General features: G+C 35.3%; 3 protein-coding genes, 1 long non-coding RNA gene and 2 other non-coding genes across 10 annotated transcripts; 1 reads left to right on the forward strand and 5 right to left on the reverse strand.

The window, feature by feature from the left end:
* Positions 1-42,153: 42,153 nt before the first annotated feature.
* On the reverse strand, positions 42,154-42,260 carry LOC128287004 (small nucleolar RNA R71). Its single transcript, XR_008277704.1, has one exon. It is a non-coding gene; the product is annotated as a small nucleolar RNA R71 (small nucleolar RNA).
* Positions 42,261-76,524: 34,264 nt separating this feature from the next.
* On the reverse strand, positions 76,525-78,958 carry LOC108461656 (ATP-dependent Clp protease adapter protein CLPS1, chloroplastic-like). The gene is made up of 3 exons (XM_017761556.2): positions 78,686-78,958; positions 77,279-77,429; positions 76,525-76,919 (listed from the first exon to the last, which is right to left on the reverse strand). Exons 1-3 carry the CDS (start codon positions 78,747-78,749, stop codon positions 76,658-76,660), a joined length of 477 nt encoding a protein of 158 aa, XP_017617045.1. The 5' UTR covers positions 78,750-78,958; the 3' UTR covers positions 76,525-76,657.
* Positions 78,959-80,606: 1,648 nt separating this feature from the next.
* On the forward strand, positions 80,607-86,118 carry LOC108461480 (uncharacterized). Its single transcript, XR_008277366.1, has 2 exons — positions 80,607-80,889; positions 85,757-86,118. It is a non-coding gene; the product is annotated as an uncharacterized LOC108461480 (long non-coding RNA).
* Positions 86,119-86,175: 57 nt separating this feature from the next.
* Positions 86,176-88,275, reverse strand: LOC108461938 (lysine histidine transporter-like 6). 3 transcript variants are annotated; one of them, XM_017761932.2, is made up of 7 exons: positions 88,133-88,271; positions 87,912-88,051; positions 87,514-87,815; positions 86,932-87,408; positions 86,729-86,820; positions 86,546-86,614; positions 86,176-86,431 (listed from the first exon to the last, which is right to left on the reverse strand). In XM_017761932.2, the coding sequence occupies exons 1-7, from the start codon at positions 88,226-88,228 to the stop codon at positions 86,333-86,335; spliced, it is 1,275 nt and encodes a 424-aa protein (XP_017617421.1). In that variant the 5' UTR covers positions 88,229-88,271; the 3' UTR covers positions 86,176-86,332. The 3 variants fall into 3 exon arrangements, with proteins under 3 accessions (XP_017617421.1, XP_017617419.1, XP_017617418.1); XM_017761930.2 differs by having other exon boundaries at positions 86,932-87,417; XM_017761929.2 differs by having other exon boundaries at positions 86,932-87,815; positions 88,133-88,275.
* Positions 88,276-90,285: 2,010 nt separating this feature from the next.
* Positions 90,286-98,254, reverse strand: LOC108464562 (mediator of RNA polymerase II transcription subunit 25-like). Of its 3 annotated transcripts, XM_017764919.2 has the most exons (16): positions 97,927-98,254; positions 97,239-97,269; positions 96,769-96,832; positions 96,551-96,681; positions 95,676-95,885; positions 95,523-95,588; positions 94,931-95,132; positions 94,230-94,297; positions 93,311-94,153; positions 92,510-92,563; positions 92,335-92,363; positions 92,053-92,121; positions 91,894-91,978; positions 91,530-91,616; positions 91,348-91,416; positions 90,286-91,008 (listed from the first exon to the last, which is right to left on the reverse strand). In XM_017764919.2, the coding sequence occupies exons 1-16, from the start codon at positions 98,022-98,024 to the stop codon at positions 90,592-90,594; spliced, it is 2,523 nt and encodes an 840-aa protein (XP_017620408.1). In that variant the 5' UTR covers positions 98,025-98,254; the 3' UTR covers positions 90,286-90,591. The 3 variants fall into 3 exon arrangements, with proteins under 3 accessions (XP_017620408.1, XP_052880203.1, XP_017620409.1); XM_053024243.1 differs by lacking the exon at positions 91,348-91,416 and having other exon boundaries at positions 90,286-90,976; positions 97,927-98,246; XM_017764920.2 differs by lacking the exon at positions 91,348-91,416 and having other exon boundaries at positions 97,927-98,244.
* Positions 98,255-109,205: 10,951 nt separating this feature from the next.
* LOC128287552 (small nucleolar RNA R71) lies at positions 109,206-109,312 on the reverse strand. Its single transcript, XR_008278252.1, has one exon. It is a non-coding gene; the product is annotated as a small nucleolar RNA R71 (small nucleolar RNA).
* Between the last annotated feature and the right edge of the window lie 34,867 nt (positions 109,313-144,179).

Below are 144,179 nucleotides of genomic sequence, written 5' to 3' on the forward strand. Positions count from 1 at the left end.
TTCTTGAATCTAACTTAATATTCTATCCCCCCCATAGTCTCCTTGTGATCTTTCTCTCTTGATGGCTATGGAAATTCTTTTGATTTCTGGGTGAAAATGGTGGATTTTTGGTGAAAGGACTAAATTGTAAAGAAAGCAAAACTTTCTTTCTTTCGCTCTTCTTCTCACGTTGGTTTGCATGGGAAAGATGATAAAAATTAAAATTCTTCATCTTTCCTTCCTTTTATATTTAATAAATAATAAAATAATAAAATATCTTATTAAAATATCTTATTAAATATTAATAAAATAATATATATCTAATTAATAATTATAAAATATCATCAACATCATCATTACTTTCTAGATTTCTCTCTCTTCCAATTGACCATTTTTCCCTTTGTGATCTTTTAAAATTCCATCATTGAATCATCACATAATTTGGAAAAATTACGATTTAGTCCCTCATAATTCTTTTCCTATTCAATTTAGTCCTAATTCATCCATTTTCCTTAGTTTCTATATTATTCCACCATTAAAATATTTTCACTATTATTCCTTAAACTTTTTCATATTTACACTTTAGCCCCTCAAATTTTAAGTATTTACTCTTGTGCAACAAAACTTTTCTCACTTTTACAATTTAGTCCTTTCTTGAATTAATATATCATAATATACTTCCCAATATTGACATAACTCAGAATTTTCTCTTTTTTTCACTTGATTTCCTTATTTTACTATATCAAGGATAATATCCTATTGTAAAAATTTTCGGGATATTACAGAGAGAGCCAAAAAGGAAGAAAAAATGTGATACGGTAATTAAAATAAATTCAAAAATGGAAAATAAATGATTTTTTAACTTAGTGGACAATTTAAGTGGCTTAATACGTAAAATAATGTTAAAGGTTCCATTATATTAATACATGTTCATAATTTATAAATTTTTAAACATATAAAGAATGAGTAAACCAATTCTCATTTCTTCTCCATGCACTGAAACTCCATTTTTGAAGGACATAATCGACCTTTGATCTCTAAACTTTAACCTCTCAATTAGTGAATTCAATTTAGTTCAGTTCTTGTAATTTTTATGTTTTTGAGGTTTCAAGAATTTGATTTAGCTAACTTGTGGATCAATTTTTGAAACTATTAAAGTTTCTAAATGTTATCATTGATGAATGCATGATGAAAGTGGTGTTATCTGGTTAGATTTGATGCTTAGATATGAAAAATGACTAGTTTGTATTAGATTTGATGCTTAGATATGAAAAATGACTAGTTTGTATAATGAAAATTGTTAGTTTTGAACTTAGGGACTAATGTGTAAATATTTCAAAATTGACTTGAAATTTTATAATTATAGATAATAGAGGGTTATATGAGAATAAAATTGAAATTGGATTAAAAAAAGCTTAAATGTGAAAGTTATAATTGTTTCAGTTTTAGGGACTAAATTGAAAAAAGATACATAACTTGAGAAAATATCTGATAGCTGAAATTGAATTGTTACATAACTATAGTAGGTTGTTAATTGATTTTTGGAATTGATAATTTAATTGAATTATGATATAGATCCAGATTTAAACCAGTTAGAGGATAATCACAGAAAAAAGAGAAATTTGTGAATTAGTCCTTAACACCTTATCAGTCTTTTTTCCTCATGTAAGTTCATAGGGTGTGTTGAGTCTAAATTATATTGCCTTTAATGTTGTGAATATATTTATGTTTAGTTAAAATTTGAATTATTTACGTGTTGGTACAAAATGTGAGATTTGGACTAAAGATGTACAAAATTGAATATGGGCTTATATGTTGGATTACTCTAATGAACTCAGTTCAGGTCTCGTACCCATGGATAAGGAAGATTACCAGTGATTATCAAAATCTAACATTTGTTGCAGACTCGAAGATACATGTGACACTAGGTTAGCTTGGACGAGTAACCTTGTGTTGTTTTATAGGTTTGGCTCAAACGAGTAACCTTACACATATGTTTATAGCTTTGGCCAAGCTATTTGATGTGTCGATAAATGTTTATCTCGGTTAGGTAACCTAACACTAATATATGTTCAGCTCATACAAGCAACCAAAGGTCGTTTAAAAGCTCAACCCGGATGGTAACCTAACCTGTACATTACAACTTTGGCTAAGTTATTTAATGTGTTGATACAGGTTAGGTCGGACGGGTAACCTGACACGGTTATATGTTTAGCTTGGACAAGCAATTGATATATTAGAGATACTTGAGATAGAAATTTAGCTTAGACGAGTAATCTAAATTCGTTTAAAAGGTTTAGCCAAGATGGGTAACCTGGCGTATATTCGTATATTCATTCAGCTCAAATAACTGGGGTAACAGGATAATTTTGCATTATATGAAATTGATATTTTAAAGTGGTTAAATGTTGAATTGATTATGTATATGGTATTTAAAATTTTATAATGGATTGAATTGAACTGTCTAAAATACATTGTTTGGAATGTGTTTGAACATGTTTTATGTAGGTTTGGAAGTTTACAAATGCACTAAAGGTGCAAACGATTGGAAAGAGTGATTACGAACTTAGTTAATATTTTTATAAAATGTATTTGAGGGAAATACATGAAAACAATTAGTATGGTGGTATGTGTTTGTGATTTGAATACTTTGATCTTATTATACCAATGTACTAACTTGTGGTTGTTTTGTGAATTGGTACAATACTGCTTAAGTGTAACACTCCTAACCCGTATCCGTCGCCTGGATAAGGTTACGGAGCATTACCAAAAATTACAGATCAGATAAACAGATTTTATATAATTATACAACATTCATATAAGAAATTAATCAAAATCATGTATGTAGTCCCTATAATATTTTCAAAACATATCTCTATATTTCAAGTACGTTTTCATATTAATTCGTCTCAAGTTCAGTATATATTTCCTGTCAAAGCTTTGTTCATTAATCAATTGAAATATCGATAATCACACGGGTAGTACACTCGAGAAATACAAATCTACTCTTATAGATAAACATATTCATATATCATCATTTCATACTTCCATGTTTCATGTAACATCATTTTCATGTATTTCAAGCAGATATGTGTGAAAACCATTTCTTTTCATGTCAGAATTTTTTTGCCCGTTGAATTTATTTGAAATATCGATGGATACACAGGTAGTACACACGAGGTGTACAAAGCAGGATCCGTCAATTTATACTCAGAGGTACCCATTAAGGCACTTATTCAGATAGCACACTCTCGAGCCACATATCATACAACAGGATTACCAGTCCAGGCTAAATCCTTTATGCTCTGAAGAGCTTAATCTGTATTACCCGTCCGGGATAAATCCACTTTATAACATATGCTCGAGAGGGCTCATATCAGGATTACCCGTCCGAGCTAAATTCTATCTGAAACATATACAGAACCTCATTTAATATGGGAAATCACATATATCCGTCGATATTCATTATTCAACCGGGACTTACCATTTATTAGGTATTATCATTTATCGGGCTTTATTGAAAAACTTATATTTCATATATATATATATGATATTTATATTATTACATACATACCATCACATTCATACAATTCAATTTAAGCATAATAACATACATAGTTAAGTTACACAAACTTGGTTAAACTGCAGAAATACCAAGATTCAGGGACATTTTGGTAATTTTCCATTTTTCCCAATTTTGATCTAATTCAATAATTTCATTCAATTTATTAATTTAGACAATAAAACAATTAATTTCCCTCAATTTAGTTATTTTTGAAATTTTTACAAAATTTCCCCCTAAAGTTTTACTTCTAATCAATTTAGTCCCTCAGCCTAAAACATACAAATTAGCCATTTTTAATATAAACCCATGCTAGCTGAATATTCATATATATTTTTCTCCTCCTCCTCTCCATTCCACATCCTTAATGTATATAACATGCTTATAAGTAACATTATCTATAATTTCTCTATTTACTTAAATGTTTATTCAAAGCTGTCTATTTGAGTCATAGTCACTAAATCATTTATATCTTGAGCTACAGAATTCCAAATTAAGATCCGCTTGATGTTTTTGAAACTAGACTCAAATTTATTTCTACATAAAAATTTCAGAATTTATAATTTAACCAATAAGTACAGAAAAATCTTCAAATTTATCTCTATTCTACTGTTTGACAGCTTCGACCTTTCTTCACTAAAAATTAATTATTTCTTAGTACGGGGTTTGGATGATGTCTCCGTTTGTTTCTTTTGAAAATAAAATCATTAAGAATTTAAAAATATAAATTTAAACCTCTAATTATTTTTTTACAATTTTTAATTATTTTCCAAAGTCAGAACAAGGGAACCCAAAATCATTCTGACCTTGTCTCACAAAATTTATTATAACTCATAATTTACAATTCCATTGATTACAATGCTTCTTCTATGAAAAACTAGACTCAATAAGATTTAATTTCATATTTTATTCATCTTCTAATTTGATTTCTACAATTTTTTTTGTTGATTTTTTAAAGTTAGACTACTGCTGCTGTCCAAAACTATTTTAGTGTAAATGTTAATTACCAAGTTTATAACACCCTTATTTCCTTTCTCTACAATATTTTCCATCACTTTCTCTTATTTCCCTTCACTAACACTTTAAGAACATAGAACCTTATATAAGAAAACTCTACATTAACATCATTTCCATGCTTTTTCAATAATATCAACTTAAAAATATATTGAAATCTTGATGTTCTTACCTTGTACTATTAATTTCAATCTTTAACTTAATTTTCTCTCTCCTCCAGCTTGTATTTCTTGAATCTAACTTGATATTCTAGCTCCCCATCATCTCCTTAATATTTTTCTCTCTTGGTAGCTATGGAAATTCTTTTGATTTCTAAGTAAAAATGGTAGATTTTTTGTGAAAGGACCAAATTGTAAAGAAAAGAAAGTTTCTTTCTTTCTTTTCTGTTCATACGTCGGATGCATGGGAAGATGCTGGTGGTTCTTCATCTATATTTCCATATATATACTAAATAAAATAATAATAAAATAATAAAATATCATTTAAAAATCAAATCAAAATATTTATAAACTAATATTTATTTATTTATTTAATCTAAAATATCACCAACATCATCATTGGCTTCTAGGTTTCTCTCTCCCAATTGACTAGTTTGCCCTTCATGATCTTTTAAAATTCCATCATTGAGTCATCACTTAATTTGGTAAAACTGCGATTTAGTCCCTCATAATTCTTCACCTATTCAATTTGGTCCTAATTCATCCATTTTCCTAAGTTTCTAGATCATTCCACCCTTAAAATATTTGCACTATTGGTCTTTCAAATTTTTCATATTTACACTTTAATTCCTCAAATTTTAAATATTTACTCTTGGGCATTAAAACTTTTCTCACTTTTACAATTTAGTCCTTTCTTGAATTAATATATCATAATATACTTCTCAATGCTGACATAACTCAAAATTTCCCTTTTTGTCACTTTATTTTCTTATTTTACTATATCAAGAATAATATCTTACTTTCCTACTGTAGTAATTTTAGGGGTATTACATTAAGGATGTCAAAGAAATGTCATGTTATGCATCTTTGTATTTCTATTGATTAAATTGATATAAAATTTAGGTAAGTTAAGTGAATTCTCTTATGAACTTACTAAGCGTTCTGTAATGCATACCCTGTTGCTTTTCGTTTCTTGTAGATTTTGACTTGTGGATCGTATCAATCAGATTCTCGAGGAGCTCATGTAACGACCCAAAATTTACGGTTATCGAAAAGTGTATTTTTAGGTCTTTGTTTTTGAAAAACGAATTTGTAAATATTTATTAAAAATATTTACGAAGTTCGCTGTGTGGTTAATTAGGTTTTGGCTAGGTGAATTAGCTTGAATTAAGGTTAATTAGGTATAAGGATTGGATTGATTATAGTGTAAAAGTTTAATTATAGACTAGGGGAAATTTAAGGGATTAAACTAGCAATTAAACTATAAGTGCCAAGTGTGTGGTAATAGTGAAATATTATTTTATTATTAAATTATTATTATATTACATTATTAAAATAAAACATAAATAAAGAAACAAAGAACAAACAAACAGAATAGCCAAACGAAAAACAAGGGAGAAAGGAAAGAAAGAAAAAAGGAAAGAAAATAAGGGAAAAATTAGGGTTTTGAAGTTTCAAGTTCAATTCGTAAGTCAATTTAGCCCCTTTTCTTGTAATTTTGATGTTTTTGGAATCCTAGAATAAAATACTACTTGATTTATGTTGAAAATTTGAAAGTTTGTGAATTTTTAAATGTAGTTTATGTTGAATTAATTGAAGAATTAGGGGTTAGATTGATAGAATTTCAAGTTAGAAGTAGAAAAGAGATTGAATTGTAAATTTAATTATATGTTTTGAGTACTAGGGACTAAATTGAAAGAATTTTGAAATTAGGGTTTTATGATGAAATTAGAGAGTTGAAATTAGTTTAAGTGGGAATTGAAGGAGATATGAAATTAGTTTTGTAAGAAAAAGAATTAGTTTTGATTTAAGGATTAAATTGGAATTTAGGTAAAAGTTATGTATAAATTGAAATATTCGATGTTAAATTGTGTTGTATTGATGGTTTTAATTTATTTTAATTCCATAGAAAATGTTGGGCCGGAGACTTCGGCTAAGAAAGGAAAAGAGAAAGTTGACGAAGAGTGACTCGGGAAAAAATACTGTTTCTATTTCTATAATCCGAATTTAGTTATTAATTGTTGAATTTTGATTAAATATTATGGTAAGTGAATAAGGTGAGAATTATTTTTATTGTGTTATACAAATGAAATGGATTGATTTGGAATGTGATAAAATTAATGTGAATATGTGATTATTGTGAAATTTGAACATTTGATATTTATTATTATATTTGAAAAATGAATTGAAATGAATTGAATTGTGGATATATGTGATTATTTGAAATGTGTATCGATTGGAAATTAAAAAGTGATGTGAAACCTTATTAGCTGTATTAGACTGAGTCGAATATAGTTGGCATGCCATAGGATTGGAAGTGTTCAGGGATTACTTCGACCACGAGTTGATGAGACACTGGGTGTTATATTATTACTCCGGATAAATTCGATGAGATACTGGGTACCAACTTACTTCGGTAAGGCCGATGAGACACTAGGTGTCTACTTATTACTTCAAATTATTTGATGAGGCACTGGGTGCCATACTGGTGTGTTTTGGTTGGATCCGTATATCCGCTAAAGTCCGAGTCTTGTTAATAGGGGTAAATAAATGAATTGAAAATATGAATGATTTTGAATGATATTGTTGGATGATTTTGAATATGAAATGGATTGAGATATTGAATTGAGTTATGAAATTGAAATGTTTGAACCGATGGGTTCATGAAAGTGAAATAATATGGGTATCCTATTGAGAAAAGCTATTTGAAAAGCAATTATGAAATTGAAATAGTAAAAAAACAAAAGAGAACTGAAAGTGTTTTGAATAATTTTTTATTAATTTGATTATTTGTTTGAATGATTTTTATTATGCGTGTTTATATATATAAATATTATAAATTATTTGTGACAGCCCAAAATAGACCCTAGCCGGAATGTGGTTTCGGGACCACAAAACCGAGGCATAACAATAATTTAAAATTTATTTCGATGCCTATAATATGTGTGTATTCATGTATGACATTTTTTTGATGATTGATTTAGTGTTATAAAGGTGAATTCCACTAGAAAGGACTTAGTAGTGAACTTTGAAAATACGATAGGGAAAGGGGTGATGACTAATTAAAGCATGCATGCAAAATAATGGACTTGCATGTCAAATTCCCCCTTTTTACAAGTAATGGCCGGCCATGACAAAGAGATATGGGTTAAACATGTCATGAAACATGTTTTGTTGGGCATTAGGGAGAAATAGTAAACAAATAAGCATGGGTAAGAAAAGAATGAAAAAAATGTGTGTGAGAGAGTAGCATACCCCATTGCCGTGCAACCAAGAAGAGAAAAACAAAAAAATTTGTTCATGCTTGCTCTCTCCCTTTTTGGCCGAAAATACTAAGAGGAAGAAGGGATTTTTGCTTCATTTCCTTTGTTTAGAAGAGATCTAGAAGGTGATTTGGCTAAATTTGCATCAAGATTAAGGTATGTATGAGGTTGTGTTGGGAGTTTCATGCATGTTTTGGTTGCTAACTTGATGTGCATGTTAGCCATGGCTCAAATCTTTGTTATGCCATGGAAATGGTATTTGGCCAAAGTTGTTATAGTGATAAAGCCATTGCATGCTAAGTGTGAAGCTTGATGATGATGCATGCAAAGATGGATTGCCTACTCTTGAGTAAGACTTTGAGTTTTCTCTTTGTTTTATCATGATTGAAGATGAAAAGGAGCATGATTGTCATATTCGGCCATGATGCATTCTTGAGCATGATTCATGCTTCTTGCATGTTAGTTAAAAATTTGTGTTTTGGGATGGCTATGGACACCTTGAAAATTCGGCCATGCTCATATATGCATATATATGATTGCACATTATGTTTGGTTATGAACTAAGTGATGAATATATTGGTTTAAAGAAGAAAATGTGGAAGAATGCTTGTGAAATTGCAAGCACAATTCGGCCTAGCACACATATAAGTGCTTGATGCTATATTATAAGTTTTGGGCCACAATGTGCAAAGCATTAATTAGTAAATTGCATGCTGTTTTTGTGAGGTATTAAGTGCAAATTTGACCTCAACATGTACATGAATATTCAGCCTTGGGTAGCCTATTGAAGGCCTTAGCATTTCCTTGATGCTCAAATAAATTGTATTGAATTGCTTGATGTAGTATAAAATGTGCATGACCATTGTGTATTCAAGCTAAAGAGTGGCCATATGACCATTTAAAATCCTTGTCATATTCGCCATAAGCAAGCACAATGAGGTTTTAATAAATTGAATTTGTTTGAATTAGCTCAAGAGCTAAGAGGGCCACAATTGGACAAGGGAAGGAAAAGGTGATCGAATAGCCAAAAAGCCGTTCGACAACATCCGAGGTAAGTCCTCAAGAAGTGACCTTACTTGAATTATGTGAGATGAAATATGGATGTGTATGATTATTGATTATGTGTGTATGAGTATTTGAATTCCACCGGGCTAAGTCCCGGCGAATATGCTAATGATTATAATTGTGTTTGAGCCTTAGTAACGAAAATGAAATATGTATGTCCAATGATTATTGATGTATGTGTGCATGAGAAATTGAATGATATCCGGCTAAGCCCAAGACAATTATGCTGGAAATTATATCCGGTTAAGACCCAAGGCAATTGTGCTAGTGGCTATTCGGCTAAGACCAAGGCATTCGTGCAAGTTATTCTATCCGGCTAAGACCAAGGCATTTGTGCACGTGATTATATCCGGTTATATTCGAAGAATCTTGGGCTGGAGGTGAGTGTTGGTTGCTGTAATGAATTCAATCAGTACTCTCGAAAAGCCCAAAGGATAAGGTACGTTATATGTGCATTGAAAGTCGACATGTTTGAGCAACATTCGCTCAATCGACTAATGAATTGATTGATACTTGTGAAATTATATAATGATGAAGTGTGAAGTAAGAATGTGTATAAATGAAATGATGCATTTGGCTATGTGAATGTATTGCTGTAATTAGAGTTGATTATATTCCTTGAGACTTACTAAGCATAAAAATGCTTACCCGTTGCTTTGGCTCTCGGTTTTTTTAGATTTCGTCAAGCAATCGGATTTGGGATCGTTGAAGTCGAAGTCACCCACACTATCAAGCCTCCATTTTGGTATAAATTTTGGTTGAACTTGAGATGGCATGTATAGGACTACCTCATGTTTGTTAAATATGTTGTAATGTAAGTATGTACGGCCATGCGAAAATGGCTCAAAAGGGAAGCATGAACTTAGACTAATTGTGGTTTGTATATATATATTTGGTGTCATGATGTGGCTATGGCTTGGAAATAGGAATGTTGGTAATATGATCAGCCATTGGCATGGTTAAAATGATCATATATGAACCTATGTATGGCAAGACTAGTTGATTCATGGAGACTACCAAATAGGTAAGCCCTACCTTAAAACAGATGCTGCCAGCTGCAGTGGCGTGAATGTGAAAAATCACCAAAATTCATAGGAATGGAATTAAATAGTGAATAAGCTATGTAAATGAACCTTGGTGAGTCTATTTTCTTATGGAAGAAACGAAATGGTCATAGGAGTTACAGGTTAAGAGATATTAAAGTTATTGTGAGACAGGGCCAGAATGGTTTCTGGGTTCCCTGTCGCAACTTTAAAAATTCACTATAAATTATCCAAAAATAATTAGGAGACATACCATATATGTGCAGATTCCATTTTGAGTCTAGTTTCATTAGAAACAAAAGACATCAGCATTAAAGCCCTGTACAGAGAGATATTCAAGTTATACCACGCGAAGGTCAGAGCAGTCGATCCCTGTAACATGGGTGACTTTAACTAATAAACTGTACCAATTGGCCCGACCAAAAATTCTAGAAATAAATCCATGGATGGATATATGAGTCTAAATTCAGGGAAAATTTACGAAACCAGTTTCCGAGTTTTGAAACTCGAGATATGATTTTTAAGGCGACAGTGACGCAGTTTTTCCAGCCTGACTGGAAATGTCCAATGGATGGGCAAAACAAGTGAACTTGGCTTGCTAACCCCTCGTGTCCGACACCGGCGATGGTCTCGGGTTCGGGGTGTTACATTATTATTTAATAAGTATTCGGATTATAGAAATACCACTGAGTTTTATACTCAGTGTACGGTTTGTTTCTGTGCGCAAGTTAGGTAAAAGTCAAATTGCCAAATTAGCATCCAAGGCCAATCCCAAACTCATTGTGGTGAAGTACTTTTCTTTTGGTATATAGAATGTACCTAGGTTGTTTTTGTAACACCCTTTATCCGTATTTGATGCTGGGACAGGGTTTGAGGCATTATCGGACTTAAACGTAAACAAACATACAAAACCGAGTCACAAAATTTCGTTCAAATTAAATTCATTCATACATATGCATGATGTCCCTTATATGGGTCTACGAGGCCCAAAACATACATCAAGAGTGGTTCGGGACCAAACTGAGAACTTTAAAAAACTTTAGGAAAAACTTAGAAAATTTTCATGAAATAGGGTCACACGCCCGTGTGGATAGGCCATGTGGTCACACACGCCCGTGTGGCTTGGGACACGCCCGTGTCCTCAGCTCGTGTAACTCTCTGTTTATACCATCATCTCCGCAATTAGGCGAATTAAATTCCAAAAATTAAGTGCAGACTTCACACGGCCTAGGCACACGCCCATGTCCTACGACCGTGTCCTCACACTGTTGAGACACATGACCGTGTCTCTGCCCGTGTGTTTACTACTAAGCATTCTGTTTTGCATTTAATAGGGTGCAGGGGAAACAAGGTCGGATCACACGCCCATGGACACACGGTCCAGACACACGCCCATGTGCCTACCTGTGTGGACAACTTTGAGGCTATTTTCCAAGCCTTTTGTCACCCTCAGTAACACATGCACACTATTATATATATCTCAATGACATCCTACGTGGCATAAATGAGCACTTACATATTCATAAATATGGCTCATATTTAATAACTTCATATTTTATTTAGATCAAGTTTACCAAATCACATGCAATATGAAACATCAATTTAATTCCATTTTACATCTTCATGTCTTAGTTGTTATTATGCCATTTACTTACAATTCCATCATCAAGCATTCATGACCATATCCAAAATTCATCCCTGCCAAATGAATTTAACCACAACATGAGTGACCATAGAACATGTATGCATGTATGGATAGGATTACATCCCCATAATTAATATGGGCCATATCTCATGGCCAAATACAAAATGAATCATCAAATCATTATAAGCCAACACATTTGGCTACACAAATATGACATATAACAAAAAGACCAAGTCCCTATACATGCCCTACTCAAAATACTTAAATTTACTATACCCAAAAGATTAGTTTGATAGTGTGAATCGAGCTCCAACTTCCCTCGATCCCCGAGCTAGCTTGGCGACACTATAAAGAAATGAAAAAGGAAAGGGAGTAAGCATAAAGCTTAGTAAGCTTACATGTAAATAATTAACAACATTAACCATGCAATATTATACGTATAACACAATAATATATCTATCACAATGTCATCAAGTATCATAGATACATTTTAAGTCATGCCATTTACATAATGTACAATAAAACTCATGATGATAGTTTATTCATTAAATTCTTCCGAGGTTTCATCGATTCATAATCTCAATGTTTATGAGCTTGGTGTACGTACCTGTACCCTTTCAACATGATCATACCTTGTCATCTCTTTGACATAGTCGTTGAATTACCCATTGAACCATTTGGAATACTAAAGGATACTCGGGAACTGTCATACACATAGTAGGATGCCAATGCCATATCCCGGATATTGTCTTACATGGGATCACATATCGATGCCAATGCCATGTCCCAGACATGGTCTTACATGGGATCACACATCGATGCCAATAGTCCAGCTATGGTCTTACACTATATTACATATCGATGCCAAAGCCATGTCCCAGACATTACATGGGATTGTAACACTAATGTCATGACATTTGTATCCTAACTATTCCTAAAGTTCAACCGGGATTTTGAGGTATGGAACTCATTGAGTCATCATTAATTAAATCCATAAAGACAATTTTACAATTCATGCAATATTAAAGCATTAAATACATAATAATGTACCGTTGCATTATTTACACACAAATTTACCTCGGTACTCAAAATATGGCTACTATTCGATTTAGCCCACAACCTTTCTCTTTCCTCGGTTTAGGTCTGGACTCTATTTTTTTATCTATAATAGTAAATTTTGCTTATTTAATTATCACATTGTTCAAAATAGTCCATAAATCACACTTTGGCAAAATTACAATTTTACCCCTAAACTTTCACATAATTACAAATTAGCCCCTAGGCTCGTAAAATGAAATGTGTTCATTTCTTTTGCTACCCAAGCCTAGCTGAACTTATAACATACTCATAGAAGCCCAAATTTCTCATTAAATCATACATCTTACTACCCATTTTACAAACTTTACAAATAAGTCATTTTTAGCCATTTTCAATAGAAATCACTTGGCAAAGGATGTTTATCACACATCAAACATTCATATTCCTCCATTAAACATCAAAACACATGCATGTCATACATGGGTCAAATTTCAAACACGAACCCTACTAAAAAATATGGCTAGAAATAGGTAAATTGGGTTACTAGGGTTTCAAAAATGTAAAAAACATTAAAAAAAAGGGGCTAAAATGACTTACTATTGAGCTTAAAAGTTGAAGAAACCCTAGCTATGGAACCCTTGAGATTTTTGGCCAAGGTGGGGGAAGATGGACACAATTTTAACTTATTTTTTCCTTTTTATTCTTTTATTAACCAAATGACAAAAATGGCCTTAAGGCCTTTCTTTCAAAATTTTCCTATTCATGCCCTTTTTTCCATAAAAATAGAAATTGGGAAAATTACTATTTAAGGACCTCTAATTAATAATCCATGGCAATTTCATGCCTAAAGCTTCTAGAACTCACATTTTGCAACCTTTTCAATTTAGTTCTAAATATCAAATTGGACATTTTATCAACAAAATTTCTTCATGAAACTTTCACACAAGCATGAAATCATATCATAGACATCATGAGAATCATAAAATAATTATTTCTATTATGGATTTGTGGTCTCGAAACCACTGTTCTGACTAGGCCTTAATTTAGGATGTTACAGTTGTATTTGTCATTTTGGAAATGATTGTAAATAATATTAAAGAATGATATTAATTCCTTATGTGTTATGTTGAAGTTATAAATGGCTTATTTTGGTTAAAATATGAATGAAGTTAATATATGCAAATTTAGGTTGATATTTGGCTTTGAATTTAGTTTGGCTTGAATGAATTTAAATGAATTGAGCTCAAAACTCGGACTAAATCGATTCTCGGGCTAAATCGAGCTCGAAATTGAGTCTAGAGATACATGCCATAATTGAGTGAAATTTGAGTCAGGATTTGGATGTTGATATATTTATTTGTTTCTATTTTACAGTGAAAATGTCGAATGAATACATAGATGATACTGATCAAAAAATGTATACGGGAGATGATGAATCATATGAAAGAGATGAAATCGAGTCAATAACACCTAGTGGAAATTCGGTAAGAAATCAACCACCTAATGTTGAAAGAGGTAATACTAGAGAGAGAGGGATGATTCTCAACTACTTAGGGTTATAGCTGATGCATTTCAAAAAGTACCAGAAACTGTACCTACTACAACATCTGCCCCCACTACTCGATGAGCCCCAATTAAGTAACTGCATAAGCATGGTGCCACAGAATTTCTGGGTTTAAAGGGAGTCAATCCATCTACTGCTTAAAATTGGATGGAATCAACAAAAAAAAAATCTGCAACAGCTAGAATGCACTCCTCAAGAAAGTTTATTGTGTGCTGTATCTTTATTACAAGGGGAGGCTTATGTATGGTAGGAATCGATAATTTGACATATACCAATGGAATAGGTAAACTGAGATTTATTTCAAAGAGAATTCCAGAAGAAATATGTGGGTGAACTATACATTGAAGATAGAAAACAGGAATTCTTGATGTTAAAACAAGGTAAAATGTCAGTAGTTGACTTTGAACGAGAATTCTCACGACTTAGTAGATATGTAGCTGAATTTTACCAACAGAAGCTGATAGTTATAAGAGATTTCTACGAGGATTACGTGATGAACTACATGTGCAACTGGTATCTTTCAGAATCATAGAATTTACAGATTTAATTGAGAGAGCAAAGATGGTTGAATAGGTATTGGGTCTCAACAAAAAGCCAGAAGATACTCGTTCGTTCAGGAAACGCCCTAGAGCCACCAATTCAAATCCTCAACGTAAAAGATCAAAAGAATCTCGAGGTAATTGGAAACCGAGTTTTAGATCAGATAGAAGTGCAAGAAATCGTGGAAGGCAAACATCAGTTTCTACTGGAAGTGTACGAGGTCCATCAGAGATATTGAAATACCAAATTGTGAGCATTGTGGGAAGAAACATAGATGTGAATGCTGAAAATTAACTCGAGGATGTTTCCGTTGTGGATCTACTGAGCATTTCATTAGAGATTGCCTAAGGAATGAAAATGCTGCACCTATTACATCACAGAGATCAGTGCCTACTCCTAGAGGTCGAGGATCTGGTAGAAGTGGTTCATTTTCTAGAGGTGGTGCTAGAAGAGGAAGTGATGTGTCTACTCAACAATCAGACGCTAGAGTACAAGTAACATCCCAAATTAAGGCCTAGTCAGAATAGTAGCCTTGAGGCCAAAAAATCAAGATAGAAATAATTGTTTTGTTTTATGATTTTTATGAGGTCCATGATAGGTATGCATGCTTGTGTGAAAATTTCATGGAGAAATTCTATGCGTAAAATGTCCAATTGATCCTTAAGGACCAAATTGAATAAGATGCAAAACTTGTGTTCTAGAAGCTTCAAGCATAAAATTGCTTTAGATTATAAATTAAAAGGTCCTAATTAGCAATTTGAAAATTTTCTGAAATTTTGGACAAAAATGGACAGGCATAGGAAAAAATTGAAAGAAAGGCCTTAAGGGCATTTTGGTCAATTAGTAATTAAAAGAATAAAAAGGGAAAATTAAAGAAAAAAATTGGCTCATCTTCTTCATGTGGCTACCAAAATTCCTAAGCTCTCCATAGCTAGGGTTTTTGACATTTTCAAGCTTAATAGTAAGTGTTTCGTAGCCCGTTTTTAATGTTTTTTACATTTTTGAAGATCTCGTAGCTTGATTTACCTATTTCCACACTTATTTTGAAGTAGGTTTTATGTTGAAAAATTTACCCATGTGTGTGACATGCATGTTCTTTGGTGTTTAATGGAGGAATATGATAGCTTGATGTGTGTTTAACATCTTTTATTAAGTGATTTTGCATAAAAACACCTAAAAAGGACTAAATTGAAAAATGTGTGAAATTGAGTGATAAAAATATATTTTTGATAGTAATGTGGGCTACTATGAGTAAAATAAATATTCGGCTAGGCTTGGATAGTAAAGGAAATGAGTATATTTCATTATACGAGCTTAGGGACTAATTTGTAATTTTGTGAAAGTTTTGGGGAAAAATTATAATTTTGTCAAATTGTGATTTATGGACTGATTTGGGCAATGTGATAATTAAACAAGTGGAATTTGCTATTATAGATGAAAAAAACAGAGTCAGGACCTAAATCGAGGGAAAAGCAAGGTTTTGGACTAAAACGTAAAGTTAGCAATGTTTTGGGACCGAGGTAAGTTGTGTGTAAGTAATTCAAAAATTTCATTATTGTGTATTTAATGCTTGATGTTATATGAAATGTGTGTATATGTCCTTATGGAATTTGACTTGAGATGATTCAATAACAATTTAATAATAGCTTTGTATCTTGGAAATCCCGAGTGACTCTAAACAATACTCAGGATTTGGATGTCATGACACCATGATTGATGAGATCCCGTGTAAGACCATGTCTGGGACATGGCATCAGCATCGATACGAGATCTCGTGTAATACCATATCAGGGATATGGCTTCGGCATCGATAAGTGATTTCGTATAAGACTATGTTTGGGACATAGCATCGATATTAGGTTTCGTATAAGACCATGTCTGGGACATGGTGTTGGCACCGATTCGAGACTTCGTTTAAGACCATATTTAGGATATGGCATCGATGTGTGGTCCCATGTAAGACCATGTCTGGGACATGACTTTGGCACCCTATTTGGTGTATGATAATCCCGAATGTCCTCCCGTATTCTAAGTGGTTCAACGGGCCATTCAAGATCAAGGTTAAGAGATGGAGAAATATGAATAAACTATGAGTAGTACAGGTATGTACGTAAACCTCATGAGTATGAAATTTGATTCATGATGGAAAATTTAGCATGAGTAAAAAAGAGTAAGATAAGTTGTAAAGTTCAATGACATTAAAGTCAATTCTTATTATGTCCATTGTGTGTAAATTGATAATGTGGTGGTAATTAGTAGCATGTTTAACTCATGAAATTGTATGATCTATGTTGTTTATTAGTTACATACAACTTACTAAGCTTTATGCTTACCCCCTCTCTCTTTTCCCTTTTTCTTAGCATCACCAAACTAGCTCGGGGATCGTGGACGTCGGAGCTCAAGTCACACTATCAACAAATCTTTTAGAGTATATTTGGTTTAATACATTTAAGTATGGCATGTATAGGGGACTTATTATTTTGTTATACGTGTCATATTGGTTGGCCAAAGTGATGGCCCATATTGGTATACTAATTCATTTTGTATATGGCCATGAAGTATGGCTCATATTGATTATTGGGTTGATGCATGCATGAGATGTGTTGATACCCTTGACGTGTGTGATGAGTTGGTTGTTGGCAATGAATGATAAAATATGGAATCTATGCTTGATGGATGATTGATGTCACTTGGTTAGGTTATAGCATTGTTTAAAGTAAGGAAATGTTTTGAATGATCCTAGTAAGTTATGGAGTCCCAAATATGTATACTTTGGCATGTATTTGTTATGCATGAGTTAAACTATGGATGTTTAAGTAACCCATTTATGCCATGAAATTCACCATTGGCATATGAGAGTATGCATGTGTTAGTGAGGGTGACAAAAAGGCTTGGAAAATAACCTCAAAGTTGTCCACACAGGTAGACACACGGACATGTGTCTAGGCTGTGTGTGACACAGGTCAGCCCCATGGGCATGTTGTTCGGCTGTATGTCCCCTACACTTTAGTTTTGCAAGTTAGTATGCATGGTAGTAAACACATGTGTAACGCCCCACACCCGTGCTCTACGCCGGAACAGAATACGTGGCGTTACTAAACTTAAACACATGCACTCAAACATTTCTGAGTCACTAAGACTTGATCAAATTTAAAACTTTTTCGAACTTTGTTTAAACTCCTTAATATGGGCCTACGAGGCCTCAAAAATTAATTGGAAGCCATTCAAAACCAAATCGGGTCCTTAAACTGACTTAATAAAGATGACCTTTGAAACAGGGCACACGCTCGTGTGGAAGGGCAACACGCTCATGTGGAAGGGCAACACGCCTGTGTGGTTATTATGACAAGGCCGTGTTGATGGCTCATGTGGTTCACACGACCTAAGCACAAGGGGACACGCCCGTGCCCCAAGCCCTGTGAATTAAATTCTAAATTTAAACTTACAGAGGTTTTCACACGGCTTGACACACGTCCAGTCTATGGCTCGTGTCCCTCACACGGCCATGACACGCCCGTGTCTTAGCCCATGTCTAAAAACCTTGACATTCTGTTTCTGACGTCAGTATCAAATAAAGGGAACACGTCCGTGGCTAGAGGCCGTGTCCTCCACACGATTGAGACACATGGTTGTGTCTCTGCCTGTGTGTTTACTATCATGTATTCTGACTTGCAAATTTTACGTGCAAGGGACACACGGCTGAAGAACACGCCCATGGGGCTGACTGTATGTTACACACAGGCTATATACATTTCTTATATTCAACCATGCCAACAATTTGACATTCATGAAAGGCTATCTTGCATTCATATATAAACTTTCAATATTAGCCATTTTCCATGGCCTTATACAAAATGAATCAAATGCTAAAGTAAGCCAACACATTTGACCAATTAACAATGACACGAAACTCAAAAGTCAGGGTCCTATACATGCTATAATCAAAATAAAAGATCCAACTATACCAAGTGCTTCTGATGATAGTATGATTGATGCCTTCGATGTCCGATGATTCTCGAGCTAATTAGGCGGCACTATAAGAAAATGGAAAGGAGAGGAACTAAGCATAAAGCTTAGTAAGTTGCATGGAAATAAATATAACAGTAACTTTATCATTCATCATCATGCTCATAATACAAAAGTAGGCATAAGCACAACTTACTCATCACTATCCAATACAATTCACATGGCATATATTGAGCTTAGATCTTATACATTTCAAATAGGTACCTGTACTATTCACAACATGGTTATACTTTTCTCGTTTAAATTAAACTGTAACTCTCACCGTTGAACCATTTGGAATGCTATCGAATATTCATTAAGCCTCAAACATAGGGTATAATGCCGATGCCATGTCCCAGACATGGTCTTACACTGGCTCATCCATCAAGTCGATGCCATGTCCCGAGCATGGTCTTACACTGACTATTGAAATCAAGGCCGACTCCATGTCCCTGACATAGTCTTACACTAGCTCTCACATATCCATGCCGATGCCATGTCCCAGACATGGTCTTACACTGACACATCTTGTAGCCAATGCATGTCCCAGACATGTCTTAGACTGGCTTACATCTCGAGGCTGATGCATGTCCCAGACATGTCTTACACTACCTCTCGTCTCAATGCCAATTCCATGTCCCAGACATGGTCTTACACTGGCTCTCATAATGTGGCTGATGCATGTCCCAGACATGTCTTACACTGGCACACAAATAACCCGAATGTCATGGCATGAATATCCAATTTATTTCCTAAGGTTCAAATGAGAGTACTACTATCTCAATATTCATCACACATAATCAATTTCCACAACCAAGAAATTTATGCTATATCAATTCAAACACATATAATAACAATGTAGTTGTATTATTTACTTACAACTTACCTTGGATTGCAAAATGTAGACGACTAGTTCGACTTAGTCCACTTGTTTTGCTTTTCCCTGGTCTAGGCCCGAATTTTGTAATTCTTGATCTAAAATGATAGAAATTCATTCATTTCACCAGAATATAAATCTAGACACTCGAAAATTCATAATTGGGAAAAAATGACCATTTTGCCTCTAGACTTTCACAAAATGAACATTTTAACCCTAGGTCCGAAAATCGATTTTTATCACATTTTCTCACTAACCAAGCCTAGCTGAATACTTTTTATACTAGAAGCAACCCAAAATTCTCATTACTTCACACATTTATCACCTATTTTACAACTTATGCAAAGTGGTCCTTAGTTAGGGTTGCCATGAAAACTACTTCACAAAAGTTGTTTATTTCATAGCTATGATTCATTTTCTTCCATAAAATTTCAGAAAACAACATGAACACTCTCATGGTAAAACCCTAGACTTTCAACCATTTAACAAAATAGTCCCCTTGTTAGAAAACTCATGCTACAAGGGTTCTAAAAATGTAAAACTATTGAAGAAAAGCCAGTAAAGTCACTTACTTGCAAGAGTAGAGAGTGGCTGAAATTTTTGAAGCTAAAAAATCCCTACAATGGCTAAATTTTTGGTGGAGAAGGAGATAGGGAAAAAGATGATATCTTTTCTCTTTATTTTATTTCATTTTGGTCAAATAAATTACCAAATTTCCACCTAATCTTGACTTTCTCTATCTTTTGTCTCCTATGGTCGGCCATCACTTGTCCAAGGGTCTATTTTCCCTCTAAAGACCCCTAATTTTGGTTTTCTAGCTATTTAACACCCTTAGCTATCAAAATAAGACTTTTGCATTTTATGCGATTTAGTGATTTTTCACAATTAAGCATGAAATCGTTAAAATTACTTCGCCAAAATTTTCATGCACCTATATAATCATGCTATAACACATAAAATAATATTAAAAATAATTTCTCTGACCTTGGATTAGTGGTCCCAAAACCACTATTCCAACTGGGCCCAAAATCGGGCCATTACAATTCTTCCCCCTTAGGGATTTTCGTCCCCGAAAATCTTGCCGGTGGATAAATTTTGGTATTGGTCTCTCATGGTCTCCTTGGGTTCCCATATGGCTTCTTCGACTCCAAGTCTATGCCACAAAACTTTCACGAGTGCTATACTTTTATTCCTCAATTGTTTGACCTCCTGACCTAAAATCTTAACCGGCTTTTTGCCATAAGTCATGTCTGAGCTAATCTCAACCTCTGTTAGCGTAATCACATGTAAAGGATCCGATCTATATCGACGTACAATGGACACATGAAACACGTCGTGAATCTTTTCCAATTCTGAGGGCAAAGCCAATCAGTAGGCAACAGACCTTACTCTTTCGGTAATCTCATAAGGTCCAATAAACCGTGGACTTAATTTGCCTTTCCTTCCGAATCGGAGAACCTTCTTCCATGGGGATACTTTCAAAAACACTTTATCCCTAACTTGAAACTCGATATCTTTCCGTTTCAAATCTGCGTAGGATTTCTGTCTATCCAAAGCGGCCTTCAAATAGTCTCGAATCACCTTAACTTTCTCTTCGGTTGCTTTAACTAAGTCAACCCCGTGTATCTGATTCTCTCTGAGCTCGGTCGAATACAAGGGTGTTCGAGACTTATGCCCATACAAAGCCTCATAAGGCGCCGTTTTCAGACTTGACTGATAACTATTGTTATAGGCAAATTTGACTAGTGGTAAATAGTTTTCTGAACTACCTTGGAACTCGAGAATACAACACCGCAACATGTCCTCTAAGATCTGAATTACTCTTTCTGACTGACCGTCGATTTGCGGGTGGAAAGCTATGCTAAAATTCAACTTTGTCCCCAAAGCTTCTTGCAGCTTCTTCCAAAACCTCGAGGTAAACCTTGGGTCCCTATCTGAAATAATCGATAAGCGCACTTCATGAAGTCTCACGATCTCAAAAACATATAGATCGGCCAATTTCTCAAGGGAGTAGTTAGTACGCACTGGTATAAAATGTGCCGACTTAGTAAGTCTATCAACAACTACCCAAACTGAATCCTTTTTCCTTGGTGTCAAAGGCAACCCTGACACGAAATCCATGGTTACTCGGTCCCACTTCCACTTGGGAACCATCACAGGTTGAAGTAAACCTGAGGGTACTTGGTGTTCAGCCTTCATGTTGAAAAACTAGACACTTGGAAACAAACTCAGAAATGTCTCTTTTCATTCCCGACCACCAGTACTTTTTCTTCAAGTCATTGTACATTTTCACACTACCCGAGTGGATAGACAAACAACCACTGTGTGCCTCTCATAAAATCTTTTGTAGGAGCTCATTATCCTTGGGTACACAAACTCTGTCTTGGTACATCAAGCATCCATCGGTACTAATCCGAAAATTTGATTCAACACCCAACTCACACTGAGTTCTCTTGGCTTGCAATTCACCGTCGTTATTCTGAACTTCATAAATTTTTTGGAGAAACATCGGTCTAGCCTTTAATTCTGCTAGAACTGAACCATCCTCTGACAAGGCCAATTGGGCGTTCATTGCTTTCAAAGAAAATAAGGATTTTCTAATCAATGCATCTGCGACCACGTTCGCCTTTCCTGGATGGTAGTCGGTAATCAACTCATAATCCTTTATCAACTCTAACTACCGCCGTTGCTGTAAATTCAGCTCCCTTTGATTAATCAAATACTTTAGACTCTTATGGTCAGTAAATACTTGGCATCTCTCGCCATACAAATGGTGTCTCCAAAATTTTAAGGCGAACACGATGGCTACTAGCTCCAAATAGTAGGTCGGGTAATTCTTCTCATGTGGGTTTAGCTGTCTCGAGGCATAGGCTATTACCTTGCCTTCTCATAAGCACGCACCCCAATCCATCTAAGGAGGCGTCACTATACACCACAAATTCTTTGCCTGATTCCGGTTGCACTAAAATCGGAGCTTCGATCAACAAAGCCTTTAATTTCTCAAAACTTTGTTTGCACTTCTCTGACCATTCAAACTTGACATCCTTTTGTAACAACCTTGTCATCGAAGTGACTATCATAGAGAATCCATTCAGAAATCTTCTGTAGTATCCAGGCAAACCCAGAAAGCTTTGAACCTCTATTACATTCGTTGACGGTTTCCACTCAACAATAGCCGAAATCTTTCTTGGGTCAACCCTGATCCCGTCACCAGACACAATGTGTCCCAAGAATCCGACCTCTCGTAGCCAAAATTAGCTCTTAGTGAACTTGGCGTACAACTGCTTATCTCTCAAGGTTTGTAGAACCGTTCTCAAATGCTCTGTGTGTAACACCCTTAACATGTATCCGTCACCAGATTAGGGTTATGAGGTATTACCGATTAAACTATTATTCTTACAAATGTTTTTTTATAAATTTTAAATCCAAATTCAGATCACATATAAGCTCATAACTCAATTCATTATCAAATCTTAAAATAAATTTAAGATACACATTACATCACAAATAATGTATAATCTAAAATGTACATACAAATTTAAATATTTACTTCATACACGAAACATGGAACACATCTATGGCATCATTATTGATCATTTGGCTTAATGGATACATATGTCACGTGTATGCACAGGTTGCATTAAATTAAATATATGCTATTATTATTTCTTTGTTTTATTTATTTATATGGCATTGCTACTTTAACTATTATGTTATTCATAAGTAATACGTTAAGGCAGTCTATTTCACTTTTTAAATACTTATAAACATATAAGTAGTTATAACTGACCATGACCAAACAAAACTGTAAGGCAAATTAAAATGTCAAATTAATAAATCATTATCGCATTAAGAATGCAATATTTATTACCAACCTCAACCGCATTTTTTTACCATTCAATATAAGTCCCTCAAAGAGCCCTAATGATAATTTAATATATTATCATGCAAAAATTCATTAACTTATCAAACTGGAGATAAATTGCTAATGACAATCCTTGCACACACTTCATTTAAGCGCACATGTCAAATAAATAACCAAAAAAATTTAACATGTATTTAATACTTGTTACCTTTCATCACCGAATGGTAGTACCCAAATCTAGGCTTACTAAGAATTATGTCCATGAATTTACGAATCTAAACCAAAGCATAAAAACAAATTCACATATGTATATTTCACCTTATCTCAAACAAATCCAAATTAGTATAACAAGCTTATGATCGAACTTATCATGTCACTTACTAAATTATAATCCAACTTTGATACTCAATCATATTGCATCACTTATAAATGTTTATAAGTTATGGCATATTTCTCCCTACCTCATGCAAAGTCACTAACCTAATTCAACATTTCAATACACAACCCATACTATATTCATCCATGGCACACAACATATGAATCAAAATGAACTTATACCATTATCAATCTAAAATCGAACACAAGAAGAGAAACAACCACAACCAAAGCACAATCAAAAACCAACTTAAGTAATTTAGCCATTTTCACATGGCTTATATATACATTCATTTCCAAAATATTTAACACCAAAACCAGCCTATACATGCCATAATTCAAGTTTAGTTCAAAGGTACCACAACAATAGATAGTGTGATGATCTTGACTGTCGATCCCCGAACTTGTAGCTTGACTTCAAAATTTATAAAACAGAGTAACATAATACACAAAGTAAGCTACCACAGCTTAGTAAGTCATAAGCAATAAACAACTCAATAACATATTTGATTCATATTAACTAAATGAAATGTATTAACATTTTTAACCATCTAAGCCGAATACATGTACTATTAATTAATACATTATAAATCATCTTCCAACTAATAGCCAAAATAACCATACATCCATTTACTCTTTTATACAACTTAAGAATCATCAAATGTCATCCCATGTTTATATAATACCTAGGTAGCCGAATACACAGTTTATATGTACACCTGTTAAGTAACATTTCAATGATTCATATATCATTCGTTCACAAGCCAAATACATATACCTAACGCACAAATTCTTCATTAACATTACATATGATTTATAAAAAAGGTTCAGAGTATTATCATGCCTTAGCTCAAGTGGATATCAAGTTAATTCATACCTGGCCATTTAACTTGTAATACACATCTGTACACAATTTACCTTTGCCCAATGAACCATTCAGAATCGGATAGGACACTCGGATTATCACACATATCGTACAATGCCAACGTCCCAGACATGGTTTTACATGTAGCCACATATCGATGCCACTGTCCCAGACAGGGTCTTACTCGTAAACACTTATCGAAAACACAAATCGATACCATGACTTTCTCGCACACATATATCGGAATCCTATGTCATGACATATGTATCCTAGCTATTCCTAAGGTTCATACGCAACATATGTATCCTATGTCATGACGTCGTAACTCGGTCGAATCGAATTTAGAAACGAAGTAATCAAGCCTTTCCATATCCAGCTATATCAAATATAAACTTCAACATTTCATAACAGCATGTATTTTTAATATTTAACTACAATTAAACACTTCTATTTACTTATAAACTTACCTCGAACGTCGTAGAACGAGACGGGGCTGCTAATCGACAACTTTCGTTTTTCCCCGGTCCAAGTCTGATTTCTTTGGTTCTTGATCTAAACATATTCAAATTAATCTCATTCAAACATATTTTCATTCAATTTAGCCCAAAAACACATAAATAGGCAAATTACCATTTTACCCCTAACATTTACAATTTTTACAATTTAGTCCCTATTGCACAAAACACAAAATACACAAAATTTCACAACACCCATGTTAGGCTGAATAGTACCCATGCTCATACAAGTCCCTATATTTTATCAATTTCACATTTTAGTACCTCAAATTTTTATTTTTGTAATTAAGTCCTAATTACTCAAAATCATAAAAAACTCCAATACAAAATATGTTAATCTAAAACATATCTTCCATTTTTCATCATCAAATAACAAAAATCACAAGCTATCAACAATGGCGCAACTCAAAATATTCATCAAAATCAAAAATTAAAGCATGGGTCTTGAAGGTTACTAAGCAACGATCTCAAAAACGTAGAAATTATCAGAAACCGAGCTAGATACATACCTTGATTAAGCTTGAATATGGCCGAACCTAGGTTTCTTTTCTTTTCTTTGGTTATTTTGATATGCGGCTATGAGTAAATATGAACACATTGTGTTTTGTCTTATTATTTTATGATATATCTTATATTATAACATTTTATTTCGTAAGTTACTATTTTAACCTTAATATAAACTATTTATAATTAGCCTACTCTTGACCGAATGTGTCCATCCAACATTTCAAGGGTTTATTTTCATTATAAGTATCTCCACTAATAAAGACAACAACAATTAGGCACTTTCACATTTAACCATTAAATTTTTATTTTACGCGATTAAGTTCTTTTATTTAATTAGACACTTAAACGACAAAATTAAATCACAAAAATTTCACAGATATAAATTCACACAAAATAAACACAGAAAATAATTTTATTTTTTTAAATATTTTTCTGACTCAGATTCGTGGTCCCGAAACCACCGTTCCGGTTAGGGTCTAAATCGGGTTGTTACACTGCGTGCTCACTCTCGTCACGTAAGTAAATCGGTATGTTGTCTATAACGACCACCACAAACTTATCCAAATACGATCGAAAAATGTAGTTCATTAAATCCATAAACACCGCAGGGGCATTCGTTAAGCCGAAGGGTATAACAAGAAACTCATAGTGCCTATACCTCGTCCTAAACGCGGTTTTCGGTACATCTTGCTCCTTAACCCTTAGCTGGTAGTAGCCAGACCTTAAATAGATCTTAGAAAACATGGTGGCTCCCTTCAACTGATAGAACAAATCATCGATCCTTGGCAAAGGATACTTGTTCTTCACAGTCACTTTGTTGAGCTGTCGGTAGTTTATGCACAATCTCATCAATCCATCCTTTTTCTTCAAAAATAGCACTAGGGCACCCCATGGAGAAAAAATCGGTCACGCAAATCCCTTGTCAGTTAACTCTTGTAGTTGAACCTTCAACTCCTTTAACTCTATAGGGGCCATCCTATACGGAGCAATCGAGATGGGTGCCGTACCAGAACTGACTCAATTCCAAATTCAACTTCCCTCACTAGAGGTAGTCTGGTAATTCCTCTGGAAACACATCTGTAAACTCACATACCACTGGCACTAATTCGATCTTCAATTCAGACACTTGAGTGTTCAATACAAAAGTGAGATAAGCTTCACACCATTTTCTCAAATATCTCTCCGCAGTCATAGACGATATCACTACAGGTAAGTTATCCGATTCATCTGGTTCAACCCAAAGAAAATTCCCGTCTTCACATTTCAACTCGATAACTTTTCTTCCATAATCCACTACTACACCATGAGAAGTCAACCAATCCATAACAAGGATTAAGTCAAATTCATCAAACGGTAGCAGCATGAGGTTAGCTAGAAAACAATGACCTCTAACCATCAAAGGACAGTTTCTACATATTTTGTCAACTAACACATGCTTGCCTAATGGGTTTGACACCTTTACTACAAATTCTGCAGACTCAATTGGCATATTCATACTGGGTACTAATTTCATGCAAACATAAGAATGGGTAGACCCTAGATCAATTAAAGCAACAACAAAAATATCATGAAGAAAAAAAAACCCGTAATCACATCTGGTGAAGATGCCTCTTCGCGAACACAAATGGCATAAGTTCTTGCAGGCGCTTGATCCTCGGACTTCACAGCTGAATTTCTAGGAGCACCTTTACTGCTAGCCCCACTACCCGGGTTCTTCTGTGGTCTACCCCTCGAAGGAGCACTATTCGTCCTTGCTTTTTCTCTTTGTCATCTAATTCCGGACAGTTCCAGATGAAGTGGTCTAGTGATCCACATTTAAAACAACCCCTCTCATTCCCTTGGCACTCTCCAAAATGATGCCTACCACAGTGTGAACACTTTGGCCTATTTGGCTGAGCACTACCAACACTAGCGATAGAAGTGGTTTGAGCTTTAGACATCGTGTATTACTTGTTCTCACTCTTACTCGAGAACCCCACTGACGCATTTGATCGGGTAGGAAACTCTCTCGATCTCTTACATGAGGTCTGCTGTAATTTCTCCATCTGTCTTTTCCTTGAGTCTTGGGACTCGATGTTAGCTTTTCTCTTCTCTTTGGCCAATTCCTCGGCCTTACATGCTCTCTCCATGAGCACCACAAATTCCCTCAATTCTAAGATTCCAACTAATAGTTGAATATCTTCGTTCAATTCGTCCTCAAATCTCTTGCACATGATAGCTTCGGTAGATACTAACTCCCTAGCGTATTTGTTGAGCCTCACGAACTCATGCTCATACTCTGTTACTGTCTTTCGGTCTTGCTTTAATTCAAGAAATTCCTTCCTCTTTTGAAATTCTTCCTGAAAAAATCCCTAAGTTACTCGCTCTTTCGGTACGACTGACACGAGAGTATTCCACCATTGGTAGGTTAAGTCTCGCAGGAGCGACACTGCACATTTCACACACTCCTCAGGCGTGCACGATAGCTCATCAAATACCCTAATGGTATTTTCTAGCCAAAACTCTGCTCTCTCTAGCTCATTATCAATATTCACCTAGAATTCCTCAGCCTCTTGTTTACGGATTCTGTCCACTAGAGGTTTCTCTCTTCTAGCCATCTTTGCTCCTTGAGGAGCTATACGAATGGGTTAAAGAATTGGGGGAGGTGGAGGAGGTGGAGTATTCGAATTGGCACGAATGAACTCCGAATACCACGCATCCATCTTGTGGAGGTAAGCTTCTCTAGCTCCTTCACCCTGACTCATTGTCACGGTCCCACTATCTACTGGCGCGGTCCCTTCAACGGGAGTCAATGCATTACTCTCCATATCATCTGCCGTAGCTACGTCAGGATCCATTTATTATATATATAAAAACACAATTTGTGACAGCCCTAAATTGACCCTAGTCGGAAAGTGGTTCCGGGACCACGAAACCGAGTCTTATAAATAATTAATTGTTATATTCTATGTTTATGATGTTAGTAAATGCATGTATGAAAGTTTCATGCATTAATTTGATCATTTCTATGTGAATTTATTAAAATGGACTTATATGAAACATTGTAGAAATGTGATAGGTTAATCTATAAGGACCTATTAAAGCATGTAGTGAAAATAATGGTTTTGCATGTCAAATACTCCTTTTCTTATGCATAGTGGCGGCCATGATGGAGCATATATTACAATATGTGGTAAATTTCCATGAAGTGGTCATTATTTTATGTAAAAGAAAGGAAATAATAAAAGAAATAGAAAAAAAAAGGGTGATAGAAACAAAGCTTCATTCCTTTGTTTCTTCTTTACCAAATGAAAAGTGGATGAAGGGGGAGTATTCGGCCATCCTAGGGTGATAATGAGGTAAGTAGTCTAGACTAGTTCTTGAAATTTTAGTTGATCTTGGGTGAGATATCAAGCTATTTTTGTAGCCCATGTGGAAATTTTGATATTGGAATGAGTAAGGTTTTCGGCTATGGTGATTGATAAGGGTGATAGTTGTTGTTTCATACTAAATCTAGATGAACAAGGGTAGTTGCTTACATCTTAATAATTATGAGTTCCTTTCTTGAATCTACCTTAAACCCATGAAGCATTCGGCCATGGTTGATAGTGAAGGGGGTTGATTTATTTTCTTTATGTTAAATGAATAAGTGTGGATGGGTGAAGCTTGAATTAGTTAAATGTTCAAATAGGTTGTTTGGATGCTAATGCAGTATATGAGGATGTTGAACTTGATTAAACAATATTCGCTAGCATGATAAGTATGAAATGTTAAGTAGATGATATAATTGAAGGGTGAAGTGGCTAATAGGGACTTTTAATGAAATTATGCCAAGGCCGAATGTATCATGAAATAAATAAAAATGCTAAATTGTGCTTATATGTGTATTCGGCCAAGGAAGTGTGATATGAAGCTTTGATAGGCTTGAAAGATGAATGACCGAATGAGCTATAGGTCATGTATGGGTTAATTTTATGCATATGTGTGTGTGTGGCATTAGTAGTTAATGGCATTCGGCATTGTTTAACTAAAATTAGAAATGAATCTTAAAAGTTAAATAGGTTGCCCTAGTGGCCGAATGTGTTAAAAGCTAGTGTATGGACAAATGATACGAATGAATTGGTTTCTGAAATGTATATGGTTGCCGTATGTGTGTGTTTGATTGAGAAGTAAATTTTTTTGATTTAGCTCAAGAGCTTAAAGGGTCAAAGTTGGACAAGGGGAAAGAAAAAGTAATTGAATAGCCGTTGAAGACGTTCGACGACATCCGAGGTAAGTCATTAAGCATGTATTCGGTATTGATTTAAATGGTCATAATATCCATGCAAATTGTGTTTAATGAGATGGTGTGTATATAAAATGTGTGTGTATGGAATGATGACATTGCTGAATGTATAAAAGTAGTAACTTGCGTAGAGCGTTTGGTCTCGGCACTAAGTGTGCGGGCAATAAATGGGCACGGTGACAAGATTGGCACTAAGTGTGCGGGCTTGGAAGGTATGGCACTAAGTGTGCAAACTTAAATTATATGGCACTAAGTGTGCGAACTTAAATTATATGGCACTAAGTGTGCGAACTTAAATTATATGGCACTAAGTGTGCAAACTTAAATTATATGGCACTATGTGTGCGAGCTTAAATCGCATGGCACTAAGTGTGCGAGATCGTTTATTAAGCACTACGTGTGCGAATTTAATATGTATGTTCTATCGATCGAATATTTATATGGAGGTGTGATTTTACCGAGTTGAGTTTGGACAGCGGAAAGAGTAAGCACATTGAGTTCATGGCTAATAGATGCTAGGTTCATGCTCGGGGTTGAGTTGGTAAGTTTTAAATCTATGTGATGATTTCAATTGCATGATTGTTGTGGAAATGAAATGATGTATGGAAATTGCTTCAAATATCCTATTAAATGGTATATGAAATATAAATGTATGACTTGGTATGAGATTGATCCGAAAGGTCTAAGGAACTACGGTATAGTTCGGTATGGTGGAACACTTGGCCTTGTTTCATTATTTCATTTTATGATAATTTTAGTAATGGATGGTCGTGGAATGCTTATGACTTCTTGAGTTATAAACTCACTCGGTGTTTTCTTGTCACCCATTTTAGGTCCCTTGGATTCATCTCGCTTATGCGTGCTCGGAACCGTCGTTGAAGTCATCACACCGGCTGGAAATCTTTTGGTATTGTCTTCGTAGTTGAACTAGGAGAACGTTTGGCATGTATAGGCTATTTTGTTTTGTTGAATTTTGGGTTGTAAACTTTAAGCCATGTGAAAATGGCCTATGTGGTCGTTTGAGTGGGATGCTAGAACCTATAGCCACGGGTCTTAGAAACCTTAATTTTGATAAGGTGGCCATAGTTGTGCCATGTATGATGAATGATTAGTAAGGCCAAGGAAAGATTCATGAAATTGGCATAGTCATCTGCCGTAACTGTTGCGGACAGCAGCAGTGATATGAGATCGAAAATCACCAAAAATAGTAGAAGTGGAATTAATTGCTAAGAAAATTATGTACTCGAAGCTTGATGGGTCTATTTTCATATGGATGAAACGAAACGACCATATAAGCTGTATTTTGAGAGATATTCAAGATTTCGTGAGACAGGGCCAGAACAGTTTCTGGATCCTCTGTTTCGAATTTGAAAATTTACCATAAATTATCCAGAAACAATTAGAAGTCATGCCTTATATTCATAGATTCCCCTTTGAGTCTAGTTTCATTAGAAACAAACGGCATGAGCATTAGAGCTCTGTACGAGATGATATCGAGGTCGTAATGCGCAAAGGTCAGTATAGTCGAACCCTGAAACAGGGGTGACTTTAACTAATAAACTGTACCAATTGGCCCGACCAAAAATTCTATAAATAAATCCATGGATGGATATATGAGTCTAAATTCGGGGAAAATTTACGGATTTGGTTTTCGAGTTCTAGAACTCGAGATATGATTTTTAAGGTGGCAGTGACGCAGTTAACTAGCCTGCCTAGAACAGAAATAGGAAAACAAAAAAAAAAAAAATTTCCAAGAGAGGAATAAGTAAAGTAAGCCCGGTAACACCTCGTGGTCAAATCCGGTGACGGTCACGGGTTTGGGGTGTTACATTTTATTGGTATCAGAGCTATGGTTTAGTCGATTCTAGGACTACCATAGCGCGTGTGAGTCTAGCTATACATGCCAAATTGTTAGTGCTTAAAAATGTGATGACTTCTGACGGTTGAAATTTTTGTTTTGATTAGCAAAAGGAACCCAGGGTAGAGAGACCCTTGGCAGATGACGTTGAAAGTGTAGCGGCTGCTCCCGCGCAAGGGACGCCACCTGTTGAGCCTCAGTCATCCGCGAACAATCAAAATGAAGGGGCGAAACAAGCCTTCTTCACTATGATGAATGAGTGGGTCGCGCAATATGCCCGAATCAACCCGGCTGTCCAACCATTCCCGAATTTAAATACTCCACCCCAAGAGCCCGTAATGCCTTCAATTACTGATCCTGTGAGGCTGAGTAAACCACCTGTAGACCTGATTAGGAAGCGCGGGGCTGAGGAGTTCAAGGCCGTAGTTACTGATGACGCCGAAAAGGCCGAAGTTCGCTCGATAACACCATTCGAGTGTTAGATGAACTGTCATGCACACCCGATGAATGTCTTAAGTGTGCTATATCCTTGTTGCGAGACTCAGCTTACTATTGGTGGAGGACTTTAATTTCCATAGTCCCAAACGAACGAGTTACTTGGGATTTCTTTCAATCAGAATTTCGAAAGAAATACATTAGTCAACGGTTCATCGATCAGAAGCGTAAGGAATTCTTGGAACTCAAGCAAGGCCGGATGATCAGATTCGAATCTGAACATGAGTTCGTAAGACTTAGTCGGTATGCTCGGAGTGTGTGGCTGCTGAGGTTGCTATGTGCAAAAGATTTGAAGAAGGATTGAATGAAGATTTAAAGTCGCTAGTGGGTATTTTGGAGATAAAGGAGTTCGTAACACTAGTCGAACGAGCCTGCAAGACGGAAGAACTCGGAAAGGAGAAGAAGAAGGCTGAATTTGAAGCAAGAGATTATCGTAAAAGATCGGCGAGTAAAGCTCCGTTCTCGGCGGTAAAGAAGTTCAGGGAGGACACTAATAAGTCGAGGGCGACTTCGGGAATTTCCATCAGAGCCCGACCATTGACGGACTCGAGCTACTTTGGTAGCTAGTGTGGGCAATAATCGTCAAGAGAGACTGAATGCCCCCAATGTGGAAGACGACACCTAGGTGAATGTTGGGGTAAGTCCATTAATAGGGCTCATTATGGATGCGGTTCGAAGGACCACTTCATTAGAGATTGCACGGAGCTAGATGAGAAGAATAAGATGCAAGGTGTAAGACCTAGTGGAACAACGACTAGGGGTAGACCACCGAGAATTTCAGGAGGTAGGGGTGGTAATCAGAGAGGAGCCCTCGATACTACTTCGATCCGAGACCCGTGCTCCTGCTAGAGCATATGCCATCCGCGCATGAAAGGAGGCATCCTCCCCTGACGTTATCACTGGTACTTTTACTCTCTTTGATACTAGTGTGATTGCATTGATTGACCCCGGCTCTACTCATTCATATGTATGTGAAACCTTAGCATCCAGTAAGACTCTACCTGTTGAGTCTACTGAGTTCGTAATTCGAGTGTCAAACCCTTTGGGTCAATACGTACTCGTTGATAAAGTGTGCAAGAGATGCCCCCTAATAATTCGAGAATCCTGTTGTTCGGCCGATCTGATGCTTCTACCATTTGATGAATTCGATGTTATTCTTGGTATGGATTGGCTGACCGTACATGATGCAGTGGTGGACTGCAAAAAGGAAAACCATGGATTTGAGGAGTGCAAATGATGAGGTAGTCCGAGTCGAGTCTACTGATTTAAAAGGAGTGCCAGCGATAATATCTTCTATGACCGCTCGGAGATATGTGAAAAAGGGTGTGAAACATACCTTGCGTATGTGTTTGAAAGTAAAGAGACGGAAAGGAAACTCGAATCGGTACCGATGGTTTGTGAGTATTCGGATGTTTTTCCGAGGAGTTACGGATTGCCACCGGTTCGAGAAGTGGAATTGACATCGGTTGTACCGGTACTACGCCGATCTCAATAGCCTCGTATCGTATGGCATTAACGGAATTAAAGGAATTGAAGGTTCAATTGCAAGAATTGACGGATAGAGGTTTCGCTCGACCGAGTTTTTCTCCATGGGCGCACAGATTGTTTGTGAAGAAGAAGGATGGAACTATGAGATTGTGCATCGACTATCGTCAGTTGAATAAAGTGACGATAAAGAACAAATATCCGTTGCCACGAATTGACGATTTGTTTGATCAATTAAAGGGAGCCTCAGTGTTTTCAAAGATAGATTTGAGGTCGGGGTACTATCAATTGAGGGTCCGAGAATCGGACATACCCAAGACTGCTTTTAGAATGAGGTACGGTCACTACAAATTCTTGGTGATGCCGTTTGCGCTTACTAATGCCCCTGCGGTATTTATGGATTTAATGAATGGAATTTTCAGGCCATACTTGGATCGGTTCGTAGTTGTATTTATCGATGACATTTTGGTCTATTCGAGAGATGAAACTGAACATGCTGAACACCTGAGGCTAGTGTTGCAAATCTTACGAGATAAGAAGTTATACGCAAAGTTCAGTAAATGTGAATTTTGGTTGAAAGAGGTTAGCTTTTTGGGGCACGTGGTGTCCGCATCGGGTGTCAGGGTGGACCCTAACAAAATTTCGGCCATAGTCGATAGGAAACCTCCAAGGAATGTTACCGAGGTTAGGAGCTTTTTGGGGCTTGCGGATACTATCGACGATTTGTGAAAGGTTTTTCGATGATAGCTGCACCGATGACGAAACTACTCCAAAAAGATGTTAAGTTCGAGTGGTCGAACATTTGCCAAGAAAGTTTCGATCGACTAAAAACCTATTTAACCGAGGCCCCAAAGATTAGTACAATGAGTCCAGAAAGAGCTTGTCATATACAAATGACGCATCCTTGCTTGGGTTAGGTTGTGTGTTGATGCAAGAAGGTCGAGTTGTGGCTTACGTGTCGAGACAATTAAAGCCACATGAGAAAAATCATCCGACCCATGATCTTGAACTAGCAGCCATAGTGTTCGTCTTGAAAATATGGCGGCATTACTTGTTTGGAGAAAGGTGTCATATTTATTCGGACCACAAGAGTCTAAAATATTTGATGACTCAGAGAGATTTAAACCTGCGACAAAGACGTTGGCTTGAGTTGTTGAAAGACTATGAACTCATCATTGACTATCATCCGAGAAAGGCCAACGTAGTGGCCGATGCTTTAAGTCGTAAAGCACTGTTTTCTTTGAGAGCGATGGATGCTCACCTATCCATTTCACCCGAGGAGGTGCTAGTAGTCGAATTAGAGGTCAAACCGTTGTTGATTCATCAAATACTTGAGTCTCAGAAGGTCGACGCTGAATTGGTCGCTAAGCGAGACGAATGTGTTTCGAATGAAGAATCGGAATTTCAGATTGACGAAAATGATTGCTTGACGTTCAAGGGACGATTATGTATTCCAAGGAATTCGGAACTTGTTTCGATGATTTTGAGCGAGGCTCATAGAAGTCGAATGTCAATCCACCGGGTAGTACTAAAATGTACAATGACCAAACGCCAATTTTGGTGGCCGGTGATGAAACGAGACATTTCTGAATTTGTTTCAAGGTGTCTGATATGTCAACAAGTGAAAGCGGAACATCAAGTGCCATCGGGATTACTTCAGCCGATTATGATACCCGAATGGAAATGGGATCGAGTAACAATGGACTTTGTGTCTGGGTTACCATTGACTCAGAATAAGAAAGACTCGGTTTGGGTCATTGTTGATAGACTGACCAAGTCTGCTCATTTTATCCCTGTCCGCACGGATTTTTCGTTCGATAAGTTGGCAGAATTATACGTCTCCCAAATTGTTCGATTGCATGGGGTACCTATTTCTATCGTATCGGATAGAGACCCAAGATTTACATCGCGATTTTGGAAGAAATTGCAAGAGGCTTTGGGTACCAAACGCATTTTAGCTTGCTTTCATCCCCAAACCGATGGTCAATCCGAACGGATAATTCAAATCCTCGAGGATATGTTGAGATGTTGCATCCTTGAGTTTAATGGTTCATGGGAACGGTATTTACCTTTGATTGAATTCGCTTACAACAATAGTTTTCAATCAAGTATTAAGATGGCGCCTTACGAGGCTTTATACGGTCGTAAATGCCGTACCCCATTATTCGGGTGAACTTAGTGAAAGTAAAATCTTGGTTGATTTGATTAAGGATGCCGAGCGTAAAGTTCGAGTAATTCGTGAAAGTTTGAAAGTCGCCGGATCGCCAAAAGTCGATGCGGATTTGAGAAGAAAAGACATTGAATATCAGGTTGGAGACAAGGTATTTCTCAAGGTCTCACCCTGGAAGAAGGTGCTTAGATTTGGCCGTAAGGGCAAATTGAGTCCGAGATTCATCGGTCCGTATGAAGTATCCGAACGAGTTGGACCAGTAGCGTACCGATTAATTTTACCCCCTGAGCTTGAAAAGATTCACAACGTTTTCCATGTCTCGATGCTTCGACGATATAGGTCTGACCCGACACACGTAATTACTCCGTCTGAGGTCGAGGTTCAGCCTAATTTGAGATATGAAGAAGAGCCGGTTCGCATTCTGATGCGCGAAGTAAAAGAGCTGCGCAATAAGAAAATCCCATTAGTGAAGGTGTTGTGGCATAAACACAGAATTGAAGAAGCCACTTGGGAACTTGAGGACTCTATGAAAGAGCGATACCCGAGCCTGTTTACCGGTAAGATTTTCGGGACGAAAATTTCTTAAGTGGGGGAGAGTTGTGACAGCCCTAAATTGACCCTAGTCGGAAAGTGGTTTCGGGACCACGAAACCGAGTCTTATAAATAATTAATTGTTATATTCTATGTTTATGATGTTAGTAAATGCATGTATGAAAGTTTCATGCATTAATTTGATCATTTCTATGTGAATTTATTAAAATGGACTTATATGAAACATTGTAGAAATGTGATAGGTTAATCTATAAGGACCTATTAAAGCATGTAGTGAAAATAATGGTTTTGCATGTCAAATACTCCTTTTCTTATGCATAGTGGCCGGCCATGATGGAGCATATATTACAATATGTGGTAAATTTCCATGAAGTGGTCATTATTTTATGTAAAAGAAAGGAAATAATAAAAGAAATAGAAAAGAAAAAAAAAAGGGGGTGATAGAAACAAAGCTTCATTCCTTTGTTTCTTCTTGACCGAAATGAAAAGTGGATGAAGGGGGAGTATTCGCCATCCTAGGGTGATAATGAGGTAAGTAGTCTAGACTAGTTCTTGAAATTTTAGTTGATCTTGGGTGAGATATCAAGCTATTTTTGTAGCCCATGTGGAAATTTTGATATTGGAATGAGTAAGGTTTTCGCTATGGTGATTGATAAGGGTGATAGTTGTTGTTTCATACTAAATCTAGATGAACAAGGGTAGTTGCTTACATCTTAATAATTATGAGTTCCTTTCTTGAATCTACCTTAAACCCATGAAGCATTCGGCCATGGTTGATAGTGAAGGGGGTTGATTTATTTTCTTTATGTTAAATGAATAAGTGTGGATGGGTGAAGCTTGAATTAGTTAAATGTTCAAATAGGTTGTTTGGATGCTAATGCAGTATATGAGGATGTTGAACTTGATTAAACAATATTCGCTAGCATGATAAGTATGAAATGTTAAGTAGATGATATAATTGAAGGGTGAAGTGGCTAATAGGGACTTTTAATGAAATTATGCCAAGGCCGAATGTATCATGAAATAAATAAAATGCTAAATTGTGCTTATATGTGTATTCGCCAAGGAAGTGTGATATGAAGCTTTGATAGGCTTGAAAGATGAATGACCGAATGAGCTATAGGTCATGTATGGGTTAATTTTATGCATATGTGTGTGTGGCATTAGTAGTTAATGGCATTCGCATTGTTTAACTAAAATTAGAAATGAATCTTAAAAGTTAAATAGGTTGCCCTAGTGGCGAATGTGTTAAAAGCTAGTGTATGGACAAATGATCTGAATGAATTGGTTTCAAATGTATATGGTTGCCGTATGTGTGTGTTTGATTGAGAAGTAAATTTGTTTGATTTAGCTCAAGAGCTTAAAGGGTCAAAGTTGGATAAGGGGAAAGAAAAAGTAATTGAATAGCCGTTGAAGACGTTCGACAACATCCGAGGTAAGTCATTAAGCATGTATTCGGTATTGATTTAAATGGTCATAATATCCATGCAAATTATGTTTAATGAGATGGTGTGTATATAAAATGTGTGTGTATGGAATGATGACATTGCTGAATGTATAAAAGTAGTAACTTGCGTAGAGCGTTTGGTCTCGGCACTAAGTGTGCGGGCAATAAATGGGCACGGTGACAAGATTGGCACTAAGTGTGCGGGCTTGGAAGGTATGGCACTAAGTGTGCGAACTTAAATTATATGGCACTAAGTGTGCGAACTTAAATTATATGGCACTAAGTGTGCGAACTTAAATTATATGGCACTAAGTGTGCAAACTTAAATTATATGGCACTATGTGTGCGAGCTTAAATCGCATGGCACTAAGTGTGCGAGATCGTTTATTAAGCACTACGTGTGCGAATTTAATATGTATGTTCTATCGATCGAATATTTATATGGAGGTGTGATTTTATCGAGTTGAGTTTGGACAGCGGAAAGAGTAAGCACATTGAGTTCATGGCTAAGAGATGCTAGGTTCATGCTCGGGGTTGAGTTGGTAAGTTTTAAATCTATGTGATGATTTCAATTGCATGATTGTTGCGGAAATGAAATGATGTATGGAAATTGCTTCAAATATCATATTAAATGGTATATGAAATATAAATGTATGACTTGGTATGAGATTGATCCGAAAGGTCTAAGGAACTACGGTATAGTTCGGTATGGCTGGAACACTTGGCCTTGTTTCATTATTTCATTTTATGATAATTTTAGTAATGGATGGTCGTGGAATGCTTATGACTTACTAAGTTATAAACTCACTCGGTGTTTTCTTGTCACCCATTTTAGGTACCTTGGATTCGTCTCGTTTGCGTGCTCGGAACCGTCGTTGAAGTCATCACACTGGCTGGAAATCTTTTGGTATTGTCTTCGTAGTTGAACTAGGAGAACGTTTGGCATGTATAGGCTATTTTGTTTTGTTGAATTTTGGGTTGTAAACTTTAAGCCATGTGAAAATGGCCTATGTGGTCGTTTGAGTGGGATGCTAGAACCTATAGCCATGGGTCTTAGAAACCTTAATTTTGATAAGGTGGCCATAGTTGTGCCATGTATGATGAATGATTAGTAAGGCCAAGGAAAGATTCATGAAATTGGCATAGTCTACTGCCGTAACTGTTGCGGACAGCAGCAGTGATATGAGATCGAAAAATCACCAAAAATAGTAGAAGTGGAATTAATTGCTAAGAAAATTATATACTCGAAGCTTGATGGGTCTATTTTCATATGGATAAAACGAAACGACCATATGAGCTGTATTTTGAGAGATATTCAAGATTTCGTGAGACAGGGCCAGAACAGTTTCTGGATCCTCTGTTTCGACTTTGAAAATTTACCATAAATTATCCAGAAACAATTAGAAGTCATGCCTTATATGCATAGATTCCCCTTTGAGTCTAGTTTCATTAGAAACAAACGGCATGAGCATTAGAGCTCTGTATGAGATGATATTCGGTCGTAATGCGCAAAGGTCAGTATAGTCGAACCCTGAAACAGGGGTGACTTTAACTAATAAACTGTACCAATTGGCCTGACCAAAAATTCTAGAAATAAATCCATGGATGGATATATGAGTCTAAATTCGGGGAAAATTTACGGATTTGGTTTTCGAGTTCTGGAACTCGAGATATGATTTTTAAGGTGGCAGTGACGCAGTTAACTAGCCTGCCTGGAACAGAAATAGGAAAACAAAAAAAAAATAATTTTCCAAGAGAGGAATAAGTAAAGTAAGCCCGGTAACACCTCGTGGTCAAATCCGGTGACGGTCACGGGTTTGGGGTGTTACACAATTCATCTCGTCAGGAGTCGTCACATATCAATATACAATTATGGCATGTAAGATAGACTCGTACTCACGCTAGGTTAGTCCTAGAACTAAGTAAACCATAGTTCTGATACCATTAAATGTAACACCCCACACCCATGCCCTACATCGGGATGGAATACGAGGTGTTTGATAAACCATAATTTATACATATTTTTACCCCATATTTAACACATTTTATGGATGATTTCCTATTAGAATTGGTGAATTCGATGCCTTAATGCTTTAATTTCATGTTTTATACTTAGGAGAGCATAGGAGAGCGAAGGAAAGAGAAACAGGCCAAAAAACGGAGAAAATGGGCCAAAGCATAAATCAACACGGCCTGGACCTCCTCACACGGGCAGACTACATGGGCGTGTTACACGGGCGTGTCCCTACTGAGCCCAAGTTGAGTCCAATTTGGAAAAGGATAATTTTGAGGGCTCTTAGGCATTCCAAAGCCTATAAATACACCCTAGAGGAGGAATAAAAGGGAGGCACAGAATAGGGAGTAAGGAATTACTCCAAGGAAGCCGATTGATCCATCTTAGAAGTCAGATTCACCATCAAGACTGAAGATCTCTCCTCAATTTCCCTTCAGGAGTTTTGGGTTTTCTTTATGTTTTGTATTCATTATTCTTCTGAGATGTTTTCCTTTTTAGTTATGAATCCCCTAAATACCTAAGGGGAATGAAACCTAAGACGAATCTTGTTATTATTTTCTGAATTGTATGATAAATATTTAACTTGTTCTTAATTATGTGTTCTTAATTCTTGTTTTGATATCCCAGGATACTGATTCAAGATAAGCTCTTATTCAGAGGAGGAATAGACCCTGTCTAAGAGTACATTTGTCACAATTAAGCGAAGTTGTTTGCACGCCTAGACATAAGGTGACAAGATTTTGCCGGATTAGGGTGAAACCTAATAAGGGGATCTATAGATCGAGTTAATGCAACCCTAGGGTGTTAATTAGAGAAAAGTCTCAATTATTCAATCTAGGCATTAGACGTTATTAGTCTTGAATAGGGATAATAACATAACTTAAGGATCTCTACAGAACAAGTTAAATGAATAAATCGTCCGATTCGGAGCCAGAATAACAAGTACAGTCTAGGTGGATTTTTCCTTAGGTATTGTCTTAATTCAATCGATTTTCCCAAAAGCAATTCCCCAATTCCATTCTCTGTGAATCCTTAGTTTTGATAATTAGTTAGTTAAAACAAAAACCTCTTTATTCTTAGGCTAGATAATAAAAAGGCAGTCATTACTAGTACTTTTAGTTCCCTTGGGTTCGACAATCCGGTCTTGCTAAAACTATACTACTGTTCGATAGGTACACTTGCCTACATTGCGATAATAGTTAGTTTCAAGAACGATTAATTATAAATATTTAAAACCTATCACGAAATCACGCGATCAAGTTTTTGGCGCCATTGCTGGGGAACTAAAATATTAGGAACACTCTATTTTTATTACTTTAGCCATTATTTTTTCTTGCAATGTAATTTTATTTTTAATTTTATTCTAATTTACTAATTTTGTTTTTTCTTTCTTCTGGCAGGTTTTTTTTATATTTTATGACTAGAAGAAACCCGTCAGGACCACTACTTTTTAACGAAGAAATCGATCGCACAGTTCGTAGAAACCAAAGAGAAATAAGGCGAAGCCTAAGATAAACAAAGAACGAGCAAGAAGATGATACTCAACCCCTAACCGAAGAGATGGCTAAAAAACAAGACAATTAGCTACCTCCTGCAATTGCTGCTAATCAAAATCCTGCTCCACGTACTATGTATGATTATGCTAAACCTTCTTTAACAGAAACTGAATCGAGCATAGTTAGACCTGCTTTAGCTGCAAATACTTTTGAACTTAAACCTAACACTATTCAAATGATACAGTAATTTGTTCAGTTTGATGGTTTGTAGGATGAAGATCCCAACGCTCACTTAGAAACGTTTTGGAACTATGCGATACAATTAAAATTAATGGCATTTCTGACGATGCCATTTGTCTTCAGTTATTCCCTTTCTCATTGAGGAACAAAGCTAAACAGTCGTTGAACTCATTACCACGAGGGTCAATTACTACTTGGGAACAAATGGAAAAAAAATTTTTACTGAAATATTTTTCGCCGGCTAAAACGGCTAAATTATGTAATGATATCTCTTTTTTTGTGTAGATGTATTTAGAAACACTCTACGATGCATGGGAGAGATACAAAGACCTTTTGAGAAGGTGCTCTCACCATGGGTTACCACTTTGGCTTCAGGTTCAAACATTCCATAATGGCCTGAATCCTTTGACTCAGCAAATGGTTGACGCAGCTGCTGACGGAACCATCAATAATAAAACACCTGAAGATGCTTATGAGTTCATAGAGGAGATATCATTGAATAACTATCAGTGGCAAGTCATGAGGACAAAACCAACTAAAACAGCAGGCGTTTATAATGTCGATTCGATTACTATGCTATCAAATAGGTAGAACTTCTAAATAAAAAGATTGATGGTTTTCTTAGTTCTTCACAAGTTCACCTAGTAATGTAGTGCGAAACAAGTGGAGGTGGAACAAGCCATTCGGAATATCAACCTTATGGCCACAACATCGATAACGAGCAATTAAATTACATGGGTAATAATCCTCGACCTCAAAACAATCCATATAGTAACACTTACAATGTAGGTTGGAGGAACCACCCCAATTTCTTGTGGGGCAGTCAAGGAAATCAAAGACCACAACCACCTCCAGGTTACCAACAACCACCCTACCAACAGGAAAAGAAACCGAACCTTGAAGAGATGCTCACAAAGTTTATCTCGGTTCAGAAACCCATTTCTAGAACACTGAGACAGCACTTAAAATTCAACAAGCGTCGATCTAAGGGCTCGAAATTCAGATAGGCTAGCTTTCCAAACTAATCTCTGAACGACCACAAGGGAGTTTGCCAAGTAATACTAAACCTAACCCAAGGGAACAGCTCAACACGATTAATGTTCAAGATAAAGAAGGATTCATTGAGCCTGAGCCAGAACCGAGGCAAGAAACTGTGGTAAGCAAAGGTCAAGGTGAGGTAGATCACAATAAAAACAAATCAGTGAATGTCGAATATAAACCTCGTGTGCCATACCCCAACGCAACAAGGAGAGACCGCTCAAATGAACAAATTGGTAAATTCCTTAAACTCTTAAAAAAATTACATATTAACTTATCGTTTATTGAAGCTCTATCATAAATGCCAAACGTAATGAAATTTTCAAAAGAGCTTTTAGAAAATAAGCGGAAGATGGACGAGGCATCGCATGTGGAGCTAAACGTAGTTTGCTCAGCTTTTCTTTAGAATAACTACCCAACAAACTTAAAGATCTAGGGAGTTTTACAATTCCTTGCTTAATTGATAGTTTAGATGTTAATAATGCATTAGCTGATTTGGGGGCTAGTATTAACGTTATGCCTCACACAATGTTCAAACAATTAGGTCTCAGGAAACCTAAACAGACTAGGATGAGCATTCAGTTAGTAGATAAAACTATAAGATTTCCTAGGGGTATTATTGAAGATGTGCTAGTTAAAATCGATAAATTTATATTTCCCGTTGACTTCATTGTTCTAGACATAGAGGAGGATAGCAACACTTCTTTAATTCTAGGAAGGCCCTTTTAGCAATCGCTAAAATGATTATTGATGTTGGCATTGTGAACTCACACTCAGGTGGAGAGGCGAAACAATCACTCTTCAAGCTCGGAATTCTGGCAACACATCGGAGATTGAAGGTGATCGTTTAACCCATTCTACTAAAACTGACAATATGGTACAACCTACTTTGCAGGAAATGTGTCTAAAGGAAGCACATGAGTCATTCTCAAGCAATAGTAAAGGACTCATTCATGAAGATCGAAGGCTACAAATTGAGGAGCTAGATGAATGTCGGACGCATAAACCGAGAACACCTGATAAATCGAATCTATGACAGAACAAGCTCAATCCCTTTCCAAATTAACTTAAGTTTGGAGTTAGAGTCTTATTAGATGCCACAGATTCCCACATTGTCACTACCACATCGAATAAGAAATCCCTCTTACGGTATTCAGCATTTTCCCATTTGGTACAGTCGAGGTGAGTCATCCCAAGTTCGGCACTTTTAAGGTAAACAACACCCGTTTAAAACCTTATTTTGATGAGATTAATAGCAGGAATGAGGAGTATAAACTCCTCAAACCACCATGATCATTCAACGGAGAGGTAAGTTGAGCTTAGACTATAAATAAGCGTTTCTCGGGAGGCAACCTGAGCACTAACTGTATTAACTTCTTTAAAATTTAGTCTTCAACATCTAACTTAGGAAATTTTTCAATTCGATCTCGATTCTAACCATTTCTTTCAGCTTGTGACCACACCCCCTAACCAAGCCTCATTACAACCTTCTAAAGACCTTTTGATTGATGTTTCATCTCAATTTACAGTGGTGGAGATTTGATTTTCATGCAAGCCTATGGTAATGACTTTTTCATTATTGACTATTGAGTGCTTCATTTATTGTCCTTAAAATACCCCGAGTGATTTGAGTGAATCTGTAGTGAGGATGTGAAACTCTGTTATATTTTGAATCAAAGGTAATTACTTAGATGAGGGGAGACACCTATGTTTGCATGATTAAATACTCAACTTGGAATGTTTGAAACTTTTATGTTCTTTTTGTTGAATTCTCAATGTATGATTATTTTGAGATATTATCGATAGATTATTTTGAGATATTATCGATAGAAATTATAAGTTAAGAAGAATTTATTTTGATTATGAGTTGAGAATTTTTCTTGAGGACAAGCAAATGCTTAAGTGTGGGGGTATTTGATAAACCGTAATTTATACATATTTTTACCCCATGTTTAATGCATTTTATCGATGATTTCCTATTAGAATTGGTGAATTCGATGCTCCTAATGCTTTAATTTCATGTTTTATACTTAGGAGAGCATAGGAGAGTGAAAGGAACGAGAAACGGGCCAAAAACTGGAGAAAATGGGCCAAAGTACGAAATCAACACGGCCTGGACCTCCTCACACGGGCAGACCACACGGCTGTGTCAATTTGGCAGGCTCGAGCACGGCCTGAAGTAATCGCACACGGGCATGTTACACGGGCGTGTCCCTACCGAGCCCAAGTTGAGTCCAATTCGAAAAAGGATAATTTTGAGGGCTCTTAGGCATTCCAAAGCCTATAAATACACCCTAGAGGAGGAAGAAAAGGGAGGTACAGAATAGGGAGTAAGGAATTACTCTAAGGAAGCCGATTGATCCATCTCAGAAGCCAGATTCACCATCAAGACTGAAGATCTCTCCTCAATTTCCCTTCAGGAGTTTTGGGTTTTCTTTATGTTTTGTATTCGTTATTCTTCTGATATGTTTTCCTTTTTAGTTATGAACTAAATCCCCTAAATACCTAAGGGGAATGAAACCTAAGACGAATCTTGTTATTATTTTCTGAATTGTATGATAAATATTTAGCTTGTTCTTAATTATGTGTTCTTAATTCTTGTTTTGATATCCCAGGATACTGATTCAAGATAAGCTCTTATTCAGAGGAGGAATAGACCCTATCTAAGAGTACATTTGTCATAATTAAGCGGAGTTGTTTGCACGCCTAGACATAGGATGACAAGATTTTGCCGGATTAGGGTGAAACCTAATAAGGGGATCCATAAATTGAGTTAATGCAACCCTAGGGTGTTAATTAGAGAAAAGTCTCAATTATTCAATCTAGGGATTAGACATTATTATTTTTGAATTTGGATAATAACATAACTTAGGGATCTCTACGGAACAAGTTAAATGAATAAATCGTCCGATTCGGAGCCAGAATAACAAGTACAGTCTAGGTGGATTTTTCCTTAGGTATTGTCTTAATTCAATCGATTTTCCCAAAAGCAATTCACCAATTCCATTCCTTGTGAATCCTTAGTTTAGGTAATTAGTTAGTTAAAACAAAAACCTCTTTATTCTTAGGCTAGATAATAAAAAGACAGTCATTACTAGTACTTTTAGTTCCCTTAGGTTCGACAATCCGGTCTTGCTAAAACTATAGTACTGTTCGATAGGTACACTTGCCTACATCGCGATAATAGTTAGTTTCAAGAACGATTAATTATAAATATTTAAAACCTATCACGAAACCACTCGATCAGCGTTACTAAACGTAAACATGTGCATTCAAACGTTTCTGAGTCACCAAGACTTGATCAAATTTACAACTTTTTCAAACTTTGTTTAAACTCCTTAATATGGGCCTACGAGGCCTCAAACATTCATTAGAAGCCATTCGAAACCAACTCGGGTCCTTAAACTTACTTTATAAAGATGACCTTTGAAACAGGGTACATGCCCGTGTGGAAGGGCAACACACTCATGTGGTTATTATGACAAGGCCATGTTGATGGCCTATTTGGTTCACATGGACTAAGCGCAAGGGGACATGTCCGTGCCCCGAGCCCGTGTAAATTAAATTCTAAATTCAAACTTACAGGGTTTTTCACACGGCTTGACATACGCCCATGTCTATGGCCCGTGTCCCTCACACGGCCATGACACACCAATGTCCTAGCCCGTGTCTAAAAACCTGAACTTTTTATTTCTGACATCAGCATCCAATAAGGGGCACACGGTCAAGGCACACGCTCGTGGCCAGAGGCAGTGTCCTCTACATGGCTGAGACACATGGCCATGTCTCTATGTGTGCTTACTACCATGTATTTTGACTTGTAAATTTTACATGCAGGAGACACATAGCTAAACAACATGCCCATAGGGCTGACCATGTGTCACACAGGCCTAGACACACGCCCATGTGTCTACCTGTGTGGACGATATAAGGCTATCTACCAAGCCTTTGCCACCCTGAAACACAATCTATCATCAACCAACATATCGAAGTCTAACTTAATATGATTTCTCAACCAAAAAACTATAGCTAAGGCCTATATACATTTCTTAAATCAACCATGCCAACAATTTCACATTCATGAAAGACTGTCTTGCATTCATATATAAACTTTCAATATTAGCCATTTTCCATGGCCTTTTACAAAATGAATCAAATGCTAAAGTAAGCCAACAGATTTGGCCAATTAACAATGACGCAAAACTCAAAAGTCAGGGTCCTATACATGCCATAATCAAAATAAAAGATCTAACTATACAAAGTTCTTCGGATTATAGTGTGGTCGATGCCTCCAACGCCCAATGATCCTCGAGCTAATTAGGCGGCACTATAAGAAAATGGAAAGGAGAGGAACTAAGCATAAAGATTAGTAAGTTGCATGCAAATAAATATAACAGCAACTTTACCATTCATCATCATGCTCATAATACAAAAGTAGGTATAAGCACAACTTAATCATCACTATCTAATACAATTCGCATAGCATATATTGAGCTCACATCTCATACATTTCAAATAGGTATCTGTACCACTCACAACATGGTTATACTTTTCTCGTTTAACTTAAACTATAACTCTTATTGTTGAACCATTTGGAATGCTATAGAAAATTTATTAAGCCTGAAACATAGGGTATAATGCCGATGCCAGGTCCCAAACATGGTCTTACACTGGCTCATCCATCAAGTCAATGCCATGTCCTAGGCATGGTCTTACACTGACTATCAAAATCGAGGCCGATGCCATGTCCCAGACATGGTCTTACGCTGACACATCTCGTAACCGATGCATGTCCCAAACATGTCTTACAGTGGCTTACATTTTTATCACATTTTCTCACTAACCAAGCTAGTTCAATACTGTTTATACTATAAGCAGCCCAAAATTCTCATTATTTCACACATTTATCACCTATTTTACAACTTATGCAAAGAGGTACTTAGTTAGGGTTTCCATGAAAACTACTACACAAAAGTTGTTTATTTCATAACTATGATTCAATTTCTTCCATAAAATTTCAGAAAACAACATGAACACTCTCATGGTAAAACCCTAGACTTTCAACCATTTAACAAAATAGTCCCTTGTTAGAAAGCTCATGCTACAAGGGTTCTAAAAATGTAAAAATTTTCAAGAAAAGCCAGTAAAGTCACTTACTTGCAAGAGTAGAGAGTGGCTGAAATTTTTGAAGCTCAAAAATCCCTACAATGGTTGAATTTTCGGTGGAGAAGGAGATAGGGAAAAATATGATATCTTTTTTCTTTATTTTATTTCATTTTGGTCAAATAAATTACCAAATTTCCACTTAATCTTGACTTTCTCTATCTTTTGTCTCCTATGACCGGCCATCACTTTTCCAAGGGTCTATTTTCCCTTTAAAGACCCCCAATTTTGGTTCTCTAGCTATTTAACACCCTTAGCTATCAAAATAGAACTTTTGCACTTTATGCGATTTAGTTCTTTTTCATAATTAAGCATGAAATCGCTAAAATTACTTCACTAAAATTTTCATGCAGCTATGTAATCATTCTATAACACATAAAATAATATTAAAATTAATTTCTTTGATCTCAAATCAGTGGTCCCGAAACCACTATTTCGACTGGGCCAAAAATCGGGATGTTACAACATAGGCAGAGACATGGTCGTGTGTCTCAACCGTGTGGAAGACACGGCCTCAGGACATGGGCATGTGCCCAGGCCATGTGAAGTCTACACCTTAAATGTGAAAATTAAATTCGCCACGCGGCCTAACACATGGGTGTGTGGCTTGGCCATGTAACCTTTAATTAATGCTAGCATCATAAACAAAGAGTTACACGGGCTGAGGACACGGGCGTGTGACTCTCCAAACTTGGGGAATTTTTCTGAGTATTGTAAAATTTTTAGAAGTTCTCAGTTTAGTCCCAAACCACCCTTGTAGCATGATAAGGGCCATGTGGGTCTATAGTAGGGACACTGTGCTTATGTTTGAATGTTTTCAAGATTAGATGAAATTTGTATGGCTCGGTTTGTGTTAAAGTTTATGTCAAAGACCGGTAATGCCTCGTACCTTGTCCGGGTGTAGGATACTGGTAAGGGGTGTTACAGTACCAACTCGAGCATATTTCATGCAGGGACGTGAAAATAGTGATGCACATGATGCAGTGATAGGTTTATTCTTATTACAATCAGAACTTGTTTATGTTTTTATAGATCCAGGATCTACACACTCATATGTAAATACAATTAGTTGAGATGGGAAATTTAAAATCTGAAACATCTAGAGTATCAATAGCAGTATCTAGTCCATTGGGGTAAACTGTGTTAATAGATCAGGTGTGTAAGAGGTGTCCTCTAATAATACAAAACATAATTTTTCATGTTGATATGCTGATAATTCCATTTGGCGATTTTGATATATTTCTGGGAATGGATTCGTTATCTAAGCATGGGGTGGTCTTAGATTGCTACAAAAAGAAGTTCACTGTTCAGAGTGAAAAAAGAAATATGATCGAGGTAAATGGTATTCGAACCATTTGGTTGACTCGTATTATTTCAACAATTCAGGATAACAAACTTCTTCATCAAGGTTGTGCAGCTTTTTTAGCATATGTTATTAATTCAAATTCTGTTGAAAGTTAGTGCAGTAAGATCCGAACTGTTTGTGAATTTACTGATGTTTTTCCTGAAGAATTACCAGGATTACCACTAGATCGGGAGGTTGAATTTGGAACTGAAGTGTATCCTGGTACAGCTCTGCTATCAATACCCTCATACCATATGTCACCTACGGAATTAAAAGAATTAAAAGTGCAATTGTAAGACTTATTGGATCAAGGATTTATTCATCTGAGTACTTCACCTTGGGGAGCTCCAGTGTTTTTTGTTAAAAAGAAAGATGGTTTGATGAGATTGTGTGTTGATTATCAGCAATTGAATAAGGCGACAATTAAGAATAAATATCTGTTCCCTAGTATTGATGATCTGTTTGATCAGTTAAAAAGAGCTTATGTGTTTTTAAAGATTGATTTGAGATCGGGTTACAACCAGTTAAATGTGAAAGAAAGTGGTGTACCGAAGACGGTATTTCGTACAAGGTATGGCCATTATGAATTCCTAGTTATGCCTTTCGGATTGAAAAATGCCTCGGCTTTTTTTATGGATCTTATGAATTGAATTTTTCAACTATATCTAGACCAGTTTGTGGTGGTTTTCATTGAAGATATTTTGGTCTATTCGAAGTCCGAATCTGAAAATGAACAGCATCTCAGAATTGTTTTACAAATACTACGGGAGAAACAGTTATATGGGAAGCTTAGTAAATGTGCATTCTGGTTATTAGAGGTTGCATTTTTGAGACATGTGGTATCGACAGATGGAATCAGAGTTGATCCAAAAAAGATTGAAGTAATTGTCTAATGGAAAGCACCGATAAATGTGTCAGAGGTACGTCCTTTTCTGGGTTTGGCTGGTTTCTATCGGAGATTTTGTAACGCCCCAATTTTCTGGAATTCTGTGAATGTTGACAAAATTTCATGCTTTGATTTTGTCATTTGTGAGTGAAATTATGAAATAGGACCTATGTGAAAATGTTTGAAAATGATATAGGCTAAATTGAAGTGGCCAAATAAATAGGAGTGCAAAATAGGAGGATTTGCATGACAAACCTCCCATTTTACATGAAGTGGCCAACCATCATGTTGTTGTAGACAAAATGTACACTTGATATCCATAATATATGGTACAAATTGATACAAATTGATAATAGGTTAGGTAAATGTTCCATGATAATGGGTTAGGTAAATGTTTCATGGTAATAGGTTAGGTAAATGTTCCATGATAATGGGTTAGGTAAATGTTTCATGATAATGGGTTAGGTAAATGTTTCATGATAAGAATATCATGTCTTTTGTATTAAAGAATTAAATGGATGAAATATGAAGTTTTATTAAAAGAAAAAGGGTGAAAAGAACAAAGTTTTGTCCATCTTTGTTCATCATAGCTGAAAGTTAGAGAAGAGAAAGGAGAGGAGAAAGCTCTTGAGTATTCGGTCATTAGGAGGAGGAAAATTGAAGGTAAGTTCTTGGTACCTTGCTTCTATTTTGAGGTTCATGAGTTCATCTTGATTCTACCTTAACTCTTGAAGTATATTTTGATTTTTAGTTGTGTTGTGAGCATTTGGTCATGAATTAAAATGAAGGAAATGGTTGTTGTTTCATGTTCTTTTGATGAAAAATGGAAGATATGTGAAGTTGAGCCAAACAAATGAGCATGCATGTGCCTTAGATGTTAAAGGGAAAAATCAGCTAACATATTGTGCTTTAAAATGATGAAATGGAGATTATACTTAAGTAAAATCATAGATATGAGATGATTGATTGGTGATATACATGTTTAAATAACATGCATGCAAGGTATGTGTGAAAGAGTGATTTGGTAATAAATCTGCTTGGGACAGCAGCAGTAACGTGACTTTGGAAAATCACCATAAATTGTGGGAGATGAATTAGAAGCTGAATAAATTATGTAATTAAAGCTTATTGAGTCTAGTTTCTAATGAAATAAACAAGAACATATTTTGAATTCTGTACAATGAGAAATTTGATTCGTAATGAAGAGTGGTTAGATTAGTCAAACAGTGAAACATGGGAAACTTTGAGAAAATCTGGTATTGATTGGATAAACCAAAAATTCTGAAAATTTTATGGATAGAAGATATATGAGTCTATTTTTAGGGAAAATTAACGGAACTTGATTTGGAGTTTCGTAGCTCCAATTATAAATAATTTAGTGACTGTTGCTCAGAAAGACAGCTTGCAGTGAAATTATGATTATGTGGTAAACATTGACAAAAATTTGTTAATGAGTTGCTTATTGAATTCTTATAAGCTTACTATGATCTGTAGGTGTGGTTGACCGAATATTGTAAGGGATAAATACGTAGTTCGTATTTGAATAGTTAGATTAACGTGTTAGTAATCCAATTGTAGAGCAGGTTAGTGTGTGGATCTAAATCAAGATATCGTCGCAAGCAGTGTGTAACTAACACCCTCTTTCTTAGTCTAGATCGGCAAAAGCCGAAAAGCGAAATGCCGAAAAGCGGTATTTTGTAGATTTGCGAAAAGCGAATGCTCGTGAGGTAAATCGATTAATGTTTTTGGTAAGCTGCAAAATTTGGACCGCAAAGTGCATGATTTACGTGCCCTCAATATTTTTGGGCTTAATAGGCCAAAATTGGAATGATGGGCCAACGGACCCAATTCGGTAAGAACCCTCGATGCACGTGATTACGTTAGTACGTGAAAAGTAGGAATATGCATGAAAAACCTAAAATAGATAAATTTTGAAATACCTTTAAAAGTGGAAAATTTACAGTTTACCCTAGTAGATGAATTAAAAATACCCTAGGGTTAAATTGACCTAAATGCATGTTTGATGTTGTTATTTCTTGCATGCCATGTTATTATCGATGCATGGGACTGGGATATTGACGGAGGAAGTACTAAAAGTGGCTTGTCCACGTCTTGGAGGCTTTGCCTCAATTCTTGATAATCGAGCGGCAAGGTGCAAGAATGTGGAGTGTTAAATGGGTGGGTTGAGCTATTCCCACATGGAGTGTATGGCTGGTACGGGTGGAGTGTAGTGGTTGGTGGGTTGAGTAGTCTCCCAAATGGGCTTGCATATGTTTCTTGATGTTGCATGTATTTTGAAATGGGCCTATGGGCCATCTTGTTATCTGAATAAGGGCTAAGGCCCGTTTATTATAATCTGAAAAGGGCTCGCCCGATACTATAGTTACCCAAATGGGCTTGCATATGTTATTGATGTTGCATGTATTTTGAAATGGGCCTATGGGCCATCATTATCTGAATAAGGGCTAAGGCCCGGTTTATTGTAATTTGAAAAGGGCTCGCCTAGTACCATTGTTACTGAATGGGCTTAGGCCCAATAGGCTTGAGTGACTTGGGCTTTGAATGGGTTTTCCTTACACACTGAGTTTCCCAAACTCACCCTTTTATTTTCATCCACGCAGAAATCCCCAACCATAGTGGGCTTGGAGTCGTGAGGGAATTTGAGTGGCCACCGTTCGAAAGTTTGATTTTCTTCGGTGAACTGGACATCCTTTTATTTACGTTTGAAGTTTTGGGCTTTTAAATGTAATAAGGCCGCTTAATTATTTTTATGGTTTTAATATGTATTACTAAGATAGGTAATACTTATATTTAACTGTTGAAATTGGATAGCTTTAGGCGCGTTTTCAAAAACAACAGTTGATTTCAAAATAACACGACAACAAGCAAAGCTTCCGCAATGAAAGTATTTTCCAAAATTAATCACTTTTCCTAAAAATTGGTTTCCTAGAAATATCCATGACGTTAAGGTGTGGCAATGGCAGTATGCATGTCTAGGATTGGATCCGAAAGGAGCTTGGTACTTAAGCAGTCCGATGGACTCACCACCTCTTTTCCGGTTTCCTACCTGGTGCATAGCTTCCATTCACTTTAACCTATAATGAAATTAATCTTTTGAACATCAAGTACGATTTTCTGGACTTAGAATGGAAATTTTTTTTTTTACGTTTTGATGTGGCATGCCAGATCCGGCCATAACTTCTGGGTAGGGTTTGGGGTGCTACAGATTTGTAAATGGATTTTCAAAGATATCTTTGCCGATGACAAATTTGTTGCAAAAGAATGTTCCATTTGTCTGGGATGATAAGTGCCAGGAAAGTTTTGAAGCAAATGTTGACTGAAGCACCGGTTTTGACATTACCTGAGTTAGGAAAAGATTTTTTATTTATAGTGACGCATCTTTGAATGGCCTCAGATGTGTTTTAATGCAAGATGGAAAGGTGATAGCTTATGCATATCGGCAATTAAAATCGCATGAATGCAACTATCCGACGCATGATTTGGAACTAGTTGCTATGATTTTTGCACTGAAGATCTAAAGATATTACTTGTATGGTGAGAAATGCTATATTTATACTGATCATAAAAGTCTCAAGTATCTTTTATCCCAAAAGGAGCTGAATTTGAGACACCGTCAGTGGATAGAACTTTTAAAAGACTAAGATTGTGTTATTGATTATCATCTGGGAAAGGCAAATGTTGTGGCTGATGCATTGAGTAGAAAAGCAGCAATTGAATTACGAGCGATGTTTGCACAACTCAGTATCAGTGATGATGGAAGTCTATTAGCTGAATTGAAACTTAAACTGATGATGTTTCATCAGATCAGGTTAGCACAATTAGAAGATGACAAATTAAAGAAGAAAAGAGAAATGATTCAGAATGGTATGGCAGAAAATTTCAGTATTGATGAACATGATTGCCTGAGATTTTGTAATCGGACTTGTATACAGATGTTTCAGAATTGAAAGAGTTGATACCTAGTGAAGCACATAACAGTCCTTTTGCAATACATCTAGGAGGAACGAAAATGTATCGTAATCTATGAGAATCTTATTGGTGGCTAGGTATGAAAAGAGTATTGCTATTGCTAAATGTTATGTGAATCAAAGTGAGAAAATCTATTTGAATTAGCTATTGATGAGAAATGAAGGTTAAATGAATTGAATTGGTTAGTATGTATAGTATCTATGTTGATATATTGATTAAGTCAATAGATTGATTATTTTGTCATGTTTTAGATATATTTGAATGTGTTTTGGATTGGTTGAAAGGTTGGTAAATGAGTTGCTTGTTGTTCAAGATTTGCAAGGGTGGTAAACTTGATGTATAAGGCTCATAAAGGGACGATATGATTGGAGTATGATATTTATGTGTGAATAATTATATGATATTCGTATTTGATCCGAAATGTCTGGTAATGCTTCGTAACCCTGTTCCAGTGACGGATAAGGGTTAGGGGGTGTTACGCTATCCATCTCCTGATTCGGTAGTTCTTTCATTATTTGAACTCAGTTATATGTGACATGTACTTAGGGTTTTTCATGTTACCTTGTAATGATAAGTTTGATTTGGAACTATATTTGATATCGAACTTATATTGTTAATGACAAATGGTATAATATGCACAGGTTGAGTAATATGCTATAATATGAATGTTTGATATCTCTAGCTGCATGCTTGATCATGAATTGAATTGAAGATATAAATGGATAAGTGTTATGAAATGGTATAAATAGGTTGAATTGCTTGTATTGATTCATGTATCCTTGTTGTGAATTGGTGCCAAATGTGGCATATTGGTTTCTTAGATTGATTAGATGATTATATGTTATGTTTTGGCATGGAATTGGCATGTTTTGAGAAGGTTTAAATGATGTCAAGTGTATTCTTATGATCTATTTGAAAGGTTGGTTTGTAGCAAGTACCAAATGACCAAATTTTACCAAAAACAAGTTCCTTGTCCCAACATCAATATTCCCTCGTCGCAATGTCGGCCAACAGTTTGTGATGCTCTGACGTCAAGTGGTTTGACATTGTGATATGACATACTATTTGGAAACATCATAACATGGAGAAAATCTCATTACAACGTCAACCTTGTACTTTTCAAACTTTGCAATTTGGTCTTTATTAGATCCCGGGTTGACTTTAGAGCTTACGTAAGTTTGTATTAAGCTTGGGAAAGGTTTTAAATTTGTTTTGAATGATTTATAAAAGGATAGATAATGATTTTTTACTCGAATAATCCATTAAAGGTCTGTAACTATTCTATTTTGTACTGTAGCATTTTGTAGCTCAATCCCAACGATTGGGACGAGCTAGGGGTGTTACAATTAATTCGTAACTTGAGTAGACTAGTAATTTTTTTTCGAATAATTGGCTTAGTAATAGTTTTCACCAGCCAAGCAATCCTTTTGTTATGATCCTTAGAATACTTACATGTTTTCTTGTAAATAAAAACTATATTTCAATTTTGACCTATTCACTTATAGATACCACACTTTAATTCCATATTCAATTGCATATTTCTAAGCCTCAATACGCGTAAGCTGTGGTGTGGTCAATTCTCCAAATGCACTCTATACTCATCAAACATCCCCTTTATACAAACTTTTACTAGCTCATTCTCATAATGTGCATCATGTATGTCCAACACTCTTTCCCTAAAGTATTGGATATAATTCATAAAACCTCCCTCAAAATCTATTGTTCCCTCCCCAAATCAATCAATGTAACCTTCTCTTGGTAGAAAAAAATTTCTCCCTATACATCCTGCACATCTTCCCTATGACTCTATAGAACCAAGAGTAAGGTTGACATACCAGTTGTATGCCTTCTCTATTAAGGACTTTGAAAATTCCTTCAACTTTAAGTCATCATCCAGCCTATCAAATCCTAGTGTCTTGACAAATCTCATTACATGTTTACAAGTATCATTTGAGTTTGTATTGGATGACTTATATTTAGGGTTGGTGTAGTCTTGGAGGTATGGTTTAGCAACTACCCTAACAAGGAATGGTAGTTTGAGGTCAAACTCAAACAAACTAATACTCTTATTTTTTTTGTTCTTCTAACAAACTTTGTAGTCCTCCTTTGGTAACAAAACTGTGGGTTTCAGTGGTTTGTGCTACCACGGAGGATGCTCTATGCTTAGAGTTTGTGGTTACAATGTTTCTCATGAAAGTAACAAAAGTGAGAATGTTAAGTGTGTTGGTGTTCATAGTGTTTGTTGCATTGGTTCTTATGGGAAGCACAAGAGTAGAAACATCAGATGTATTTTCTTTATTTTCATTTTGGATAGGGGTAGGTCTAGTAGAAGTGTTTTTTACGGGCTGGAGGTGAGAAGGGGTGGTGTTGGAAGAGAGTGTGGGTGAGGATATAGTTTCTATTATCTTTTTGTTATTCTTCTCTAACATTTGTATCATTTCTTCATTTTTTTTTCATCATCTTTATCAAGCCTTGAATATATGAAGGGATTGGATTATTTGAATTTCTAGAATCCTCTATAATTTTCGGTGGAAGTTGAAAAACAATGCGGATGGTGTTTTACTGAATGTACGCGCTCATCCATAGTGGAGTCACAAAAATTTAAAAGTTTTTTTTAGTTAACTGAAGAAACATTACAAGTCAGTAAAATGAAATTTCATTGAGAGATAATAGAGAGAAATATTGGAGCAAGCTCTAGAAAACAAGCGCAATGGTAGGTAGTGGTGATGGAAACAATAAAGGGTTAAGAAAGATTAGAGTTACGATGGTTGTTGCATTTGTAAAATGAAAGTTGTACAGACAATTTTTAAAGAACTCAAGTTTACCAAACCATCAAAAAAAAGTTTTCAAATGAAAATTTTAAGCATTTATCTATAGGCCTTAAAGAAATTGTTAAATAATAATTACAATAAGAACAAAGAGGAATGATCGTGCTTAAATAAGGGATAGTGGAAGTAAGAGAAGTTACTCATGTCACGAGCCACGGATCAAAGTCCGTGACCAGTTCACCTAAAATGTCCAATGGAGGTTAATTGATTAAATGAGGCTCATTTGACTCGCTTGAATTGGCCTAAATCGTGGAACATATAAAGATGCACATTTACTTGAAGCATTAGTAGCCTGATTAAACATTCCAGTAAAACTAAAGTTACTAAGGTAATTAATGTAAATCCTAAGAGATAATGATGTATAGAGTTTAATTCCCTTAGGATTCTCATCTTGTAAATTGGCATTGATCTTAGCCGTTAATGTAATTCGATCTGCATCATTGAATCTGGAGGAGCTCAACTATAAATAGATGTCTTCCCTTCATTTATAATCACTCTGTTGTAATAGAATACTTTTGAGAGCATTTACTCAAACACTTGATGTGTGATATTTTTATTTGTGGCTTTTATTTTTTTCGTTACTTCTTTCCCTATTTAGTTTGCTTCCGCTTTGCTTTGGTTCCTTAGAGAATTTCTGAAAGAATTCTCATTTCCTAAGAGTATGTTGACTTGAGCAAGATTTGAACCTAAGAAATTGCTTAAAGCCTTACGGTTTGCCAAACTAAAGTTCTAGCCCAATGACAATCGGTATCAGGACCAATGTTTGAAGGTGCTGATTGAGATGATGAAAGGAGGAGATGAGAAAAATGTCTCAATGGAGATTCATGAGAGGTCTAGGAAAAATAACAGATTGAGGGATATGCTGTCAGCCTTGGAAGGTAAGGTAACCAATCTCGAAGAATCTATGGGTGGTGTGAAGGAAACACTCGAGGTAGTTAAGGGACGCACCGATGAGTTAGACATGATAAAAGAGCAACTTAAGGACTATGTGACAGGGGCCCTTAATCGAGATGTGATAAAAGAAGCCTTCAATGTCGCTGTAATAGCCCGTTTTTAGTGGTATCAAAAACAGTGTTTTTGGGATCACAATTTTGAATAATGAGTTAGTGTGTAAATATTTATTTAATGTTTAGGAATATTTATTAAGGTCATACTAAATTTTGGTTAGGAAATTCTAAGGTTTAAATAGTTAATTAAGTAAAAAGAACTAATTTGCAAAAGATGCAAAATTTAGTTTCTATTAGTTAAAAGGGTCAAATGGCTATGAAATTTTAAGTTAGTGGGTTTAGTGGGTAAATATGCCATATAACATGTTAGTGGACAGTTATGGACAAGGTTTAATGGTAATTTTTAATTATTAGTAAGGGTAAAATGGTAAAATAGTAAATAAAAACATAATCAAAAGAAACAAAGCATTCATCTTCTTCATTTTAATCAGCTTGACTGAAATTTCACCATTAAAGAACCTTAAAGGATTCGATGAAGCTCCTATTTTACATATCAAGAATTGAATCAACCAGACTTAAATCAAGGAAAAGCTAAGGTGTTGGGTTAATCATCGACTCTACTTTTACCACCATATTAGTCGAGGTAAGTTTGTATTTCATTTTAAAGTATTACATTTGAATTTATAAGATTAATTGATATCTTTATTTATGTATATATGAAATGGTGTTTGGGGTTGTCTTGATTTGGGAAAAGGAAAAGCCCGTGATTGAAATCAATCATGGTATTATACTCGAAAAGGAAAAGACCATGGTTGAAAGATACCATGGAATTATATTTGGTATTCCCAAATCAATGAAAAGGTTGAAAATGATATCAAATGAAAAGGATGATACTTGAAAAGGGTATCATTAGAATGAATTATTAAGTAAAAGTTTGTTATGTGAAATGGAATTGTTTGTTATGTAAAATGGAATTGTTATGTTCATTTGAAATGAAAAGGATGATGATTGAATATGTGATTGATGATTTAAGTATTGAAATCTTATTCATGATATGTTATATGTTTTTATGATTAATATGTTCTTACATATATATAATTACTAACTTTTGAAGTAGTGTGATTAGAAAGAAATGTGTTTATATGGTAATGAGCAATGTTTGAATGGTTTAATTGTGTACTTATTTATTCATTCGGTAAGTTTAAGTTTCCTTTATATGAGCTTACTAAGTATTAGTTGTTTATATAGTTGATTTCTTTTTCTTGTAGATCATCAAAAAGCTCAATCGGTTGGAATCACATCGGAGCACGATCACACTATCCAGACATCATTTTAGTAGTTTTTATTTGTTTTGGCAAGTGGTTATAAATGACATGTATAGGGTTTAAGTGTAATAGGGCTTGATGTTAATGTGGACATTTGGTATGTTTTGAGATATGCTAAGCTTAATTATTCTTTAATGTTCTTACTTGAAAGTTGTAAATAATGGTGTAAATAGTTGTGTTATTGAACACTTATGCATGTTATATGACTATAGGCAAATCATGGTTGAATCATATATACATATATATGAAATGATTTTGGTATATTTATTTGTGTTTAAAGAAAGAACTTGAGTTGTTGCTATGATAGATTTTGGTGTATGTTTGTGGTGCCTTTTGATGACTATTGGTTAGATCTAGGATGGATGAAAATTTAGCATGTTTCTGGTGTTTTGAATGTCCTTTTAACCATGTGAAATAGGTTAGATATGGTGTGTTTGGTGTGTAAGAATTTAGGCTTGATTTGGCATGTATTAGGCGCAACTTGTGCAGCACAAAGCCTAAGACATAGGCTGTCACACGGCCGTGTGCCACACACAACCACCCTACATAGTCCTGTGTCGTTATTATTTTAGGTACAGGTTTGACACGGTCTGAGACACGACCGTATGTCTCAAGTCCATATGTGATACGGCCTCACAGATAACCTATGACATGGCTGCGTGGCCATATTTCAAATCCACACATGACTTGGCACACGGTTTGCGACACGGCTGTGTGGCCCTATTTTGAATACCCACATGGGCTGGGACACAGTCGTGTGTCCATATTTTGATTGTCCACACAGTTTGGGCTATGTCACATGGCCTAGACACAAGGTCGTGTGACCCCTGTTTCCAAAATTTTCAAGTTTTTCCAAAACTTTCTATTTTTTCAAATTGATCCCTGAATGTTCCCAACCCATATTTAGGGCCTCGTAGGCTTGTTTACCCTTGGACATAGATCCAATTTTTCAAATTTTTTGGTTCCTTAGAGTTTTTTTTGCCTATTCCTAATGGTATCAAGATGCCACTATGACGAGATATCTTATCTCTTTCTCCGAGAAAATAAATATTACCCAAAAAAAATTTCAGTTCAATTCTTTTTTTTTTCTCTCCACTCGAACCAATCTACCCATTTGGCTTCTTGTATTTAAAGTGATTTGGGTATCTACTCCAATGACACTATTGTTCCATACAATTATGGAAGAAGATTTGGATAAAATATACACTTCCTCGGGAATGAAAAAAATCGATCTATTTTCATTTGGTATCTTGGCTTAACCTTTTTGACTCCTCAATACGTAATCACATCCTCCCTTATGCACCCCTAGAGTCCCATATTTAGTAATTCCTGAACTCTTTCTTCTATATCGAGGATCGTAAAAAAGAAGAAGCAAGAATACTTTTTCTATGGAAAATACCATTTATGGGTGTTTCCACCGAGATACCGGAATGGAATGCAACATTAGTTTTTTCTCTTGGTCTTGAATCAATTGAAATGGAATAATAAATCTATTTCTTCGTCTCTTTGCCAATAAATCAGCATTCTCTGAAAAATCCTATCGTCTGATTTAATTCTAAATAATCGTAAATCCTATGTTCTTTTTTATCTGAAAAATTCAAACTAAATAAGTTATGTCTCACTTGATCATTATTCACTAAAAATCTAGAAATATAACTTCGTTTGGCAAAAAGATAATGAATGTTTATTTGATCTTGATCCTTGTGGAGCGAAAAAAGAACTACATTGAATTTGTACGAACCCCCTGATAAAATCCACAAATGGCTTGTTTTTGGTAAGAGATGGATATTATTATATGTAAATTCGGGTGAATGGTACACATCGGTACTCCAATGCATTTTCCCCTCGGACAAAATAAATATGCTTTCGAACCCTCTTCTTCAAATTTAAAGTGTATGTTCCCGCGTGAATCTCAGCAATCACTTGTTCTGATTTTACATATTGATCGTTTTGAACTAAAAGAAAACTTTTTGGTGGAACAGTCACCTTATTTATATTATCTTCGCTTTGAATAATTAAATACAAGTCCAGATAACATAAAAAAGCGGGATGCCCGTGACGTGTGTGTATAGGATGAACCAAATCCTTATTGAATTTGATTTTTCCATTAAGAGGTAAACTATATCTCCAAGGATTGTGAAAGATGTTCCACTAGAAATATTCTTGTTATTGCTTCAAATCATATTCCTCAAATAGTGGCTCCCACTCTAATAGCCCCGAATAAATTAAATACATGTATTAAGATACAAAGGCTTCTTATTCCACAACAACGAAAGCACTTTTTTACTCTTTCACAATTTTTGCTATATTTAAAATAAGTTATTAAATGTTAGTATTTAATTCATATGATTTTTTTCTATTTTGAAGTTAAATGTTCTGTTTTGTGCGGTAATGCTCTGTAACCCTAATCTAGCGACAGAGATGGGTTAGGAGGTTACAGCCACCAAAGGTGATTAAACAAAGAATAATGATTCTATAACAGCCCGTTTTTAGTCAAATGAGAATAGTAGTTTCGGAACCACAAATTTGATGTCAAAATAATTATTTTATTATTATTTTATCGTTTAAATGCTCAATTCGATAAAAGGAGTAAATCGCATAAAATGCAAAAGTGGTGTTCTAATAATTAAAGGTGTCTAATAGCTATGGAACCTTAAAGTAGAGGTCCTTATGTTCTAATTAGACCATTAATAGTATAAGTGGACAAATTTGGACATTAAATAGGTGAATTTTAAGTTAATGAATAAGGTTAATTTGTAAATGGATAAAACAACATAAATTAAATTAAAATAAAAGAAAGGTATCACCTTTTTTTCTTCTTCATGAACCGAAAATAAGGAAGAAAATACACCATTGTTGAGCTCTTGAAGGTTCGGCTATAGACTCCTTGCATGTAAGTGCATTTTTACTCAGTTTTTAATGATTTCTATGTTTTCGGAGTCGTTGTAGCTTAATTTAGCTAGCCTAAGGACTAATTTGCAAAATTCTTAAAGGTCTAGGGTTTTACCATTGATGAATATGTGTTTATTTTGATGTCTGATGATAGCAAATGAATAGTTATTGATAGATAAACAATATTTGTTAAGTGATTTTGGTTAAAATTGCAAATTAGGGATTTATTTGCAAAATGTAATAAATTGTGTGAAATAATGAAAAGTATGGGCTCCTATAAATTGTGTGGTAAATGTGTGAAATAATGAAAAGTATGGGCTACTATGAGTATAGGAGAAATTCGACTAGCATGGGTATGGACTTAATTGCATGAATTTGCATTTTTATGAGCTAGGGACTAAATTGTAAAGAATTCAAATTTTAAAGGGAAAAAGTGTAAAATTTCCATAATATGAAATTTGGATTAAATTGAATAGAATGATAATTAAATAAGTTAAATTTGATTATATATAGATCAAGAAAAGCGATGTTCGGAATGAGATCGGGGGAAAAACAAAATAGTGGATTGATAGCTCGTTTCTCCCTGTATAAATCCGAGGTAAGTTCATATGTTAATAAGCATTAATACAATTGTGTTTTAAATGTTTATTATTGAATTAATTGTGAATACGACCTTACGGATATGTTCGACGAGGAATTGGCTATGTGTGAAATCCAGTTGAACCTTGGAATAGATTAGGATGCAAATGACATGTCATTAGGGGTTATTGTGTTTTGGGTGCTAGTCCGTACGTTCTATAGTTGGCTGAGTTTTTCGGCATGTGTTTTGGATTCTCGTCAGCTTGTGTGAGCAACACCGAGTTGTTACGTCTGATCGTCAGCTTGTGTGAGCAGACCCATTGATAGCTCGAGAGTGAACATTATATGAGATATGAGATTGAGATGGCTTTGGCCTTGTATTGGCACTTAGGGTGCGAGATTCTCGAGTATCTGATATTATTCCAAATGGTTCAATGGGTATATTGAAGATATGAAAGGGTAAGAGATTGATACGTATCAGTGCAGGTATGTATGTAAACTGTATAAGCATTGAATCTATGAAGTTTGTGAGTTACATGATCTAGTATGTGAATGAACATGTATTAACCTTATGATTAAATTAAATTGTAGTGTTTTATGATAGATAACTTAATTTGTGAATGAATGGTAAGTTATATTTATTAACCATACGAGCTTACTAAGCTTTATAGCTTACTCTATTTATTTTTTCGTGTTTTATAGTGTTTTTGAAGCTTGCTCAGATTTAGGAGTTGTTGGAGATCTCATCACACTATCCAGCTGCCATTTTGGTACTTTTGAACTTATTTACTTGGTTATATGGCATGTATAGGAGTTGTGGTTAATATAGCCTATATTGGTAATGTATTTAGCCAATTGATTTGGCTTGTAAATGGTGAATGTTTTGGTTATGTGTATAGCCATGTGATTTGGCTTGTTTTGGTATACTTGGTTGTGTATATATATGTGCAAATGGTCTTTGATATGTGGTTTATATTTGCTTTGTGAATGCCATGTTAAGAATTGGTAATGAAGGTAGAAAATGATTGAATTTGAGGATGAATTAGCAAACTAAGCATTAGGCAAATAATGCAAATTTGAAAATGACCATTTAGGTGAATTGTGAATGTGAACTTGATATGTTTTGAATTAGAAAAACATGATCTTATGAGCATTATGGTTTTTGATATTGGTATAGCATGATTTAGGCTTGGTTGAGATTGGTTTGAATGCCTATTGATGCTATTGTATATGCTATTTGACATGTTTAGGTGGATGTAAATTTGGGCGAGAAAGATAGCTTGGTAAATAGCCTATTTTTTCCACATGGGCAGAGACGCAGGCGTGTGTCTCAGCCGTGTGTGACACATGGTTAGGTGACATGGCCACATGTCCCCTGGTACTATTTAGAAATCAAGTCAGTATGCTCCACACGGCCCAACACACGGGCGTGTGACTTGGTGTGTGGCATAAGTCAGTATACCTTACAATTCTGGCATGATGTAGCATACGGTCTAGCACATGAACGTATGAGGCCATTTTGAAGGGTACACGAGCTAGTCACACGGGCATGTGGTTGGTTGTGTGACCCAAGTCAGAGAGTTACACGGGGTCAGACATGGGCTGAGACACGGCCATGTGATCCCATTTCGAATGTCCACATGGTCTGTGACACGGGCATGTCTTTGGCCGTGTGAGACACACGGCTGGGCCACACAGGTGTGTGTGCCCTGTATTTTGAAAATTTTCTATGTTTCTCAAAATGTTTTCTAAGTTCTCGGTTTAGTCCCGAACTACTTTAATACAAGATTTGGGCCTCGTATTCTTGTATTAAAGACAATATGATTGATTGTGAATGACTTGTATTTGGTTATGAAAAATGTACGAGAATTGTATATTTGTTTAAGAAATAAGTTCGGTAATACTCTATAACCCTATTCTGGTGATGGATACGATTTAGGGGTGTTACAAATTCTCTCGAAGCGATGGTCATGGCTTTGAAGGAGAAAACTAAGGCCATGACCGTAAAAATTGAGGAGCTTAAGAGAGAGCTTGTTGTGTGTAGAGTTTTTGTGGGAAATGGGATGCTGGCTTTAGTTCCTAAGCAACCTAGAATGAATGTCCCCAAGCCGGAAAAGTTTAAGGGGATGAGGTCCACAAAAGATATGGACAATTTTCTCTAAGGGATGGAACAATACTTCCATACGATGGGCATTGACGATGATGCCACTAAGGTAAGCACTGTTGCAATTTATGTTATTCATGTCATTATTTTATGATGGCGTCGTAAGTCTACAGATGAGAAACGATGTGGGACTGCAATTGGATCTTAGGAAGAGTTCCAAAAGGAACTGAATAAGTTGTTTTACCTGCAATATGCCGGGAAGGAGGCTTGGGTGAAGTTGCATCAGTTTACACAACAAGTGTAACACCCCTAACCCCTTTCTATCATCAGATCAGGGTTATAGGCATTACTAACCAATCAAAACATTTAATTACATTGTTAGCAGTAGTATAAGCTAACTAATATTTGTCATAATATACAGGGGCACACCATGTCCATCCAATACTTGCACAGTAGTGTCTTATATAATCAAATAGTGCATCATGCTATGTAGTGCTAAACTTGGTCTTCCACTGTCTACACTCTTATCACTATTTATCCCTGCTTGAATGCTAGAAGTTAGATACATAACAAGACTATTCTAATTATTAGCATCAGAGTATTAATTTATACACCAACAATTATTACCTTCGATGATGTTAGTAGAATGCATTTAATTTAGGTTTGCTAAGTCTTTCCAATTCAAAGTAAAAATTACTCTTGTAGCCCCTATTTTGAGTCCATGGGACTCTAAAAATAGTTTAAAAATATGTAGGGACTAATTTGGAACAATTCTAAAAGTTAATGCCATTTTCAAAAATTTCTTAAAATAGGGACACACCTCCAAGCCGTGTGAAAGCCTCAAACCGTGTGACTCTTGAATTTGGAACACACGGTCATATCTTAGCCTGTGTCTCTGTCCGTGTAACTCATTGTATTGGGTCACATGAGCGTGTCCTAACCCGTGTGAAAACTACACCTATACTATTTTTCAGCATACCCGTGTGTGGCACATGGCCGTGTGGCTGACCCTGTGCACCTAAATGTTCCTTAAAACTCAAGTTTACAATTTCATATTTACTTGGGCACTAAGCAACTCAATTACCAACCATCTAACCAATTCAAAACACGATTAAGCATGCTTACAATGAGCCAAAACAATCCATTTTAAATGCCTAACCAATGTACCCTCACTGGTACCACATTTTATATCATCAATACACTAGCAAAGCATCAACCATTCAAGCTTTCCTTCATACCAATTTTGCCATAATTGAACTAATATTTAGCTACTTGGCTACCCAAAATTTTAAGCTAAACACATACTAATCTATAAGCTGGGCTAACATACCAACATAGCCTCACCACAACCATATATACAATTAATCATCATTTTTCTAGCAAACCACAATATCAACACCTTATGAACAACACCAACAAAAGACTCCCAAGGTACATGCCATTACAAAATAAGATATCACCACACTTGAGCTTGGGATTTGTTGTTTGATGTTGAGTCAGCGTTAGGTCGAACGCACGGAAAACAAAACTGCACGTTGAGTATGTAACAGTCTGATTTAGACCCTAATCGGAAGGTGGTTTCAGGACCACGAATTTGAGTCAAAAAATATTTAAATATTATTTTTCGTGTTTATTATATGTGAATTAGCATGTGTGAATGTTTCGTATGAAAATTTGATTGTTTGTGTGCTTAATTAAATAAAAGGGCTTAATCGTGTAAAATGAAAACTTGATAGTTAAAAGCATAAGGGTCAAATTGTTGATGGCTTTGTAAGTTGAAGTATTTAAGTGGTAATTTGACCATGTTTAATTATATGGACGGTAGTAACTATGTAATATGATGGTTTTATATTAATTAATAAATGTTAAATTTGTAATTGAATTAAAAGGTTATTATATTACAAAATATAAAAAAATTAAAAGCCATGGTTCTTTTATCTTTGCATGACCGAAACTAGTAAAATAAAAATAAAAGAAAAGAGTTAGGCATTTGGTTACTTCTCAAGCTAAATCAAGGTATGTTTTTACTTCGGTTTTTGATAATTTTTACATTTTTGAGATCGTTGCTTCGAATACTACCTGACCCATGCTTGAATTTTTTATTTTGGAAAATATTTTGTGTTATTGCATTGATGAATATTTGTGTTTTGTGATGATTGATGATGAAATATCAAAAATATGTTTTAGATTAACAAGTTTTGTATTGAAGTTTTTGATGATTTAGAGTTAATAGGACTAAATTGCAAAAATAATAAATTGAAGGACTAAAATAGAAAATAAATGAAATATATGGACTAGTATGAGTATGTTGAAAATTCGGCTCAACTATGTTGTTATGAGATTTGGTGTATTTTGTGTTTTGTGCAATTTGGACTAAATTGTAAAAGTATGAAATATCAGGGGTAAAATGGTAATTTTCCCATTTATGTGTTGTTGGATTAAATTGAATGAAATTTTATTTCAATGAGGTTAATTTGAAATTATATAGATCAAGAACAAAGGAAATCAGACTTGGATCGGGGAAAAACAAAAATAGTCGAATAGCCGATTCGTAATGTCCGTCGATATCCGAGGTAAGTCTTTAAGTAATTAAACATGGTTTATTTTGAACATAGAATGATTTCCTATGATGATTCAAATTTTATAATGTATTAGTATGTTAGCCGAATGAGAATTATCAATGAATTAATGTGATCTAGTTGTATTTGAATAATATCAAAGTCTTTGAAAGTGTGTATGTCTTACATGGAATATTATATGATTCGATATATGAAATATTGTGGAATGATTTTATGTTTGTGATATTCGGGCCTTGAGCCTAGCAAGCCTCGTGCTGGTGACTTTGATCGGGATTTGTGCCTAGTAGGCTTAGTGCCGGTGAATAAATATCAGACTTTGAGTCTAGCAAGTCTTGTATCGATGTGAAATTCAGGCTTATGCCTAGCAGGTTTTATACCGGTGATTTGCTTTCAAGTCCATGATTATAAGAGTTCAAGTTATTGTGGATATTGAGCAAGTATAATTGAGCTAAATGACATTGTATATGTTCAGCCACATAGGTAAGTATATGTAAGCTTATATTGAACTTGATTATTCGATTACATGTGAATTATATTGAACTTATATATTTGGTTTTATGTGAAGTTATTTTGAATGTGCATATTCGGCTATTTGTGATGTCCTATTGAAGTTGAACTATAGGTTACATGTGATGTTTTATTTAACTTCTATATTCAGCCATACATGTAAGTATCTATGTGATGATATATTTGATGTTGTATAATCGGCTATATAGGAAATATTTATGTGGTGATGTGTATTTGATATTGAACATTCGGCCAAGGTATCTTATTGTGTAAAAGTATAATATTATGATATAATTTGTTTAGTTTGAATGTTTTAATTATTCATTGAGTTGTTTAATTTGCTTAAGGCTTACTAAGCTAAGTTAGCTTACTCTGTGTGTTTTTGTTACTCTGTTTTATAGATTTTGGTTGTAAGTTACGAGCTCGGGGATCATTAACAAAGTCATCCACACTATCGTCAACTTTCGGTACTCTTAAAAGTTTATTTTCAAACTTTTGGCATGTATAGGCTAATACATATTATGTTCAACTTTGAATATGTATATATTGAACCATGCGAAAATGGCTTAGCTTTAAAGCTTGATTTCGGTTATGTTTGGTAATGGTTTATTCTATTTGATTATAATGATATGTGAAGTGAATGAAAAGTAAATGTGAATGGTATTATATGTGTTGGTAATAGCTTGAGATGATAGGTGGAATTGGCTGTGGTTGGTCACTCGGTTTTGATATGTATAAATATAAATAAATATGGTTTGATGATTTGATTTTGATGTATGTTTATTCATTTATAAATGTGAGCTCAAGTGTTAGCATGATTTAAGTATATTAGAAATGCATGATATGAGGCATGCCTATATTCGAATATACAAAGATTATCGGTTTGCATGGAAAAATGTATAAGTACTATAATTAGTTATAAGTTTATTAATGGTGAATTATTGAGATTATATTGTTTAATAATGCTTGTAAGTGAGACATTGATAAATGACCATTTGAATATTGATTTTATGTAATAGTACACCATGAGCATTATATGCATTTTTGAAAAATTGATAATTAGGTGCACATATATACATGTACTTTGATTGTTAATTCGAATGATGGTTTGGATATATAATGAAAGTATATGCGTATTTTTATATTTGTTAATGAAAATGTGATTATTTGAAAGGTATAGATTCGGTTGAATTTTGAGGTATGATTCGTAAATGCAATAGGATAAATAAAGTATGTTAAATATTTAATTAGGCATGTGCTTAATTTATGTATGAGTATGACTTGTATGAATATATGAATGTTTGGAATTTTGTTTTTGTTCAGTAATGCCTCATAACCCTAGTCTGACGACGGATACGAGTTAGGGGTGTTACAGAGTATAACTCAGTGGTATTTCTATAATCGAACAATTTAAGCTTGATATGAATAGATAGGATATAAGGATGCAATAAGTGATGTTGTAAAACATATGTATCAAATCAGTAATGTCAGTTAATCAGTAATGTCAATTTACTCCTTTATTCACATTCAATAGAGTTAAAAAATTTTGGCACATGGCAATAATATTTCACATGTTCAAGCACGTATCAATGGTATTCCATATATATATAGCATTTGGTAATCCAACTCATGCAATGGCATGATTTATCTTTTTGATCAGTACTTGAATTCATTTCAAGATTCACATATCATTTCATCATTTCATATTTCATTTCTCATCTCATATTCATTTCTCAACTTTTCCATCACAATATCAAACATATAAATTTATCATTTAGTTTCCCTTATTAACATGACTCAGACTCGGACGGATACACAAATCCAACCAACACACTAGTTTGGCAACTAGTGCCTCATAGGATAAATCCGAAGAAATAATTGTGCCTAGCGCTATATAAATTGACACCTAGTGTCTTATCGGTTAAACCGAAGCAAATTGGCACCTAGTGCCTCATCGACTCGAGGTCAAAGAAATCCCTGAGCTCTTCCTATCCTATGGGACGCCATCTATATCCGACTCAGCTCGATACAGTTAATAGGGCTTCATTTCACTTTTCAATACAACCAATGTCTCAATTTCACATTTATACACATTATCACATATAGTCAATTCAATATTGATATAATCAACATATTTCATAATACACAAAATCAATACCTTTCAAATCCACTATGAATCCAATTCAATCCCAAAGTACCAAAGTACTCACCTCAAATGCTTACCATATGCAAACAATTAAATATGCAAAAATCTACTTGTAACACCCCCTAATCCCAAACCGTCACCAGAATAGGGTTACGAGGCATTACTAATCTTGTACACTAACATTTATACAAAACTGATTCATAAATTTGCATTCCAACTCAAAACCTTTCAAATTCACCATAAAGTCCCTAATATGGTCCTACGGGGCCCAATACGTGCTTTAGAAGTGATTCGGGACTAAACTGGCAACTTTGGAAATTTTGCCTTGAAGATAGGGGCACACGCCCGTGTGGCCTGGGACATGGCCGTGTGGCTAGCCCGTGGGGCTCCCATGGCCGTGGGGCCACGTCGTGGGCAGATCTGACTTGCACACATGGTCGTGGAAACAACCCTGTGACATAAACAGAGAGCCACACGGCCGGAGCACACACCCATGTGACTTGGCCGTGTGAAAATATGATTTTTGACCATTTTAAAGCTATTTTCACATGCTAAACACATCTAATTCATGCCCAAGCATTTACTAATAGTTCTTAAATCAAATATCATTCATATGAAAATTATACAACATTATCAAACTAGTCAAACTCATGTAAGTTTAACTTCCAAAATATGCATATTTCATACCATGCATCAACAACTTTCATGTTTATTCATTATCATGTACAAAATAACACCTTAACAACCTAGGTACATGCCATTTTACCAAAAGAAAAGTATTCACCACTTTGAGTCCGGAATTGGCTTGGATGCTGAGTCATTAACTTTCTCTCTTACCTAATCTTGCGCACGGAAAACAAACCGTACGCTGAGTATACACTCAGTGGTATTTCTATAAACTAATGCTTAGAACAATAATAAGCCGTATATATGTATTATAACTCAAATCATTTACTTTCATAACCTTAATAGCTTAATCTCTTGTCTTCATCTTATAGCTCTTAAATGTAATTAAACAATTCTTTATATAAATTTCATATCCTTCGATGCCTTTTAATAATCATATAACAATCAAAAACACATAATCAATAGCAGTCGGTCTTCAGTACTTTCATATACCCCTATTAGCATAACTCTGACCTGGACGGATACACGGATCCAACCCACACACCGGGATATCATACAGTGCTTCATCGACCGAAGCCGAAATACACCGTAAGGGTAACCGTAAATATGATAACAATAACGTCAGTCTGAGTACCTCTTGAACGAATCCGGAACGAGAATGATGAGTCGACACTTATAGTGTCTCATCGACACACAGTTGGAATATCCCAGAATACTTCCAATCCTATGGCATGCCAACTATATCCATCTAGCCTGACACTGTTAATAGGGTATTCAAATCATTTCATTTTTATACAAGAACAGTAACAATTTTCTATCACAGTATTTATCATACATACTAATCAATTAAAAAGAAATAACAATTACATTTATTAAATTATTAAGCATAGTTTATAGAAATACAAACCGAAATTCTCAAGTTTATTCGATATCCTCGTTCACTTTCTCCTTTCCTTTTTTCAAAGACGTTTCCGGTGCTACGTTGGCTACATAAAATTTAACATTTAAAGTTATCAATTTATATTATTTAATAACACACTCTTTAATTTCCATGTAACTTTTACTATATTTCCAATTAGGTCCTACCACCAAAACCATTCTTTTTCTTCAAATAACCTTATAAATTTCATTTTATACCTACTTTTAACAAGTTTCAACTCTTAATATTCAATATAAAATATCAATTCTACAATTTAAATAATTTAATCCCTACTATAACAAAACTTTTATCTGTCTTTACAAATCAATCATTTTCCCACTTTTAACTTGAATTTCTATCAATTAAACCAATAATTCATCAATTCATACAACTTAATCAACATCAAAAAATTCATTAACTTTCTAAATTTAAACATAACTCAAGTAGTATTTCTTCTTAGGTTTCCATAGACACCAAAATTACAAAAAAAAGGATTAAAAAGTGACTTACCAATTAAGCTTGAAACTCCAAGACCCTAAATTTTTCTTTTCCTTTTCTTTCATTTTTTTTTCTTCTTTCTTTCCCTACTATTCGTGCCTTTCCTTTTCTTTTTTCTTTATGTTTTATTTCTTTTATTTATTAAAACTATTATATTATTATATTTAAAATTATAATTATTTTTTCTTAAATAATAAGTAAATACTTATTTATACATACATTTGTACCAATCAAAGTAATGCAAATCTACTTATACATACCACACACTAGTCACATAAGGCTTATTTGCTAATTTAGTCCCATGACTTTTCTGTAGTTTATAATTAAACTTTTACCCTATATTCAATCTAGTCCTTTCACTAACTTAGTCTTAATTCAAACTAATTCACTTGACCAAAATCTAATTAACCACACTACTAACTTCATAAATATTTCTAGTAAATATTTACGAATTCATTTTGCGGAAATTATTACACGAAAATTTAAATTTTTGATACCCGTAAATTTTGGGTCGTTACACTACTATTTAATTCGAATTATAGAAACACAAACTGTGAATTCTGAGCTATTCGACGTTAATTTTATCCTTCCCCTTTTTACTCGAGGATTCCGGTACTACGTTAGCTACGGGATAAAACAATTAAATTACATTAATATTACACAACTCAATTTTACATTAAATTTCAAATTTTACACTATATTTCTTAAACTGCAATTTAGTCCCTAAACCAAGACTATTTTTTAACCTTCACATTTAACTTTATATTTTTATAGTAATTTCACTCTAAACTAAATTTAGCTCCCTCTTTTCCAATTCGACCCCTTAATTTTGATTTTTCTCAATTTAATCCGTATTACTCAAAATCAACAATTAATTTCACAATTTAGTCATTTTCTATTTCTAACTTAAAAATCTATTTATTTAATCTGTAATACTTAAACTATTCAACAATAGCAACATCTAAAATCTTAAACAATACTAAAAATTGCAACATAGGTCGAGTAGCTCTAGGTACTAGGATTCCAAAAATATAAAAATTACAAGAAAATGACTAAATTACATTAACCAATTTGAGTTTGAACCCTAAGGTCCCTAGGCCGTGCGTTATCCTTTTTCTTTCTTTATTTCTTTCTTTTTGCATGCTATCATCTCTTTCAACTTTCCTATTATTATTATTAGTATTAGTATTATTATATTATTATTATTACTATTATTACTATTATTACTATTATTATTATTATTATTATTATTATTATTATTATTATTATTATTAGTATTAGTATTATTATTAGTATTATTATATTATTATTATTACTATTATTATTATTATTATTATTATTGTAACGCCTCAATTTTCGGGAATTCTGTGAATGTTGGCATAAGTTTAATTATGTTAGTGGGCCTCTAGAAAGCCAAGCTTAAGATAGAACCCGACAATTTTAGTTAATTTTTGTTCCATAAGAAAAAGGGGGTGAAATTATGAAATAGAACCTATGTGAAAATATTTGAAAATGCTATAGGCTAAATTGAAGTGGCCAAATAAATAGGAGTGCAAAATAGGAGGATTTGCATGACAAACCTCCCATTTTACATGAAGTGGCCAGCCATCATGTTGTTGTAGACAATATGAGCACTTGATATCCATAATTCATGGTACAAATTGATAATGGGTTAGGTAAATGTTCCATGATAATGGATTAGGTAAATATTCCATGATAATGGGTTAGGTAAATGTTCTATGATAATAGTTTAGGTAAATGTTCCAAGATGGGAATTTCATGTCTTTTGTATTAAAGAATTAAATGGATGAAATATGAAATTTTATTAAAAAAAAGGGGGTGAAAAGAACAAAGTTTTGTCCATCTTTGTTCATCATAGCCCAAAGTTAGAGAAGAGAAAGGAGAGGAGAAAGCTCTTGAATGTTCGGTCACTTGGAGAAGAAAATTGAAGGTAAGTTCATGGTAGTTTGCTTTTATTTTGAGGTTCATGAGTTCTTCTTGATTTTACCTTAACTCTTGAAGCATATTTTGGTTTTTAGTTGTGCTGTGAGCATTTGGTCATGAATTAAAATGAAGGAAATGGTTGTTGTTTCATGTTCTTTTGATGAAAAATGGAAGATAGGTGAAGTTGAGCCAAACAAATGAACATGCATGTGCCTTAGATGCTAAAGGGAAAAATCGGCTAACATGTTGTGCTTTAAAATGATGAAATGGAGATTATACTTAAGTAAAACCATAGATATGTGATGATTGATTGGTGATATACATGTTTAAATGACAAGCATGCAAGTTAGGTATGAAAGAGTGATTTGGTAATAAATCTGCTTGGGACAGCAGCAGTAACGTGACTTTGGAAAATCACCATAAATTGTGGGAGATGAGTTAGAAGCTGCATAAATTATGTAATTAAAACTTAATGAGTCTAGTTTCAAATTAAATAAACGAGAACATATTTTGAATTCTGTACAATGAGAAATTTGATTCGTAATGAAGAGTGGTTAGATTAGTCAAACAGTGAAACATGGGAAAATTTAAGAAAAATCTGGTATTGATTGGCCAAACCAAAAATTCTGAAAATTTTATGGATAGAAGCTATATGAGTCTATTTTCAGGAAAAATTAACGGCACTTGATTTGGAGTTTCGTAGCTCCAGTTATAAATGATTTAGTGACTGTTGCTCAGGAAGACAGCTTGCAGTGAAATTATGATTATGTGGTTTATTATTATTATTATTATTATTATTATTATTATTATTATTACTGACCCAACTCGTGGAAGATATGAAAAAACCTATCCGCTTGAAGTTTTAGTAGCCTAGTGAAACACACTATTAAAACTAGAGTTACTAGGGTAATTCATGTAAATCCTCAGAGATAAAGATGTATAGAATTTAAATCTCTTATGACTTTCACCTTGTAGATAGTCATTGATATTAGTCGTTAATGTAATTCGATCTGTACCATTGAATCTAAGGGAGTGCAACTATAGATAGAGGTATTCCCTCTCATTTGTAATCATTCAGTTGTAAACCTTCAAAGTAATAGAATTATTTTGAGAGCATTTACTCAAGCACTTAGTGTGCGCTATTTTTCTCTATAGCTTTTTGGTTTTTCATTGCTTCTTTCTCTTTGAGTTTGCTACCGATTTGCTTTGGTGCTTTAGAGAATTTATGAAAGAATTCTCATTTCCCGACAATAGGTTGACTTAGGTAGGATTTGAATCCAAAAAATTGCCTAAGGTCATGCGGTTTGCCAGAGTAAAGTTCTAGTCCCATGACACTTGAACATGGATAATGAAAGGTAAGTTATATGAATAATGAATATAAAGATGATTACATGAAAGTTACACCCACTTAAAATATTTTAGCAAGAAGGGTTTTTAATGCAAATGTATTGTCTATTCAATGAAGAAATAAGAAGGAAGCATTTATATTCCAAATAAAAATTAAGAAGTTCAACATCTGTATCTAAGCCTCCAAATCATACATTCTGAAACATTCCAAAAGTGGAACAATCCAAAAATCACACCAACCTTTCATTATTCCATAAGGGAGTTGATCCCAAAAGTGCTCTTAGAGAGAAATATTTCCTACGACTACTATTAATAGAACAATTAACCGAAAACAAGCATCTACAATCACAAACTTTACATGTTTGACCTGAGTAAATCAAAAATGAAATATAATCCGTTAATAATATATTCAAAATGTGAAAGCATCACCACTGGTAATGCCAATATTGGGCGTTCTGTTTTGATTCATGATTACATTCTTTTTTTTTTTCTTAACAAAATTTGGATTTACAGTTCAGCAGTGAAAATTGAAACGCAACAGTTATAGGAAAAGCAGTCAGGTTAATGCCATTGGCTCATACAATGTCCTTATTATCAAGCATATGGTTTATTAGGTTTACGCTTTTTGAAGATTAAATTGACCTTTTTTTCCATCTTTAGTGTTATTCCAACGAAGTAAATATTCTTTTTCATTCTTTATATTCAGCCTCTCAATTTTTTTTTAAATATTTTCCTAGACGCTACCGACCTTAGGCCATTTGTGGACATTAATTAAAACGTGAAAACAACACTGAGAATAAAGCTATCGGTCCCTTCCTTGGTTTGGAATAATGTGAGACGTGTTAATTTGGTCGTTCTTCGGGTTCATTTTTGTTCTTTTTTTCCCCTTGATATTTTAAGGTGTCACTTATCCCAAATTGTTTAGCAAATGAAAAGACAGAGACATCAATGGAGCCAACTTTACTCACAATTAGTACCTAACATCCATCCTCTTGTCTTTAATTTGACCATACAAAATGTCCAGGTCCAGGGATCATACAACACTATATGTATATACATTAACAGTGGTAAAAGCCAAAATGGATCTACTCTTCAGCAACCACCGCTTGCTGGTTCAATTGAACTCAGAAGCCCATTCCCCCTTAGCTGCATGCAGTGTTCTTCAGCATCAGCCTGTGCACAAATAATCACCACTGCCAACCCATTGTAGTGTGCTTCTTGCATTATATTAACGGCATTGTCTAGGGTCATCCCCGGGATCACTTTCATCAATACTTGGACAACATATTCCCGTTTATTGTAGTTGTCGTTGTGCAGCATGACCCGATAAGGTGGGGCTATTTTTCTTGACTTCCTGAGCAAGTTAAAACCATAAATGTTAAAAGAAGGTTCTATGAAGAAAGCAATACTAGATAACAGATATAGCATGTGCATGCGTGCCAATACATGAAAAGTTAAGGACACCAATTTAACATCACAAGTAACAAGTGTGGACACAAAATAGGTACAGGGTGTGAAATTGGAGATCTCCCCTGTTTGTAGTTGGTTTCTGGATTGTGAAATCATTTTTATAGGGAGAGCAATTTTGTTTTGAATGACCAACTAAAAAAAGGAGGGTAACCAGCAAATTTACGATAAAAACAATATCAATAATGAGTATTTCACATCAACATATTAAAAGGTACAAGAATACATTTGAATTTGGGGACGCACCTCAGATCAAACTCAGATTCACGACCAGGAGTGGTTCTCTCTATAACTGGCTTCTCCAAGATTCCTCCTCCTTTACTTGGTCCTGTGGTCGATATAGCCATGAGAATGCCACGATTGATGCATGGTCCTCTGCACAGTGACCGTTTCTCTCCTGTTTTGCATAGTTTCAATTTAACACACATTGATAGAAAGCACGGAACCATTAGTATTAAGCGCTCTACTGATGCCAATCTAATTTTGACGACCAACAAGGAACGGAGGACAGTTTTTGGTTATTGAAACAGAACACCACAATTATAGCTTTTGAAAAGATTAATAGTTAATATCATTCATTTCATTAGCTCAAGAAGCTCAAAGCAATGCAGGTTCACCATATCCGGTCAATAAAATAATTGGTAATTGGAAATCAAGACTCAAGTGACTCATTAAATTACTGTCTGTAGGAAAGCAAATGAGATTAGCAAAAAACGCAAGAGTAGCATAACTAATATTCAATTTTCCGGCCATCAATAAGGAAAATGTACTATTCTCAGGTGTTCAATATATTTTGCAACAAGTCAACAAATAAGATTTAAACGACCATTTTCAGATTTCAGAGCTATTCTCGATAGATCTAAAGATGGAAAACTTTCTCTTTTTCTTCCCTCATTTTCTTGGATGAAGAAGTAAGTAGCTATATAAATGGATCCAATCATCTATAACCAAATTCATACCCTCAAAACTATACAACAAAAAAGTCTCTGGCTTTTTGTCAGAAAAAAAAAAATGTCCCTGGCTAATGGTGAGTGAGCTAAAAGGCAGAGAATCTAGATCTCTTTCCCACTAACAGCTAGCAAAAAACTAAGTTGACCATACATCAATAATGTTACCCTTTTAGGACAAAAACAAAACATCCTCAATAACTTGGATGAAACTGAGATATTTTATAACAGTTGCCATCTTCATTCCTAAACCAGTAACTGCCAGCAAAGCTCTAGCCCTCTAAGAAGTACAAGGTCAAATCTCAAATATTTTCAAATAATACCAGCAAACGGAACTTTGTAATTAAAATATGTATGTTTGTATATATTTCTTATTCCTAAGCATTCTTCACAAACCACAGTCTCAACTTAATAAAAACTTTCTGAAAGAGAGTAGCCATCCCAGAAAATGAATCCCCATAAAGCTCCATCCTTTTTAATCCGCATAGTTAATAAAAGCACTTCTGTATCTATAACTTGGATTATTGGATGAATAATTTGGAGGAACTAAGCAGAACATAACCGATAATAGCCAGCTAAACAAAGTGGCTGCGATACCTAGATGCGTTTTATGGTTTATTCGTAATAAATCAAGAAAATTTACAAACTTCACTTATAACCCAAAATTAAAAACCCAAAAAAGAAGAAAGTGAAGAGAAGGAAGAACCTGGTTTAGGATTAAAGACGGTGTTTGGTGAGAGAGATAATCTACCACGTATGGCAGTCTCCATGCCTCTCTGACTCTATATTTCCACACACAGTCTCTCCTCCCTTCCGTCTAAACGAAAATGGTTTTCAACCACTTATTCTTCTTTCAGTTTTCGATTTTTTTTTTATTTTCAATATTTTTTTTGGTGGCTAAACAATCCAAAATCTGAAAGTTAAAAACATTAGGTAGTTTGAGTTGATTGAGTTCAGGAGTACATTTTATAATTTAATTTTATTCGAATTTTTTGGAAAAATATAACCCTTTTAAATATAAATTTTGAAATTTTTATAAATATTTTAGATTTTAAAAATTATTTAAAATATTTAAAATTATTTTGATTTTTTATAATTTTGTTGAGAGATAAATTTATTCATTTTTAAAATTGACAGAGAACAAAAATATATTTATACAAATTTATTATTTGAATTATTTGAGTTATTTAAATTGTAAAATTTAACTCAATCAAAACTCAAAACTCGTTTCAATTAATTTACAATTCAATTTTTTTCTAAATCAAATCAAGTTTTACTCGACTTTACTTTAATTTAATTGTTTGTATTTGCCTAAATTTTTTATTTTTCATTTTTATTTTTCATATATCTTTTTCTATAAAAATTTAGTCATTTGTATTTAATTGGTAGATAAAATTAGTTTTGGACTTAACGGTACTTTTAAACTTTAATTCTATCACACTTTAATACCCTAAAAGTAAAAGTAACTCTACTAATGTGATATTGACGGCTAATAGCACTGAAGACATGTGCTAGCCCAATATTTGATAAGTGACAAAAATTAAAAACTAAAATGTTATTTAAAAATCATTAAAATTATAATTTTTTACAATTAAAAGAATGAACTTGAACAAATAGTTATCTAGATTTATCCAAACATTTTTAAAGTAATTTATATATTTTATTTTTAATAAATATTATATTTTATATAAAATATCAAATTTTATGTATTTTAAATTTAATAATGTTATAAAATTATAAATTAAAAATTTATAAAATTACTAAAAGAACATGTTTATAAAATTACTAATAGATTTGGGTCCATAGCCGTGGGTTCTAATGCATGAGATCTTGTAGCACTTACCAACGAGGCCCTTTCAATTAGTATTACATAAAAGAAATCAATTATAAACACTAATACAATCAGATCTGCTCTTCATAGACAAACTTGAGATTTGCGATCCCAAGTAAGATCGGTTCATGATCATGGGATCCTTTTCTATCAATTAGGAAGGGTTATTGTACAAAATGTACTTCTAAGTAATTGCCCTTTAGATCCTATATCTATCTATATGAGGAAGAAATCATGTAACAAAGGGGATTCTTATTTGTACAAATGGTACTTCAAGCTTGAAACGAGCACGAAAAAATTAAAGTACAAGGGAAAAAAATATATTAATCCACGCTTTTATTATAAAAAAGTGAAAATGTGCTATTAATCCTTACACTATTATAGAATTTGAGATTTAACCACCATACTTTAAAAGTTAAAATATAATTTTTTTATTTTTTCAATTTAAAAATTATAGCCCAATGATTATTGTTGTTGATAGGTTGTCAAAATTTATCAATTTAACATATTTATTTTTTGTTAATCATATTTCATGTCATGTAAGGATAACCTAATTAAAATTTTAAGTTGACCAATTTTGACAAAAAATACTTACGACCTTAATGATTTAACTGAGAGTTTGAAATAAAAATAAAAGGACTTAATTTTTAACTTTTTAAGTACAAGAATTAAATATTAAATTTTGTCAAATTATAAGAATTAACAATATATCTCAACCAGAAAAAAAACAATTTTGATGTTTTTTATAAAAAAATCTCAAAAATCTCAATTTTAAATATAAAATGCTTTTGTCCCTAGACGCCTTATCTCATGTGGTATTATTCTCCAAGTGAATTTATCCACTCCATTCAAAGGACAACTCCACCAAGAGAGAAATGAGAGGTAAAGAGTGTCTCGCAGCTTTTAAAATTGATATGAGAAAAACCTTTGACAAGATCAATTAGGATTTCATTCTTATTGTCATGAAGCATATGGGATTTGAACGTGAATGGATCAATTTAATTCATCAGTGTATCTCCACTATCTCTTACTAGGTCCTTATTAATGGCTCTCTTTTGAAAGACTTCACCCTTTTCAAGGTTTGTGCTAAGGGGATCCTTTTTCCCTTATTTTTTTTGTTTTGTGCATGAACATCCTCTCACTCATGCTTCATAAAGCTGAAGTGAATGGATCCATTCATGGAATTAAGATTTTTAAGATTGCCTTCTATTAATCATTTTCTCTTTGCGAATGATTGCTAGTTTGCTACATCTTTTTTAATGCTTCTATGCAGACATGCAGATCTCTCAAGGTTATGAAATTTTGCTCTCTTTCGGGTCTCCAAATTAATTTTGCTAAGTCTAAGCTTTTCTTAGTCTTTCTAGTAAGCAACATGTAAAGAGATGGTTTATTGCCATTTTTAATGCCAAAAGAGTTTACCTTCCTGCCAAGAATTCGAGGTTTGAACTGGGGAAATTGCAAAAGAAGAAAGAGTTGTTTAATAACTTATTAGACAAAGTTAACAACAAACTTGCTCCCTGGAAGACAAAATGTTTGTTGCCGGGTGGAAGACTCACTCTTATTAAATCCACTCTGACTTCGCTTCCCCTCTATTTTCTTTCAGCTTTCAAAGGCCCCACGAACATTTGTGATGAAATTGATAAAGTAATTAGTGCCTTCTGATGGGGTCATAACACAAACACTACGAAATTTCATCATTGTCAATGAGATAAACTCTGTGCTCCCATCTCACAAGGGGGATTGGGAATTAGTAAGACTAAACTCTTCAACGGAACTCTCCTATCGAAAGTCACCTGGTGAATAATGACAGACCAAAACTGCATGCTCTCAAAAGTCCTAAGAGCTAAGTATTGCAGTCATACCCCCTTTGAATCTGTTGACCCAAAACCTTCCAAATTTTGGGTCTAGAAAGGCATTCTTGTTGGTAGGGATATTTGCAAAAGATGGAAGGATGTTCAACTTTGGGGTGGAAGAAACAGCTGGATCTGCACTAACTCTAACCAACCCCTTATTGACATTGTTGAACTGTATGCTTCCAACTTTCAAGTTCAAACTTATCTCTATCCTCATCTCAATAGTTGGGATCAAAATAAGTCCCTTAGATCTTTTGATATCAACAGAGCTTCAGATCTCCTTAGTAGAACACTTTCCATATAGGAAGGAGATGACAAAATAGTCTGGAAAGCCAATCACAATGTGGTTTTTACGGTTAAAAATGTTTATTCCCTCCTTTTCCAAAAGATCCCCTCTACCACTCTTTGTTGAAGATGATCATCCATGTAGCTGATTGTTTTTTGGTGTTTGCATGTAACTGTCACAGTTTGCACACATGTATGCAGCAAGTGTGTATGCTGCTTAGCTTGTAGTTTCATTACTAGTTCTTTTGTTATGGTGTTTAGTTGTAAATGAACTAAGTTGGTAAATTAGACAAATCAACATGTATACAAGTTATGTTTCACTTGTTACGAGGCAGATTAGTGGGGTTACGTGTGTTTGATGAAAACAAATGACTTATATTGTAATCTTTTGATGAATGAAAAATTGAGAGATAGAACAGATAGTGCAGATTAGTTTGCAAATTTTGTTAAGTTGCATTCTTTGGCTCATTTTCGTTTTTGCTCTTTTCTTTCTTTGCTTAAGCATCAAAATCATTGTAGCCACTTTGAATATATTGTTTTGTTGATTGACTTGATTCTTTTGCTATTTGAATCGATTCATTATTGTTTGAACCAATTCTTTGTTGTTTAACTTGATTCAAAACCCAACAGTGGTATCAAGAGCCATTAATATTTGAGGGTCATTTTCCTTGTTGTTTCTGTCAAAGTATCTTCAACTAGTTTTTCACCTCCTCCACCACCTGTTTTCAATGGTTAAAAATATAGTATCTGGGTGGTTAAAATGAAGACTTACATTCAAGCTTTTGACTTGTGGGAAGTTATGAATGCTGATATTGAACCACCACCATTGAGGGCCAATCCAACTATAGCACAGATCAGACAACATAGTGATGATTGTGCCAAAAAGTACAAGGTAATGTGTTGCCTGCAGAATGGAGTTTTTGATGTGATACTGGCAAGAATCATGGCCTGTGAGACTCCAAAACAAGCTTGGGATAAGCTAAAGGAGGAGTTTCAAGGGTCAGACAAAACCAGACAGCAACAACTCATTAATCTCATGAGAGATTTTGAGAATTTGAAGAAGAGAGAGGCTGAAATAATGAAACAATATGCAGATAAGACCATGGCAATGGTCAATAGCATCAAGCTACTTAGAGATCAATTTAGTGATAGAAGGGTGGTTGAAAAGGTCATAAACACACTTCCTGGGAGGTGTGAGTCAAAAATTTCCTCTCTTTGAGACTCGAGGGACCTATCAGCAATCTCCTTTTCAGAGTTGATTAATGCTTTGTATGCTTAAGAGCAGAGAAGGACAAGTAAGCAAGAGGAGCACACTGAAGGAGCCTTTCAGGCCAGAAACAGAGAAGGCTGAAGCTCCTCAAGCAATGAAGAAAAGAAAGGCTGGACAAAGAAGAAAGAGAAGAGTTGGAGAGATAGTGGAAAGGAGAAAAATCCACCATGCTCTCGCTACAAGAAGACTAATCACCTGGAGAGTTATTGCTGGTTCAGATCTAATATTCAATGTAGAAGCTGCAAACAATTTAGACACATGGAAAATGTGTGCAAAAATAAAGGGCAGTAACAGCAGAACCATGTTCAAGCTCAGGCTGCTGATGGAAACCAAGCTCTGGAGGAGCATCTGTTCACTGCCTCTTGTTTTGTTTCAAGCAGCAAAGTCAATAAGAGTTGGTTAATTGACAGTGGCTGTACAAACCACATGACCTCTGATGAGAGCATTTTCAGGAAGATTGACACTAGTTTTGCTTCAAAAGTCAGAATTGGAAATGACTAGTTTATTGAGGCTAAAGGAAAAGGTGTTGTCCTAATCAGCACTCCAATAGGTGCTAAAGTAATCCAGACGTATTTTAAGTGCCTGAGTTAGATCATAATCTCCTTAGCATTGGTCAATTGCTTGAGAAGAAATACTCTGTTATTCTTAAAGATAGATGCTGCATTGTATTTGATTCATTGGGATAGGAAGTTATGATAGTCTCAATGAATAATAGAAGCTTTGAGTTGGATTGGAACTTTGTGGCATCGAGGGCGGCCTATACCAGTTCAGTGGATGAATCACATATCAGTCAGATGTTCAAGTCAAATTTGATTGAGGATATGACTAAAGTTGAAGATGAAGCTGAAGATGAAGACTTTGATGACCTTCCTGTTAAAGGCATCAGGCCTATTGTTGAAACTTATCACAGATGTGACTTAGTAGTGTTGCAGCCTGCAATTTTTAAAAAAGTTGCACAAGAAAACAACATTGGTGCTTGCTGTAAAATGGTCAAGAAGGAGTGTTGCAAGTTGGCCAATCATGCAGTAGCAAGCAACAGGGTGAAGTGCGAGCTCACCAAAATGCAAGTTTTGAACTCAGCAAAAGTGCGAGTTGAAAAATGTGCGAACTGTGCAAAGTGCAAGCTGCAAGTTGAATGAAATGCGAGCTGCAAAAGTGCGAGCTCATCAAAGTATAAGCTTGCGAGCTGGTCAAGATGCAAACTGGCTGATATACTGACCAAGCCATTTGGAAAGGTCAGGGTTGAATATTTAAGGAAGATGAATGGTGTGAGCAACATGGAGGCCAATGAGGAGTGTTGAAGATGACCATCCATGCAGCTGGTTGTTTTTTTTGGTGTTTGCATGTAACTGTCATAGTTTGCACACATGCATGCAGCACGTGTGTATGCTGCTTAGCTTTTAGTTTCATTACTAGTTCTTTTGTTATGTTATTTAGTTGTAAATGAGCTAAGTTGGTAAATTACTTCAGGTGTTTAGGTACTGATTTAGATAAATCAGCATGTCTACAAGTTATGTTTCACTTGTTACTAGGCAGATTAGTGGGGTTAGGTGTGTTTAGTGAAAACAAATGACTTATATTGTAATCTTTTTATGACTAAAAAATTGAGAGACAAAGTAGATAGTGCAGATCAGTTTGCAGATTTCTTAAGCTGCATTCTTTGGCTCATTTTCGTTTTTGCTCTCTTCTTTCTTTGTTTAAGAAGCAAAAGCATTGTAGCCACTTTGAACAGATTGTTTTGTTGATTGACTCGATTCTTTTGTTGTTTGAATCGACATTATTATTTAAATAATTCTTTGTTGTTTAACTCGATTCAAAACCCAACACACTCTCAATCTCAGCAAGTTGCCTGAGTTAATCAATTCCTTTCAAAATCATTATTTTTATATGGAAGATTTGAAATAATTGCCTCCCCACTAAAGAATCGAGAAAACTCTCTACTAATGATAATCTCTATCTTCTCTACAATGAAGATAGGGAAACCCCCTATGCATCCCTCCTTAAATTGTAGTTTTGCAAGGGCCGTTTAGTTTGGTTCCCCTCTTGCACTCCACTTCAACTCTCTTACTTATTCATCTCAGCTGGATCCTACTGGCTCTAGAGAAGTTGTATCAACTCTCTGGATTCAAGAAACTTCTACATTGTTACGGTCTATGCCCTTTGGATTATATGACAATTGAGAAATGAACTCATCTTCTAAGGATCTAGTCCCTGTCCTATAGGTGCTATTAAAAGAATTTTTTATCTCTACCATTCGATACTCAACTCCTTTCCTGCTAATATTTCTCAGACTATTCAATTAAGGACTCAGCCTTCTCTTAGACTTGGTAAACACTTCTCCCAATGGTTCTTATCGTTAAGCATTATTAAAAATCGACAAAATGATATGACTGGAAGAGCGGCCATCGTTCAAAACTCAAATGGATTCCAACTGTTGTCCATTCATAGCTTCAAATTTGCTACCAAACTTCAGGCTAGAATTTTTATCCTCTACGCTATTCTTTTGTCCCTTAAGTCTCACAATATTTCTTCTTGTAGGTTGCTGGACAGAGACAAAAAATGAACCAACATTATTCTTGGATGCACCAAAACAGTGTGGAAACTTGAACCACCATTCAAAGATGTCCAAAATCTCTTCCAATTTGTCACCATTAGTCAGCAACTAGAGGGCAACCACATACTAAGAAGAGAAACAGTGAAATGGGCAACATGTGCTTTGAGAGCTTGCATTAGTTTCTCCTTGCCATAAATGCTCTTCCTTGATAATGTACCAAAAAAATAAACTAAAACTAAAAGCTAGCCAATGATAAGTTGAAGTCTTAGTGAGTGTGTGTATACGAATGTTGCAAAGTCTCAGCCAGGGTTTTGATGAATGGTAAATGATCAGTCCTTTTCTTCAATCAATTTCTTTGTTTACATTCAAATGAAAAAAATAAATTAGGTAAACTGTCTTTGGATTTATAAGTTTTAACCACTTTATGCTATATATATATAAAACTTGCTCAATTTATATAAAATCACTAGGACATTGAGTGGCTTGAAGGTAAAGCAAGTATTTGATCAGTGGATTCACATTAATACATCCATCTGAAACAACATGCAATGCTCATTCATTCATGTATAAAAACTGTATGTTGAAGCATCTGCTATGATATTCCTTAAACCTCCAATTGTTGATGCCATCATAATGAACACTCCTACAAATATGCACCCCTGAAATATATTTACATATAGAAGAAAACACCCATTATTATCAGCAAATTTACGTATATGTATTTATATATATATATATATATATATATATATATGTAATGAAAAATCCATTACCCAATTGATGAACCAATTGAGGCTGAACCTTTTTGGTTTCTTGATCACCAACCACATTATGCTGGGAAGCTGTAAGCCAAAAATTTTGATGACAGATATAGATTTAAGTGAGTTGCAGATAGCAATACTGAATTGAAACCAGTTATATATGTTTATATGTGTGTGTGTGTGTGTGTTGCTTACAAAATATGAAGTGGGAGCAAAGCCAAATCCACCAAAGAAACCCAGAAGATCTCCAAAGAAAGGGAAAGTGACTCCTATGAACAGGGTAAATGCTGCAAACATCCAATATCCATTGTTCTTATAATTAACTAAAATATCTAACTCATTTTATAACTTACGGACGGTCGTGTAAGTAAAGTTGGTTCAAATAGAGGAAACCTCACCTACATAAGTAGATCGAGTTATGAGCCTGAGAGCAATCCCTGGTGGGAAGTTGAGCCTTTTGATCATCATGTTCTCCAGCAGGTCAAACACAGGCATAGCATAAACCTGGTAGCTTCCAATGACATGAACAACCACCATCAAGTTAGCACAGGCTATGAGCCATGCAGGTTTCTTGAGTGCCATAAGTACATTATCATCGACATCTTGACCGAATGCCCAGTATCCTATCATGGCTACTGGAAAGTAGCATATGGCATTTATGAAATAGGCTCCGAGTGCACCTTTCCACATCGGTATTTTCGAAGGCCTTTCTGGGGTTGATGGAATTGTGGCCTGAATTTCAAGGGCAACTGCATGACCAGCAAATGCAAATGAAATTTGGCCTAGTGCATTGAACACTCGAAACATGAAGTCAGTCGGACTTGTGCTCTTATAATCATAGCTCACACCATCGATCTGACCGTGACTCAAGGAACCTGCCCAGGCTATGGTTGAATAACTCAGAGACATAACTGCTGCAGCTAATGAAACAGCAGCAACTGAATTGAAATTGGGAAGCTGAGACAGGAAGAAATGGGTACCACCAAAAATCAAGATCCAGTAGGACTGCCTGAGCTGTGTGCAGCTGGTGCAGGCAATCTCCATGAACTTTTTGAGGCATTTCCCTCCTGTAACCATGTACACAATGTCACATCCAACTTGAACAATCAGCTGCTGAGGCAACACTACCCATCCTCCGAGTTTCGATCCAAAAGCATATCGCCCGAGGTCAATGTATCGATCGAATCGAGTTCCAGGGACACACTCATGCAGTTGTATCATCTGCCACATTGTATTCAAGGTCATGCACCATGATAATACCAGAACCATTGTTCCTGGACCCCTAAGATCAGAAAACAGAAGGTTAGTAAAAAATTTCCCAACTTGTCTCAACTAAGCCTTTTTGTTGAATTGAGTTTTAAGTTCCAGCATTGCATACCATCCTAGATAGGCCATGGCATAGGGCAAGCTGAGGACACCTGCACCTATCATGGCCGTGACAGTGTGAAAAGTGGAGTACCACCATTTGGCTCTGCGAGTAGGATCACCTTCTGCCCATTTCCTGATGGATTGAACTTCCTGTTAGAATCAAAATGGAAAAGTAGTCAATTAGTGTTGGCCATTGGCCAGGTAATACAAGCTAACTCATCATGTTCTCACCTTTGGAGGAGATGTTGAAACCATTCTTTGCAAAAAGTATTGAATTGGAAGATTGAGATATCTCCTGAATGTAAGGAGTTGGGTTATCGTCACCATGTGTTTAAGTAGAGGACTTGGGACTTGTTAGTGGTACATGATTTACTTTGCTTCATGGAATAAAGTTAAGAAAATGACATCCCATTTACTTTGGTTAGCTCTTTTTCTCTTTTTGTGATATTTCTTCTGCCATTTCCCTCAAAACCTTTTATCCCAACTTGTTAAAACAGCATCTTAATCTTATAACAAAGTAACGCAATTGTTTATTTAACCCTTTTCCTTTTCTGAAACGAATATCTTTTCCATCTCTCAAGACCCTCTCCTACATGCCCTTAAAAGCCCCTAATAAAATTGAAGGAAAAACCGACGCATACAATTTATGTGTATTTAGCACTCTCCAAAAATAATTAATTAGTTGGGAAAATATGAATGGGAAACTAACAGGATCCTTGGTTTTACTGGAGTCACAATTTATCAAATGATTACAATAGAATGATATGATTCATATGCAAGTTCCACAGTCATATAGTACCAAATAAATTCTATTTTGATAATAAGCAAGTGGCTCTAGCATTTTTGTTATTGGAAAGAAATTTTCAAACTCTGATTCTTAATTTCTTTTGTTCTCAAAAGTATGTATATTTTGATATAATATGTGATGTTGGAGGTTGGAAGCGGTTCATATAGTGTGTAGAGAGTTGCTAGCAATGGTTCCGGAGAGTTTGGAAGAAAATGGAAGGTTCTGATAAGATTTTGACACAATATTAGTATGCAAAGTAGAGTATTAAAGACTTATGAGGATGTGGATCCTTGAACACATGTCCAACTACTTGGGGTTGGTGATAGTGTCATAGATATGATAAAATGTAATTTCACCGTATCGTGGAGAGTTGATAATAAAATTATGATGGAGGTAATAAAAAGTTTGGTTTGCGTAGTAAGCATATAATAAATTACATCAGATGGGGAGTTTTTTTTATCTGATCAAAGTGGTTAACTTAACAAGATATCTCATAACAAAAACAAATAAAGTTAGAGACCCAAGGAATGAGAAGTGGAATGAGAAGTGACAGCTTTGGACTTATGGCGACAGAGACTGAATTGTTCTACTCCACCATGATGCAAGTTAAGGAATAAAAGGACTTTTTAATGGCTGGCAAGTAGCAACACGAAGCCCTACTAGAAACTTCCTATACTTTAGCAAAAGGACATCGTTGGCTTTTCTGCATTTTTTACGAGCTTTTGGACCCTAAGCCAATGACGGGAAGTTTTATTGGTTGGTGCTTTGGATCAATCCCAAAATCATTATACTTTCTTTCTATGTAGCTTTATGGTAGAAATTAAGGCCATAGGTTCTGAAATAATGATTAAAGCAAGGAGGCTGCTTGTTTATGGGAAAGTTTGGTACGGGTCACTGTCTTTATTTTGAGGTGTCCCCACCCCCCCTCTGCCATTGGAGGCCGGAAGCTGAATGCAAACAAAATTTCAATGATAACATAAATATTTTCACTAATCTTTCATTCAACATTGTCGTTATTTTGACATCATAGTGATCCAAATGAATCTAGACTAGATCTTCTCTAATGGTTCAATCTACAGGGAAGTTGCTTTTTCTTCATATAGGCTGGTCTGATCCCTTGCAGTAACTTTCCAACAATTTTGTATTGTATGTGTAGTTTAAGCTTTCTGGCTTCTTATTCAGTGTCTACCTCAGTGGACATTGACCTTTTGTTTTTTCCCACCTTGTGTGGAGAGGGCTTTTAAACTTTAAACATTAATATAGAGAGACAAAAGGGATGCTGTTTCAATTCTGTTCTCTTCTCAGAGGATGGGATAAAGCTTTCAGTGATGTGCTGTAGTGATCAAAAATTCTTGAATGCTATGGTTTTTTTACCACTTTTATGTTCAAGGTGTGCCAAGAGTAAACATCAATCAGTCTTAGAGACTTGAGCATGGATTGATGCTAAGCATTTCTACTATAATCCATGAAAGTTGGTATTCCAAAATCCATAATCAAAACAACTTATGGCTTAGTTACTGCATGACATTCGAAATCGGATCCTATACAAAATGAATTAATGTAGCCTAGCCTTATATTATTAACTAGTTCACACAGGTTTGCATGATAAGATGAAGAGGAATTAACTTTTATATCGAAATTCCGTACCAGCAAATCTCTTTGAAATACAAGCAATGAAATTCATCAGCAAAACCCTTGCTTCCTCCCACCTCATTAGTTACTCTAGAAACATGAATGATGGCACATTATGAATGTACCATGTTAGACGTTATCATCAGTACATAAAAAAATTACTTCATCCCAAATGATACTACATGACTTTCTCCTCATGCTTAGCCACTAAAGTCACTGATAAAGACTAGTTATTTCTAATTAGGCCAGTAGATTCCAAGGTTTTGCTGATTTAACTCATAAATCCCCCTCCTGGCATATTAGGTGGGGCCTGTGATGAAACTTGCCCCTGAGAAACTAATTGTGATCGTCCTGGACCTTGAACGTAAGCAGGACCCATTCCTGAACCAACCATTTGTTGTTGCTGAGAAAGTTGCTGTTGCTGCATCTGAGGGTGTTGCGACTGTTGTTGCTGCTGCTGCTGCTGCTGCTGCTGTTGTTGTTGTTGCTGCTGCAGCTGGGAAAGCTGCTGCTGCTGTTGTTGTTGTTGTAGCTGAGGGAGTTGTTGCTGCTGCAAGTGCGGAAGCTGCTGTTGTTGCAGCTGTGGATTCTGCTGCTGTTGCTGCTGCTGTAACTGGGGCTGCATCTGCTGCTGCTGCAATTGCAGCTGTTGTTGGCTGGACATTTGTGGTTTAAAGACAACCATATCCTGACTCCATAAAGAGCTTAGTTCAAATAAATCTAAAGCAATAAGATAATGAAAGAACAAAATTAAGAGTCCATGTCATTGCTGATTTCACTATTTTCTTTTCAATTTTGGAGCAAAAAGCAAGAAATATTTTTGGATGAGTGGAATTGTTCCCTTTTTTTGGAAAACTAAAAAGTACTACTTTCATATAAAATAGATATGTTACGACCAGTATAGCATTTCAGTGATTACATGTTAATCAAATTTCATTTTGCATTGTAAGCAAAAGCAAGAAGTAAATGGAGGCTACAGAAAATTCATATAAAGCTACAGGCTACTCATCTAGTTTGCAGCTTTTACCATTTCGTTTAATTTTTTTGGTTTGTCTAGAGAGGGGTGGAGGCCTGGTGGCGTGTTGGAACTGTGTAGCTGGGAATAAGTACAGGTTATTGTTATTCAGATTAGAAAAGGCACCAGAATATAACAATAATAATCCACACATGACAAACTAAAGCTTGGACTCAAAGTTAAAACATTCTCACCCCAGGGAAAAGCATTCCTATCAAGCGGCAGGCTTTGTCAGAAACTGAAAGCAGCAATGTCTGTTGTGGCAACTGAATTACAGCACACTGCAGGAATGAGAAGTGGGAAATTAGGTCAGAATAATCCGCAATTTCAAATTAAAAATGATTGATAGGATAATTTAGAGAAATTCAAAGCTTGACATGGCTCCTAGAAACACTCCAGGAGATACAGATACAATTACAAAGTCTCAAGCTTCAGCTGTAAGCATCAACAAGAATCTGAGCAGTAAGTTGCTTATTTGGGGGTCTACATGAGTACTGGAAGACATTCAAATTGAAATTCAGCATTGCTTCAAATGTAAAATTATCCTCAACCACTTACAAGCTTCTTCTCTTGTAGCTGTCCAAGAAATCCATGCTGATTCATTGCCCTGAAAACTAAAAAATCTGCCTTCCCAACATATTGCCTGATGTTGAATAAAACAAAATTATTGAGAAAATTGAAAGATAAAGAACAATGTTTTCACAAACTAGAACTTACTTGTTATTCATGTGATCCTGAGATATAAGACGAACTATTTGCATGGTTTGTGGCCAATGTGCTGCAAGTCTGAAGAAACAAAAACCAGAATCCTCACGTTCTATTAACCTAGATTGGCTTTAAATATATATAAAAATAATAGAGTCATCAAAGAACCTAAAATCCTGTAAGAAAAATGAAAGCCACGTCTAAAAGAAATAGAATGAGTATTTTTATCATTATATTATCCCCACTAGGGACTGAAAAAGAGAAAAAGAAGTTACACATTAACCATTGACTTACGTCTCAGAAGCTGAGGCACTCCGATAACCCTGCAACAAATAGCTCCGAAGTCAAAAGCATGGTTGAAGCAGATTACGCAAGGCATTAAAAAGAATAAAAAAAAAAGAAAAAAGAAAAAAAAAGGAAGTGTGCTGTATTTGAAGTAACATCATCAACAGATGTTCGGTAAACATACTTCCAATCTGGTGATAAAGACTGGCTGCCCTTGTCTCTGGCCAGATAAATTTCCCTGAATTTATTGATCATTCAAGAGAATTAGACATCCCACAAGAAAATATACAACAAATAAAGAGGAAAATAATACAAAAAGATTTATTATACACATACAAATCACAACAATATTTCAAGGAATTAACGAGAAATGAAAGATATACAAGGAGAAAACTGAAGCCAGAAGCATTACAGGTTTTATTATCTTGCTCACCTTCTCAGGCACTACTTTTTCGGAACCAACAAAACCTCTATTTTTATTACTAATTTAGGTGAAGGCAGTGTTTTATGGAGGAGACAACAAAGGTGCACAGGACCCCTCAAGTAAATTGCAAAGCATGGAATGATTTCACAGAAGCATCAACATTCCAATTCCTCTTCCTTCAACAAGAAATTCCACTCGTCATGACTGAGAGTACCCCCAGTTGATCCAAGAAGGGACCAGAAGATTATAGGGAAAATAAGTGATATAATGGCAAACTTTCAAGCAAGACTGTTCCTAAGAGATTGTACACAGCATGTCTCCCCCAAGCAAAAGAATAGCTCTCAGGAAATATGGTTTATTGGAAGATTTATAATCACATTAGAATGAAAGAGCCGAAAGTATTAAAGTACCTTCTACCATGATATACGTAAAAAAAATAATTAAAAAAATGAACTGCCACTAAAGTTAGAAGGAATTCACCCAGAAGTTTCTACATTTACTCAATGCAAGGAGGTTCATATATTTATCATCACTATCGTCTAAAATCATGCACTAGATTACCTCCCAGACTTTAACATATTTGGATTGTGCTGATTGCAAAGCACTTGACGTCTGTTGTGATAGTGGCATACTGGCAGCTGAACTGTTGCTCACTCCAAGTGCCTGCATTCCAGACTGTACTTGTTGAGACATGCCTGGAGTAGGAATCATTGTGCCATTTCCAGAAGAGACAGTTGATTGACCAAGGGCACTCATGTTCTGGCTCATGCCAACTCCACTTTGCATCATTTGGGTGCCTGAATGGTTTCCTTGGCTCATGCCAGGTACTGATTGGCCTATATTCACTGCTCCTTGAACATTGCCCATTGGCTGTGAAATTCCAATGTTTGAATTCCCAGCCACATTTGAAGTTGCAGAAGAAAATGAACTAAGACCTGAGTTTGGTAGGACCTGTGCAGTCCCCGTAAGAGCTCCTGAGCCAGTTAATGAAGTCATAGTAGGTTGCCCAGATGATAATACAGTATGAGCTGGAGGCACAGAGGATGCCATTCCACTAGATATCATATTGGACATATGCATGGCCACTGGTGTTTGAACCATTGATTGAAGTCCTATAGAAGTTCCTCCAGTGAGAGCAGCAGAGCTCATAACCCGTGCTTGAGAAAGATTGTTTAGTATGTTCACATTTGCAGCAGCTGGAGGCACAGGACGTGAAGGTTGTGTCATGCCACTTACAGAAGGTTTTAGTTCTTGCATGTTGTCACCACTTGTCATCCCCTCCTGTGTATTTGTCAATGGCGAAGAGGTTTGCAAGGTCGGGATTGCTTGAGAAGGCGCACGTGGAACAGAGGGAACATGTGAAAATGCAGGTCCAGTTGCCATGGATGTTATCGTTGTGGGCTCCTGAATAACAAAATATGCTTAAATATCCAAAAAACATATAAACAAATTTTCATTGACTAAAGTAAATGAGACTTACAACTTTTACAGTAGCAGTGGCAACATTTCCAACAGAAACAGGTAGCCTGCCCACCATAGATCCATTCACTAAAAAAGAGATTAAAAGAAAGTCTTACGCAAGAATTGGTCACAGCATAAATAACAACTTCACAGCAAGTCAAATCTGTTTATTTCTCCAATGCTCAATTTTTATTTTTCCAAGTGGTGTGGGAATCTGTATCTACTGTACTATCTACAGACTAAAATTAATAAATGAATGACGTGCACAGCAAGTTAACAGATGCAGAACAGGTCTTTTGTTTCCATTATTAAATTCTGCAATGGAAAGGGATATGTCTAGGCTGTTTAGATAATGTTCTTTTACTTCTTTGATGCTGAAGAAGAAACATATCAATCAATAAGAGACAAAGAGCTTATGTTACAAGGTAATCACTAAGAAGCCTTCTTTAGTGATGAAAACTGAAAAGATGATCTCGAGAATCTCGCATAATGAAGTCAGACCTGACAGAACTAAGATATTAAAATCAAGGTTACAAGTGGAAAGGCTTAGCATCCAGCATAATGTACATTAGTTCCCTGCTTTTCTATTTGCTAATGTGCTTAATAGAGCAGAGCCATGAATATGAATAAGCACACAAATTAGTCAGTCAAATGCAACAATCAGTATCCAGTTAAAAGCAGCATTCTACAGAAGAGATCAACAGATTCTGCATAAACCACCTGATGATGGAGGTGGTCCTGTAACTGAAGTGACAGAAGCCATGTCCATTTTCACAGGACTCTGATTGGTTGCCAAACTTGGAAGTCCAGAGCGACTTAAAGCAGCACGGCCCTCCATAAAGTTCTCTGAAATCAGAACAAGAAACTGAGAGTTTTTAACATTATCAACTGGTGGATCTGCTGCACGGGGGTTCTGCTTTCCCTGTATTTGTGAAAATGCAGTCAGAATACTTAGCTTTTAGCAAGCAGAAAATATTAGTGGCTAAGCAAAGAAAACAGAATCTAGGATAAACTGTAGCAAAAATCTACTAATTAAATAGCTTTCCAGATGTTTATTCTTCCAAAGCTCATCCTTTCTTTAGATAGTGCATCATATTTATAAGGAACAAATTCCATAAAGTGCGATGGAACCATCACCATCAGCAAGCAGGTTACATAGCAGACATCCCTTAAAAATACTTTTACCAAATGTTCAAGAGAGGAGACTAGTTGGTGTTGCAAGACATAGCCAGTACATCTAATGCTAGAGAGAAAACACCCAAATGAGTCGCAAGAGAAACGGAATTAGAAATGTTATAGTTATAATCCTTACAGCACTGTAGATTGCTTTTAGCTTTGCAAGCTGCTTCGGACATATCACAGATAAAGAAACAGAACACTGCAATGAAAACTTAAGGTCAGTTAACCTCCTCCTAAAAAGGTACTGGAAGTAGTGGACAAGAGAAGCAAAATGGTGTTGACCTACCTGAGCAAATGATCTAGCTACTGTTTCAGCATCAGACAGACGACTCTCTGTCTGGGCTTCAGAATTTTCGACTTGCTCCAAATTTTGAATTTGAGGTCTATAGACTGGTGTAGGCAAGGGATAGGGATTACTGGCAGCAACAAGAATGCAATGTCTTTGCCCATCCACATTTTGTGGTGTTTGGTTTCCGTTTGAAGCAATAGGAAACATCTGAGCAGCACATCAGATGAAAAAGAATAAATGTCATGTGAAATGTACTAAGATATCAGCCATACATAGACAAAATTTGCCGATTTTAATTAAACAGATAGAAGGACCATATTGATAGCATTTTTAATAAAATTGTGGATTCAATTGAAACAATATAAAAGTTAGATAATTTAACCCACTTAATAGGTTAAGGATGCTTGATGCAATTTACTCAAATAGTTTCTACTTCTAGTTGCCATCTCTTCTAGTCTATATTTTGAAAAGCAAATGCATTTCACTTATCATAAAGCAATGCATAAAAACCTAAAATTTTAAATCACGGACTTCTGAAATACATTAAACTGGCGTATCATGGTTCTGTGACAGGATAATATTATGCAACATCCACCATGCATTTTCTTCCCTCTTTGCTGTTGAAATGGAGACAGTAACGAGGGGTTTATGGCCAATATCTCCTAAAAATTTGAAGGTATTTGTAACAATATGCGAGTTATAGAGAATCCTTACAGTAAAGTAATATCTTCAAGCAAAACGACTTTTGGGTCAAATTTAAATCTTGAGAAAATGAATGAGGTATAACGTGCCTCCATACCATCAGTAGTTATCAATCGGAAAGCATAAAACAAATGCAGTTAAAATATTTAAAATCACATGACTCTCCATACCATCAGTGCTTCAGACAGCCCTTCGGCAATTGCAGCATCATTGAAACCACCACCAGAAAAAGGTATGGCCGACAGCCATTGTAAGAAAATATCAACATCTTTTGTCCACCCGCTACGCTGTACTAGGCAAGCTGCATATAGCATCACAGTTTCCAAATAATTTAGTTTCGCTACTAATAACCCACTTGAGGTTGAAAAAAATAGAGCAAACAGCATACCACAATATGATCCATGAGTGTTGAATGTGACCAATGAAAACTCAACATTAGATGTAGAGTTCTTCTGTAATTAAACAAGTCAACAGAATTAATGTATTTACATATCACTATTAAGCAAACCAGATATCTTAAACTGACTGGAGAAAAAAATTGAAATTTAAATGGCTCCTTAAATTCACACAAATGAAAACTAATTCCCTCAGGTGAATTCAGAGGCCTTCACTGGATTGCCCATAATCATTGTCTAACAATCCTTTAGTTGTTAATATAATGGTCAAAATTGATAGTCTTTTGCTAGATTATATACAATAAATATTCAACTTGTCATCTTATATCATGTACCAAGTAGTAACAGACTGAAACCTCAACAGCATAGTAACAGTTAATGCTGTAAAACGCAATGGTGACCATAGATTTAGAGAAGTAGCTCATCAGAATGGAAGAAAGATTGAGGAGAAAGGCCCTTTTACCTGCCCCGTCAACTCACTACTACAGAAACACCTGCAGGATTACCAGAATCTATAAGAGATGGCAAACATACATAAAATATATATTCACACAAATAGTTAACAAAGGTTAACAGCCATAAACACAATGCAGGGTAAAGAGAAACAGAGCCTGGTTCTCCCCTATGAACCAAACCACTTAATTGAAACTGAAGCTGAAGCAAACATTCTCATTCAAGCACACAAGCAAAACACAACAATTAAATTTTATGATGTACATTTATAAAACGAGGAAATTCCATTAAATTCACAGCAGATTAAAAGAACAGTGTAACTCAAAGCAGAAAGAAACATTATACAACAAACACTATTACCCAACGGGAAAACAGCTCAATGATGATATATATATATATATATATATATATATAAACTACTCTCTAGATTGTAAGCGAGTTTTCCGCAAATGTGGCCATAAAAAGAAAACGAAAATGCGAAGCGCATAACATAAATAAGAAAAAGGGTCATCTTTAAATTTAGACAAGAGTTTTCCGCAAAGACTAACAAATATATTGACATACAATAACGGAAGTTCAAAAAATATTTCTTTTTTTTTCATCAAAATTTGCAACATTCCCGTCGATTGTAACAATAGAATTAAACTAAAAAACCAAATCGAGTAATGGAAATGGTAAATTTAAGGAAAGAGGTCGACCTGATGATCTTGTCGAGGTAATCAGAGACGACGATATGCCAGTAGGGACCCATGGCTGCAGTGCCTTCAACGGCCACGATTAGCTGCTTCTCCGCCATATTCTCCTTTGGGAATCAGGTTTTTACAATCTTCATGGTGATGGAAAAATACCAAATGAGTAAAGAGAGAAGAAAAATAACTGGGAGCAAAAGAAAACAATAACTTGAAACTTTGATTTTTTCTGTTATGTACAAAAATGAAAAATAAATTAAACGAATTTTTTTGTATAATGTTTAGGGTCAAAATTTGCTCTTAGTCCCTCTAATATGTAAAAGCTAAGGATTTAAGTCCTACACTTTAATTTGATATTTTTTCACAATATATTATAACATGTTATTTCCAAATTATTAACAAAACCTAATTAATGAATCTAATGATTGTTGTTTCGTGTTAAAATTGAAATTTTAAAATTTGTAAAGCATAGAGATTAAAATTGATCAAATTGAAGAATATGAATTACTTTACAACTTTATGTATAGTATAGAACTAATAGCGAACTTAACCGAATGGAATTAATTGCTATTCTAAATTGAAAAATACAAAAAGTAAAGTTAAACTAATTCAAAAAATATAAAGATTAAATTTACAATTTATACATACTACAAGGCCTAGGAATAAAATTTTACCTAAAATTAACTAACTTGACACGACATTTCAACATGTCATGGCGGTCTATGTAGAATTATAATAGGAAAAGCGATTTTCTCTTTGATAGAATAGGAAAAGCGACCTTTCTTAATTAGAAAAATGAGTAAAATGGATTGAGCTTCGACAATCACATACATTTGTTTGTTTATTTTTATTATTATTTTATTTTGAAAAAGAAGAAAAGACACAACTAATTAATCTAAAATAAATGGATTATTTGTAAACAATTGCAATTCTTCTCTCTATTAAAAGCTATTTTAGTCATTCGATTTGCTTCTACGTTTTCTTCACTAGGGAAGTATTCCAATGCCCAGCTTCCGACATTCTTCAAGAGGTGGTGTATGTGTCTGATTATCGTTGATATAGAGGTCGTTGATATTGAAACTTGGATAACTTCAATAGCTTTCAAACTATATGTTAAATATGACTCTTATTTTCAGTCAAATTTGAAAAATAATCTTTCAGTTAAACTCTATTTACTTGTTTCAATCAAACACTGATTAGTTTAAAGATTATTTTATTATTATTTGACCTATGAATTTAGCCTATAAATAGGCTATTTTACAATATTAGAAAAATACATCAATCAGAGATTAGAACTCATAACACATTTAGAGAATTTTGTGTTTATGTTTTGAGGGTTCTTTGTTTTCTGGTTTTCGGGGTTTAGTACTTATGTCCATCTTTTATACTCTTCGTTCTTTTGCCATTATAGTAAAATTATCTTTGCTCATGTTTTTTATCCTCTTTAGAGGGGTTTTTCCACGTTAAATTTGTGTGTTCAATTTCTCAATTTATTCCACTATTTTTCTTGTTTATTGCTTAATCAGGTCGATCTTAACAAGTGGTATCAGAACTAGTTCAATTTTCATAGATCAGCTCATTCAGAGATGTCAACAACAAGGTTTGAAATTGAGAAGTTCGATGGTGAGACAAATTTCAATATGTGGCAAGTTCGAATGATGGCAATTCTAGTTCAATCCGGTTTGAAAAAGGTTGTTACCGGGAAAAAGCCTGAGAATCTAAATAAAATAAAATGGGAAGAGCTTGATGAAAAGGCTTTGTCTGTAATCCAGTTATGCCTCACGAATACGGTATTACAGGAGGTATTGATGGAAAAGACCTCATCTGCCTTGTGGAAAAGGTTAGAAACTCTTTATGCGACTAAGTCTCTGGCTAACCGTTTAGTGTTGAAACAACGTCTATTTATGTCTCGCATGAACGAAGGTGAGCTTCTTAGAGATCACATTAGTCAATTCATTACTCTTTTAAATGATTTAAAGAACGTTGATGTTCATATTTAAGATGAAGATTAAGCTATGCTATTATTATGCTCTTTACATCCTTCATACAAGTCTTTCAGGGAGACCCTGATTTATGGCAGAGACAAACTCTCGTTTGAAGATGTGAAGGGTCATTTGTTGAGTAGAGACAAACTCGACAATGACCTTCATTTGGATAGCAAGACAGATAGGCAAGCTTCTGTTTTGGTAGCATCAAAGAAACAAGACAAAAGATGTCGCTATTGCAAAAATTTAGGTCACGTCAAAGCAGATTGTTATAAACTACGAAATAAAAGAGTTGTTGAGAGTAACGAGGAAGATGTAGCTGGTGCTAATTTGGCCGATGAAAATGGTGATGATTTCTTGTTAGTGTCAACAAGCGATAACTCCAAGCTCATGTCTGAGTGTATCCTAGATTCAGAATGTTCTTTCCACATGTGTCCCAATAGAGAATGGTTCTCCACATACAGTTTGGTTGAAGGTGGAGTTGTGCGCATGGGAAACAATTCATCTAGTAAGGTAATTGGTATTGGTACTGTTAAAATTAAGATACACGATAGGACGATTAGGACACTCTCAGATGTCAGGTATGTACCTGATTTACGAAAGAATCTCGTCTCCTTGAGTATTTTAGACTTGAAAGGATACAGAATTAACATCGAGTCAAGCGGCATTAAAGTATCTCGTGGAGCTCGCGTTTTGTTAAAAGGTAAAAGAACCAGGAGTCTTTATATTCTGGAAGGTTCTACAGTGACCGGTGAAATCGGACGTCCTTCGTCTGTTACGGAGTTGAAGTCAACTCATTTGGAGCGGAGGCAACTTGGTCATAGGAGGGAAAAAAGTATGACCGTTTCGTTGAAGAAAGGTTCTCTTTTGGATGTAGGTTTTGAAAAGTTAGGGTACTGTGTTCGTGAAAATCAGACCCGGGTTAGTTTTGATTTGACAATGTACAAGTCGAAGGCTAGAAGTCTTCCGGTTTCTAAGCACAAATTCGACTCAGTTAATTCTTTGCATAGTTCAAGATAGGCTCGTGGCTGGCTTTGGCAAAGATGGCGTTGTGGAAATATGAGACAAGGTGGAGATTTATTAAATATAACTCCTATTTTCAGTCAAATTTGAAAAATAATCTTTCAGTTAAACTCTGTTTACTTGTTTCAATCAAACACTGATTAGTTTAGATTATTTTATTATTATTTGACCTATGAATTTAGCCTATAAATAGGCTCTTTTACAATCTTAGAAAAATACACCCATTAGAGATTAGAACTCATAACACATTTAGAGAATTTTGTATTTACGTTTTGAGGGTTCTTTGTTTTCGGGTTTTTAGGGTTTAGTCTTTATCTCCATCTTTTATACTCTTCGTTCTTTTGCCATTATAGTAAAATTATCTTTGCCCGTGGTTTTTTATTCTCTTTGGAGGGGTTTTTCCACGTTAAATTTGTGTGTTCAATTTTTCAATTTATTCTGCTATTTTTCTTGTTCGTTGCTTAATCAGGTCGATTCTAACACTATATGTTTGAATTAACACTTCCTTACTTTACTTTTCCTGCACCAGCGACAGACCATCCAAAATACCCCATAATTCAGTATCAAGTATTGTGCATTTTCCCGATTGTCAGCAAAAGCCAATGATCCACTCCCCATGATTGTCTCTCAATATCCCCCTGCAGCAGCATAACTTGATTTTAATTTAACCGAACCATCAGTTCTGAGTCTCATCCATTTATCTGTCCAATTAAGCTCTACCCTCATCTTTTGTCTCATATTAGAGTTAACCTTGGGAAGAGACGCATACAGTTTTGCCTAACTGTACAAGTCTTTGATGATTTCTTCTACACTCCATGGGACTTCTTAAAAAATAAGAAAATTCTTGTTCTTCCAAATAAGCCACATGACAAGCCCAAAGAGAGTTGGCCAATCAATCTCTCCGAAGGTGAATTTTTTACTATTTAACAAATTAAACATAAGCCACTCATGCAGATTCCTGGAAAAAAACCAAGCTTGCTTCTCTACCGGAATAATCTGCGACCAAACCTCTTTTGCTACACTACAATCTCTGAGAGTATGATTGATATCTTTTGGAACTGCTCGATAGATCACACAATGATCATTGTTCATAATACCACACTTTAGTCTCTCCACTTGCATAAGTAATCGTTGTTTGAAGACTAACCAAATGAACATCCAAACCTTCTAAGGCCCTTAATGTAACATTCCAAATTAGGGCCTAGTCAGAACAGTGGTTTTGAGACCACAAATCCAAGATAGAAATTATTGTTTTATGATTTTTATGAGGTCCATGATAGGTATGCATGCTTGTGTGAAAATTTCATGGAGAAATTCTATGCATAAAATGTCCAATTGAACCTTAAAGACCAAATTGAATAAGATGTAAAACTTGTGTTCTAGAAGCTTCAAGCATGAAATTGCTTTAGATTATAAATTACAAGGTCCTAATTAGCAATTTGACAAATTTCTAAAATTTTGGACAAAAATGGACATGTAGAGGAAAAATTTGAAAGAAAAGCCTTAAGGGCATTTTGGTCAATTAGTAATTAAAAGAATAAAAGGGGAAAATTAAAGCAAAAGTTGGCTCATCTTCTTCATGTAGCTGCCAAAATTTCTAAGCTCTCCATAACTAGGGTTTTTGACATTTTCAAGCTCAATAGTAAGTGTTTCCTAGCCCGTTTTTAATGTTCTTTACATTTTTGAAGATCTCGTGGCTTGATTTACCTATTTCCACCCTTATTTTGAAGTAGGGTGTAACACCCCCTAACCCCGAACTATCGCTGGAACAGGGTTACAAGGCATTACCGGACATATCAGACAACTTACGAATCATTCGCAAATAAAATAACATTGATAGTATAATTTAATAACTAAGTCCATATAATGGACTCTCGAAGTCTAAAACATGTATTAAAAGTGAAAAGGGACTCGTTCAAGTACTCCGGAATTTTTTTTTTATAAATTTCGACAGCATTTCTGCTTATTTTTACATAGAACCCCCTGCAATTAAAACCGTATCTATTTCAAACATAACCAATTCAACCAACTCATTTCACATACTCATTTTCTATTCTAAATACCTTCTAATCAAACTCAATCAATATAATGTAAATTTAAATATATCAATGTACTAATTAAATTGAAATGGATAAATTTCTTTCATTATAATTCTTAGACTTGTAATACTAACATTTTTAACCATTTATATTCAAAACATAATAACCTTTTATACACATCCTATATACATGCCACATTACCAAAAGAAAATATGCATCACCAAAAGTTTGTCAAGTCCAGTCCGGCTTTGGATGTTTGGTTCAAGATTTGACTTCTATAACTGCAAGACGGAAACAACCGTCTATTTGAATATGCATATACTCACCGGTATCACTATAATTCAATTTATAATTAAATACATTAAATCACACACATACTTTTACATTACAATTATCATCACTTAATGAACAATTCAATCTTTTTATGTTATCATTTGATTATATATATACACCATTCTTATTTCTTTATTTCAATTCTCACCTTTCACATATGCCATATCATTCAAATTTAGTTTTATCAGTAAATTTATTTAATTTGTCCCTATTAACTTGACTCGGACTCAGCGGATACACGGATTCCAACCAACACACCAGTACGGCATATTGTGCCTTAACTGCATACAAGACGTAAACAAGAATCATAACAAAGAGTAGTAATAAGAATAGTAATAAAGAATAAGATTCAACATACAAAGTGTGAATCTGTAATAAAGAATAATAATAGTAATGATTCGACACACAAAGTGTTGGATTGGTAACAGTAACAGTAAGTAGTCGGCACATAAGTGCCTGATCAGTAAGCCAGAAAAAACCCGTACTCTTCCATATCCTATGGCATGCCAACTATATCCAACTAACCCGACTAGTTAATAGGGTATTTAATTCACTTTTCAGTACAATTTCCATCTCAGTTAAGTATCAAATATAATTCCTTATTTCAATCAGTTTCACAGTATTGCAGTAATTCATTACTTGATAATTTCACGTTCAATGCAAGACGCATAACAATATTCAAGAACTTTACAATTCAATTCAAGACTCAAAACAATATTCAAGATTCCATAATTGATTCAAGATTCTGTCTCAATTTCAGTACCCAATTATAAATTTATCATTTTACTAAACACTTACCTTAAAATACTTACCACACATAATTAGTAAATTAAACACATAATAATGATAAAGTTTGAATTATAGTGGTATAAACCAGAATTCTCTTCAGATTTAATCCTCGACGATATTTTCTTTTCCTTTTTGGGCCGATGCCTCAGGCTCGATATTAGCAATTAAACTTCAAGCTTTAAAACCTTAATTTTCCCTTTCTTCTTTCTTTCCTTTTTCTTTCCTGCTCTGTTTCGAAATGGCCTCTGTTACTTTTAGCTTTGTTTTCTTTTGTTTTATGTTTTCTTTTCTTTTATTTCATTTACTTTATTTTATATTTAAGTTAATTAATAATTATAAAATATAATTAATAATTATAAAGTATAATTAATACATTTGTACCATATCATAACCTTACATTTGTCTTAATCTAACTATTTTATCAAATAAAAAAATCTTATAATATAATAATTTAATTAATAAATATCTTTAACTTAAAATTTAAGAAAATATATACAATTATATTACAAATGTACAAATACATATATTACACATGTATTTTATCATATTCATACAATTGGCATATTTTGATTTATTTAATAATATAATATCATTATAATTTAATTATCATAAATTCATATAATATAAATTATATTTAAATATCATTAATTATATAATTAAAACAAATAAAATCTTAGATTTTATTCCTTTATGCCACCTCAACTATGCTAAATGGCTTAATTGCCATTTTAGCCCTTTTACTTTCTTTTAATCTATAATTAGACTTTCACTCTTTATTCAATTTGATCCTTTTCCTAAATTAAACTAAATTAACCAAATAAAAATCTAATTAAACACACTATTAGACTCATAATTACTTCTAATAATTATTTACTAACTCGGTTTACTAAGACAGAGGCTCGATAACACACTTTCCCGGTGCCCACGAATTTTGGGTCGTTACATAGGGTTTATGTTTAAAAATTTACCCATGTGTGACATGCATGTTCTTTGATGTTTAATGAATGAATATATGAGCTTGATGTGTGTTTAACATCTTTTACTAAGTGATTTTGCATGAAAACACCTAAAAAGGACTAAATTGAAAAAGGTGTAAATTGAGTGATAAAAATCTATTTTTAATGAGTAATATGGGTTTTTATGAGTACAAGGAAAATTTGACTAGGCTTGGATAACAAAGAAAACACATGCATTTCATTTTATGAACCTAGGGACTAAATTGTAAATAAGTAAAAAGCTAGGGATAAAAAGGTAATTTTACTAAAGTATGAATTATGGGTCGATTTGAAGAATTTGGTTATTAAAAAAGTTTAATTTGGTATTATAGATCAAGAAAAACAGAGTTCGGACCTAAATCGAGGGAAAAACAATGTTTTAGATTAAAACGTAAAGTTAGCAATATTTTGGGACCAAGGTAAGTTGTGTGTAAGTAATTCAACAATTTTATTATCGTGTATTTAATGCTTGATGTTATATGAAATGTGTGTATATGCCCTTATGGAATTTGACTTGAGATGATTCAATAACAATTTAATGATAGCTTTGTATCTCGCAAATCCTGGGTGACCCTAAGGAATACTTAGGATTTGGATGTCATGACACCATGATTAATGAGATCCCGTGTAAGACCATGTCTAGGGTATGGCATCAGCATCGATACGAGATCCCGTGTAAGACCATATCAGGGATATGGCTTCAGCATCGATAAGTGATTTCGTATAAGACCATGTCTGGGATATGGCATCGATATGAGGTCCCGTATAAGACCATGTCCGGGACATGGCGTTGGCATCGATTCGAGACTTCGTATAAAACCATATTTAGGATATGGCATCAATGTGTCGTTCCATGTAAGACCATCTCTGGGACATGGCTTTGGCACCCTATTTGGTATATGACAATCCTGAACATCCTTCCATATTCCAAGTGGTTCAACCGACAATTCAAGATCAAGGTTAAGAGATGGAGAAATACGAATAAACCATGAGTATTGCAGGTATGTACGTAAACCTCATGGGTATGAAATTTGATTCATGATGGAAAATTTAGAATGAGTAAGAAAGAGTAAGATAAGTTGTGAAGTTCAATGACATTTATTGTCAATTCTTATTATGTCCATTGTGTGTAAATTGATAATGTGGTGGTAATTAGTAGCATGTTTAACTCATGAAATTGAATGATCTATGTTGTTTATTAGTTACATACAACTTACTAAGCCTTATGCTTACCCCCTCTCTCTTTTCCCTTTTTCTTAGCATCGCCAAGCTAGCTCGGGGATCGTGGATGTCGGAGCTCAAGTCATACTATCAACAAATCTTTTGGGGTATATTTGGTTTAATATATTTAAGCATGGCATGTATAGGGGATTTATTATTTTTTTATACGTGTCATATTGGTTGGCCAAAGTGATGGCCCATATTGGTATACTAATTCATTTTGTATATGGCCATAAAGTATGGCTCATATTGATTATTGAGTTGTAATCCTAGATATTGATGCATACATAAGATGTGTTGATACCCTTGAGGTGTGTGATGAGTTGGTTGTTGACAATGAATGATAAAGTATGGAATCTATGCTTGATGGATGATTGATGTCACTTGGTTAGGTTATAGCATGGTTTAAAGTAAAGAAATGTTTTGAATGATCCTAGTAAGTTGTGGAGTCCTAAATATGTATACTTTTGCATGTAATTGTCATGCATGAGTTAAACTATGGATGTTTAAGTGACCCATTTATGCCATGATAATCACTATTGGCATATGAGAGTGTGCATGTGTTACTGAGAGTGACAAAAGGGCTTGGAAAATAGCCTCAAAGTTGTCTATACGGGTAGACACACGGGCAGAGACACGACCGTGTGTCTCAGCCGCGTGGAAGATACGGCCTCAGGATATGGGCGTGTGCCCAGGCCGTGTGAAGTTTGCTCTCTAAATGCGAAAATTAAATTCACCACACGACCTAGCACACGGGCGTCTGACTTGGCCGTGTGACTTATAATTAATGCTGACGTCATAAACAGAGAGTTACACGGGTTAAGGACACGAGTGTGTCCCATCCACATGGGCATGTGAAAGCCACATGGCTTGTCCACACGGGCGTGTGATGATAAACCGTAATTTATACATATTTTTATCCCATGCTTAGTACATCTATGGATGGTTTCTCCTTAAAATTAGTGAATTCGATGCTCCTAATCCTTTAATTTCATGTTTTATACTTAGGTGAGCATAGGAGAGTAAAAAGAGCGAGAAACGGGCTGAATATGGAGAAAATGGGCCGACGTGGGAAATCAACACGGCCTGGACTTTCTCACACGTGCGTGTCACACGGGCGTGTCCCTTTGGCAGGATTGAAGCACGACTTACACAGGTATACTACACACCCGTGCCTGTTCAATAGCCTTAGAGTAATCGCACACGGGCGTGTCCCTATCGAGCCCAAGTATAACCCTATTTGAAAAAGGCCAATTTATTTAAACACCTGAAGAGGCACTTAAAAGGGGAACACAGAGTAGGAAGTAAGGAATTACTCAAGGGAACCCGATTGATCCATCTCAGGAACCGGATTCATCATCAAGACTGAAGATCTCCCTTCAAGTTCCTTTCGTAGTTTTGGGTTTTCTTATGTTTTGTTATCTTTATGCTTTTGAGATGTTTTCTTTCATAAGTATGAACTAAACCCCCTAAATAGCTAAGAGGAATGAAACCTAAGGCGGTTCTTGTTATTATTATCTGAATTGTATGATAAATATTTGACTTGTTCTTAATTATGTGTTCTTAATTCTTGTTTTGATATTCCAGGATATTGATTCAAGTTAAGCTCTTATTCATAGGAGGAATAGACCCTGTCTAAGAGTAAATTTGTCATAATTAAGTGGAGTTGATCGCACGCCTAGAGATAGGCTGTTAAGATTTTGCCGGATTAGGGTGAAACCTAATAAGGGAATCCATAGATTAAGTTAATGCAATTCTAGGGTGTTAATTAGAAAGAGATTTCAATTATTCAACCTAGGGTTAGACGTTATTAGTCTCGAGAGATATAATAATATAACTTAGGGATTTTTACGGATCAAGTCAAATGAATAAATCGTCTGATTCAGAGTCAAATAACAAGTGAAGTCTAGGTGGATTTTTCCTTAGGTATTATCTTAATCAATCGAATTTTCCCAAAAGTATTTTCCCAAATTTTATTTCTGTGCATTCTTAGTTAATAATTAGTTTAGATAACCAAACCTCTTAATTTTTAGGCTAGATAATAAAAAGGAAGTAAATACTAGTACTCGTAGTTCCTTTGGGTTCGACAATCCGGTCTTGCTGAACTATACTACTATTCGATAATAAGTTAGTCTCAAGAACAATTCTTTCATAAATCTTTAAAACCTGTCACAAATATCACGTATCAAGTTTTTGGTGCCATTGCCGGGGAACTAGGATATTAGGAACACTCGATTTTTATTACTTTAGCCATTTTACTTCTATTGCAATTGAAATTTTTATTTTATTTTCTAATTCTTCATTTATTTTCTTCTGACAGGTTTTTCTAGTTTATGACCAGAAGAAACCCGTCAGGACCATTACTGTTTGATAGTGAGCTCGATCGCACAGTTCGCATAAACCGAAGAGAAATAAGGCGAAGCTTACAATACACAGAAGAGCAAAAGGAAGATACTTCAACCACAACTGAGGAGATGGCTGAAAACCAAAAAAATCCGCTACCTCCTACGATTGCTGTTAATCAGAATCCTGCTCCGTGCACTATGTATGATTATGCTAAACCTTCTTTAACAGGAACTAAATCGAGCATAGTTAGACTCGTCAGAGCGCAAATACTTTTGAACTAAAACCTAACACAATTCAAATGATACAAAAATTTGTTCAGTTTGATGGTTTGCAGGAAGAAGATCCCAACACTCACTTGGCAAATTTCTTAGAATTTTGCGACACTTTTAAAATAAATGGCATTTCTGATGACACCATTCACGTTCGGTTGTTTCCCTTTTCGTTGAGAAAAAAAAGCTAAACAGTGGTTGAATTCGTTACCACGGGGGTCAATCACTACTTGGGAACAAATGACCGAAAAGTTTTTATTAAAATATTTTCCACCGGCTAAAACAGCTAAATTACGTAATGATATCTCTTCTTTTGTGCAAATGGATTTAGAAGCACTCTATGATGCATGGGAGAGATACAAGGACCTTTTGCGAAGATGCCCTCACCATGGGTTACCACTCTGGCTACAGGTCCAAACATTTCACAATGGCCTAAACCTTTCGTCTCGGCAAATGGTTGACGCAGCTGCTGGCGGAACCATCAATAATAAGACACCTGAAGATGCCTATGAATTTATAGAGGAAATGTCACTGAATAACTATCAGTGGCAAGTCATGAGGACAAAGCCAACGAAAGCAGCCGACGTTTATAACGTTGATTCGGTCACCATGCTCTCTAATCAGGTAAAAATCTTGAATAAGAAAATTGATGGTTTTCTTAGTTCTTCACAGGTTCACCTAGTAATGCAGTGCGAAGCAAATGGAGGTGGATCAAGCAGTTTAGAATACCCACCTTATGGCCATAACATGGTGAACGAGCAATTAAATTACATGGGTAATAATCCTCGATCTCAAAACAATCCTTATAGCAATACTTACAATACAGGTTGGAGGAACCACCCAAATTTTTCATGAGGAGGCCAAGGAAATCAGAGACCACACCCCCTCCACCCAGTAGGAGAAAAAGCTGAACCTTGAGGAGATGCTAACCAAATTTATCACGGTGTCAGAAACTCATTTTTAGAATACCGAGACGGCACTCAAAAATCAACAAGCATCAATCCAGGGGCTCGAAACTCAGATTGGACAGCTCTCCAAGTTGATTTCCAAACGACCACAAGGTAGCCTACCAAGTAACACTGAACCTAACCCAAAAGAGCACGTGAAAGCAGTTACACTAAAGAGTAGGAAAATGTTAGAGAAAAAGAAGCCACCACAAGAAGCTGACAGAAAGGAGGTCGAACTCAAAAATAATGACAACTTAATGCCAAAAGAATATAAACCACCAATTTCATACCCAGCAAAGTTGAAGAAAGACCGTATGGATGCATAATTCGGTAAATTTCTTGAACTTTTTAAACAACTAGATATTAACTTACCTTTTATTAAAGCTATATCGTAGATGCCTACATATGCAAAATTCTTAAAGGAGCTTCTAACAAACAAAAGGAAGTTTGAAGACTTATCTACAGTGGAGCTTAATGAAAAGTGCTCAGCCACACTCTAAAACAAACTGCCAACCAAACTGAAAGACCTAGGAAGTTTTACTATTCCCTGTTTAATTGGTAGTTTGAATGTTGATAAAACACTAGCTGATTTAGGCGCCAGCATTAATTTGATGCCATATAAAACATTTAAACAACTTGGTCTTGGGGAATCCAAACCCACTAGGATGAGTACTCAATTAGCTGATAGATCTGTTAAATATCCTAGGGGAATTATAGAGGACGTACTTGTAAAAGTAGATAAATTTATATTCCCTGTTGATTTCATTGTGCTTGACATGGATGAAGATGTTGAGGTGCCTTTAATTTTAGGTCGACCATTTTTAGCCACTGCTAGAGCTGTAATTGATGTGGGTGATGGTAAATTGGTACTTAGAGTAGGTGACAAAGAAATTATTTTTAAAATTTATGATGTCATGAGATTTTCTAAAGAACAGGATGACTCATGTTATTTTATCGACTCTATTGATCATGCCTTTTAATTTCGATCAGGAGTGTTTAGGAGCATTTAATACTTTAAAGGATAAACTGACTAAAGCTCCAATTATAATTGCACCTAATTGGAATTCACCTTTTGAACTAATGTGCGATGCGAGTGATTTTACAGTAGGGGCAGTTTTGGGACAGCGAAGAGATAAACATTTTCAACCTATCTATTATGTTAGTAGAACTTTGACAGCCGCACAAGAAAACTACACCATCACGGAGAAAGATCTGCTAGCTATGGTTTTTGCATTCGATAAATTTAGGCCATATTTAATATTGTTTAAATTTGTCGTTTATACTGACCATTCCGTTCTTCGCCACCTTTTGACTAAAACTGATGCAAAACCTCGACTCATTCGATGGATCTTATTATTGTAGGAATTTGACTTGGAGATTAAGGATAAGAAAGGAGCTGAAAATCTTGCAGCTGACTATCTCTTTAGGCTTGAAAACTTAAGTACCAAAGAACTAGATGATATTGAAATAAATGATTCATTCCTTGAAGAACAATTTGAAATAAATGATTCATTCCCTGAAGAACAATTTTTTGCTATATCTGATTCTAAGGTACCTTGGTTTGTAGATATTGTAAATTTTTTAGCTGCTAACATTATCCCAAAAGGGTTGATACATCAACAAAATAAGCGATTCTTTACTGATGTGAAAAACTACTTCTGGGAAGACCCTTTTCTTTTCCGTAAATGCGCAGATCAAATCATTAGGAGATGCCTTACAAGGACAGAAGCATTGAAAATCTTGGAACATTGCCACTCAGGATCGGCTGGAAGACATTACGGTGGAAAAAAGACCGTACATAAAGTCCTTGAATCAGGTTTTTATTGGCCCACTTTATTCAAAGACGCCAACAGGTATGTTACTTCTTGCGACAAATGTCAAAGGACAGGTAATATATCCAAACGTGATGAAATGCCTCAGACATATATGCTCTCAAGTGAAATATTTGACGTTTGGGGTATCGACTTCATGGGTCCATTCTCTAGTTCATTCGGGAACAAATACATCTTAGTAGCTGTTGATTATATGTCCAAATGGGTAGAAGCCCAAGCTTTACCTACTAATGATGCTAGAGTAGTAGTACGATTCCTTAAGAAACTTTTCTTTCGATTTGGTACACCTAGAGCAATTATCAGTGATAGGGGTACTCATTTTTGTAACGCCCAATTTGACAAGACCCTCAAGAATACGGAGTTCATCACAGAACAACTACCCCTTATCACCCTCAAACTAGTGGCCAAGTCGAAGGAACAAACTGAGAGCTTAAACGTATCCCTGAAAAGATAGTAGAATTAAACATGAAGGATTGGGCGACGAAAGTAGATGATGCTTTATGGGCTTATAGAACTACTTTTAAGACTCCCATAGGAACATTACCTTACAGACTTGCTTATGGGAAAAGTTGTCACCTACTATGGGAGTTGGAACACAAGGAATTCTAGGCTATAAAATTTCTAAACCTTGACCCCAAACTTGTAGGTGAAAACAGGTTGATGCAGTTGAACGAATTAGATGAGTAGCGAGCCAATCATATGAAAATTCACGCCTATATAAGGAAGCGACGAAGCGCCGCCACGACGCCTGTTTGAAGCAACGAAGGCAATTTAAAGTTAGAGATCTTGTCCTGTTATATAACTCGAGGCTCAAATTGTTTCCTGGAAAGATTAAATCACGATGGTCAGGTCCTTTCGTAGTTCAAACTGTATTTCCATATGGTACAGCAGAGGTAAGTCATCCATTACAAGCCACTTTTAAGGTAAATGGACATCGTCTCAAAATGTATAACGGTGAGAATTTCAAAGACGATAAAGAGGAGCTATGGATCCATGAAGCTACCTAAATACACCCACAACGTAAAGTCGAGCTTAGACTATAAACAAGCACTTCTCGAGAGCCACCCCGAGCACTAACGGTGCTAACTTCTTTAAATTTTAGTCTTTAACATTAAATTCACTAACTGAGTCACTGAACACAGGATTTTCAAAACCACGCGGCCAGGCACATGGGCGTGCCATAGGCCATGCACATACCGCTGGATGAAACACGGCCGTGCTCTGCGTCCGTGTGAAAATAGGGAAAAAAATTTTCCGCAACACGGGATGCGATAAGTTGCCATGACTGTACGACATGGCCGTGAGCGAAACTGCCAAAATAACACGGGGGTGCGACACGCCCCGTGTTTTGAAATCGTGGGCAAACCTGTCAATTTAGCACTGGCGTTCGACACGCTCGTGCCTAGCCCCGTGGACGACACTGTCATAATAAAACGGGCATGGGAGAAGCGATCGAAGATTGACACGGCCGTGCAACATGGCCGTGTACACCAATACGCCCAATTTTGAAAACCACGAAACACACGGGTTGAAATGAAGGCACACGGTCGTGGGGCATGCCCGTGTGCCCCAATTTCTCTATAAACAACTATTATCTATTTTAGCTTTATCTTTATATTTTGAAATTACTTTTTATTTCCTGATAATACTATTTTATCTTGAGTTTTTACAATTTTTATTTTTGGCTATTTCATTACAAGTAAAAATGCTTCATTATATTTCATAAAGAGTTCATGATTTTATCACAGTCATAAAGAGCTCCAAAGCTCATCATCAAACAGGAATTAAAAACTCCAATGGCGCAGGACTTATGGACTAATAAACCTCTACCACCACCAGAGTATCCTCCTCCACTCTCATCATTGCCTTGGCCGATTATTCTCCATAACTCCAATTCAAAGAGTCCATTCATCATTCAGGAAGTTTCACTTCTCTCCCTATCTTATGATTATAAATCTATCTTTTTCAATATATCTTTCTTTGTACATTGAGGGCAATGTACCTTGAGGGCAATGTACATCTTAAGTGTGGGGGTCTTTCATATCATCATTAGAAATCCCTGAATTTTGTCTTATTCTCACGTGAATCACTCATATCACTATTAGAATGAATTTTGATTAATTTATGATTTTTATTGATATGTCTTGAATTAAAACATAGGTATTTATGCATTGATTGTTTAAACTTTAGGACATTAGGGAATCAAACATGATAAGTTGATTTTTGAAGAATTAAAAACTTTTAGGTTGTTTCCCTAAGCTTGGGCATTATCTTGAGTTGAAATTCACAAGTTTGAACATCAAAAAGCCATAATTTTTGTGAGATCTTGAGCCTTTAGAGCATATTTTATTCCTTTCATGCTCACTTTCATTATGAGTGCGTTAGTTTTGATTTGTTATTCTAGAACTTGTTTGATTATGCATGTCAAGACCACACCATTTGATTTGATATGTCAAGATGATAAAGGCACTTAGGTTTAACCCACTCACTCCATAAAAGCTTACCTTCGTAATTAACCCTTAGTGAACCCATTTGAGTCTAACAAACCATTAATTGATTTACCCTCAATATTAACCCATAACCCATTATTGTTAAAATCACCTAATTTGATCCCTATTTTTGTCGAGATTTGATTTGAAATAATTGCTTAGCTATGTTTTGTTCTTCTATGTATTTGAATTGTTCAAAAAAAAATGATACTTCAATACATGTTAGTAATAATTCGTCGTTTTTGAGCTTGAGTTTCCATATTCTGAGAAGAAGCTCACTTGTATTCAACTGATGACTAGTTATTTTTCTAGCTAGGTAATTTTTCAATTTAATCTCGATTCTAACATCTTCTTTCAGCTTGTGGCCACACCCCCTAACCAAAGCCACGTTACAACCCTCTAAAAAGACCTTTTTGATTGATGTATCAGCTCAATATATAGTGGTGGAGATTTGATTTTCAAGCAAGCCTATGGTAATAACTTTTAATATTGACTAATGAGTGCTTGTATTGAGGTCTTTAAACACCTTGTGTGATTTGAGTGAATCTTTAGTGAGGATGTTAAACTCTATGATATTTTGATCAAAGGTAATCACTTAGATGAGGGGAGACACTTATATTTTCGTGATAAAATGCTCAACTTGGAACGTTTGAAACTTTGATGTAGTTTTAGTTGAATTTTCAATGTATGAGTACTTATGGATTATTTTGAGATATTATTGATAGGGATTATAAATTGAGAAGAATTTATTTTGATTATGAGTTGAGGATTTTTGCTTGAGGACAAGCAAATGCTTAAGTGTGGGGTATTTGATAAACCGTAATTTATACATATTTTTATCCCATGCTTATCACATTTATGGATGGTTTCTCCTTAGAATTGGTGAATTTGATGCTCCTAATCCTTTAATTTCATGTTTTATACTTAGGTGATCATAGGAGAGTAAAAAGAGTGAGAAACGGGCCGAAAACGGAAAAAATGGACCCACATGGGAAATCAACACGACCTGGACTTTCTCACACGGGAGTGTCACATGGTCATGTCCCTTTGGCAGGATTGAAGTACGACTTACACGGGTATACTACACGCCCGTGCCTGTTCAACAGCCTTGGCCACGAGCTGGAGTAATCGCACACGGATGTGTCCCTGTCGAACCCAAGTATAACCCTATTTGGAAAAGGCCAATTTTGGGGGCTCTTTGGCATTCTAAAGCCTATTTAAACACCTGAGGAGGCACTTAGAAGGGGAACACAGAGTAGGAAGCAATGAATTACTCAAGGGAAGCCAATTGATCCATCTCAGAAGCCGGATTCATCATCAAGACTGAAGATCTCCCTTCAAGTTCCTTCAGGAGTTTTGGGTTTTCTTATGTTTTGTTATCTTTATGCTTTTGAGATGTTTTCTTTCATAAGTATGAACTAAACCCCCTAAATAGCTAAGGGGAATGAAACCTAAGACGGATCTTGTTATTATTATCTGAATTGTATGATAAATATTTGACTTGTTCTTAATTATGTGTTCTTAATTCTTGTTTTGATATTCCAGGATATTGGTTCAAGTTAAGCTCTTATTCAGAAGAGGAATAGACCCTGTCTAAGAGTAAATTTGTTATAATTAAGTGGAGTTGATCGCATGCCTAGAGATAGGCTGATAAGATTTTGCCGGATTAGGGTGAAACCTAATAAGAGAATCCATAGATCGAGTTAATGCAATTCTAGGGTGTTAATTAGAAAGAGATTTCAATTATTCAACCTAGGGTTAGACGTTATTAGTCTCGAGAGAGATAATAATATAACTTAGGGATTTCTACGGATCAATTCAAATGAATAAATAAATGCGATTGAGTCAAATAACAAGTGAAGTCTAGGTGGATTTTTCCTTATGTATTGTCTTAATCAATCGAATTTTCCCAAAAGTATTTTCCAAATTTTCTTTCTGTGCATTCTTAGTTAATAATTAGTTTAGATAACCAAACCTCTTAATTTTTAGGCTAGATAATAAAAAGGAAGTAAATACTAGTACTCATAGTTCCTTTGGGTTTGACAACCCAGTCTTGCTAAACTATTGTAACACCCCAAACCCGGCCCAGACGTTAAGGCCGAATTCGGCGTGTCATATTGAAGTGTTATAGTGAAAATTGTGTTTTCATTGAAAACCCTTCTTAAAATAAAAGAAAATCCTAATTAACAAAAAAAAAAAACTATTTTCAATCACTTGCTCAAAACATAGGATTTGATGACAATATGTCACTTTTTAAAATTTAGTTGTGGAAATGTAGAAAATACATACTATAGTTTAAGAAACCATGTTCAACTACTTATAATTACACCACATAAAAATAATAATCCAAATAATAATAAAATGGAAGCTCTATTACAATCTGATTTGAAAAGTACTTAATAACATAGAAACTTATATGCTTTAGAAAGAAAACAAGTCCACATTATCTTTCTAGTGGGCCACCCAGAGTTCCTCCAAACATCGAACCTTCTACTGAGCATCACCTGAAAATAAAATAAAAGAGGGGGTGTGTTTTCACAAACTCAGTGTGTACAACCCTCGATGAAAATTAAGCATTCAAAAATCATCATACATCAAACATGCAATGCAATCCCATCCCGATAATCCATCCGCTACACACCAACTCCGTCCCCCATCACACTATGTGAGGATATAAATATCGACCCACCCAGCCTACACATCAATGGTAGCCCGGGTGCAGAACTACCTTCATTTACATATTGAGCTTTAAAAGCCGTCGGTGGATCCACGATTGTCAGGCAACCATGCGATCCTCATATACTTTCTCCGTTCCATAGTTCCCACCCCATATGCAACCTAAGCAGAACATCATATGTATGCATGTCACATCCATAAAACTTACATTCAACATCTAGGGGTATTTTGGTCATTTTCACCCTTAGGGGCATTTCGGTAATTTTTCCTTAATTATGGTTTTCACTTACTTGGACCCGTTAACAAGTCCCGCGAGCTAAGATGAACAGATACTATGCACCAGGTAGGATACCAGGGAAGAGGAGGTCGGTCATTAAGACCACTTAAGTACCAAGCTCTCCCTAGATCCAGTCCTAGACATGCATATACCCGTTGCCATACCTTAACCCTTTGACTTGTCCACGGTCGCAATATATTAATTAAGTCTTATGTAGTTATCATATACTAGGCCCAAAACCCCTTACAATGCCCAAAAAAATTCACATACCTGTATCTGGCCTATTAAGCCCAATCATATTCATATGGCCCATTAGGCCCAAACCACCTATATATGGCCCATTGGGCCCAAATCACATTTATATGGCCCGTTAGGCCCAGTCACATTCATACTCATGCTCACATACAAATTCCTATCACATAGCATCAATATTCAATTTTTGCCTATTATGGCCCCAACAGCCCATTGGGCCCATTTAGCCCATTCTGGCCCGTATGGCCAAATCACAACCCAAGTCCACGGAATCGCTCGTGGGTCTCAGGCAACCTATTGGTCTCCCCCTTACAAGTGTTCGCTCACTCGCAAGACTACCGTAGCCAAACTTTCAGCTTTTTGGCATTTCGGCTTTTCGGCATTTCGGCATTTCAGCTTTTGCCGATTCATAGTGTGTGTGCAGTGTATGTACAAACCTGGTAAGCAAGCGTGCCGAAATTCCCTTAGTCACCAACCTACAATGATATCACCCTTCCATTAATCGTATGTTTAATACATATTTTACCCAAAAAATCGAAACCTCACCTTAACCTTACCTTGAACACCAATCCTTAATAGCTTTACCTTGATCACGTACTCCTTAGATCTGCATTAATCTTACTCATTAAAACCAAATAGTAGGGGACTAGCATCCAACATAATTCACCCCCTTATCTCACTTAAAATCATTCGGCCAACCTTAGTCAATAAGAGAGGAATACTTACCAAAACCGCAAAACACCTAAGGAGCAATTTGGCAAAGAGTTAAAACCCGAGATTCGATACTTATTGTAACACCCCTATCCCGTAACCGTCGCCAGAATAGGTAAGGGGCATTACCGGACTTGTAACTCATGTCAGAACAGTAAAATTTTGAATTTTTTCTTGAAATAAAGATCATTCATTTAAATAAGTACTAAGCACAGCCAGAGATAAAATTTAAACTTCACTAAGTAAACATTCAAAAGATGCCATTTTCGCATGGCTTATGTAACACCCCGTACCCGAGACCGTCGCCGGAGTCGGACACAAGGGGTTAACGGGCTTAATCCATTTACTTACACAGTCCACTTTTTAAAAATTTCCAGGCAGTTGGCTAACTGCGTCACTGTCACCTTAAAAATCATATCTTAAGTTACACAACTCAAAAATCAGTTTCGTGATTTTTTCCTGAAACTAGACTCATATATGCATCTACAAATTTTTTTCTAGAATTTTCGGTCGGGCCAATTAGTACAGTTTATTAGTTAAAGTCTCCCCTATTACAGGGTTCGACTACACTGACCTTCCTGCAATGCGACTTAGATAACTACTTGTACAGGGCTTCAATGCTTATGCCGCTTGCTTCTAAGGAAACTAGACTCAAAAAGGATTCTGTACATATATGGCATGACTTCTAATTATCTCTGGTTAATTTATAATGAATTTCCAAAGTCGGAATAGGGAATCCAGAAACAATTCTGGACCTGTCTCACGAAAACTTAAATATCTCTTAACATACTGTTCATATGATTGTTTCGTTACTCTCCTATGAAAATAGACTCGTCAAGGTTCGTTTACATAATTTATCCACTATTTAATTCCATTCCTACTATTTTTAGTGATTTTTCACATCCACATCACTGCAGCTGTCAGCATCTGTCTTTAAGGTAGGCTTTACCTACTTCATAGTTTCCATGATTCAACTAGCCCTTAAACATAAATAGCACAAAATATGATCATGATTAACCATCCCAATGGCTAATCGTTTCCAAACATTTCCATACTTCTTAATGAACAACATACAATGATTATAATACCATGCCCAAAGTATACTTAAGCCATTTTCGCATGGCTATCCAAACTTACACAAAACCAAAAGGTACATGACCTACAACAAAAGGGTAGTCCTATACATTAACCAAAATATCCTCTCACTACTAGTCTATTCTATACATGCCATAAGATATTCCAAAACGTAGCAGTACCAAATAGTGGATAGTGATAGTGTGACTAGTTGCTGACGATCCCCGAGCCTGTAGCTTCCAAATGAGATCTATAAAATAGAGGAAACAAAGTAAACGGAGTAAGCATTACAATGCTTAGTAGGTTTTAAGCAGTGTCAACAGATAACAACCAAATTATAACATAGTTGTTCGTATTTTTATTTCACTCTTCCTTCGGGCATACCATACCTTTTTCCGAATATGCACGTCTCATCATATGTAATAGGCAGATAAATTCTCACTTAATGGTGACCTCTTATGATCATAGGTACATTACATATTTTTACCTGACTTCCCACATTGACCAAATGCACAATAATCATAGAACAGTCTTATTGCTTTACTCACATGTGCATCACATAACGACCTTGTGATTTAGTCTAAATCAAACTTAAATATAATCTCAAATACATACCGACCAACTTAACGCATTGAACGTATTTATTACTAATTGTCACCGTGAAGTCGCATAATCTTACGCTTTACTTGAATCTTCACCAAAACCTTTAGTTCGGGCTTACCGGACAAAATCTCCACACGTAGTCATCGGGTCATTAGAGCTCGGATATAGTACGAGCACGAAGCCTCTGATCATTAATCTGATAATATTCTCGCATAAAGCCTGCGGGTTTTAACCGGATATAGTATTGACACAAATGCCCTTCGGGACTTATCACATTTATACACTTTCACATCCATCACGTTGGCCACTCTACCTATCACATATATACACTTTCACATTCATCACATTGGCCATTAGGCCTTATCACACATATACACTTTCACATTCATCACATCGGCCATTAGGCCTTATCACATATATATACACTTTCACCTTCATCACATCGGCCATTAGGCCTTATCACATATGTATACGCTTTCACATTCATCACATCGGCCATTAGGCCTTATCTCATATTTATACACATTCACATTCATCGCGTAGAATCTTAAATCAAAATATAAATTTTCATGTATTCACATCACAATTATTCAAATATACTTCACATACCACATATACTATCATGTACAGACTTGGTCTTGGCGAATCTACATCAATCATTTTCCAATGAATAATTCAATTTCACGCCATACTATCATTTCATATTCAATACTCATAAACTCACAATCTCACAAATTTTAATATCAAAGGTCCATCCAACACTCATATATCATTTTACAATATCACGAATTAGAATTCAAGTATGGGTTTAATCAATAGCTTATGAGCAGCTAAAACAAGTTTTATCCATGTTTACAACAAAATCACATATTCGCTACGAGTTGTTTTCCTGAGCAATGGTCACTAAATTATTTATAACCGGAGCTACAAAGCTCCAAATCACTTGCCGTTAATTTTCCCTGAATATAGACTCGTATATCTTCCATCCATAAATTTTTCAGAATTTTAGGTTTGGCCAATCAATACCATATTTTTCTTAAAGTTTCCCCTATTTCACTGTTTGACTAATCTGACCACTCTTCACTACGAATCAAATTTCTTATTTTAAAGAATTCAAAATGTGTTTTATTTGACTTCATTTGAAACTATACTCATTAAGGAGTCTAAGTATATAAATTTTATCTTATAACCATTTTTGTACAATTTATAATGATTTTCTAAAAACAGAACAGGGGATTTCGGAGTCATTCTGACACCGTCTCACACAACTTTAAATATCTCTTTATAGGAAATTTCTTTGCTCACAAGGTCTCTTTTATAAGAAACTAGACTAATTAAGCCTTGATTACATATTCTATTCAGCCTATAATTCCACACCAACAATTTATAGTGATTTTCTAAAGTCACGTTACTGCTGCTGTCCAAAGCAAATTATTACAATTTGCTCTTAAATTTCCAAGTCCAAACACTTATGAACTTACCATTTGAGTTTAAGACATATCATGGCCACATCATATCTTATTAAATCAACACATTATGTCCTATTATGATTGAATTTACTCAACGTTTAATCACTTAAAACTTACAAAGGAATCAAACTCATATACTTAAGAACTTACCTCGAAAATTGCCGAACAGTTACAGATCGACTATTCGGTTAGGTAGCTTGTTCTCTTTTCCTAATTAGACTCCTAAGCTCTTGAGCTTGAATAAAAAATTTAATCTATTACAAACCAATTATACAAACTCATGGACTAATATAACAAGAAGACTACTAGATTCTACTAGCCACTCATTGCTCTATTATTAACCTTACTTAATTATAAACGATTCGCAATTTGATAATTAAGTTCATATCATGGTATCATAACTCAACATTTATCAATATATCATTAACAAAATATGCTCATGTCAAATTTACTCCCAATCACATCTCAAAATTCAGCAAGCTTAGAACTCATTTAATAATTAAATTCGGTAGCTTAATCACTTTGCTAACTACTTATGCATATAATTCAATGATTTTTACATCATCTTACAATCACCATTATTCAAGACTTTGAGATTTCCACAAATGTTCATCTAATGCCTCTAGGCGAATGTAATATTGCATCCAAATTCTCATAGTTTTTTTGTTATATCTAATTCTAATGTACATAATCATAATTCAATTCAACATTATAAACCATTATCACCCATTTAGCCGAATATACCACATTAATTTTTTTAACATCACCCATGTAATTACCTATAGGTTCTTATACCTTAAATTCACACATTTAACCTTTTAATGCCTATTGATCATTCCTTTGGTCTTAACCTAAATGACAGCTCTCATTCTCCATATTTCAACCGAATTTTTTTTATAGCATGAAGACTTTCATACATTTATAAAAACTTTCATAACTCATTTGGCCTTATCAAGAACCATTTAACACGCAAGGAAAATAATCATAGAGGAAGAAATTAACATTCTAAATAGACTCAATCTTTGACCGAATGTACAAGGTGCCTCTAAGCCACTCATCCAAAAATCTTTACCCCATTCTAGTCATTCCCCCATTGTTCCATGCAACATGAAAATAACCCCTAATTCCAACACTTAATCATCGGCATATTGCTCAAATCACCATAAGAAATCTCAACTTTCTTGACATTACCAAGAGTGCATCCACAATTTAACTTAGCATATTATAAAGCCAAATCAACAAATTCAAAGCTTACCTCCTAATAGCTAAAGATGAATGCCGAATTGCTCTAGGTAAGTTTTCCTTCTTTTCATCTTTGTTTAATTGGAGAGTGGTATGAGAAGAAGATGAACACCATCCTCCTTCTTCTCTTTTATTTAATTCCTTTTATTACAATTATTAAATCATTGGTTAATACAAAATTATTTTAATTTTGAATTAGTGGAGCATTATCTTTCCTTGGCCGGCCACTATGTTTATCATGGGCAAATTGACATGCAAAACCACTCTTTTCAATGCATGTACTATTAGACCATTATAAGATTAACCTCTCACTTTCCAACAATGTTTCATATAAGTCCATTTTAATAAATTCACATAAAAATGATCAAATTAATGCATGAAACTTTCACACATGCATTTACTCACATCATAAACACAGAATATAACTTTTAATTTCTTATAGGACTCGGTTTCGTGGTCCCGAAACCACTTTCCGACTAGGGTCAATTTAAGGCTGTCACACTTATTTCCTACCAAAGTTGATTAGAAAGAGTGAGGGAAGAACAGCGTAATAGATTCTTAGCAAAACCGATTATGAGAACAAAGCATTTACACTAGGCTTGACTGATTAGAAAGGGCACTGGCGGCACCAAGAGTATTCAGCCAAGAAAGTTTCTGCCCTTGCGATTTGTATGGAAAAAGAGAGTTATTCGGCTTCAAGAAAGCAGAAGTAGGCTAAACTAAAAAATATGAATAAAAAACCTGAGTAGTAGAAGAATAGAAAATCGGCACAAGAAGAGAAAGAAAGAAGCAAGGGTTTTAGGCTTTTTTTGGATCTTGAAGAGAAAAGGGTTTTCGGTAACAAGGTGACAAAGATTTTGGCATTAGCCTGACAACCTTGCATTTGGCACCTATTTATAGCCCCTATAGCCAAATTCCTCATGGTTAAATTCCCATTTCGACTCCATCACTTCCCTCTTCTCATCTCTTTATTTTTCTCTCTAATAACTCCCCAATCTATTTCCTAACTTTTCTCTTCTGAACACTCCCCTTAGAGTCCATCTTCACACCACTTCCAACCTTCTAGAAGGCCCAAAATTAAACTCCTAAAAATAATAAGATAGGATTCGAACCTTGGATCCTTTGCTAGCCACTAACGCCACCTCCCGACACCCTAAGTGGCGTCACTTAGCCACTCCTCCACAAGGCCTTTTTGATTCCATTTTCCCCTATCTTTATTTAAAAGCCCAACTACTCCAACCCTAATTCCTTTAATAATCAAATTAAAATTCCTCCACCACAAAACTCGAACCCAGAACTTCTCCAACATACCTAGACATTTCAAATTCCTTAAACCCTTAGAGCCAACATGTCATTTGTCCTTTTCTTGCTCACTTAAAAATTTTATGAGACCCAAAGCCCATTTCATCTAGGCCCAAAATTCGGGGTGTTACAATTATACTACTATTCGATAGGTACACTTGCCTTAATCGTGATAATAAGTTAGTCTCAAGAACGATTCTTTCATAAATCTTTAAAACCTGTCATGAATATCACGTATCATGTGACTCTCCAAACTTGGAAAATTTCTTTAAGTGTTGTAAATTTTTTTTTAGAAGCTCTCAACTTAGTTCCAAACCATCCCTGAAGTATGTTAAGGGCTATGTGGACCGGTAGATGGGACATTGTGTTTATGATTGAATGTTTTTAAGATCAGATAAAATTTTTATGGTTCGGTTTGTGTTAAAGTGTATGTTATAGATCGATAATGCCTCGTATCTTGTCCCGGTGTAGGATACGGGTAAGGGGTGTTACATTTATTGGTATCAAAGCTACGGTTTAGTCAATTCTAAGATTACATAGCGAGTATAAGAGTCTAGATATACATGGCATACGCATATTATAATAGTGTGACAACTCTTGACAATTCAAATTGTGTTTTATATATAGTAAATGGATCCTGAACGAGCAGTTGCTGACGATGTAGAGAGCAACGCGCCAGCTCCAGTTCAAGGAGCAACACCCTCCGATAGTAGACCTTAAACTGTTAGTCTGGGAGGAGAGGCTAGAGAAGCCTTTCTAAAGATGATGAATGACTAGTACATCGAGTTTGTTCCAATGAACCCGGGTGTTCAACCTCCCCCACCCCCGCCTATTCCTTAGCCTACCCCTGTAGCTCCCCAAGTTGTTGAAATGGTGAGAAGGGAAAGGCTTCTGGTTGACCGAATTAGAAAGCAATGAGCTGAAGAGTTCTGAGCTAATATAGATAATGATCCAAAAAGAGTGGAGTTTTGGCTCGATAATACAATCTGGGTCTTTAATGAGCTGTCATGCACCTCGAAAGAGTGTATGAAGTACGTTGTATCACTTTTAAGAACTCAGCTTATCAATGGTGGAACACCCTCGTGTTGGTTGTACCAAAGGAGAAAGTGACTTGGGAGTTTTTCCAAGAAGAATTTCGCAAGAAGTACATCAGTCAAAGTTTTATGGACCAAAAAAGAAAGGAGTTCCTTGAGTTGAAGCAGGGTAAGATGATAGTTACCAAATATGAGTGTGAGTTTGTGAGGCTTAGAAAATACGTTCAGGAATGTGTACCTACTAAGGCCATCATGTGTAAAATATTTGAAGATCTGTTAAACGAAGATGTCTGATTGTTGGTTGGTATCCTTAAGTTAAAGGAGTTTGTGGTGCTGGTTGAGAGAGCATGCAAGGCCGAAGAATTAACTAAAGAAAAGCGAAAAGCTGATTTAGAGTCCCGAGACTCGAGGAAGAGGCAACTGGGTAAATCTTTTCAATCTTCATCCAAAAAGTCGAGAGAGTTCACTACTTGATCTAATGCTTCTGTTGGGTATTCGAGCAAGAATCGAGGTAAACAGTGCACAGTTTCGAAAGCTTAAACCACTTTAATAGCTAGTGTTGGGAATGCCCGACCCAATAGACCTAAATGTCCCCAGTGTGGGAGACATCACCCCGGTGAGTGCCGAAGGGGTGATAGGATTGCAGTTCCCCTGACCACTTTATTAGGGATTGTCCCGAGAGGAAAAAAAGAGGAAATTTTCAAGGAACAAGATTAGATAGCAGTACTAATAAGGGGAGACATTAGAAGAATCTGAGTAGTGGAACGAGTAGTAAGGATGCACCTAGGGAGTCTACTGTGAGACCCGAGGGTAGGGCACCTGCAATGACTTATGCCATTCGTGCTTGCGAAAAGGCCTCGTTTTATGATGTGATTATGGGTACATTTTCTATCTATGATACTACTATTGTTTCTTTGATTGATCCGGGGTCTACCCATTCGTGTGTTTGCATGAATTGGTGTTTGGTATGAACTAGCTTGTTGAATCTATTGAATTCATGATAAAAGTGTTAAACCTATTAGGCAAGTATGTGTTAGTTGATAAAGTGTGTAAAAATTGCCCTTTGATGATTAGGGCTCATTATTTTCCAGCTAATCTCATGCTATTACCATTTGATGAATTTGATGTAATTCTTGGTATGGATTGGTTGACCGCTCATGATGTCATAGTGAATTGTGGAAGAAAATTTATCGAACTAAAATGTGAGAATTGTAATGTTATTTGGGTTGAACCAGGTGAATTAATTAGCATGCCTATAGTGATTTTTTCCATGTCTACTCAGAGATGCATAAGGAAGGGTAATGGAGCTTACCTTGCTTTTGTATTGAACACTAAAGAGTCTGAATCAAAGATTGAGTTGGTACTGGTAGTATGTGAGTATCCGGATGTGTTTCAGGAAGAATTGCCTAGGTTACCTCCTATTAGAGAAGTAGAGTTTGGCATTGATTTGCTTCCTGGCATTGCACCTATTTCGATTACCCTGTATAGGATGGCCCTGACTGTAACACCCCTATCCCGTAACAGTTGCCGGAATAGGTAAGGGGCATTACCGGACTTATAACTCATGTCAAAACAGTAAAATTTTGAACTTTTTCTTGAAATAAAGATCATTCATTTAAATAAGTACTAAGCACAGCCAGGGATAAAATTTATTCTTCACTAAGTAAACATTCAAAAGATGCCATTTTCGCATGGCTTATATACATTAGCCAAAAATATTCTTCCGCCACTAGTCTATTCTATACATGCCATAAAATAATTCTAAACATAACAATAACAAGCAGTGGATAGTGATAGTGTGACTAGTTGCTGACGATCCCCGAGCCTGTAGCTTCGTAATGAGATCTATAAAACAGAGAAAACAAAGTAAATGGAGTAAGCATTACAATGCTTAGTAAGTTTTAAGCAGTGTCAATAGATAACAATCAAATTATAACATAGTTGTTCGTATTTTTTTTTTTGTTTTCACTCTTCCTTCGGGCATACCATCCCTTTACCGAATATGCACATCTCATCATATATAATAGGCAGATAAAATTTCACATAAAAGTGAGCTCATGTGACATAGATATATTGTATGATTTCACATAACCTCTCACACTAATCCGATGTCACATAATCATAGGAATCGTCTCATAGATTGCTCTCGTATGCACCACATAACTACCTTATGATTTAGTTCAAATCAAGCTCACATATAAACTTGGAGTACATACCTGTTTAATCATTCGCATTGAATATATTTATACGCAATTCTTATTACGAAGTCTTATAGCTTTAACCTCTACTCGGATTATCGGTGAGACCTTTAGCTCAGACGTAATCTCCACACGAAGTTATCGGGTCTTACCCGGACAAAATCTCAACACGTAGTCATCGGGTCTTACCCGGACATAATCTCCACACGTAGTCATCGGGTCTTACCCGGACATAATCTCCACACGTAGTCATCGGGTCTTACCCGGACATAATCTCCACACGTAGTCATCGGGCCTTACCCGGAATATATTTCCAAGTTTCATGTACATTTATTCACATGTTACAACATTCACATCGACTGTCATATTTGTAATTCATTTGCCTCATCAAATATCTAATAATACACACCTTTCACATTTGGTCGTTCGGCCACAATATACGCACATCGCCTACATATTTCACACTAGCCATTCGGCTCTACCACATATACATATCTCATATATATATTTCACATTAGCCATTCGGCTTTACCACATATACATATCTCATATATATATTTCACATTAGCCATTCGGCTTTACCACATATACATATCTCATATATATATTTCACATTAGCCATTCGGCTTTACCACATATATGCATGTTCACAATCATCACATTGGCCATTCGGCCTTATCTCATATATACACGTTCACATTCATCACATAAAATCCTAAATCAAAATATAAATTTCATGTATTCACTTTGTCTTGGCCGAATCTACATCAATCATTTTCCAATGAATAATACTATCATTTCATATTCGAATACTCATAAACTCACAATCTCACAAATTTTAATATCAAAGGTCCATCCAACACTCATATATCGTTTTACAATATCACAATTTAGAATTCATGTATGGGTTTAATCAGTAGCTTATGAGCAACTAAAACAAGTTTTATCCATGTTTACAACAAAATCACATTTTCACTACGAGCTGTTTTTCCTGAGCAATAGTCACTAAATTATTTATAACTGGAGCTACAAAACTCCAAATCACTTGCCATTAATTTTCCCTGAATATAGACTCGTATGTCTTCCATCCATAAAATTTCAAAAATTTTAGGTTGGGCCAATAAATGCCAGATTTTTCTTAAAGTTTCCCCTGTTTCACTGCTTGACTAATCTGACCTTTATGCATTACGACTTATATATCTCTCTGTACAGGGCTTCAATACTTATTTCGTTTGTTTCTAATAAAAATAGACTCAAAAATGAATCTGTACATATAAAGCATGACTTCTAATTATCTCTGGTTAATTTATGGTGAATTTCCAAAGTCAGAATAGGGGATCCAGAAATCGCTCTGGCCCTGTTTCACGAAAACTTAAACATCTCATAAAATACGGCTCATATAGTCGTTTCGTTTCTTTCATAAGAAATAGACTCACCAAGATTCGATTACATAATTTATTCATTATTTAATTATATTTCTACTATTTTTAGTGATTTTTCAAATTCACATCATCTGCTTTGTCAAGATCTATTTTATAGTAAATTTTACCTATTTCATAGTTTTCCATTAATCAAAACTCAAAATAGGTTAATTACTTAGAGACTTACCTCGAATGTCGTCGAACGACTACGGGTCGGCTATTTGGTTAGTTTAGCTTTTCCTCTATCCGAATTAGGCTCCTTAAGCTCTTGAGCTTAATCTAAAACAAATTTAACTTATTAAGAACCCATTGTGCTTGCTTATGGCCGAATACCACAAGAAATTTAATAGGCCATATAACTACTTTTAGCTCAATATAAAATAATCGTACACATCTTTAATCACCTTAAATAATTTACTAAGTATTATAGAAAATCAAAGCATACTCATCGTTAGCCTTATTCGGCCATCTCAATACGTTTTAAGTGACCATATGTGTATACGTCCAATTTAAAGTGCTTTACATTAATAACACCATATCAACAATGTATAATGCCAACCCTTTAAACCAATTATCCATACAAATATTATTTGTACACATTTCCTTACCTAAATTTCACATTCGCAACCACTTAATCAACTTAACAAATTTTCTATACTTCAAAACCACAAGTAAATATCATAATTTGTATCATTACATCGATTAAACTAAATCATGCATTAGCTTTTTAGCACATTCGGCCATTAAAGAGACAACCCAATTAACATTCAAACCTTTTTAAGCTTAGATTTCCCAAGGCCGAATATCACATAAAGACCTTTAATACACATGCAAAATTTACACTTTAACTAATTATACATATACTAATAACCCGAATATTATTTAAACAACCATTTGAATAATTCTTTATCACATGTTCACAATCGACATAACCATGTTACAAATTCAATACATAAAAATCTTCTTATCCAAGGCTATATTTGACCTATATGTATTTTCTTTACAACCAATCATCAACAATTAAGCACATGTTTAATGGCCGAATGCACATACCTCTTACTCATCCTTATGATTTTTTTCAAGCTTCCATTTCCACTTAACTACGAACCATTTAAAACAATCAATATTTTACACATTGCCGAATGCATATATATATATATTCATCCAAACTCATAATTTCACAAGCTTAGCCTCATTTAATGACTACTTGTTCATCAAGACATTAAACACATCATGCATAACATACAAAGCATCCTTAGTCAAAAATAATAAAAATATACTATCACAAAACTTCCTTGGCCGAATGTCATCTTTTTCCATTAACTAGATTTTGCCATAGGCTTGCTTCCATACTTGAGACCATTCAAATAAATATTCAAACTTAATCCTTCATTTCATTTCTCATTTTAGCACATATTCGGCTAATATATAAATATATGCACATGTGACTAAAACAAATTGAACCATTTTGAACACAAATATTAACTAAAATACAACCATTTCCCATGTTCATTATTATGCTTATAATTACATATTTTCAATATAAGCTAAATCATGACCGAATTATCACTATAATTGACATCATTAACAAACTATTTCCAAGACATATAACACCTTCAAAGATACTCATACAACCCATAGCCAATTGCATCATTTCAAATCAATAACAAAAATTAAGTCATGGGCCATGAAAGGAGCTTAGCAATTAACTCAATTTCACATAAATTATCAAGAAATAAAGTCATCATACCTCCAAATTAGAATGCCAAGACCGAATACCCAAGAGCCCTTTGTTTTACTTCTTCTTTCAATTTCGGCAAAGATGAAAGAAGAATGGATGAGAACTTTGTTTTTCTCACCTATTTTCTTTTATTAATACATGTTTTAAATTATAAACTATTAAATATTATTTACTAAATATAATATACACATAATGCCAAAACAATAACATCATTACCATCCACTAATGTTAAAAGTGGGCCATTTGACATGCAAGTCCTCAACTTTAGTAATTTAACATTTTACTCACTTGGACATTTGCCTATCATATTTTTAAAGTTTCTCAAATATGTCCTTTTTAGCTAATTTCACATCCAAATGACAAAATTAAAACATGAAATTTTTACACATACTTATTCACAAATAATAAGCATAGAATATAACAATTAATTATTTTTGTGACTCGATTTTGTGGTCCCGAAACCACTTTTCGACTAGGGTCAAATTAGGGGTGTCACACTGACGGAATTAAAAGAGTTGAAAATTCAGTTACAGGAGTTGAATGACAAGGGTTTTACGAGATCGAGCTTTTCACCTTGGGGTGCTCCCGTATTATTTGTGAAGAAGAAAGATGGTTCGATGAGGCTATGTATAGATTATTGACAACTCAACAAGGTGAAGAACAAGTATCCTTTGCCAAGGATTGATGATCTATTTGATTAGTTGAAGGGACCCACAGTATTTTCAAAGATAGACCTGAGGTCCGGTTACTATCAGTTACGGGTTAAAGAGTCAGATGTACAAAAAACTGCATTTCAGACGAGGTATGGTCATTATGAGTTCCTTATTCTCCCCTTTAGGGATTTTCATCCTCGAAAATCTTACTGGGAAAGAAGTACGGGTATTGGTTTCTCATGGCCTCCTCGGGCTCCCATGTAGCCTCTTCTAACCCATGTCTATGCCATAACACTTTCACTAAGGCAATATTATTTTTTCTCAACAGTTTGACTTCCCGAGTCAAAATCTTGATCGGCTCTTCACCATAAGTCATATCTGGTTGGATCTCAACCTCTGTCGGTGAAATCACATGTGAGGGGTCCGATCTATAATGGCACAACATAGACACATGGAATACATCACGGATCTTCTCCAACTCAGATGACAAAGCCAACCGATAAGCTACCGGTCCTATCCTTTCGGTGATTTCATAAGGTCCTATGAAACGAGGACTCAACTTGCCTTTCCTGGCGAATCTCAGAACTTTTTTCCATGGGGTTACTTTCAAAAATACCTTATCGCCCACTTGATACTCAATTTCTTTTCTTTTTGAGTTTGCGTAAGACCTTTACCTATCCAATGCCGCCCTCAAACAATCTCTAATTACTTTTACCTTGTCTTCGATTTCTTTGACCAAGTCAACCCCGTGAATCTGATTTTCCTTGAGCTCTGTCCAATACAAGGGAGTTCGACACTTCTGGCCATACAATGCCTCATAAGGTGCCATTTTTAAACTCGTCTGGAAACTATTATTATAGGAAAACTCAACCAAAGGTAAGTACTTTTCCCAACTACCTTGGAATTCTAAAACACAACATCTCAACATGTCTTCTAAAGTTTGAATCACTCTCTCAGATTGACCGTCGGTCTGTGGGTGAAAGGCGTTACTAAAATTCAGTCTTGTGCCCAAAGCTTCTTGCAATTTTCTCTAAAATCGCGAGGTAAACCTCGGATATCTATCCGATATAATCGATAACGGTACTTCATGAAGTCTCACAATTTCAGAAATATACAACTCAGCCAATCTATCTAGCAAGTAGTCAGTATGTACCGAGATAAAATGAGCGAAATTCGTCAATCGATCAACAATGATCTACACCATATCTTTCTTACTCAACGTCAAGGGTAAACCTGTTATAAAATCCATGGTAATTCGGTCCTATTTCCACTTGGGAACCATGATAGTCTGTAGCAATCCTGAAGGTACTTGGTATTCAGCTTTCACTTACTAACAAATTAGGCATCTCACAACAAACTTGAAAATATCTCTTTTTATACCATCCCATCAATATATTTTCTTCAAGTCTTTATACATTTTAGTACTACCGAGGTATACTGATAGACAACCATTGTGTGCCTCATGAAAAATCTTATGAATCAACTCGGTATCCTCAGAACAAAAATCCTATCTCGGAACATCAAGCAACCATCGGAACCAATCCGAAAATCAGATCCAGTGCCTGACTCGCACTGGGCTCTTTTAGCTTGTAAATCCTCATCACTATTCTGAGTTTCACGAATCTCTTGGAGAAATATCAGCCTAGCTCTCAACTCTGCTACAACCATACCATCATCTGATAAAGCTAACCGCGCACCCATGGCTCTCAAAGCAAATAAGGATTTTCTAATTAGGGCATCGACGATCACATTCACCTTTCCCAGATGATAGTCGATTACTAACTCATAATCTTTTATCAACTCTAACCATCTTCGTTGCCTTAGATTTAAGTCCCTTTGAGTCATCAAATATTTTAAACTCTTGTGATTAGTGAATACTCGACATGTCTCACCATACAAATGGTGTCTCCAAATCTTCAATGCAAACACAATGGCAGCTAGTTCCAAATCATGTGTCGGGTAATTTTTCTCATGCAATTTCTATTGTCTAGATGCATAGGCTATCACTTTGCCTTCTTGCATAAGTACACACCTTAATCCATTCAAGGATGCATCACTAAAAATCACAAACTCCTTTCCCGGCTCAGGTTGAACTAGCATTGGAGCCTCAGTTAACAACGCTTTTAGTTTCTCGAAACTCTGTTGGCACTTCTCTGTCCACTCGAACTTAACATCCTTTTGTAATTCTTCATCATTGGAGTAGCAATCATTGAAAACCCTTTGACAAACCATTTGTAATAATCGGCCAAGCCTAAAAAGCTTCTGACCTCTGTCACATTCCTCGATGATTTCCAATCAATAATGGCTAAAATTTTACTTGGGTCAACTCTAATACCGTCTCCTGAAACAATATGTCCTGAAAACCCAACTTCACGAAGCCAAAATTCACTTTTACTAAACTTAGCATATAACTGCTTATCTCTCAAAGTTTGCAAAACCGTCGTTAAATGCTCAACATGTTTAGTCTTATCACGAGAATAAATCAATATGTCATCAATAAACACTATAACAAATTTATCCAGATAAGGCCGAAATATTCTGTTCATTAAATCCATAAATACCGCGAGAGCATTGGTTAACCTAAAAGGCATGACACTTAATACTTCCATGATATTTTCCAAGTTTCATCTCCCAAGTTCCACAAGTTTTCCTTGATTGTCTTGTAAGCACTCTTGATAGAGAAAGAACCTGTTGAGGTACCCATCCAAGAAACTCTATCCACTCCAAAAGAAGGGTGTGGGGAAGGAATACTAACAATACAATTTAAGACCTCATCCAAAAGCCAAACATGAAATAAATCACAAAGTAGACACCCTTCATCAAGGTTGTTTTGTGCTGGAATATGATTCAATAAAAGGCCAACCCTAGGAATCCAACTATCCTTCCAACATATTATGATGTCATTGCCTCTGTCCAAATAATATTTTCTCAAAGGAGGGGCTAAATCTTTGAAAGAGCTCTCTAAAGAAAAGAACATTTCCCTCGCTTAATATTAGCAGGTAAGCTTTCCTCTACCTTATACTTTGACTTGAGAACACGAACCCATAAGGAGTCAGTATTAGTCAAAATGTTAAACCCCAATTTTAACATGAAAGAAATGTTTTGGTCTTTCAACTACCGAATCCCTAATCCTCCAGATGCCTTGGGTTGACAAACAGATTGCCAATTAACAAGGGTCATCTTTCTACTACCCCCAGAATACCCCCAAATGAATTATCTGACAATACGTTCAATCTCCTCATATATACTTTGTGGAATCATCATGGTTTGCGTAAAATAGTTAGGAACTGTGAGGAGAACAGCTAAGCCAAAGTAACTCTGACAGCAACAGACAACTTCCTTACATCTTATTGTTGTAGTCTAGCCTTAACCTTTTCAACCAAAAACCTCAAAGAACTATTGGTGATCCTCTTATGAAAAAGTGGGACACTGAGATAGGATCCAAGATTTTAAACCTTTCAGAATTTGCGAGTTTCACGTAAACGCCTCTCATAATCTTCATCAACTCCTTTTGAAAAATAGATTGTTGTCTTCTTCGCATTAATCCAGTGCCCAAAGAAAACACAGAAATTTTCCAAAATCTTCTTGATCAATATCACTTGTTTCATGTCAGCTTTGTCAACAATAACTAGGTCATATGCAAAAAACAAATGTGAAAGTGCAGGTCCTGTCTTAAACAAATGAATAAGACTCCACTTACTTGTATTTGATGGAAGAATGAATGCACTGACCAACCCTTTCCATGAAAAGGAAAAATAGATATGGTGATAAAGGAAAACCTTGTCTAATACCCCTTACTGGGTTGAACTTCTAAGTCGGGACTCCATTCCACTAGATCTACATAGACGTATTTGTGATAGTTGACATAATAACCTTCGTAAAGAATTCAAGAATACCAACTGTCTGAATTGAGGCTTTAATAAAATACCAATGCACTCTATCATATGCCTTCTCTAAATCAATCTTGATTGCCATCGACCTCTTACTATTATGTTTTCTCCTCATGGAATGTATCACTTTTTGAGCTAGAATGATGTCATTCGTGATATTCCTCCCAGCGATGAATCCAGCTTGCTTATGTCCAATAATTCTAGGAAAAACCAGTTTAAAACTGTTAGCAATACTTTTCATGACTATCGTATAAAAGATCGAACATAAGCTAATAGGATGAAATTGCGCAAAACTTTTTGGATTTGGGATCTTAGGGACAAGAATGATTAAGGTATTATTGAGTTCTTGGTCTGTAGGTTGAACATCAAAGACTTTTCAAACCCAATAGCAAACGTCTTCCCCAATCTAATCCCATTTACTCTGGAAAAAGAGGGCGTGAAAATTGTCACTCTTTGGTGCTTTCAAAGGAGCCATGTCAAAAAGGGAAACCTTAATCTTTTTTGTTGAAACCTCTCTTCTCAAAAATAGGTTATCATTCTAATCAAGAATCGAAAAGGAACTAGGAGGTAACTTCTTCAAATTAACTTATTGATAACCATACAAATTCTGGAACAAATTAAACGCCTCATATTGAAATTTCTCCTCATCATAAATCCATTCACCTCTCTCATTCTTCAATGTAGAAATTTGGTTATGTTTCATCCTCTAAATCGTGTGAGAATGGAAAATTTTAGTACTAAAGTCCCCAAGTTACATCCGATCACAACAAGCTTTTTGTTTCCAAAGTAGCTCATCATGATATAGTATATTTTCCAACTCTTCCCTAACCTTCAATTCTAACTGGCTTAAGGCATTGGATCCCGACCTGTCCATTTCCTTTTGAATCCTAACTAGTTTGTGCGTCAAAAACCTTTAACGGGTGCCAATAAGACCATAAACAACCTTATTCCAATTTTTAATACTCAAAGTAAACTGATGAAAAGACACTGCCATGTTACCATTAAAAACCCAATTATCTTTGAAAAAATTTGAAAAGTTTGGATGTTCCACCCAACCTACCAGAAATCTAAAGGGGCACCCACTAAGTAAATTAACCACAGACTTGAGAGAAAGGAGCAACGGTTTATGGTCAGATTTAAGTCTAGGGAGATACGTGACGGAGCAACTGGGGAAAGCTCTAACCCAATTTTCATTGCCAATCGCCCTATCAAGCCTCTCAGAAATTCCCCCTCGATGCCATGTGAATGCTGGTCCCCTAAAGCCTGAATCTTGCAAATTATTCAATTTAAGAAATTCTCCAAATAAAGGACACCATATTCTAACTCTTCTACCTCGTTTTTTATTGCTAGATGAAAGTAAGGCATTAAAATCACTGATAGCGGCCCAAAGAACACCTCTAGATGGAATGACCGTACTAAGTCCCTCCTAGATACTCCTCATTTTCTGTCTGTTTAGACTCCCATAAACAAAAAAATAATGATAGCCTGGGATTGAGTCCCCTTAAAGATCCAAATGACAATAAATTAGGGGTGATTATGAATAACCTCAACTGAAACAATCTCTTTCAAGCCAAGCCAAATACCCTTCGAATAACCAACAACCTCTACTTTATGCGAATGCTGAAAACCCAAACTGGCAATGATTTTATCTGCTTTACATCTACTTACTTTCATCTTTAGAAGACTAGCAATATTGGGTTTATAATCCCTATTATATTCACAAAAAATACGAGTAAATTTGTTGCTGGCACAACTCTAATGATCTATCGTGATTCTGTGTAGCAAATTAAACTATTTTTCATACTTGGGGAGCTTGAATACAAGCATTTTTTATTATGTTTTAGTAAGTTTTTATTGTAACACCCCCTAACCCCTTTCCGTCATCAGATTAGGGTCATGGGCATTAGTAACAAATCAAAACAATTAATCAATCATAATTAAAAATTCAAGCTAACTATTAACATTATAGTATACAGGGTCAGGTCACGACAATCAAATACTTTCATACTAGAGTCTTATACAATCGAATAACGAATCATGTTATGAAATGCTAAACTTAGTCTTCCACTATCTACACTCTTATCACTATTTATCCCCTTTTGAAAGCTAGAAGTTGGATACATAACAAGGTTATTCCAATTATTAGTATCGGAGTATTGAACCATACTACGACTACTACTACTTTTGATGATATTAGTAGAATGACCTACTTTACCTAATTCAAGTTCACTAATTTATTCAAAATCAGAGTAAAAATACTCTTATAGTCCTTAATACAAGTCTGCAGATCCCTAAAAATAGCTTATGAACAAATAGGGTCTAATTTGGAACAACTCTGAAAGTTTTAGGGAAATCTCAAAAATACCTAGAAAGATGGGACATACGGCCGTGTGGCCAGGCCATGTGAAACGCCCCCAGATTGTGTAACTTTCAAAGTTGGGACACACAGCCATGTCCTAGCTCGTGTCTCTACCGGTGTAACTCACTGACTTGGGTCAAATGGCCATGTCACAGACCATGCGGCTGCCCGTATGATCAACTGCACCTATACTATTTTACATCACATCCAGGGCACATGTCCGTATGAGTGCCCGTGTGTGATACTCGGCCATGTGACACACCGTGTCTCAGGTCGTGTACACCTAAATGTACCTTGAAACTCAAGTTTACTAAATCATGCTTACTTGGACACTAAGCAACTCAATTACCAACCATTTAACCTATTCAAAACACCATTAAACATGCTCAAAACAAGTCAAAACCACCATCTTAAGTGCCCAACCAATGTACCCTTATTGGTATCACATTTTATATCTTCAAACATATCAACAACGTATCAACTATTCAAAAACTTTCATTCATACCAAATTAGCCAATATTGAACTAACATTTAGCTACTTAGGCTACCAAGCTTTAAGCTAAAACACATATCAACACATTAACTAGACTACATACCAAAACATAGCTTCAACCACAACTATATTTACAAGTAACCATCATTTCACTTTAAACCAAAATAACATCACATTAACAAACCAACTATCAACCAAAGACTTCTTAGGTACATGCCATTGCAATTTAGAACATCACCACACTTGAGTCCGGGATTTGTTATTGGATGCTTAATTGACGATAGTTTGAAAAGTACCTAACTTGCGTACAGAAAACAAAACCGTTCGTGGAGTATAACTCTATTTCTATGATCTGAACAATTTAAACTTGATATGAGTAATCAAAATGTAAGAATGCAATAAGTAATGTTATGAACATATGTTTCAATTCAACAATATAAATTTGCTCATTCTTTATTCATATCCACTAGATTCCAATGTTCTAATACATGGCAATAGCATTTCATATAGCATTTGATGAATTTCAACTCATGTATTGGCATGATTCATCTCTTTGTTCAGTACATGAATTCATTTCAATATTCATATCCCATTTCATCATTTCATATTCCATTTCCCATATCATATTCGTTTCTCATCCTTGTCATCTCAATATCAACACATATATTTTATCATTTAATTTCCCCTATTAACATGACTCAGACTCGGACGGATACACAAATCCAACCAACACACCAGTTTGGTACCCATTGCCTCATTGGATAAATCCGAAGTAATAACAGCGCCAAGTGCTATATAACTTGGCACCCAGTGTCTCATCGGTTAAACCGAAGCAAATTGGCACCTAGTGCCTCATCGACTCGAGGTCGAAGAAATCCCTAAACTCTTCCTATCCTATGGCATGCAATCTATATCCGACTTAGCTCGAAAGAGTTAATAAGGTTTCATTTCACTTTTCAATGCAACCAATGTTCCAATTTTCATATATGTACATTAACACACATATAAGCATTTATTAAATTTGATAGCAACCATAATTTCTCAATACACATATTTTTCAATTATGTAACATTTGCTTTCATAAACAACTATTGGTTCTAATATTCCAATTGAATAACAATCTCACCTTAATGCTTACCATGACAAATATATCAATATGTAACAATTTTTCGTTTAGTTCAAATAATAGAAATACAAACCGTATATTCTGAGCTACTCAACGTCGGCCTTATCTTTCCCCTTCTTACTCGAGGAATCTGGAACGACGTTTGCTATGGAATAAAATAATTAAAATAGTTAATAATACACAACTAAGTTTTCATTTATTTTCAAATTTTACACCACATTTTGCTTAATCCTCAATTTTAGTCCCTAAACTGAGACTAATTTTAATCCCTATATTTAACTTCAAATTTTTATACTAATTTCATTCTAAGCTAAATTTAGCTCCCTATTTTTAATTTTACCCTTAATTTCAAAAATTTTACAATTTAGTCCCTATTGCTTAAAATCAATAATTAACTTCACTATTTAGTCATTTTTCACTTCTAACTTCAAAATATATCAAATTAACCCCTAATACTTACTCAACAATGACAACATTTAAAATATTAAAAAATACTAAAAATTATGACATGGGTCGGGTAGCCCGAAGTACTTGGATTTCAAAAACATAAAATTTATAAGAAAATTGGATTAAATTGACTAACCGATTGAAGTTGGAAGGTTAAAACCCCTAAGTGTTGTGCGTTCTTTCTGTTCTTCTTTTCTTTCTTTCTTTTCTTTCAATTTTGCATGAATAATTCTCTCTCCCTCTACTTACATTCTTATTTCATTTATTTGTTTTCATTTTAATTCATTATTATATAATATATATAATTTCATTTTATTTATTTATTATAAAAATATATATATTAATTTATCATATATATATAACACATATCATTAATGTCGTCCACTACTATTAATTAAATGCATATTTACTATTTTAGCCCCTTTAATTTATTTTCAATCTATAATCCAACTTTTAACCCTTACATTTATAGTCAATGTTCCTTAATAGCTCCTAATTCATGCAAATTACATATCCAAAATTTAATTCGTCTCTAATATAACTCCTTAAATATTTAGTAAAAATATTTACAGGTCCGGTTCATAGGAACAGAGTCCCAAAAAAATGTGTTTTGACACCCCTGCCTATCTAGTCGTTACAATTCTCCCCCCTAAATAAATTTCATCCTTGAAATTTACCTGAAAAGAGGTAGGGGTATTGAGATCTCATTGCCTCTTCTGGCTTCCAAGTCACTTCCTTAGCGGTATAACTACGCCATAGAACTTTTATTAACGTAACACATTTATTACGCAACTCTTTCACCTTGCAGGCTAAAATTTCGACCGGTTCTTCATAAGACAAGTCAGGTTGAATTTCAATTACTTCCATAGAAATAATGTGAGACGGATCTGAACGATACCTCCTAAGCATCAAAACATGGAAAACGTTGTGTATTTTCTGCAATCCCGTAGGTAATGCTAATCGATATGCGACTGGTCCTACTCTTTCAATGATTTCATACGGTCCAATTAAACGAGGACTCAGCTTCTTTTTCGATCAAATCTCAAAACTTTCTTCCAGGGTGAAACTTTAAGAAATACCTTGTCACCAATAGCAAACTCAATTTCTCGACATTTTAAATCTGTGTACGATTTTTATCTACCAAAGGTTGTTTTCAATCTATCCTAAATTATCTTAACGATATCTTCTGTTTCTTGAATCAATTTCGGCCCAAATTTTCTTTCACACAATTTCATCCAACAAATAGGTGTTCAACACCTACAATCATATAAGGCTTCGTACGGAGCCATTTGAATACCCGATTGGAAGCTATTATTGTACACAAATTCAGCCAAAGGTAAATAACGTTCCCAACCTAATTCAAAATAGATTACACAAGTGCGAAGCATATTTTCCAAAATTTGGATAACACGTTCAGATTGTCAGTCTGTCCGCGGGTAAAAGGCTGTGCTAAAATTGAGTCTCGTACCAAGAGATTCATGAAACTGTTTCCAAAATCTTAAAGTGAATCGCGGATCTCGATTGGAAATAATCGACATAAGAATTTTGTGCAATCTAGTAATTTCCTGAATGTAAACTTCAGCAAGCTTTTGAAGTGGCCAATCAATTATAAATACAATGAAATAAACCGATTTCGTAAGTTGATCAACGATCACCCACACAACATTTTTCTTACTTGACGATAAAGGTAACCCCATTACAAAATCCATCGTTATGCGTTCCCATTTCCACTCAGGAATTGAAATAGGCTGAAGTAATGCGTTCCCATTTCCACTCAGGAATTGAAATAGGCTGAAGTAATCCTGTGGAAATTTGATGTTTTGCCTTCACTTGCTGACAAGTTAAACATTTAGCTATGTATTCAACTATTTCTCTTTTCATTCTTGGCCACCAATACAATTATCGCAGGTTGCGATACATTTTCGTTCCTCCAGGATGTAAGGTAAATAGGCTATCGTGAGCTTCGCGAAGTATCAACTCTTTTAATTTTGCAACAATACAGATTCGATTCTGAAACCTTAAACAATCACAATCATCAATGCTGAAATTTTCTATTGAGTCCTTTTGAACAATTTCTTTTTTCTTCATTAACTTGACATCATCTAACTGTGCTACTTTGATCTGATCAAACAACACTGGCTTGATTTGCAACTCAGTCGTCAAGCTTCCATCATTATTGATACTAAGATGAGTAAACATCGCTCGTAATTCAACTACTACCTTTCTACTCATCGGGTCAGCTTCGACGTTAGCTTTACAAGGATGATAATCAGTAACACAATGATAATCTTTTAGAAGTTCCACCCAATGACACTGTCTCAAATTTAACTCCTTTTGGGTTAAGAGGTATTTAAGACTATTGTGATCAGTATAAGTGTGACATTTTTTGCTGTCCAGATAGTGTCTCCAGATCTTTAGAGCAAAAACCACAATAGCTAGCTCTAAATCATGCGTCAAATAATTATGCTCATATGTTTTTAGTTCACGAGACGTATATATGAGAACTTTTCTATCTTATATCAAAACACAACCGAGACCGCTCAAAGAAGCATCACTAAAAACCACAAAATCTTTTCCCGATTTCGATAAGGTTAAAACTAGCACTTCAGTCAACATCTGTTTCAATTTCTCAAAACTTTCTTGGCATTCATTGCTCCAAACGAACTGAACGTTCTTATGCAACAACTTTGTCATTGACAAAGTTATCTTCGAAAATCCATTTACGAATCTTCGGTAATAACCAGCTAAACCAAGAAAATTGCAAACCTCTAACACATTCCTTAGTGCTTTCAACTGAACAATGACCTCAATCTTTCTCGAACCAACTCTAACTCCATCCGTTGAGATAACATGCCCCAGAAACACAACCTCCGATAACCAAAATTCACACTTCCTAAGCTTTTGATATAATTGTTTCTCTCGCAATGATTGTAGAATGATTCTAAGGTGTTGCTCATGCTCGGACTCATATTTCGAGTAGATCAAAATGTTGTCAATGAAAACTACCACAATTTGATCCAAATATGGTTGGAATATGCAGTTCATGAGATCCATGAATGCTGTAGGAGCATTAGTTAACCCACCAATAATTTATAATGGTCGTAATACGTACGAAATACCGTCTTAGGTACGTCATTATCTTTTACTTTCAACTAATAATAACCAGATCTTAAATCGATCTTAGAAAAGACAAAAACTCCTTTTAGTTGATCAAACAAGTCATCGATATAAGGTAGAGGGTATCGATTCTTAATCGTCAACTTTTTCAATTTCCAGTAGTCTATATAGAGTCGCATCGAGCTATCTTTCTTTTTAACAAACAACATTGGAGCTCCTCAAGGTGATATACTAGGGCGTATAAAGCTGTGATCTAGTAAATCTTACAATTGCACCTTCAATTTTTTTAGCTCTGTTGGTGCCATATGATAACGAGATATTGACACCGGAGCCATACCAGGAAACACTTCAATTGTGAACTCAACCACCTGATCTGGTGTTATAAGTCTGTGTCATCCATTCTTGGTACATTTGCTTAGGATGAATACTTTCAAGTTAAGTTTACTAGAGGTATTCAATTCTTGACTCTATCAAAGTTTGGAGGAAAAATCTTGATTCATAAACCCATGAGAAAGGGATTGCCCTAGCAGCAATCCTAGCTGTTGTTTGTCAAACCCTACTAAAAGATGGTTCAATGATTCTCAGCAGACAAGAATGAAGTTGCTGACTTTATCCTTCAACCTGGAAAGCTGAGGTACAGAGATTACTCTCGGAGCATACATCCCACCATGACTCGATGATGTTTCTGAAGCATCCCTAATCTTCATAAAATGCCCCCAACTGTGAAGCTGCCAAATGAACGTAGCAAATAGGAGCCACAACAAATATGGCTGTGGTGCTCCTTTGATAAATATGGCTGTGGTCTAAGAGAACATGATAGTGGGTTTGCCTCGTGATTCCAATCATTCCAGCATGGGTATCAAGGTAAAAATCATTGTTCTTTGGATGACATACTTTGTTGTCAATGACAGTACCATGTAGCACATTGTCAGGAGATCCCTGCTGAAAAAACTTGGTATGATGGTTTTTCGTACAACAATAACCACAATCTTTAGGGTTCCACTTCTCGTCAAGGAACTCGCAAGCCTCAATAACTTGATCAAAACTTGATTGAATTGAGACTCGCTAACCCCATCCCTGAAAATAATAATTTGATCAAGTTTCCTCTTCCCTGAACTTGTATAGAAGTCTAAGAGAGCTTCCTTCATGATACCGTCATCCACTTTGTTAGAAACTGGTTTTGAAGAAAGAATCTATCATTTTAAGCTCCAGAGACTGTGTACGACCTGATGCCCCATAGTTGGAAATCAATGGCCACCGCTTGGAGCTAACCATTGCAGCTATTGACGGCACATCAAACTGCTCAGGAAAGCCAAACAATGCACCCATTCCAAGGATGATGGTTGGAACCTTTGAAACAACTGGAATTGAAGGTGTTTGCCCCAACGTAAGCATAGAGAGTAGGCGGTAGTTTCTTATGCCAATTTTTACCAGTCTCGATCATCTTCTGTAATTTGTTTTTTTCGTCTTTTTCTTTTATTTTGGCAACCTTTATTGTACTGTGGTATGGCGCATTATCTTTGAAAAGACTGCAAACTTTTGGCATTGTGCAGTTATATATAATCCTTTTTTATTTTTTATTTTTGGAAATGGATGACTTTTGACTTTGTAATATTGGCATATGAAGCTATTTCCCCCTCTTAATAGAGTAGTTGACGTCCACAAAGATGAGTCATTGTCAGCTTGAAACTTTTGACGAGCTCGGGCCCATAACATACATGCCCCATAAGTCTTGACTCCTTTAAATTTGGCATTCATTGTACAACTGATGTGATCCCTTTCCATAGTGGACTAACAGTGCCCCAAAACCTCATTTTTATCCTGGCAATTGCAAATCCTCCTGCATACGTCTTTGGACCACATTTTTGAATACCCATAATAGTCTCAACAAGGTCTTGTTTTGTCTCCT

Source organism: Gossypium arboreum, chromosome 13 (genome assembly GCF_025698485.1).
Source record: "Gossypium arboreum isolate Shixiya-1 chromosome 13, ASM2569848v2, whole genome shotgun sequence".
Lineage (NCBI taxonomy): Eukaryota > Viridiplantae > Streptophyta > Magnoliopsida > Malvales > Malvaceae > Gossypium > Gossypium arboreum.

Bases quoted from the DNA above. Each gene is read 5' to 3' on its own strand.
- LOC108461656 (XM_017761556.2), bottom strand. From the start codon at position 78,749: ATGGAGACTGCCATACGTGGTAGATTATCTCTCTCACCAAACACCGTC. The intron at 77,430-78,685 runs GTTCTTCCTTCT...TATGCAAAACAG, and splicing joins CGTCTTTAATCCTAAACCAG to GAGAGAAACGGTCACTGTGC. The intron at 76,920-77,278 runs GTGCGTCCCCAA...TAACTTGCTCAG, and splicing joins GAATCTGAGTTTGATCTGAG to GAAGTCAAGAAAAATAGCCC.
- LOC108464562 (XM_017764919.2), bottom strand. From the start codon at position 98,024: ATGGCGGAGAAGCAGCTAATCGTGGCCGTTGAAGGCACTGCAGCCATG. The intron at 96,833-97,238 runs GTAAAAGGGCCT...GTTTAATTACAG, and splicing joins GTAGTGAGTTGACGGGGCAG to AAGAACTCTACATCTAATGT. The intron at 95,589-95,675 runs GTAGGTCAACAC...TTTTCATTGCAG, and splicing joins TAGCTAGATCATTTGCTCAG to TGTTCTGTTTCTTTATCTGT.
- LOC108461938 (XM_017761929.2), bottom strand. From the start codon at position 88,228: ATGGTGACGATAACCCAACTCCTTACATTCAGGAGATATCTCAATCTT. The intron at 86,615-86,728 runs GTAAGCAACACA...TTTGGCTTACAG, and splicing joins TTGCTCCCACTTCATATTTT to CTTCCCAGCATAATGTGGTT. The intron at 86,432-86,545 runs GTAATGGATTTT...AATATATTTCAG, and splicing joins TCAATTGGTTCATCAATTGG to GGGTGCATATTTGTAGGAGT.